Source organism: Neofelis nebulosa, chromosome 5 (assembly GCF_028018385.1).
Source record: "Neofelis nebulosa isolate mNeoNeb1 chromosome 5, mNeoNeb1.pri, whole genome shotgun sequence".
Classification (NCBI taxonomy): domain Eukaryota; kingdom Metazoa; phylum Chordata; class Mammalia; order Carnivora; family Felidae; genus Neofelis; species Neofelis nebulosa.
This window is the reverse complement of record NC_080786.1, coordinates 93,206,257-93,341,250: the sequence shown is the minus strand read 5'-3', so window position 1 is coordinate 93,341,250 and position 134,994 is coordinate 93,206,257. Positions and strand designations below refer to the sequence as shown.

General features: G+C 40.5%; 1 protein-coding gene across 3 annotated transcripts; it reads right to left on the bottom strand.

Moving 5' to 3' along the window:
* Window positions 1–16,145: 16,145 nt before the first annotated feature.
* Window positions 16,146–134,212, bottom strand: GPR156 (G protein-coupled receptor 156). Of its 3 annotated transcripts, none has more exons than XM_058731269.1 (10): window positions 133,996–134,211; window positions 84,321–84,797; window positions 83,913–84,049; window positions 41,279–41,414; window positions 40,919–41,029; window positions 35,299–35,424; window positions 34,230–34,325; window positions 29,964–30,200; window positions 23,557–23,715; window positions 16,146–19,195 (listed from the first exon to the last, which is right to left on the bottom strand). In XM_058731269.1, exons 2-10 carry the CDS (start codon window positions 84,411–84,413, stop codon window positions 17,861–17,863), a joined length of 2,430 nt encoding a protein of 809 aa, XP_058587252.1. In that variant the 5' UTR covers window positions 84,414–84,797; window positions 133,996–134,211; the 3' UTR covers window positions 16,146–17,860. The 3 variants fall into 3 exon arrangements, with proteins under 3 accessions (XP_058587252.1, XP_058587253.1, XP_058587254.1); XM_058731270.1 differs by lacking the exon at window positions 133,996–134,211 and adding an exon at window positions 115,703–115,836; XM_058731271.1 differs by lacking the exon at window positions 29,964–30,200 and having other exon boundaries at window positions 133,996–134,212.
* Window positions 134,213–134,994: the final 782 nt, after the last annotated feature.

Sequence of the window (134,994 nt, the reverse complement as noted above, 5' to 3'; positions counted from 1 at the left end):
TCATCCCTGAGAACATGCTCTACTCTGACCCATAACTCATCTAACCTTTGAAAGGCCTGGGAACATGTCCTGCTCCAAATACAGAAGGCAGGGTGTGATTGGAGTCAGCCCCAGGCCATTGTTGCTGGGCTTACTGCACTGTGGAGGATTTCTGGGGTTTACCATGATTTAGTCAGGTCTTCAGACCTCATGAACATGAAGCAAGCCCAGTATCACATGACTCCCTCACTCCCACTCCAAGTGGCTTGCTAATTCTCAAACTTGTCTGACGCAGTTACTAAGAAAACCTCACCTGAACTGTAGAGACATTTTGTCTTTAGCGTGTCTGTATAGTGCCCCAGGTGACCACAGGTATCATGACCTACATAATGTTGGGGAATCTTCTGACAGCCTGATAGAGATACTGGTTTGGGGCCCAGGTTTCCATCAGTTGAGGTTTTATGTTTAACTCCCAATACCGTGAAGAAGTGGCAGGGTTATTTAATGCCTGAGCACTGCCAAATAATGACTTTCTGTTAAACACTTAAAGCATGCAAAATTTGACTGATCCCACGGTGACCCTGACTTTTTGGGACCAGACAGAGCACTCCAGAGTTTACAAAGATACCACATGCCCTATGAATTACTGTGGCCTCAAGCTATGCTATAGATCAGTCTTCTCACAATTTAATGTGCATGTGAATCACGTGGGGATTTTGTAAAAATGTAGACTCTGATTCAGCAGATCTGGGTGAGGTCTGAAATTCTGCATTTCTAGCAATTTCCCAGGTAAGTTCGTACTGCTGGTCCCAGGACCACACTTTAGTTGCATGACTCTGAAGGAAGCAGATCAAATGGAAAACATTTCAGGACATAATTCCAAATTATGTCCTTCTGTGGATGTTTCTTGCAGGTGGGAAGGAAGTTGCCTTTAAGACAAATGAAAATGGCCTTAATCCACTTGGCCTTTGTAATCTCATCCCAGACAGATGACATTTCTTTGTGAGCAAGCAGAGATAAGGGAACTGGTTAGTGTCCAAGAGGAATCTAGGTATATGTCAGTGTTTGTACCCCACTACACATATACTCCCTCAAATACTCAGCTAACCACACTCATTCCTCACCCACCCACCTAGTGAATGCAACTGTGATTCAGCTCTTCAGGTCCTAGGACAGGGCAGAAGAGATGACGTGAAATTGCTCAGTGACTGGATAATGGTTAGTTCTGGACAGCTCAGTCTTTCAGAGAAGGTAACAGGGTTCTTTCCTATTCTACCTGCTGCCCAGGTGGTGGTTGGTGGCTTGCTAGGCTGGGCACTGTGGGCATCAGAAATAAACACACAAAACTTTATCCCTGCTCTCTATACACTTGCCATCTAGTTAGGAAGACACACCTGGGCAAATAACAACGGAATGATATATTAACTCTTTAGTAGTTGTACAACAAATGTGTTTTGAACATATGTACAAGAGGCTGGGGCTAAGGTTTGGGAAGAGACATAGGAAAGGCTCCACGGAAGAGTGACCTGGCAGCCAGGACTTTTCTAGCTGAGGGAGGCATGGCTAGTTTAACCAGATTATCCTGGCAGGCTCCCTTGAGGGAAAGGCTGGGAAGAAAGAGGAACTCTAAAGAGGAGTTCCTGGGGCCAAGATTTTCCAAAGGACACAAGAAAGGTGACTGAAAGTGGAGCAAAGGCTCTTGCTTAATATTAGATAAATATTTGGTCAGATGATCACCTACTGAGGTATGAGGATTTTCCCTTTTCACTTCTAATGTTTCTCTGAGTTTTTAAAATAAGTATTCCTAGTGAAGTTAATGGTGGATAAGAAAGAGTTGTTGCTGTGATGAAAGGCAAGTATTTAGGAGCTTCTCAAAGATCTTTTCACCAAAAAGATATCAAAGGGCTCTAGGGACAGGCCTATTGCCCAGGGTCAGCTGCAACAGTGCAAAGGGGCATAATTGCCATCTAGTGGCCCAAAACCACAAGTGGAGCTGCTTTTTAGACATGAATAGTTTCTTTTTCTGCACTTTTGGAAAAATTTATTGAGGTATAGTTGACACGCAATATAATATTAGTTTCAGGTGTACAACATGGTGATTGACCTTCATATACATCGCAAAATAGTCACCACAAGTTTAGTTACCATCTGTCACTTTACCAAGCTAATATAATATGATTGACTATATTCCTTATGCTGTGCATTGCATCCCCATGACTAATTTATTTTATAACTGGAAGTTTATATACTTCTCAATCTCCTTCACCTGTTTTGCCTCCCCCCAACCCCTCTCCCCTCTGGCAACTACCAATCTGTCCTATGTATGTAGGAGTCTGGGTTTTGTTTTGTTAGTTTTGCTTTTTTAGATTCCACATATAAGTGAAATCACGCAATATTTGTCTTTCTGTGATTTGTTTTACTTACCATAATAACCTCAAGGTCCATACATGTTGTTGCAAATGGTAAGATGTCATTCTTTTTTATGGCTGAGTGGTATTCCAGTGTGTGTGTGTGTGTGTGTGTGTGTGTGTATACATGTGTGTATATATAATAATATGTATATTCACCCATCCATCAATGGATGAATGGATAAACACTTCTTTATCCATTCATCCATCGATGGACACTTGTTGTTTCCATATTGTGGCTATTGTAAATAATGCTGCAATGAACATAGGGTTGCATATATCTTTTTAAATTAGTGTTTTCAATTTCTTCAGATAGATACCCAGTAGTGGGATTGCTGGATCATATAGTAGCTGTATGTTTAAAATCTGAGGAAACTCCATGCTGTCTTCCATAGTAGCTGTACCAGCTTACATTCCCACTGACAGTGCACGAGGATTCCCTCTTCTCCACAACCTTGCCAACACTTGTTATTGTGTGTTTTTTTTTTAATGCCAGCCATTCTGACAGGTGTGAGGTGATATCTCATTGTGGTTCTGATTTGCATTTCCCTGATGATTAATGACATTAAGCATCTTTTCATGTGCTTATAAGCCATTTATATATTTTCTTAGGGAAAATGTCTGTTGAGATCCTCTGTCCTTTTTAAAATTGGGTTATTGGGGTTTTGTTTTGTTTTGGTTTGGTTTTAGTTATGTTATTGAGTTGTATGAGTTCTCTGTATATTTTGGATATAAAAACCTTATCAGATATATGATTTAAAAATATCTTTTTCTGTTCAGAGGGTTGTTTTCTGGTTTTGTTGATGGTTTCCTTCACTGTGCAGCTTTTCAGTCTGATGTAGCCCCATTTGCTTATTTTTGTTTTTGTTTCCCTTGTCTTTGGAATCAGATCCCAAAAACATTGCTACGACCGATGTCAAGGAGCTTACCGCCTATGTTTTCTTCTAGGAGTTTGTAGTTTCAGTATAGTCTCTTCAGGTACGCAACTATCATGGCCTCTACAAGCCATTTAGTATAACCTCCTCTGCCCTCTTCCAGATCCTGGCCCCTTAGTTTGCTTCCTGGAGAACATTTCCCCAACTAAGAAAATGTCAAATGGACAGTATTACATACAAAATTAATTCATACTGAAGTGTAAAGAATTACTCAGAAAATGTCAGTGACTAATGCTGCTCCTGTGTCTAATTTCTTAGAGGATAGGAATTGATGGAGGAACCATGGAGAGCAGGAAGAGCAGGGGTGGTGCTCAGGGAGCTGGTCGTTCCCGCGAGAGAAGAAACAAATACAGGAAGAGGTGGCCAGGCAGCAGCTGCCTTTGAGTTTACTTGTTTACTTTCTCCTGGAAGGAGCAAATAGAAACTGCTCATGATATTATTTTTAGAGCTATTTTCAAACAGTGTGGCTAGAAAAGGGCTGTGGTGCTGTTTGGCTATAGAGAATGTGTAGCATGCCTCACTTTCTTATAGAAGGGCTTTGTTCCTAGGTGCACCAGCATGTTAAATTAAATGCTCTCAAGAAAGAAATCCCATGTCAGTTCCCCTTGAATGATGTGGGTGGCTCTCTGACACTATGAGGGGGTCTGGAATGGCTTTCTTCTGGTGCCAGTTTTTCCGCTGGACTCCATTTTTCCAGGGATCCTTACTTTACTCAGAGAGAGCCCAAGAGCTCCTTTAAAGCTGTGAAGAGGTGTTTTCAGTAGAGGAGGCTGATGTGTAGCGAGGCAGAGCCATCAGAGAGCAGATGAGAGGGAGGATCAGAACGAGTCCACGGTGGACACCACTGGGAGGAAGAAGGGGCAGGAACTGGAATTTTGTAATCAGACAGACCCTGTTCTCATCCTGGCTTCTTATAAGCTGTGTGACAATTTAGGCAAGTTAGCTCTGGCCTCAGTTTCCTTTTCTATAAAATGTTATTGTGGAGATTTTTAAAGGAGACAAAGAATGTACACAGTTTGTGAGCTTGAGCCCCACATCAGACTGTCTGCTGTCAGCACAGATCCTGCTTCGGAGCCTCTGGCTCCCCCTCTCTCTGCCCCTCCTTTGCACACACTCTCTCTCAAAAATAAACAAACATTTAAAAAGTTTGTAAAATTTTGTAAAAAAAAAAAAATGTAAAGCACAAGTTTGTAAAAAAAAATGTAAAGCACAAAGTCAGGCATCTATTAGGTGCCAGTCATTTCGTTTCTGTGCCTATTCTCAAATATGCCTTCTAATCACCCCATTTCTTTTGCTGGGCCTCATCACCTCCCTTGGAAGGGTGCCTCAGTCTCCAGTGTTGCTCAAAGATCCCCTCTTCTAGGGGATGAGTTGTCATCTGCTGTGGGACAAAACCACAATGAGGATATATTAAGGATAAAGCTTTTGTTGGGGCGCCTGGGTGGCTCAGTCGGTTAAGCGTCTGACTTCAGCTCAGGTCACGATCTCGCACTCCGTGAGTTCGAGCCCCGCGTCGGGCTCTGGGCTGATGGCTCAGAACCTGGAGCCTGCTTCCGATTCTGTGTCTCCCTCTCTCTCTGCCCCTCCCCCGTTCATGCTCTGTCTCTCTCTGTCTCAAAAATAAATAAACGTTAAAAAAAAAAAATTTAAAAATGAAAAAAAAAAAAAAGGATAAAGCTTTTGCATGCCTGCAGGTGGATGGCCTTCTTTCAGAATGCCTGGGCTTCTCTTGGGAATTACTTCCTCCTTCTCTTGGGAATTACTTCCTCCTTCTCTTGGGAATTACTTCCTTCAGGGGCTATAAGGAGCACCTTACCAAAAGTCCGGGGCTGAGTGGCTCAGGCTCTTCGAGTGCTGCTCTGAGTTTGACTGAGAGACGCTCTTCCCCTGGGCATTAATTCTTTGGTGCCCCTCTACAAAAGGGCTCTATTCACCTAAGCATCTAGGCCTGAGGGGGAGATACCCTAGGGAGACCCTCTGCTGCTTTAGCTTGTGTTGGGATTTGGATAAGGTTACCGGCCTCTCTTTCTTTTTTTAAATTTGGTAAAATATAAATAACATAAAATCTACCATCTTAGCGATTTTTAAGTGTAACATTCAGTGGCAGTAAGTGCATTCCTATTGTTGTGCAACCATCATCACCATCCATTTCCAGAATTTTCTTACCATCTTATACTGAAATTCCATATCCATCAAATAATAACTCCCCATTTCCCTTTACCTTCAACCCCTAGCAGCACTATTCTACTTTCTGTCTCTGAATTTGACTATTCTAGGTACCTCATGTCAGTAGAATCATACAATATTTGTCCTTTTGTGTCTGTATATGGCTATTTTATTTTATTTTATTTTACTTTTTTAAGAGATAGATCAAGCAAGCATGAGTGGGGAAGAGGGAAAGAGGGAGATGAATACAGAGAATCATAAATAGACTCCACACTCAATGTGGAGCCTCAACACAGGGCTCCATCACATGACCCTGGGATCACGACCTAAACCTAAATCAAGAGTCAGATGCTCAACTGACTAAGCCACCCAGGCATCCCTGTACTGGCTTCTTGTAAAGAGAAAAATTTATACATTGAAAATTTACTCTACCACCAGTCTGATGTTACATGCACAGGCACACATACACCCATGTAAAAGTAGGTATGAATCCTATGCTTACAGCTCTGTAGCTTCGGTAAATAGAAAACCAAATTCTCAAACTAAAGCCAAAAAACCCACAAAACCCTACATGATTAAATTTAATGTGAGAGATGATGTTTCACTAAAACAAACCCCCCAAATTGGTTAATAATTGAAAGAGTTTTGGTTCTGGCTCTTTAATTTTTGTCTGCATTTTGACTTCAATTGTTTTAATGCAGAGAATAACTGTTTGCATAAGTGTGTTATAGAAAATGTCACTAGAAACATCAAAGCTTGGTTTGATAGTGCAAGCTAAGCAGACCACACACTTAACCGTAAGATACCAGCAAGCAATTCTTGAAAACCAATTTTAACAGTGTTACTGAATAATAATATAAAATTATCTTTTCTTGGAGGTAAGATTAGCATTGTGATGTTATTAAAATCTGAATTATAGGGGGCATCTAATCTAATTCTTATTAGAGCTGGGAATGGAAAAATTCTTTATTGCAATTATCTACTTCTTGCTGCTAATGAACTGCTGCAAGTTGGTAAACACAAAGTTAAGCTCCAAGCAGTAGAATTAGCTACTTTGGGCAGGTCCTCTTGAATATAGCATGCTTATAAAACTGCTCCAGTTTTCTATGGCTATGAAATAAGTCATCCCCAAATTTGTGGCTTGAAACAATACTTACTTTGCTCACAAATTTGATTTGGGCAGAACTTGGCAGGGATGGCTTGTCTCTGCTCCACCAGGACTTACCTGAAGTGGCTTGAAGACGGGGAGCTAGAATCATCTAATGCAGAGGCTGGTAAGTTTTTTCTGTAAAAAACCAGATAGTAAATTATTTTCACCCTTGTGGACTGTATGGTTTGTTGTAACTACTGAACTCTTCACTGTAGCACAAAAGAAGTCATAGACAAATAAGTGGGCATGGCAGTGTTCCAATAAAACTATTTATAAAAACAGACAATAGGCCATATTTGGCCAGTTCAAAACCTGCCAACCCTTGATCTCAAAGCTTGCTCACTGACATGTCTGGCAATTGATGCTGGCTGCTCATGAGGACCTTGTCTGGATTTTCCAGTCAGAATACCTAGTACCTAGATATGGTCTCTTTATGGGTCCTGCGCTTCCTCACAATATAGCGCTATGTTCCAAGGGCAAGTGTTCAGATAGAAAGAGCCAGGAGGAAGTTCTATCTTTTTTTATAAGTTAGCCTGGGAAGTCATGCAGCATCACTTCTGCCACATTCTGTGTGTTGTAGCAGTCACAAAAGCCCACTGAGGTTGAAAGGGAGGAAATACAGACTCTACCTCTTGATGAGATAGTGCCAAGGTTTTGAAGAAGCAGGTAGGACTAGGAATATTGCTGAGCCCATTTGGGGACAATACAATCTTCCACATTTACCATTTGCCATGTGATGATTTGTTCTCCCATTACTTAAAAAAAATTTTTTTTTAATGTTTATTTATTTTTGAGACAGAGAGAGAGAAACAGAGCACGAGCGGGTAAGGGTAGAGAGAGAGAGGGAGACACAGGATCTGAAGCAGGCTCCAGGCTCCGAGCTGTCAACACAGAGCCCGATGTGGGGTTAAAACTCACAAGCCGTGAGATCATGACCTGAGCCGAGTCAGACGCCCGACAAACTGAGCCACCCAGGTGCCCCATGTTTTCCCGCTACTTTTTTACATTCAAACCATTTCAGAATCCTCACTTATACAGCAGGCCTTGACGCCACTTAAGTTTCACTTGTGAAAACATTCACAAAGCACAACCTTAGGTACTGAAAGTTCACGAAGCATTCTAAAGCAGACATCCAGAGAATTCAGAACAAGCTAAGAATTATTTTTAGATTATCGTTAAAATAAAAAGCCAAATTAAAAAAAATCGCAGAGAGACCTTGCAATTCTCTGAAAATATTTTCTTCATTTGAGAAACACTAATGGAAGCCTTTGGCTAGAGTGGAAGACAAATTCCTCCCAGCTTTTACAAGGTCTATTCCAACTCCCTGGAGTGAAGGCTGAAAGTCCTGTAATCATAAGCTGTGTGCATTTGCTGCAAGAGTCCTCTCCCCAGAGCTCCCTTGGGAAGTTGTAGTTCAAGGATTTGGTCTTGGCCATCTGTGTCTTTCCCTCAGAGGTACTGCTGACAGCCCATAATTTAATGATTTTTAACTATTTTCAGCTGCACTGTGACTCGTCTGCAGCCTCTTCATAGCAGTGTGAGGAAAAGATTCTCTTCTTTCTTCAGTATTTGGAATTCTGGTTGACTGGTCTTAGCTTTGTGGATCATCTTCCGGAAATCTTTCTTAGGGTTTTGCTTGGTGTCCAACCTGGAGGACTGGATACCTGACGCAGGCTGCCAGTTGTTAGAAGAGAAAGCATGGGAACGCTTTCCTGCTTAACCATCTGATTTCTCCTTCTTTATTTGCTGAATAAGAATGCTTCAGCATTCTCAAATGCTTAAGCATTGCTTAAGAATGCTGTCCACTCTGATAAAGCCTTGCTGAAACCTTCATTCAACACTTTTAGTGATGGAAGAAGACATGGGAAGCATGTCTTCAGGTATGGAATGCCTGCATTCAGAGAATGTGTGGTGGACAGATTGAACTACCTATCTGATCTATAGGGAACAATGACACAACAGGCCTCAGTGAGTCAACGACTGGGAGGCAGGATGGTGCTAGTATCTCAAACCTTTCACACTCACCGTGTCTTCTTTCTGGGTTGTTGGATGTTGAACTTTTCACAGTTAGTTCAGGGAGAGACAGCAAGGGCTCAGTTGGTATGGGGCTTTGGAAACCTTTACTGAGCAGGTAAAAGGGAAGTAGCAGCATATGCCCAAGGTGGGCATTGGTTAAAATAGCTTTGGTTAAAACTATTTTGCTGTTTCAATTGCATTTGTTACTGAGATGCTGTGCTGTGGGCCCTCCTTTTCTTCTGTAAATTCTGGTAAGGAGTCTCTATCTTAAGATACATTCCCTCTTTCCTGCTGTTCATTCCCCACTGAGAGCCAGACCTTCTCTCTGTGATTCATGTATTTGCTGTAGAGATAATTCTGATGTCAGAAGCAGAGGCCATTGATTTGAGAGGAGGAAAGCAACGACTATTCAGAAACAAGTCTCCTCTCATCCTGCAAATACCCCTAATTAAGAAATCCAGAAACAGATTCTGTGTCATGGAAACATAATTTCCTTTGACTCAGAGAGTTTCAGGAATTGCTGCAGGCCATCAGCGATTTTGATTTCCTGGGTTAAATGACTTTACCCTTTACCCTGAGTTTTCTTGAACAAAAGTGAATTCAGTCTAACATTTATGAATTACCTTCTATGTGCCAGGTGTGGCCCTAGTGACTTGAGAAATAGGTATGAACAACAGAATTCCTGAACTCCAGGAGGTTACAATTGAGTGAAATAATCTTTAAGTGGTAAAGCTGAATGGTATGTGCATCCTGACAGAAAGGTGAAAACTGTTTTGGACACTGTTATGAGCTGAATTGTGTTCCTCATATGTTCAAGCCCTAACTCCCAGTACCTCAGTGTGACTTTATTTGGAGATGGGGTTTTTTACAGAGGGAATTAAGTTATAAAGGTCATTAAGATGCACACTCAGAAGAGAGGCTTGAAACAGGTCCTTCATGACCCGTAGAAGGAATCAACCCTGCGGACGTCTTGAGTTTGGACATGCAGATTCTGAGACAAAAAAGTTCTGTTGCTTAAGTCACTCAGTCTCTAGTACTATGTTATGACAGGCAGCCCGGGCAAAATGGTACAAACACTCAGTGGCCCCTTTCCACTGTTGTACGACCTGGTGGGGAAAACCCTGGGTGGATATAAATTAAATATTTGTAGAACTTGAGTTTACTAGACATTTGATAAATTCAATTCATTTATTCATTCTCCATCTCTTTACTCTGGTTTATTTTTTATTACACTTACCTCTATCTGCGAAATTATTTTATCTTGTGTTGCTTACTACTTTTCCACCTGCTTCATGATAGATGTGTAATATATATTTGTTGAATAAGAATTTATCCTTCCTCATTCCCTTCACTCTCTCCCTCTCCATTCAATATTCAAGCACCTTTTATGTCCATTCCATGTTCATCCCTGTCAGAGCAAAAAGAAGTTCAAAGAGTGGCTGTTATCTCCAGGGAGCTTGTGATTTCAGGAGACAGACGAAGAATGCCCACAAGAGGAGCTGCATTCCGGAGCCAGGCAGTGGGTAAGTATGTGCTAGACAGGCATTGGATCATAACTGTTGCAGAGGGAAGGTGCAGTGGTTGAAGTGTGCAGCAAAAGGCTCATGGAGGAGGAGGATCCCATGCTTGATAAAAGAAGAGCCCAGGAGACAGTACGGAACGTTCATAGTCCATCTGCCTTCCCTAACACCTGGGAGCTGTGTTTAGGGAAGAGTGGGATTGCTCCAGGGTTGGGGCTTGATGAGGCACAGGGCTGCAGATGATGGATAGAAGCCGGAGTTTCATTCTGGCATCCCAGTAGGTCAGAGCCAAAGCCCAATGGCTCTTAACTCTGGCTGCACATGAAAATCACCTTGTGAACTTAAGATAAAATGTTAAATGTTAATGTAAAGACCCTACCTTGCTCTGGGATGTCCTGGAAACTGCAGGCAGGGCTTCAGAAAGAAGAAATCCGTTTAGAAGGTGGATTGACAGCAATGGCTTTTAGCTGCAAGACCCAAGTCACTCTGCCCAGTCATGAGACTCTTGTAGTTCTGGAGTAATAGGGATAACTGCTGGAAGTAAGACATCGGGCGGCATTCCACTGCTGTGGCCTTCTTTTCCTAGGTGTAAAAGTGCCTGCTTGTGACAATAGAATATACTGACAGATCTGTATCCTGTTTCTGATTCTGTGCTGTATTTTACAGTGGGAGCAGTAGCAATAGCAGCAGAAATAACCTGGACTCCCTCTTTTTAGGACCTTTATACTTCCTGAAGGTGTTCATTGGAACTATCTAGAGAAGTGGTTTTTGTTGTTGCTGGTTTTTATGTTTGTTTGTTTTGCGGATGTTAGGGAAAAGGGGTCCAGAGTTTTAGGGATTTCATAACTTGGGTCCTGTCGGTTTAACTTCATTCAGCCTCATCTGTAAGGCCCTAGTATAATGCATGGCATATAGTGGACTTTCACTAATGAGACAGCAGAGATCCTCTGAAATGCTAAACTTCAGGTATAGTCTGAAGGAAAAGCACTGCCAAATTTCTTTTTATTTGCTCAAGAGTATCTTGAGCAAATAGAAAGGTAGGAGCAGAAAGAGAGCTGGTCGGCCTTTAAAAACCTAAAAATGTTTGAGATCTATGAGGCATCAGGCACTGTGAAAGATATTGTGGATATGAAATGATAAATTAGATGTTGCTATTGCCTTCCAGTCTCTGATAATCTAGTTGGAGGAATAAGAAAGGAACGAAAAATTAACAATAAAGGGTTTATATAACAGCTCCAAACAATAGAATTGTTGTCGGCGAGCATTATGGGAGTATCTAATTTATCACCAAATGAATTCTGAAGCCAGTTGGAACTGGCCAGAAGAAAGTGAGTTCACTTCAGGCAAGGGCAGTTACAATGAGGGAGAGATTGGTTGGTGTGAACAACAGTTAGAACCTGAGGTGGGTGCGGGCATGCTCTGGTAACAGACAGAAATCCATTTGGCAGAAGCAAGGAAGAGAGTTTCAGGCAAGCTGAGAATGAGAGAAGGCAGAGCTCCATAAGGAAGGGCCTTGAACCCCAAACCAAGGTGAGATTTCACCTTGAGGAAGTGGGAGCAATCAGTTTTTCAGCAAAGTGGACTTGAGTTGAAGAGATTCCATAAGCCCTGCTGAGACTCAGCATAAGATGTGTGGTCTGCACTGTTTCTAGTCATCATAGGGTCTTCTGGAACCCTTGTCCAGCATCATCTTTTTGTGCCATTTAAACAGCATAGTGCTTGAGAAAGAACTTCCAGCTGGGAGGACTGGCCGTAGCTTTTTTTTTGTTGTTGTTATGATTTATTGTCAAATTGGCTAACACACAGTGTGTACAGTGTAATCTAGGTTTTGGGGGTAGATTCCTGTGATTCATCGCTTATATACAACACCCAGTGCTCATCCTAACAAGTGCCCTCAATGCCATAGCTTTTTGAAACAAGGGAGTTACTGGTTTTCAGTATGCAGTGTATTTGGCATTGAACTTCCTTAAGGGGGCGGGAGTAACCAGGTAGTTTTAGAAAGTACCCTTCCAGCCTCTAGGACACTGTTCAGTGACTCAGCAATGGAGGTTTTGCAATCGGCTTACAGAACTAGACCAGCTTGCTTTTCCTTAAGGAAACCTTAGTGTCCTAAGAAAACCTCAGCATGGGTCCCTGCCCTGCTGGGTTGAAATTCCTTCTGTCTTCTGGTAGCACGCCTGTAGCACATGCTCTGGAATTAGTGTCAGGGAGTCCAAAACCAACTTTGGAATCAAGTCAGATTTCCCTTCAAACTCTGGCTCTGCCTCTAACCAGTTGTGTTACCTTGGGCAAGTTACCTGGCCTCTCCTAGTTGCAGTTTCCTCATCTGTAAAACGGAAACAACAACTACTTTGCAGGGTGGTTATAAGTCTTCAATGAGGCAAGTATTAAGTGACACAGAGTAGGTATACTATATGTTTTTTTTCTATTACAAGGTACATAAAATTTCTATAAAGGAAATTAGCTGTGTCTTTTGACTCCTGAATAAAATCAGATTTCCTGACTTTCCAACTACAGCTTTCCTTCTAAGCCTGCCCTAATATTTGAGTCCTGCGGGTGGCTGTGCTCCCCAAAGTGAGCTTGACCTAGAAGGGTTTCAAGCAGAAACTGTAGTTGCCCAATAAGTGTGCTGAGCCAAAATGTCATCCTTACTTTGCCAGATCTATGTAGAAGACCCTTCCCTCAGGAACACAAAGAAGGGGGATTTTGGTATAAAGCAAGAAAATAGGATTTCTAAATGTAAGTCTGTGTTTCCCAAACAGCCTTATAAGATACATGCTTATATAATGTTTTACTATGTGCCAGGAATAGTTCAGCTGCTTTACAAGTATTAATTCATTGAACCCTCGTAACAACTGTATGAGGTAGGTGTTATTTTCCCAGTTTACAGTTGGGGGAACTGAGCCACAAAGAGGTTATGCAACTTGCCGAGAAAGTCACACAGGCACATAGATGACTTTAAGCCCTGGCATTGCATTGGGAAAAACTATTCTACAAAAATTAGTGAAGAGAGCCCATCTAAAATGCCTTCTTTTGACAAAGGTTTTGGGTATTATAATAAGGACTTTAAACTTAGGTGACAACACTGTCATCCATGATGAGATACCTAAGCCTCACTTCCCAGGTGACCTCAGATCTTGTGAGGAGCCTCACTGGGGTCCTCCTCGAGGCAGTTCCTGTTAAGCTGCTCTTCTTTTCTTGCTTCCTTTCTTTTGACAAAGATCTGCTGAGCATCAACCATGCACCAGGCACAGTGCTAGGTCACCAGGCACAGTGCTAGATGCTGGGGACACCAAGATAATTATAAACAAGTTGTAGGCTCGAGAGGTTCACAGTCTAGGGGGGAAAGTGGAGAAGTGAACCAATGGTCACATACATCCAAAAGAAAGGGATCTGCAAGGGTATCCCTGCCTTTCTTCACAGAAGTGAGCCTCACTTTCTCTAACTCAGAACACTGAATTAACCCAGCACACTGAATTACAAGCGAGGCAAGTGCCACAATCTGTCCACTGACAAAGCTAAGCAGGGTGCCATTTGTTCTTTGTCTTTCTCCCTCCTTCACCACATCTCCCTGGTCTCTCCCTCTTCTTTTAACTTCTTGTCCTCCTTCCCTTCTTTTTTCCTATCATTTTGCTTTTCTCTTAGTTATCTGCAGACCTTTTTCCAGGGCCTATGCCAAGCACTTTTTCTCTGAGCCTACCTGTCTTGTTAGTATTTTTAGACATCCAAAGGTAAGTCAAAGAATGCGTTGGAAAACACTGACCCAGATCTTGTCAAACTCATAACAGGTTATTTTGCCTCGTTACACCAGAATTTCCTGCCTCCTTGTGACCTCGATAGTGAAATGAACATCCCAAGATGCTCCCTGGTTCCAATTCATTGTGGCTGGCATTGCTAACATGAGGAACATTTCAGGGAGAAAAAGATCAGAGTAGGTACCAGAGGTGAGGAAGAGCAGTCTGGGCAACCTGCCTCCTGCCTTCGGCCCCAAAATGCCCTCTCCCTTGGCATAGGACCCCACTCCCTTGACAAAGCCCAGATGGTGTTACTGGGAAAAGTGTAGCAGCCAGAGGGTACAGAGAAAGTGCTTTGTTTGGGGCTCTGAGAAAGGGGACTAAGGAAGCTGATGGTGAGAAAGATGAACAGACTGTCCTCCTACTTAATGCTGGTTGTTACCCAGTTACACGCCTGTAAAGAAAGCATCTTTAAAGAGAAGACCTTACTCACAATAATTTTCTTGCTTCTCTTTCATTAACTATCATTCTATCCCCCTTCTCCCTAAGAGACTTAAAGTACTGTCATTTTCAGAGTTCAGTTATTTCTGGGTCTTTTAGTGATTTTGCTTCTTGCTTTCAATTCATTGGAAGGCAGTGAAACCAGATGGCTCTGCCTCCCTTTCTGCTGCTTTGCAGAACTGGTTCTTTGCCTTCCTTTGTTTCCTTGCCTTCCTTTGTTTCATCTGCTTATCTGTCCAGAAATCCATCCATCAAACATTTATTGTGCTTATACTTTATGCAAAGCTCCCGGATGGCTACTCTGGAGGACACAAAGATGCAGAAGACACACTCAGTGCTTTCAGGAACATACAATCTGTGGAGGAGACACATTTAAACATAATAAAATCAATACAGACACAGAAGAGATTTTGTGGAACTTACATTGACTTTTCTCTTTACCATTTTAGAAATGATATGGTTCTTTAAAAACAAGCCTCCTACATTCTGATGCTTTTTTCTCTGCTATGAGCTCCAGGAAGGCCAAGTTGATCCTTTAAGGAAAGAGTTTGTCACAGGCCAAGAGACAGGAATAGACTTTGGAATCAGGATGGACACCTCCAACCCCAAGATTTCAATCAGCAGAACAACATATGCCTGGGTCAGAATCAGGTCTGGTTCCATGCCAGACCTTAAAACCAATAGATATGCATAATCCAGAGCATAGTAGCAGAAGCAACATTTCCTTCTCCAGGATTCCTTTGCACAAGTTACTGCCCTTTCCTCAAGAGCCTAACAGTCAAGAGCATCCAAAAGTCATGACACACTCATCCTCTTAAGAATTTTATCACTGAATTATCTGGTTTGGGGTAAAAGATTTAGGAAAGGAGCTGGTGAAGAGTGGGGGTGGGTACACAGAGTAAACAATAGATTTGGAGACAGTATCTGGGGGCTGTCATGATATTTGGCACATAGTTTTTAAACCAAATGACAAAAAAGGAAAATTCAGGGTAGATTCTTCATCTCTTCAATCAAGTCTATCAAAGGTTACAAAATCATTCTAGGTAAAATGGATAATAGAAGTTTCTATATAGTGGAGTTCAAAATATGGACCCCAAAATATCCTTTAACTAGGGGATCAGTCCATTCCATTTGGGGGTGTTCAAGACTCTACCTGAGTCTTGAAAGATGAATAATTCACAAGGTGCACAAAGTGGAGAAAGAAATTCTAGATAGAAGAGGGATGGAGGTGTGGAAGTGCCAAGTGATGGGACTGACGGTATAGTCGCAGAGAGAGTGAGAAGGCTAGAGGGATTGCCAGGTTTAAAGCATGCATAGTCCACATAAGTGAGTGATAGACTTCTAGAGGTGACATACTAGAATGAAAGAAGCTAAAGCCCAACCACAGGACCCGCCACCATGTGGGGGAAGAGTCAAGGGTCTCCAGAGTTTCCTCTCTCCACTGGGGCAGGTGTTTCTGAGATAGAAAGCTGCACAGGGAGACCACAGAAGAATCTGTTACAAATGTGAGTTTGGCAGAAGATCTACTTGGAACCTGGGCTGAGCCAGTGGCAACTCTGGTGGCTGCTTCGTGTCCACTCCCTTGGTGGTTCACAGAGGCTTCTCTGTTCCTCTCCTCTGCAGCACGGGACTATAATTTCTAGAGACTTGTTTGGGGAGACATTTCTTATTTATTAAGTGGTCGTTTGGACAGCATACAAACAGCACAGGTGGAAGCTACAAACCCACACACAGAATAAGTTATGACATTTGTATTTAAAAGTAAACGATAGAGGAATCTGTGCTACCAGGAGGGCTTCCCAGTCCAGTGTCCGGAGATTCCCGAGGTGTCGGCAGCCCTGAGCGTTCAGGATAAATCTTCTGGGAGAGCTTTGGAACCAAGTGCCCCTGCTCCAAGCTTTTCTAATGAGGCCCAAACTCCTGCACACAAATGTGTATACACAAAGACAGACACACAGTGGGTGGGGGCAGGGGACAGCCTGTAAACAACAATCGCTTAAAGCAAAGTGGATCCACCAGTGCTTTCCCTGTGGCACTGGTGGTGGTTAAGTTCCTGGCACTCACTCTTCACCAACTCCCTGGCTCCCTTGGGAGGTGTGGGTGGGCCCCTGGGGCAGTGAGAAGTGGAGGGCTGCTACCTGAGGCCAGGAACCCAGTTTTGTGATCTGGAATTGCAGGGTGAGCATCTCTCAGCTTCCCTACACTACCCTTGCTTTATCGTCTGGCCTGCCAAGCGCTGCCAGACTCTCTCAGGAGAATGAGTGAAGAGATGTGTCCTCAGGGAAATCTACCAACCTGGAGTCCCATGAACTGAGGGCAAGTCATGCACGAGCCACTCTCTAGCAGTGTGATGTCTGGGGAAGTGACCTCAGTTCTCTAAGCTGCAAATTCCCCATCTGTAAAATGGGAATGAGAGCACCTACTGCACAGGGATATCATAAGGAATTACTGAAATTTTATATTGCCGAGGACCATGCCAGACTCAAGTTAAATATTCAAAACCTATTTTCTTTCCTGCCTCTCCCCCATTTCTTCCTTTGTATTTTCCCATCTTCTATTTCCGGGTTTATGTAGCTGTTGGTGGTCATGTAATTCCAATGGCCCCCAAAATACCTCTTGACAAATAGGACCTCTCCTACACCATCAGAAACCATCATTGTGTGATCCTACACCCCCAGTACAAAACCGTACCCCTGGTAGAGTCAAAGGGAAGGGCCACAGGGACCAGGAGACAGTCTGGGCCTCTGGTCTTATCCGAGGTCAGGAGTGAGATCTGGGTAGCCTATGGGCACATGGAGACCTGACAGTCTCAGGGATGATGGTGAGATGCCATAATGGTGGAAACACATGTACACCAAATAGTGGCGTAAAGGTGGCTCTGAGCCGAGGCTGGCCAGAAGCTGGAAATTAGGGTGGTGGTGTTCACAAGCTTCAGCAGAAGTAAAACTATCCCCTGCCAAGAGTGGGGCACCCAAGAACGTAAGAGACCTATCTTCTTAGCAGGCCTGTCCATCAGAAGGCCAGTTTGATTGGTCGCTGTCTACAACTCTGGTTCTGCAGAAATTTTCCTTCCATGTTTCCATCTGTATAGTCCATATAGTGACCCACCTAGTATATATTAAGAGTTTTGTAGAATACAGGCTGACCAGGACAGAAAACCCTCTGTTCTCACTTAGCACCTTTTATCGAGAAGTTATCTTTTATGGTCACTGGAGTCTTTTATAGGAATGCTGTGAGGTAGTAACAAGATAGGCAATCCCCCTCATTTAATAGATCAAGAAGTGCTCAAGGTAACACAGTACTCAAGTGAGCATAGCTGAAACATGGTAAAAGCTTGATCAGTTCAGGGCACTGGTCTGTTCCCTAAAGGCCAGAACTGGCCTTCCTCCTATAGGCATTGGTATGGCTTGTCCTGGACCAACCTCTATATCCACACCCACTCTGCTGCTTTTCACACCAGTGTGGGTTTCAAGTCCTCTTTGAAGTTCACGATAGGCTTTGAGTGGGCCCACAGCTTTTCCCAGGAAGCCAGCCCCCCAGCAGGGTCAGGGTCACTGTCTGATGAACCACTGTCACTGGAATCAGAGGAGCTCTGGAAGCAGATTTCACAGTAGGGCCGGTGGCAGTGGCAGAAGAACTCATCTGAACTGCTGGACTCAGTGTCAAGGTAGTTGCACGGAGAAGACATGGATGGACAGTCTGGGAATCCCAGGGACAGCAGCTGCCACTGCTCAGGCACGTCTGGTGAAGCTCTGGATAGGTGTGGGGCGGCAGGACGCTGTGCTTGGTCAGAGCCAGAAGGCTGGTGAGCAAAGGCTGCCTGGCTCCCTCTGGTACCCTGGGGCTCTGTCTGGCTTTGTTTGCTGCGCTCCAGGGTACCCGGCTTGCCTTGTGGATCTGGGAATAGTGAAGGCTTCCTGGAAGAGGGTTTTGGTGCCCTGGAACCAGCAGTTTGGGGATCCAGGCAGAGACTGTCCCTATTCTGCACATTTAGCCCACCATGTGCCCCAGATACAGTCCTATTTGCCCGATGCCCCATATATGAGGGTATAGAGCCTGGAAAGTGTGAGCGAGCCCGCAGTGCTGCCCGCCTTCTCCTCACCATGTACGGGCTGAAGCCCAGCTCCTTGGAGAGGGGAATCTTCTGGGGGTTCTTCCAGGGCTGCTGTGTATAGGATGGGGAAGAGGGGAGAGGAGCCTCAGGGCCCAGGCCCAGATCTTGCAGGACTTCCTGAAGCTTCTCCCTAATCACTGAATTGACCCTTGACAGCCGCTTTTGGGGCTCCTCTGAGTTCTCCAGCTGCCCTTGTCTCTGGGGAACAGGGCCTTCTCCACCTGGTATGACACTCTGGTGGGGGTTCATGGGTACTTGGTCTCTTCTTTCTGCACCTCGGCTTTGCTCAGGCTGTGGCTTCTGGCTGCAGCCCAAATTTAAATGACCAGAAAAGTCTTTGAAGTTAGAAATTTTTTCCCTCTGCCCTGAGGAGGAGCTGGTGTCTTTCACAGCCCCCTCCAGGCTTTGTACACTTGAAGAGGGCACTGAGGTGCTCTGGGAGTCCTGGGCAACTATACTGGTATCATTCTGAGAGTCAGAGAGGCATTCCAAAGGCCCTTGAGCTACCAGGCTGTGGGCAGAGGCTGCAGTCAGGCTGTTCTTGCTGTGGGAAGAGGTAGGAGGAACGGCCCACTCTGGGGGGTCGAAGGTACACTCAGCTGACATCAGCCTCACTAGCTTCTCTTTGGCATTGTTTACTTGTTCCTGCAGGCTTTCAATCATAGCATTTTTCTGTAAAATAAAAGCAAAACCATCAATAAAGGATGCCTCTGAGGGTTTTTACACTGTTTTCCACGGCGGCAAAAGAGTGGTATCAGAACCTTGCTTTAAATCCCCGTTCCTCTGTGTATTGGCTTGTGATCTTAGGCTCTGAGGAGGTAGCTCCATGAGGTGAAATGAGTTGATGTGAGTGAAGTGCTTAGCACAATAACTGACAAATGGTGCTCAATAAATGTGGCATCGTCTGTGGGAAGAGGTCGGAGGAGGCATAGCATTAGCTTTTTGTTGGCTGCTGCAGCACCCTCTCCCCTTTCCTCAGAGCTCAGGGGGTCAGGTCAACCTGCAAAACACCAGTCTGAATAATGTTTGAGATGACCCAACTCTAGGTTTGTCACACTTTCACAAAACACAGACAAATTTCAGGCGTACCTCAAGGGGATGAATGAATGAGGAAATAAGTATTTTGCCTCTTGCTAAACAGACTAGAAAACTGGAAGAACAGAGAGAAGAGTGGAGAATCCTGAACCAAAGAGATAAGACTAGAGTTGGAGGGGGGTGTGCTACAAGAATCTCAGGATGGTGTTATCACCTCCTTTGGCTGGACCTTGGGGGTGGGAGCCAAAGCTACCATGTGGCACCATCGGCTGTCTGTATCTCCTAAAGAAATGCAGGCACCAGAATTATTAAAGAAGCTTTTTATTTTGTTATGTGTTGTTTAAAGAGAATAGTTGGGACCAAATCCCTGACAGCTTGATTTAGTAGATCTAGAATGGAGCCCAGAAGATGAATCAGACTGGGGCAGTTCCAGTGCTGAGCTGCCTACCTGCTGCATGGCTGTTAGTTGGTCAACAGGGTATTCCCAGGAGAGCTGGCAGTTGAGAGCTGCAGAGGCGTGCCCGTTCTAGTGGCAAGATCAGGGGCCGTGAAGTGGGAGGGAGGGGTGGTGGAGGGTGTGCCCCGAGCATCCTCTGGTGGTACAGCAGGTGATCGTCTAGCTCAGACCTATGTCCACCTGATGAAATTTCTGATGTTCAAAGGCAGCAGAGCACAAAAGAGAGCTGATGGGGCAGATGGTGGTCGAGGGTTTGGGGGGTAATAACGCAAACACTGAATTCTACGAAGTGTTTGTCCAAATACCAAAATACTGCCTCTTTATTGCTATCTTCTTTAAAAGCTGAGGGTGAGCATCTGGACGTCCATATACTACGCCCTACAAATGGAAGAATACTTACTTTCTTTAGGCTCCCTGAAACAAGTTGCCTATGGACTGAACTGGTGGTTTTTTTCCTCAAGTTGATATGGGAGAGTTGCCCAGAAGTGACCCTTTAAGGGAGAAGCAACTTAAGTAAACGAGTCCAGCAACAGCCCTCTGGCAGCAACTCTGAGCAGACCTCCTGTTCCCTACTTATAAGCAGGAGGGTGATTTTCCGAATATTGGTACTCCAGTTTCATCCTGGGTTAGTCTACTTCTTTTATCATCTGGAGAGAGTCCAGGATCAGTGAGTAACTGGTGAATAAGCAGAAAGGATTTGCAGCTGAGTGTCTGCCTTCCCATCCTCCCTGTGCTCACCTGCAGAGTGGTAAGGCAGGGGTGTAGCTGGGCAAGTAGATGACTCAAGGACTCACCAGGAGCGGAGTAGATGAGTAACAAGGCGACATTCATTCAGGATCTTCATGATATCTGGGTGGTGCCAGATATCTCTCTGAGGATCTCACAGGTGTGACTAAGCTGGCTGCACAGAAGGGACCCCAACCCTCTTCTTCCTCACCATCCCCTCCCCCTGAAGCCCACCAGGCACATTCTGATACTACCTTCAGGAGGTCTCTACTCCCCCACAGGTAGGGGGAAGCCACCAGCTGATGACAGCTACCCCAGCAAGTAAACTCTGAATGCTGACTTTTTGTGCCTTATCCATAAATTTCTTTGAGTGTAGAAAAACAGGGTAAACATTGAGTTGGGAGGAATACTTTTCTCCCAGCAAACCAAACATCTGAAGCTGGCTGGTGACAGATTTAGAAACGTCAGCCTAAACAGTAAATTTCCCTTGTTCCAGAAAAGGAAGTGGGGCTCTGTCTTCTCCACGGCTGCATACTAATTAAAGGCATGGTGTGAGGCACTGCCATTGTGAGGCCAAAATCCGACCTACCATGGCAGCTACATTTAAATGAACTTATTAATTATTGCTTTTGGCATATCTGGGGAAGCAAAACATCCACAGGTGTGTTCCATAGGGTGCAGGCCATAAGGAGAAATGGAGTCACACTCTTGTTTCTATGGTTCAAGGAAGTAAACTAGTAGGTGAATTTCCTCTGCTGTAGTGTGTAGAAGGGAGGTCCTTCAGCCTCTGAGAAGGTTCTGTCTGCTGGTCTTTCCACAGCCTGGCAAGTCAGTGATGCATGCTGCTCAAATAGCCTCTGGGGGACCTCTAGCCATACAGTCAAGGGGGGCAAGAGTGAGAAGACTGTAGGAAAGTAAGAGGAGGACACGAGGCGACAGACGGGGCTGTGTAAGAGGGACCTGCAACCAAGAAGCTTGGAGTAGGGGTCTGTGCACATGTGGAGGCGGGAGGGATACTTGTGTTTATCGACCAGGCAGTGCTGGAACTGGAGATTCAGATACTGGAAGCTCTCTGGGCTTGTGAAGAGGCCTGGGGACAGGATACTTGTTCTCAGGCCTGTTCTGGGAAAGATGTTCCAGGTGTAGGGCACTGAGGGGAGGAGGCCAGGATTTTTACTGCCTCTGCATCTGCTTTCTATTAGGGCCCTCCCTCCGCAGACTCAAGACATCTTTTTGGAAAGAGCAGATTCAGTTACTGCGTGGGAAACAGGGTAGTGTGGCAGAAATACAAAAAGCACGTCACAAATTACCATAAGGCTAAAGAGTCAGGCCACTTGGCTGTTCCAACATTAGCTGATTGTGAATAAAAACCATCCTGGATGTTCTCGCCAAGTTTCTAGCCTTCTGTTTAGCTGGACAAAAAATGCTTCTTTGAAGACCTCGCAGAGTATCAAAGGCAATGCTACTCCCTTGCCAGGTAGGAAGAAATCTGGCTTTGAAATAAAGTCCTGAATGCCTCATAAATAGTAAAAATATGGAGAGGTATTACTCTGATGGATTGAAAAGTTCCAAACCAAGAGTGTGGAGGGAGGGAACAGAGAAGCACAGGCAGCAGGTGCTGGCGGACATTAATCCCTTCCCTGGTTGTGTTTCTTGGGTCCCCATCACACCATCCTCTCATTCAGGGACAGCTGAGACCCAGGTGTCAGTCCAGTTACAAACAAGTGTAGTTTCCCACACAGCACCTACTCAGGTATGTTCTGTACTGAAAATAATATGAAATATAATTTTGTTAGAGCAAAAAACTAATTCCTCTGGGTCCTGTGTCTCCTTTCCGGGGCAGTGCAGCCTCAAGCTTTTCCAGGTGCTTTCTTCAAGCACACATTACACTGCCCGATTCTGGGAGAGGTGCCAAGCCTGGCTCAAGAACAGAAGGAAAAAGGGCTTGGGTTTGCCCAGTCCTCCCTTGGTGCTACTATGATATTTAGAGGCCCCATTAAGTTCTCTGTCCCTGCAACTCTTGATCTTAGGGTTGTGAGTTCAAGCCTCACATTGGGTGTAGAGATTACTTAAAAATAAAATCTTGAGCAAATAAATAAACAAACAAATAAGCCCTCTACCCCATCTTTAGACACTGCTTGACTTTCTGGGTTGGTAAAATGATTGCAACCTCTAGTTCAAACCTGGAAAGGACAGTAATGGGCCTCATAAGATCTTGGAAATGAGGGCACTACTCTAAGAGAGAATGTGTCATACAGAAAAAGGTAGGATCCACTACGACTCATGGCCTTTACAACACTGTTCCCCTGCTTGGAATGTTTTTCCCTGCACCTGTACTTAACCTTCAGCTCTCAGCTAAGAGCGTCTTTTCTGAACATTTTAATTAGGTTCCCTTACCCTCACTACCCATTATTCTGTCTTACCACTCTTATTTCTTCCTTCATAGTTCTTATCACAATTTATAATTATACATTTACTTGATCAACATTGATTTCCTCCAATAGCCTGAGATCCATGAGGCTAGGGACTATATTTGTTTAGTTCATCGGCACTTTGCACAATGCCTGGCACACACTAGGCCGATGAATGAATGTAGTGGGTAAGCTGAGTGTCCGCAATGGGTGGGTCCCTGGGGAAATGCTGTTTTTTGTTTTCTGGGGGTTTTTTTGCCTGGGGCTGAGGGAAGTGGACGTGGCTAGGAAGTGGGGGAACAGAGGGCTAAGAAAGAATGTTAGCAATGAGACCTCTGGGGCCCACCACTGCATGACTGGAGTTCTTCCTGACAGAGAATCCACCAGGCAGGGGTCTAGCTTACTTCTGTGAGGAGTCTGTCCATGGAGTTTTTCTCTCCTCTAGTGTGGCAATTCTGCTCCTCACCATACTGCATATGGAAGTTTTTGCTGGGAGTGCTGAAATATTTGGCCATGCGTCTGATTGTTTGGTTTTCCTCTTCAAATGCCTTCCACTGTTTCAGCTGTTAAATAAAAGAACACATGTTATTTATTTAGTTACACTCCCAGAAACACATTCTCTCACTCTTTTTCAAAAATATCAAGGAATTACAGTGTCACAGATATGTACATATGTGTAAACTATTCTCTCCTCAAAATGTACTTTACTCTGGCAAGTTCATAAATGGTAATGACAGAAAGTATAGAGAATGTTGAGGTCATTATTGGTTTAAAAAATGCCAAAGAAAGAAGCTGACAAGTAGATAAAATTGAATAATCTCAGCTTGCCCCATCTACCTGCCTGTTAGTGGACTGGTCAAGGCAAACCAGAGTTGAAATATATTTCTAGAGCCATATTCTCAAGCCAGAATTTAGGAGCTCTAATAGGATTAAGCAATCTAAACGTTATATGTTTCAAATGAAACTGCTTTTGGTGGTAAGTAGCTGTTCTTAATTATTCTCATTTTTGGAGTAATAATGGTGTACTTACTGCTCCTGCTGGAAGACTTCTAACCCAAGTCAATAATCAAGTCTCATCCAGATAGAAAACCACAAATGTCAATAAAAATCCATAGAAATGATAGAACACTAGGTCTGAGATCTGACTGTCCTTTTTACTTGACAAATGAGGAAAGACTCAGAAGGAGTATGACCTCTCAAGGCCCTCCAGCTAGTTAGCAGCCCAGCCACAGCTGTAAGCAGGGCACCATGCCACACCGCATGTCCTCAAGCACAGCTGATGAAGACAGAGACTGTTAACGTGGGGGTTCTAGGGAAAGTTTTTCAGGAGAAACTGGTTTTGAGAAACGATCTGGAAGCCTGGGCTGGTCTAATTTAGTAGGGATGGAAGGGAATAGAGAACATTCACAAACAGGGGCACTGTCTAGGGCCTTTGGGATACTGTTGCCATGTGGCAAATGCCGGTAACAGGAAGGCCAGGGGAGACCACAGTGCTCAACGCTTCTCTTTCTCCCTTAAGGAATTCTCCTAATGAAGAGTCCTGGTGATGTACACTGGGCACTTTGGTACCCTGGCTCTAGAAATGATGCTGAGGGGTCTGTGGGTAGCCTCACAGGGATCCTGGAATTTATTTGCTACCTCACCAGACATTTATTAAGCTCTGCCTACGGAGTATAACCCAAATGTGGTAAAGCTGAAAGGATTTAAAATTCTGCCATCAACTACAATACATTCTCACCCAAGTCTTGGATTCTCTGTTGATTCAGCATGAGTCCTTCATGGTATCAGGGGTCTGCGTTTATGTGCTGGGTCAGGCTAGGACCCTCCCCTTATATGCCCTTCTCAAAGTCCCCTTCCCCAGGGTTCTGTCAGCTAACCTTGATACTCAGGAGTTATTGGAGCCTGGCACCACAGGGTGACTCTATGGTCTTGAGTGGATAGAGCCGACCTCCAGTGTTATTCTCCCAGCACTCACCCTAGCAGTGCTGCAAGTATCTCTGTTCCTTCTTGGGCCCCCCTTGTTTTCTTAGCAGTATAGCTAAGTATAGCTTTTCCTTTCTGTCCTGTACCACCTCCTCTCTGCAGGGCTGCTGGAAGAATTGCTCAACATTGGTGTAAGGGCACCTCCAGGGCTTCTGGTCTGTCTCACACTAAGCTGGCTGGGTGGGGCCAGGGTGCCCCTTGACTAAATCCTCCTCTCTTCTGTGGAGATCCTGGTTGTTAGGACTTGACCCTTCTGGCTTTCTGGAATATGGCTACAAATGGCCCTCAGGTCACAATTTCAGGACCTCTCCATGGCACTTCCTCTGGTAGGACAAGCATTTTCTTGTTTTCTCAGCCTCTGGGCTATGTGGGTGTGGTAGGCTGAATAATGCTTCCCCAAAGATGTTCCCCTCCTAATCTATGGAACCTGTGAATATGTTACTGTACACAGCAAAAGGGATTTGGTAAATGTGATTGAGTTAAGGTTTTTGAAAAGGGAAGATTATTCTGGATTATCTGGGCAAGGCCAATGTAATCACCAAAGACCCTCTAAGAGGAAGGTAGGAGAGTCCAAATAAGAGATGTGACCATAGAAGCAGAGGTCAGAAAGAGAGAGATTTGAAGACACCACACTGCTGGCTCTAAAGATGGAAGAAGAAGCCACGAGTCAAAGAATAAAGGCAGCCTCTAGAAGCTGGAAAAGGCATGGAAACAGATTCTCCCCTCGACCTTCCAGAAGGAACACACACCTATTGACATCTTGATTTTAGTCAAATATGACCCGTTTCAGATTTCTAACCTCCAGGGTTATTAAGATAATAACTTTATATTGCTTTAAGCTACTAGATTTGTAGTAATTTGTTACAGCAGCAATAGGAAACTAAAACATTAGGAATTGGGATTAACTCTCAATTTCTAATAGGCAAACCAGGGCCTTCAGAAGCTCACTCCATGTGCCTCTCTCACCTCCTCTACTCGCCCCTTGTTTCAGTTTGTGCTTCAAAAAGTGCAAGGTACAGGGGCACCTGGGTGGCTCAGTCAGCTGAGTGTCTGACTTCAGCTCAGGACATGATCTCATGGTTCGTGAGTTTGAGCCCTGCATCGGGCACCCTACCATCAGCACAGAGCCTGCTTCGGATCCTCTGTCCCCCTCTCTCTCTGCCCCTCTCCTACTCATGCTCTCTTTCTCAAAAATGAATAAACACTTTTTTTTTTTTTTAAGTGCAAAGTGCAGAAGTGTTATGGTGCTCCAAACATACCCTGTTCTCTCTCATGTACATCTGCCCCTGGGCATGGTGTCCCCCCTCTAAAATGCCACCCGCTGTCCTTCCCCAGTCTGCTCAGTGAACTGTTATTCCTCCTTTAAGACTGGGCCCAAACACCCCCAATTTCTGAGAAGGTATCACTGAGTTCCCAGACTGAGGCACCCCTTACTCAGCATTATGTAACATGCCTTCCTCAAACACCTAACACATATATTATAAATCCTTTCACATCTGCTCCTACTAGACTCAGAGGTCGGGCCCCATGTGTTTAGCTACATGTTTCCTGCAGTTAATAAATGGATGGACAGATACATGAGTAAATGAAGGAAGTTTTCTTTTACAAAGTTCATCCATTTAGTAGGGGCGCTGGGATGTATACAGATAATGATAAGGCAGTGTAGAAATTCCTAAATACCTTCATTCAGGAGCAGATGAAACACTTCAGGGATTCAGATGAAAAAACAATGTCCTATCTCAGGACTCACCTGCCTCTCAGAGCCAGAGGGATGGAGGGGGGAGATGTGTGTAAGGATGGGTCACGTTCAGGTCACAAAAGTACAGGCTAGCTCATTGCTGGTGATGACTTCAGTGTTTGGCATAAACACTTAGGCATTTCCTGAGGGCCTGTGTAGAGTGCTCTTTGGTCCACTTGCCTCTTCAGACACGCCAGCCATTTCACTCAGCTCTCTAGCGCCACCTAGCCGCCCGTGAGGTATCTGTGCCTTTCCTTCCATAAGCCCCTCCCATCAGTCCAGTCTGAAGGTTTAGCTGCAAGCAGCAGTTTACCTCCTTGCTGCCTCCCCTCCCCATATAGCTCTCCTCACAAACCTTTTCCAAATTTGTTCAGCCGTCCTATTTTCCCGGGAATACACGGTGCTGGTCTCACAGGGAGAATCTTTCTTCTACCAAAGGCCAGAGGGTAAAATCAATTCAGAGGCACACAAAAAGCTGACAAGCCTCAGTTACTTTTATATTTTCAAAAAGAATCTACCTCCTAAACCTAAAATACAGTAAACTATAAAATGCATTTTTTTAGTCATGGTCAGCTCAAGAGGAGATAAAGCATGAGACAGAAAATAGAAGAGGAAAGACAGAGTAAGAGAATGGAAACTCAAGACAGCTAGGAAGAAAAGGGGGAGTGAGACAGAGAGACAGAAAGAGAAAGGCAGACGCTGCCTGTCCACCCAGTTCCTGTACCCCCCAATAACTCAATTTCCATTCCCACTTCAACAAACCAGGTGCTTGTTGCTTAGATCAAACCTGGAAGTTAGATTCCAAACCGAACCTTCTCCTGCATGTTTATGTCTGTGATGGGAGTGTACCTAAAGATTACCACTGAGGCTTCAAACACCAAAGAGAGTGGAAGTCTTGCATCCTAGACTTAGGCTTCAAAAGGGACAGAGGTGAGTGTGGAGAGGGAAGATACAAGTAGGGCCATATCATGGAGGTTGCAGATTCACTGAATTTTCAGATAGAGGTCTTGTTTAGATCAGAAAGGCTCTCCTCTAATAGTTCTTGGTGATTACTTCTGTCCCTAATTAATCTTGTTGTCTTTCAGAGATTCTTATTAGCTCTAAATTGTATCCTAGGTCTGTTCTCCGTATTTTCTTAACTGGCCTCTCATTTTTTAACATCTCCTTGTTTTTTGCTTCCTTAAATTAATTCACTAATTCAATATTTTGCCATATCCAACTGTCTATTCAATGCTTTTATTGGGATATTAAGTTTAACAGAATATTTTTCATCCTTATTCAGTATTTCATGATCTAAGATTATGTCCTTTTCATGATGGTTCACTTTAGTTGAAAAGAGGCAGTATCCTTTGAATCCTGTTGCTGAGACAGATCAGAGCTCTTCTAAACACTATTTTACTTCAGAGGATGACAGCTTCTCCAAGTCTTCAGAAGTTTGTAGTCCCGTTCTTGTGAACTTCAGAATCTCTTCATAGGTCCTTTCCTCCTAAATTTATAGTCTTACATGAGAAGAGCTATAGTTTCCTAGTACAGTATATATATTCTCTTTGCTTTTCACTCATGGTCACAAGATGGCTGCCATAGCTCCAGACATCACAAACATTCAAGGTAGGAAGAAAGTAGAATAGGTGATGCCAGCCATGCCTCTGGCTTTTTTAGGAAAGCAAAAGCATTCTCAAAAGCCTTCCGGAAAACCTTTACTGTTCAAAATGGTATTACATGGGTACCACTAGTTATAAGGGAGGTTGGCAAAGCAAGTGTTGAGCTCTTTCAGCCTATATAGTGGAGGTGAGCAAGGAAGAAAGGGGTTAGCAATGGATGGATGGGTTACCAATCAACAACACTGGCCACAAAGCCTAAGGGGTGGGCTACACAAAAGATGCTTGCCCACTCTCCTTTCCCCATCTCCCAGAAGGAAACAGCCCTTGTTTTTCATAGCCCTTTTCTGCCAAATCCCAGACAAATAAGCTGGAGCTCTCATGGTTTCCTTCAATCTAGTTCTTATAACATAGAGATTCAGCAAAAATCCCCCTGGTTTCTAGTACAGATGCAGTACCCATCCTTGGTTTTTAGTGCTGCTGCTACAGATTTTCCGTATTTGTTTATTCTGCAGAATATTTTAATGAGAATTTACGAAAGGGAAGAAGACTATGCCTGTGTCGGACCATCATGCCCCAAAGTGCAGTCGTAACTCTACCTCAGCCAACACTTTAATTATCAGTTAGCTCCCTCATGAAGTCATTCATAGTCAACTTCAAGCTGCAAAGGGAATCAAGATAGGGTCTAAAGGGAGTAGAGGGAGGAGATAGGCCTCGGGGGAAGAAAAGGAGATATAGAGTGAAACAGGACAGGTGCCTAATGCCAAGTTCATTAACTCAGATATATGTGGCTCAGTGGTACCCTAGGGTATAACATGAATAATTTAACATCGCTTTCAGAGTCTATGGATTCCTTCTCCTTTCCCTCTGACTCCTTTTCTTTCTCTTTGCTGTCTGGATATTTCTGCTTCTATCTTCCTCTCTCATTTGATATTTTTTCTTAGCCCCCATACTATGAAACACATTTTTATTCAGTTTTTCTCTCTCCTTATTGTAAAAAGAAATGATCCATATTTTCTTCTAATAAAAAGAAAGAAAAGGCACTTTAAATTGCATAAATTCCCAAATGAGTTTTTCCTCTGTGCTTCTGCAATCTCAGATAGGAAAGAAAGGTTCCTCATTCCCAGGCTAGTGAAAGAAATGACGTTACCAAGGTGAAGAGGGGACTGGGGATGAGTGTGAGGTTGACTGGAGGCTAAGTGGAAAGGCAGGTCCGTGAGGCAGCCTGTCAGGGGTGGACACATGCTGCTGCGGCTGCCAGCCCCTAGGGCCTGCCCTCCTTGCTGACCGGGAGCAGAGCTGTCCCCTTTAGGGGAGCAAGGAAGGAAGGACAGAGAGAGCCAGCTCTCACTGGGAATCTGCCCTCCTCTGACTCTCCAAGAAATGGTACCCAAAAGTGTCAGTAGAAAACAAAGTGAGCAGTTTATCATGCCCAGTGAAGCCTCTGGAATGACAACAAGGACTGGCCTGCCACATTCTCCTTAGAGCATACCTGGGGAATGAAGATGAAGCAGTTGATTGTGGTTGTGCAAACAAAGATACCTCCAGATGTGAGTCCAAAGACCAGGTTGGGCCAGGAGTGCAAGTATCTGGTGACCACAAACAGAAGCCCAGCGGCCACTACTACGAGGTTGACCCCAACCATGATGGTTAAAGACTGATTCACAGGAGGAGAGCTGACGTGGTCAGTCAGGCCAGCCAGGTAGGCACCATATAGCAGCAGCAGGCCCTGGAGATGGAGAAGAGAACCAGGGGCTGAGAGGAGTGGAATAACAGGCGTGGTGTCAAAGAGCAGTAGGGTTGGGCCCAACTTCCTCACCTTTAAAATAGGGATAATGCTCTGGTTTCTCTTCAGATCGCATAAATCTTTCAGCTTTTACTAAAATAGGGATAATAAAACCTACTTCAAAGGGTTGCTATGAAGACATACTAGGTAGGATAGCACATGGGAAGACCTTGAAGGCAGCCCTTACACACCTAGCAGGTGTTAAATGTTATTTTCCTCCTCTTCACTGAGAATTGGTTTATTGGAGGTCAGCAAGTCAGCTATCAGACAGGACTCTGCTGGGACAAGGCACACGACAGGAAGCCCACAGGACAGGCTGCTGGGCACTAGGAGGGCACTGGGCACACGGTGCTGTTGGTGGTGATGATTACCACATCAATTGTGTGGTTCTGTGCTACATGGAACTGAGGGGCATGTATCAGCTGAAATAGCCCTGTGGTCTGCTTGTCAAGCCATGTGCCGCGGCAGGGGCAGTGCCCTGAGGACTGTTTTTTTTTCTTTTTCTAATTTTCCCAAAGGCACCATCTGTTTGCCAAGCCCTGCACCTGCAAGATTGCATCTGTCTAGAAGGGATGCCTTTTTCTAATTTACACAAAGGATCTCTATAGGCTAGCAGCAGCTCTGTGCCAGTGGGTGTTTGTGGGAGATGGAAGAAGAGAACAAAGGCAGGCTGGGACCTAAGCAAGACTGTGGAGCAGGCACAGGCACTAAAGGTTTCATCTATACCCTTCATCCTCTGTGTGACATTCCCTGCCCCCTCCCCCCTCCAGGAACCCAGTGCCCTATTCTTTCCTCTTTCCCATGAATATAAAACTGCTCTCAGATCTCTCATTTGTACTATACAGAAAATTACTCACAGCACGTTAAAGGGTTGTTTCTCCTAGAACGAGCTGTATTTTAAACAGAAATCAAAGCTTTAATCAGCAATACATAATGTATAGATTCAACATATGTTCGCCTGACTATGTGCAAAATATCATGTTAGGTGCAGGGTAGCCAAAGGTGTTACAAAGAGGAATAAATCATGGTCTTGGCTTTCAAGAAGCGCAGTCTGATAGAAAGATTTAAATGTCCGTGTTTTGTCACACAGAATGTGAAGATGCCATGGGGAATGAGATGGGGGTGGGAAGTATCGATATTCAGAGGGAGAACTAATAATGAAAGCAAGGTCAGGTATCAGCAAGGTACCTGCCAGTGACTGCAATCGCATGACCTGACCAACTCCATCTGCAAGGACAGCCCTAAGGATAATTTTTTGGAGGACTGGCTATGCCCACAGTGAAGGATTCAAAATGGCAGGGATGCCTTCTGGGTGCCCCTAATGCCCTGTGTTTCAAAAGGGGCCTGAGGGCCAAAGATGGTCACCCTGAGATCTTCATGACCAGAAGACACATAAGTCAGGCCAGTGGAACCTGGGTTTTGTGTAACGGATACCATCAGGTGGCATCTAGCAGATTGGATCATTAGTAATTTAGTCAAAATTAAATGAAATTAATTCTATGATTTTGAAATGTTCAAATCTCATCTATTAACATGTTTTAATTCCATTAAAACTCTTGCCATAAGGGAATGAGGTATGAATAAAGCCTCTCTACATCCATGACTTGTGTTTGAGTGAATCATACCCAAAACTTGGATGTCATTGGCACTCACTGCTGAGAAGTGGGGTGGGGGTAGTTGCCAGGCTCAGGTAGGGGGTCCTGAAACTTGATGTGAAGATTTAAGTCATCCTCAGGAACTGCTCATTGGCCAGGGAGCCCATGGAGGGCTGGCTCAGTCAGTTTCCTGACGCTCAGCACTATTTCTCCCTTTTCTTTCTTTGTCCTTCAGAAAGATATTACAGTGAAATAAAATGGAAATGGGATTATATAAAAGGCAATGGAGAAAATAAATCAAGTTGAGTCACAAAGTGAGCTGCTGTGGGGGAAGTGCTGAGTTTCTGTTGTGGGGAGGACATGTTTCTTCTATGGGGCTCAAGGAATCGAGAGAGACACTGTTTTTCAGAGCTGTCCAGGGGGCAGTGAAAGATTAATAATAATAGTATCTATCATTTATTGAGCTCTTCCCATGGGCCAGGAGTGGTTGAAAACTCTTTTTCAAAAATGTTTTTTATTTATTTTTGAGAGAGAGAGAGAGAGAGAGAGAGAGAGTGTGTGTGTGCACGTGTGCGCAAGCAGGGGAGGGGCAGAGAGAGAGGGGGACAGAGGACCTGAAACAGGCTCTGTGCTGATAGCAGAGAGCCAGATGAGGGGTTTGAACCCACAAACCTGTGAGATCATGACCTGAGCTGAAGTCAGACCCTCAAACCACTGTTCAGCCCCGGCTGAACATTCTCATCATGCACTAACTCTTTTGAAACTCTGAACAGTTCTGAGAGGATATTATCATCATCCCCACTTTATGTATGAGGGGACCCAGGCTTGGAAAGGTTAAATGAGGTTCAGGGTCAGCTAGGAAGGGATTGAGTCAGAATTCAAACCCTGTTCAGTCGTATTCTGAAGTTCATTTTCTTAACTATTAGCAAGAAACTAGAGATCAAGAACTGTTTACGTCTCAGTGTTTTCTTTTATTTTTTTTTTAATGTTTATTTATTTTTGAGAGAGTGCGACAGAGCATGAGTGGGGGAGGGCCAGCGAGAGGGAGACACAGAATCAGAAGCAGGATCCAGGCTCTGAGCTGTCAGCACAGAGCCCCATGTGGGGCTCAAACCACAAACGGTGAAAACATGACCTGAGCCTAAGTTGGACGCCCAACCAACTGAGCCACCAAGGCACCCTCCAGTGTTCTCTTTTAAAAACATTTCTATCAGGGGCACCTGGGTAGCTCAGTCTGAGAGATGACTCTTGATTTCAGCTCAGGTCATGATCCCACAGTTGGTGGGATGGAGCCCCTCATAGAACTCCAAGATGGCAGTGTGGGTGGAACCTGTTTGGGATTCTCTCTCTCCTCTCTACCCTTCCCCCCGCTCTCTCTCTCTTCAAAACAAAACAAAACCAAAAATAAAAAAACTCATTTCTATCAATGTAATATATGCATATAATCAAAAAGCAACATTTCCCTATCCAACTCTGCCCATTCCCGGACCCATTTCTCAGAAGCAACCACTTGAATGCTTTCCTAGTGTTAAAATGAGTAAAGTTTACCTTTAAAGATCACATATTTCTTTAAAAGTTTCTTCTCCTCTGCCAGCAATCAGTCAACTAGGCCTCTCTGTCCTGAAAATCAACAGGCAGTCTCTTGCCACTCAGGGCTTGCCCTGTTCTTTGAAATAGGCCTGTCCACACCCCTCATAGCCAGATTCTCTGTTTCTCCAGGCTGAAAACCAGTTACTAGGATAGTTGGTTCTAAGAACCTCCTTTAGTGTCCTGTGTAGGTATTCTGTACCTGTGGAAGTAACGTCCTACTTTTGCCATCTAACAGAGACAAATGAGGCTAATGGTGGGAAATGGAGGGCAGTCTGGGGATACTTCGAGGCAGCTGGAACCACTTAAAGGACACCGCGGATGTTGCCATCTGTCTTAGGGGCCAGCTCTGCTTCCAGTCAGAGTGAGAAAGGTCAGTGGAAGGCAGCAGGATGCCTTGACTCAAATCTTGAAAAAAACCCAAGAGGGCACTCGAAAGAAAAAATAAAGCTGGATAAAATGTCTCCTCATAATTTCCCTTGCAGAGAGTTGGGGAGAAAACTGGTATTGCTAAATCAATTAAAAAATCAGACCAAGAAATGGGAGAAACAGTGGTTGTATTCCATATGATCTGGGGAAAACTGAATGAGGGAGACTAAATAGAGTTGGAAAAGTGACCCCAAGACAAATAAAAAGTAGAGAAATGATAAGGGCCATGATTTTATATCAACAGAGGTCTCCTTGGAGTTCAAGATTCTTTGCAGAAATTACCTTGTTAATTCCTGTGATTCCCTTTTCACATCTATTTTGTTTGTGACAGGGTGTATCCCAAGGACATGTGGTTACCAACCTTGCATACCAAAACAAGAGCAATCCAGACATCAGAATACCGGGAAGCACAGAAGTGTGTGCTGGTCAGAGAGCAGGACACGTCTCTCCCTGTCACCTAGGAAGGACACAGAGTCAGGACTGAGGGAATCCACAATTACCAGGAACACACAGGAGATCTTTGTGAACATCCTGGAGTGTGACTTCTATGATTTCCCCCTTAATATGTAAAAACTCTAACATTTAGGTGACTCCATTAGAATCCAAATGCAAGTTGACTATGGGTTAAAGGAGAAGACGATAAAGTCTGGCTGACATGTGGATACTTGGTAGTGGTGGGGTTTACTCCCCAGTTAAGTGCTTTGCTACCACAGTGACTCAAACTAGTGTATCAGCAAAATTACAAAGGATTTCATATCATGTTCCTGCTATTTGTTAACAGTTGAAACTGTAAATATTAAATCTGTAATGTCAAGAGTCCGCTGTATTCTTCACCCCTTGTGAGGCCGGAGACATATAATACTTCCTGTTGACTGAACACTATGTACTAGGCACAGTTGAGCCCTTTACCTGCATTGTTTCACTTAATCTCCACCACAGCCCTATGAAATAGGAAGTAATATCATAACCATTTTGCCTATGAGGAAATAGAGCCTTAGCGAGGTTAAATGACTTTCCCAAGGTCACATGGCTGGTAGGTGGGATTTGAATGAGGGCTCACTGACTCCACAGACCATCTCAAAATCCTGCCTTTACTTCTCAACAATTAGGGGAAGGTAACTTCCTGTAGCTGAAAGTCTCACTACTGATAATGTGGACGTGAAAGCAGAGATAACTGCCAGGCAGTTCCAGTGTGCCAACATCTCAGTAGATGCCATTGGAAGACACGTGGAGCAGGAGCAGTGGGAGGCAGCACACACTGCAGACGAGGGGCAGGGCATTCACAGCAGCCACGGATCCTAATTCTCCCTCCTTTTGGGTCATTTAACTGCTTGTTAATGTTGACTGCTTGGGAGGATGACCCCAGTGTACCCACAGAAGCCAGTCCTCCCAGCTCAGGAACTAGATTCTCCAGGGATTGGGCCCCTCACCGTCATACTGACACCGAGAATCTGGAGGCACTGGATGGGATCAGTCAGCACCCACGTCACAAGCAGGATCACGTCTGCTATCACCAGGGCTGCCACCAACCCCAGTAGCTGCAGGTCTTTGATTATCTGCAAAAGAGTCAAGGTCATAATTTTCCTTTGCTTGCTGGCTATACGACACAGGGACTGGAGTACCCTATGTGCTCTGAGCTAAAGGCTCCGGGGTCAGCCCTCCCAGGGGGCTTCCTATCCAGCCATTAAAGATGAAACACACACTAAAGATGCACTATGGTATTATGTCCATATCACCTTCACCATTAAACATCTTCATTTGTTTATTTTTTCCATATCCTGCCTTTCCCACAATGGATTAAGGGGTCTTATAAAATGAACATACTATTATTTCTATATATGTTGATATGAGCATATAGAGAGATATGGAAGTTTTCACATAAAACTGTAAACAGCCACTAACCTGGAGGACACGATTAAAAGATAAGGGTGGTGGAAGAGAGATTACTATCATTTTCTTTATATGTATATGAATCATTTGACTTCATACAAAGAGGATGTGTTATTTTTGTAACTAGAGAAATAAAATTAATAAAGTATATATACTGTAACAAGATGAAAAATTGAAAAAATATCAGGGAAAAGAGAAAATATGGAGACTTAGGATGAAAGGTCAGGTGAGGAGAGTACACAGCCTTCATGAATTGGGGCAGAAATATGGATCTGAGTTTTTGACAGCCAATGAAAAAAAGGAAGTACAACCATTTACATGATTCATGGTGTTTGTAAGATAAAAACCAGTTGCTTCATCAAACTGCTCAAAACCAGTGATAAAAAAATCTTCAAATCAACCAGCAGAAAAGACACAGTATGTATAGAGGAAGAAAGATAAGGATGGCATCAGATTTCTTATCAGATACAAGGCCAAGTGAGAAGACAGTGGAGTGAAAACTTCAAAGTACTGAAAGGAGAAAAGAAAGCCTCAACCTATCATTCTATATCCAGCAAAAGCAGCCTTCTGAAACAAAGGGGGAAATAAAGACTTTTTCAGACAAACAAAAGTTGAAAGAATTCAGCATTAGCACACCCGCATGAGAATGTTAATATTCTTACAGCAAAAGGAAGATGATACCAGATGAAAATATGGATCTATATAAGGAAATATGACCTTCATGGAAAAGTATGTGTTAATTTTAATTATTTAAATATCTTTAAAATATAACTGTTCAAACCAAAATTAGTAACAACTGTGTGGGGCTTATAACATATGTAGAAGTAAAAACAACACAAAGATCAGGAGAGGGAGAAATGGAAGCATGCTATTGAGAGACACTCACACTATATGTGAATGCCAATTATGGCATTTTGCACAAACTCTTCCAAAACTGAAGAGGAGGGTAAACTTCCTAATTCATACTATAAGGCTGGTATTACCCTACACCAAAGCCAGAAAAGTATTTTATAAAAAATAAAGCTACAGAACAACACCCCTTAAGAACATGAGTATAGGGGCGCCTGGGTGGCTCAGTTGGTTAAGTGTTGGACTCTTGGTTTCAACTCCAGTCATGGTTTCACAGTTTGTGAGTTCAAGCCCTGTATTGGGCTGGAGCCTGCTTGGAATTCTCTCTCTTTTTCTCTCTGGCCCTCCCCTACTCTCTCTCTCTCAAAATAAATAAACTTTCAAAAAAAATTTTGAAAAGAAAAAAAAGAACATGAGTACACACATTATAAACAAAATTTTATGAAGAGGAGGACAACAATATAAGAAGAGGATTATGGGGGCGCCTGGGTGGCTCTGGCGGTTAAGCGGCCGACTTCGGCTCAGGTCATGATCTCGCGGTCCGTGAGTTCGAGCCCCGCGTCGGGCTCTGTGCTGACAGCTCAGAGCCTGGAGCCTGCTTCCGATTCTGTGTCTCCCTCTCTCTGACCCTCCCCCGTTCATGCTCTGTCTCTCTCTGTCTCAAAAATAAATAAACGTTAAAAAAAATTAAAAAAAAAAAAAAGAAAAAAAAAAAAAAAGAAGAGGATTATGTATCATGACCAAGTGGAGTTTGTCTCAGGAATACAGGATTGGTTTGAGATCCTAAAATCATTTCATGTAATTCACCATACTAACAAACTAAAAAAATTTGGAAAAAATATGACCAATAGACACAGAAAAAGCATTTGACAGAACCCAACATCAATTCTTTATTAAAACCCTTTATTAAAACCCAGAAAAATGTGAATAGAAGGAAACTTCCCCAACTAGATAAAGGAAATCTACATCTATAGCTAACATACTTAGTTTTGAAATACTGAATGCTTTCCCCATAAGGTCAAGAAAAATTCAAGGTTGTCTGTGCTCTGCATTTCTTTTTTTTTTTTTAAATGTTTATTTATTTTGAGAGAGAGGGAGAGGAAGAGCATGAGTGGGGAAGGTGCAGAGAGAGAGGGACACAGAGAATCCCAAGCAGGCTCTAGGCTGTCAGTGCAGAGCCCGAGGTGGGCCAAAATCAAGAGTCAGACACTTAATCGACTGAGCCACACAGGCACCCTAGCACTCAGCACCTCTATTGAACATTGTACTGGTATTTCTAGACAGTGCCATCATACAGAAGATGGAAAGAAACTGTGTTCATTCATAGATGATATGATCATCTATGTTGAAAATCTGTAGGATCTACAAAAAAGCTAATGGGAGCAATACATAGCTTAGGAAGGTTGGAGCAAAGAAGATCAGCATATGAAAATCAATTGTATTTCTATATATTAGCAACAAAAAATCAGGAAGTGAAATAAAAAACAATAACACATATAATAGCAAAAAAAGTACTTAGGAGTAAATCCTACAGAAGGTGTGAAAGACCTTCACTGAAAACTATAAAAATTATTGATAAAAATTAGAAAAGACCTTAATAAATGAAGAAATATACTGTGTTCATGGGTTAAAAAACACAACATTGTTAAGAAGTTAGTTCTCCACAATTTGTTCTATAGATTCAATACATCTCAATCAAAATCCCAGCAGAAATTGGCAGAAACTGGCAAACCAAGTGAAAAATTCATATGGAAATTCAAAGGACCTAGATTTGAATAAACATATTAATATGCAAAAAAATTAACTTTGATTCATATTCACACCATATTCCAAAATTAACTCAAGATGGATCATATGCCTAAATGTAAAAACTAAAACTCTAAAACTTCTAGAAGTAAACACAGGAGAAACTTTTTGAGGCCTTGGGTTAGGCAAACATTTCTTAGATCTGATACCAAAACATGATCCATAAAAGAACAAATTGGTAAATTGGATATCATCAAAATTAGAAATGTCTTTTCTTTGAAAGATACTCTTAAGTGAATGAAAAAAAGGACACAAAAAATTGGAAGAAAATCTTTGCAAAGCATATGTATTTGTTGACAGAATTGTATCCAGAATATAAAAAGAACTCTCAAAACTCAATAATAAAAAGATGCCTGGGTAGCTCAGTCGGTTGAGAGTCTGACTTCAGCTCAGGTATAGATCTCTTGGTTCAGTTTGTGGGTTTGAGCCCTCGGCATTGGGCTCTGCTGTCAGCACAGAGCCCGCTTCGCATCCTCTGTCCCCCTCTCTCCCTGCCCCTCCCCAGTTTGCACGCGCCCGCGTTCTCGCTCTTAAAAATAAACATTAAAAAAACCCCTCAATAATACGAAAACAAAGTTTTTAAAAAATGGGTAAAAGATTTGAATAGATATTTCACCAAAGAAGACATATGGATAGCAAATAACCATGTGAAAAGATGCTCAACATTGCATTAAGGAAATGCAAATTAAAAATACAATGAGATACTACTATTCACATGTATTAGAATGACTACAAAGAACAACCAAGTCACATGTTGGCAAGGATGTAGAAATGAAGGACTCTCATACACTGCTGGTGGGAATGTAATAGGTACAGCCATTTGGGGAAACAGTCAATTTTTTGAAAAGTTAAAAATACACTTACCATATGACCCACCCATTCTACTCTTAGGTTTTTAACCAAGAAAAATGAAAACATATGCCTACACAAAGACTTATACAACAATGTTCATAGCAGATTTACTTTTAATAGCCCCAAACTGGAAAAAACCCCAAACATCTATCAACAGATGAATGGATAAACAAACTGTATGTCTACACATTGGACTATTACTCAGCAATAACACAAATAGAACCACTGGTGCATGCAATAATATGTATGAATCTTAAAACAATTATGCCAAGTAAAAGTAAAATAATTATAACAGGTAAAAAAAAAAGAGTACATACTGTATTATTCCATTTATATAAAATTTTGGAAAAATGCAAACTAGTCTATAGTGACAAAAAGCAAATCAATAGTTGCCCAGGAATAGGAATGGATATAAGGATTGGACAGGAGAGGGAGATATCAAAGATTCATGAGGAAACTTCTGCAGATTTTATGCAACATTTCATGAGTGTATACATAGGTCAAAACTTATCAAATCATATAGTTTAAATATATGCAGTTCATTGCATGTCAATTATGCCTCAATAAAACTTTTTTTTTTTTAATTTTTTTTTCAACGTTTTTTATTTATTTTTGGGACAGAGAGAGACAGAGCATGAACGGGGGAGGGGCAGAGAGAGAGGGAGACACAGAATCGGAAACAGGCTCCAGGCTCCGAGCCATCAGCCCAGAGCCTGACGCGGGGCTCGAACTCACAGACCGCGAGCTCGTGACCTGGCCGAAGTCGGACGCTTAACTGACTGCGCCACCCAGGCGCCCCAATAAAACTATTTTTTAAATAAAAAGGAATCTGTGTTCTAGAGGGACAGATGAATTTCTTGTCCTTTAGGCAATTTTTTTCATATTATGGTTACTCACAGCTGAGCTTTTCGTAAGTATTTACCATGATTCAATAATGTTTGCAAAAAAAAGAAATCATTGCAGAGAAGTAAACTCCAACTGAGTGATATACTGGGTCTGGGTAGGGCCTATAGCCCAAGGGTTTGATGATCAGGCTTTGAGGTTTGGGCAGGGAAGCTGATAAAATGGGGAAATGTTGTCAGGATGACATCTGATGTCAGGGACATCTAGGTCATTTGGCTCGCACATAGCTTCTAGGGTTGATTCTATCTGCTGAATGGGTGTCCTCTTTCTTGCTCACTGCTCCAAGCCCATCCTTCTTAGTGCAGAGAATGGCATCTGGCATGGAGAAGACCTGGGTTTCAGTGAAGGAAAAAGCTCTACTTACTTGCTACAGCTTCCCTGTAATCACTCTCCCTCACTCCATTTTCAGCTCACACTTGTGCCAAACAACAGTCTTTCTGGGCATCTTGTTCTCCCTCTCACTGGTGCCAGATGTTGGCCAGCTCACACAGTACCAGCGGTACCATGTCCTGGGGTGCATATGAAGCAGAACTATGTTCAAAGACCTATCTCCCAAGAGCACTGACACATGGCCTTCCAGGCTTGGGGACTTAGGAGGCCACACCACTCCAGGGTTTGAAATGAGAAGCAGGAACTACAGATTGCCATATAAGAGCCAGACCCATTAATCTGACACAAACTTCCCTAGCTAATAATCAATAATAAAGTTGCTGTTTGTAATCAAGTAGTGTCTACTTGCTGCTTACTCACCACTCTCTTGTCCGGGACCCTCTGGGTAAACACCTTGTAGAGTCGCCAGCTCTTCCCCAGAATGGGGCCAAACACAAGGGAGGTCCCAATGCACAGCATGGATAGTCTTATCTACAGGGAAAAGGGACAGAAGCAAGAGGCATGAGAGGGATCTTAATTGTTCTCCACATTCTACTCTGCAAAGCTTCAGTCCACACAGGGCACGGGACAGATGCGGACCTCACTAAGCAATACAATGATCACCTCTGAGAGTACCCATTCAGAAGATAAAGGTAACCACCATCTACAGGAGACGCTGATTTAAAAAGATATCAAAAGTTGAACATTTTTCTCAAAACAAAAACTTAAGATTTAACCCACCTGAATGAGAGTTTCCATTGAGCCTCCCGCTAAAGCATCTCGATCTTGAATCCCGAAGAGGTAAATGCTACTGTAAGTCAGACAACTGCCAAGTAAGGTCACGATGTTCAGGTTGGGACTGGACATCTTCACAATCCTAGAGGGAATCAGGAAGAAGGACACTTACAGCCATGACCCTTTGCCCTGGGAGTGAACAGAGTTTCCCCACCAGTATAATCTCCAGTGCAACCTCAGAGTGAAGGACCACTGGGAAGAAACTTCTTTATGGTCCTGTAAAAAATTATTATGATTTATTTAAATTTATTTTCTAAAGGAACTAAATTCTGGCATTTCTTGCTTATATAACTCCAAGTCTTTTAAAAGAAGGCCAACTTCTAAAAAACAGGTGGTATTAGGGAAGAGTTAGGATTTCTCCATGAAATTTCTGGTTCCTAAGATACTGCTACATGCAGGCAAGTGAATGAATAACTAACAGGTAGATACCTAAAGAGATACAGTTTGGAGCCTTTAGAAGTGAGCTGGTAAACCACCGTTTGGAAAAGGTTTGGGATTTTTTTCATACACTATTTATTTAATATATACAATTGCTTTTCCTTTCTCTGACTGAGAGAAAAAGGAAGCAATGACTGAAGCAGGAACTTTGAGAAGGCTCTTTTGTCAAATAGTTTTAAATGAGTTTACAGAGCAATTCAAAGATTAGAGGGAGGTATGGCCAATCAGGGTCTCAGACATACCTTCGGCACCAACAGAGGCTCATGACAAGGTAAAAATGTGTTAAGTGGTTAACCTAAGGGGAAAACCAGGCTTAATCTGGACAGTGACTGATAACAATTAAGAAGTAAGGTAATTGTACTTAAGACTTTTAGTCTAAATAATGTATTCTACATAAATTCAATATTTCTATTAATAGTCACTTGATAATTATACTTAGTTATATTTTATTTTTATTTTATTTTTTTTCAATATATGAAATTTATTGTCAAATTGGTTTCCATACAACACCCAGTGCTCATCCCAAAAGGTGCCCTCCTCAATACCCATCACCCACCCTCCCCTCCCTCCCACCCCCCATCAACCCTCAGTTTGTTCTCAGTTTTTAACAGTCTCTTATGCTTTGGCTCTCTCCCACTCTAACCTCTCTTTTTTTTTTTTTTTTCCTTCCCCTCCTCCATGGGTTTCTGTTAAGTTTCTCAGGATCCACATAAGAGTGAAAACATATGGTATCTGTCTTTCTCTGTATGGCTTATTTCACTTAGCATCACACTCTCCAGTTCCATCACGTTGCTACAAAGGGCCATATTTCGTTCTTTCTCATTGCCATGTAGTACTCCATTGTGTATATAAACCACAATTTCTTTATCCATTCATCAGTTGATGGACATTTAGGCTCTTTCCATAATTTGGCTATTGTTGAGAGTGCTGCTATAAACATTGGGGTACAAGTGCCCCTATGCATCAGTACTCCTGTATCCCTTGTGTAAATTCCTAGCAGTGCTATTGCTGGGTCATAGGGTAGGTCTATTTTTAATTTTCTTTTTTTTTTAATTTTTTTTTAACGTTTATTTATTTTTGAGACAGAGAGAGACAAAGCATGAACAGGGGAGGGTCAGAGAGAGGGAGACACAGAATCTGAAACAGGCTCCAGGCTCCGAGCTGTCAGCACAGAGCCCGACGCGGGGCTCGAACTCACAGACTGCGAGATCATGACCTGAGCCGAAGTTGGCCGCTCAACCGACTGAGCCACCCAGGCGCCCCTATTTTTAATTTTCTGAGGAACCTCCACACTGTTTTCCAGAGTGGCTGCACCAATTTGCATTCCCACCAACAGTGCAAGAGGGTTCCCGTTTCTCCACATCCTCTCCAGCATCTGTAGTCTCCTGATTTGTTCATTTTGGCCACTCTGACTGGCGTGAGGTGATATCTGAGTGTGGTTTTGATTTGTATTTCCCTGATAAGGAATGACGTTGAGCATCTTTTCATGTGCCTGTTGGCCATCCGGATGTCTTCTTTAGAGAAGTGTCTATTCATGTTTTCTGCCCATTTCTTCACTGGGTTATTTGTTTTTCGGGTGTGGAGTTTGGTGAGCTCTTTATAGATTTTGGATACTAGCCCTTTGTCTGATATGTCATTTGCAAATATCTTTTCCCATTCCATTGGTTGCCTTTTAGTTTTGTTGGTTGTTTCCTTTGCTGTGCAGAAGCTTTTTATCTTCTTAAGGTCCCAGTAATTCATTTTTGCTTTTAATTCTCTTATCTTTGGGGATGTGTCGAGTAAGAGATTGCTACGGCTGAGGTCAGAGAGGTCTTTTCCTGCTTTCTCCTCTAGGGTTTTGATGGTTTCCTGTCTCACATTCAGGTCCTTTATCCATTTTGAGTTTATTTTTGTGAATGGTGTAAGAAAGTGGTCTAGTTTCATTCTTCTGCATGTTGCTGTCCAGTTCTCCCAGCACCGTTTGTTAAAGAGACTGTCTTTTTTCCATTGGATGTTCTTTCCTGCTTTGTCAAAGATTAGTTGGCCATACGTTTGTGGGTCTAGTTCTGGGGTTTCTATTCTATTCCATTGGTCTATGTGTCTGTTTTTGTGCCAATACCACGCTGTCTTGATGATTACAGCTTTGTAGTAGAGGCTAAAGTCTGGGATTGTGATGCCTCCTGCTTTGGTCTTCTTCTTCAAAATTACTTTGGCTATTTGGGGCCTTTTGTGGTTCCATATGAATTTTAGGATTGCTTGTTCTAGTTTCGAGAAGAATGCTGGTGCAATTTTGATTGGGATTGCATTGAATGTGTAGATAGCTTTGGGTAGTATTGACATTTTGACAATATTTATTCTTCTAATCCATGAGCAGGGAATGTCTTTCCATTTCTTTATATCTTCTTCAATTACCTTCATAAGCTTTCTATAGTTTTCAGCATACAGATCTTTTACATCTTTGGTTAGATTTATTCCTAGGTATTTTATGCTTGTTGGTGCAATTGTGAATGGGATCAGTTTCTTTATTTGTCTTTCTGTTGCTTCATTGTTAGTGTATAAGAATGCAACTGATTTCTGTACATTGATTTTGTATCCTGTGACTTTGCTAAATTCATGTATCAGTTCTAGCAGACTTTTGGTGGAGTCTATTGGATTTTCCATGTATAGTATCATGTCATCTGCAAAAAGCGAAAGCTTGACTTCATCTTTGCCAATTTTGATCCCTTTGATTTCCTTTTGTTGTCTGATTGCTGATGCTAGAACTTCCAACACTATGTTAAACAACAGCGGTGAGAGTGGGCATCCCTGTCATGTTCCTGATCTCAGGGAAAAAGCTCTCAGTTTTTCCCCACTGAGGATGATGTTAGCTGTGGGCTTTTCATAAATGGCTTTTATGATGTTTAAGTATGTTCCTTCTATCCCGACTTTCTCAAGCGTTTTTATTAAGAAAGGGTGCTGATGGGGCGCCTGGGTGGCGCAGTCGGTTAAGCGTCCGACTTCAGCCAGGTCACGATCTCGCGGTCCGTGAGTTCGAGCCCCGCGTCAGGCTCTGGGCTGATGGCTCGGAGCCTGGAGCCTGTTTCCGGTTCTGTGTCTCCCTCTCTCTCTGCCCCTGCCCCGTTCATGCTATGTCTCTCTCTGTCCCAAAAATAAATAAAAAACGTTGAAAAAAAAAAAATTTTTAAGAAAGGGTGCTGAATTTGTCAAAGGCCTTTTCTGCATCAATTGACAGGATCATATGGTTCTTATCTTTTCTTTTATTAATGTGATGTATCACGTTGATTGATTTGCGAATGTTGAACACTTAGTTATATTTTAATTTTAAAATAATAACTGAGGAGGAAAGCATTCTTATCTTTGTACCTGGATTACCTGGCTGGCCACTTTAAAGTCCAGAGTCAAGGCAAAACCAGCTACTTAGTGCAGCCTACTTTAACGACAGGCAAAGTACTCAGAGGCATTAGACAGTTTGGCAGTGCTAGACTTGCAAACATCATAACTAACAATGGCCTGGCTTGATTATTTAGTGACTAGTGGCATAATTACATCCACACACACAAAAACACCAAACCATCGCCCTGAATCTCAGGTCCCAAGTACAGACATCATAGGCCAGTAAGTCCAGTTGAGCTTTACCCTGTCTTGTAGAAAAAACCTTGATTGTTTTTCTTCCTCTAAAAATGGGAACAAGTTTCATGTATTCCCCTTATAAAATGGGGACAGGAATAATACATGCCTCTACCCCCACCAAAGAGTGGTGAGAATTCATTGAGATAATAAAGCAAAGTGTGGCACAGGACCTGGCACAGAGTAAGCTTGTTGCTAACATTAGCTGATGATATTAATCTCACTGTCTTCATGCTTTAGAAACCTACAAATCACCTTTTCCTCTCCTATTTATCACCTATACCCAATCAATTGCCAATTTCTTTCACTTGTGATTTCAAAATCCTTCTGCGTGGTCCCTCCCTCTCCATTCCTGCCACTACATGCACCCAGGATACAATCATGTTAGAAGCAATGGAAATGGAGACAGGTGGTGTGACAGATGGGAATCCTGGCTGTGCCAATCACAGCTGCATGACTTTGGGCAAGTCATTTACTCTAGCTTCCTGTTTCCTCATCTGTGTAGATAATATTATCCTTCATAGCCACCCCACAAATTATTGCAAAGAGCAAATGAGGTATGTGGCAAACTCTCTTGAAAACTCTAAGGTGATGCAAAAGTATTCATTTTTAGATTTTTGGTGTAAACTTTAGCTCTCTGTATCACCAATTTTTTCCTGTCCTAATATATTCTGCATATTACTTTCAGACCTATTTCTTAAAATACTACTTTCATCACTTAGGAAGAGAGCTACACATATACAGATCAATTTTGTTTACCTTAAGCCTCCTGTATACAAATTTAAAATCTAGCCCCTATCCTATCTATCCACTCATGTCATCATGTTTTCAAATTATAGACTTATGGACAGTAATCTTCATTAGTTTCTTTGGCTCTTCCCAGAAGAAGGGGAATCATGGGGTGAATATTGATTGCAAAAGTAAGAACAGTGTTAACCATCAGCTTCATGATGCATTTATTAAGTAATAACTTAAAGAGACCAGTGCTGGCACTGCTTTAGAAAAGGGGCCACCGCTGACCTGGGACTAGCTATTTGGTTCAGTCAAAAGCCTACGCACATGAAAAGATGCTCAACGTCGCTCCTTATCAGGGAAATACAAATCAAAACCACACTCAGATATCACCTCACGCCAGTGAGAGTGGCTAAAATGAACAAATCAGGAGACTATAGATGCTGGAGAGGATGTGGAGAAACGGGAACCCTCTTGCACTGTTGGTGGGAATGCAAATTGGTGCAGCCACTCTGGAAAGCAGTGTGGAGGTTCCTCAAAAAATTAAAAATAGACCTACCCTATGACCCAGCAATAGCACTGCTAGGAATTTACACAAGGGATACAGGAGTACTGATGCATAGGGGCACTTGTACCCCAATGTTTATAGCAGCACTCTCAACAATAGCCAAATTATGGAAAGAGCCTAAATGTCCATCAACTGATGAATGGATAAAGAAATTGTGGTTTATATACACAATGGAGTACTACATGGCAATGAGAAAGAATGAAATATGGCCCTTTGTAGCAACGTGGATGGAACTGGAGAGTGTGATGCTAAGTGAAATAAGCCATACAGAGAAAGACAGATACCATATGTTTTCACTATTATGTGGATCCTGAGAAACTTAACAGAAACCCATGGAGGAGGGGAAGGAAAAAAAAAAAAAAAAGAGAGGTTAGAGTGGGAGAGAGCCAAAGCATAAGAGACTGTTAAAAACTGAGAACAAACTGAGGGTTGATGGGGGGTGGGAGGGAGGGGAGGGTGGGTGATGGGTATTGAGGAGGGCACCTTTTGGGATGAGCACTGGGTGTTGTATGGAAACCAATTTGACAATAAATTTCATATATTGAAAAAATAAATAAAGTGACCTTACGTTGAAAAAAAAAAAGCCTATGCAGTGGTACGACCACTAGTAGACTCTTCGAAGTCCAATAACTAAGGCTATTCTTCCCCATGGCTACACATAAGCATGAGCCATGAATATATGATGCTGACGTCCTTACCAAGCAGCCGCCCAAGTTTCACAGTCACACATGTCTGTATTGTTCAGATCACGGATGGGTTTGGGTAGGTTTCTTTCTTCATTCTTTTCTGGGACTATTTTATTTGAACACCACTCTACAATCAGATCTTCTTTGTGTAATTCAGTACTGCATGAAACCCTGATTTAGAATCCCCTCCCTCCTGATTTAGTTAGGAGGAGCCCAATTTAGTTATTTTTTGACAAAATATACATTACATAATCCTCACATCTCAGAAGTTGATGCAAATTCATTTTCTAAATGGACGTTATGGACTTACATATGTATATTTTTATATTTTTTGTAAAAAATTTTTACTTAAAACTTGCATCAGAAAAAAATGAATGGAAGATGGTTTACCTGTTTTGTTTGGCAAAGTTAACACCTGTGAAGTTACTGAAAGGTGAATCATCTATTCAGCAGATGTATTATGTATGTCTGAGGAATGTCTTTGCTACTTGAATAAGAATTCAAGCACCAATGTCACTTATGTTTTACTGTTGAACTAAAAGATGAAACCCACACATGCTGAATCTTTTAATCACTCACAAACACATACTTTCCACAAAACAAGACAATTTAAATATTATATACTTAATTATAAATATCTAGTCCCTTTGAGATTACCTATGTTGCATTTATGAAGAGGTAAAAGCTTGGACTGTGTTACTAGCACTCAGAAACAAGCTGGGTTTTTTTTTTTTTTAAAGGATTGTATAGCTATCTCATTATCTTTTCTCTTCATTTATTAATTGGTAAAGACAAGAACTTTCTTGATGTTTCTATTCTCAAGTAAGTCTCAATACAAAGATAAATATTCATCTGTATTTGTATAAACCTGGATTATAATTTTAATACTCTTTAATGAATTCTGATGCTTAAGTGACATCCATCAGCTCACAGGTTTGATATATATATTTTTAATGTTTATCTAGTTTTGAGAGAGAGAGAGAGAGAGAGAGAGAGAGAGAGAGACAGAGTGTGAGTGGGGGGAGGAGCAGAGAGAGAGGGAGACAGAGGATCCAAAGCAAGTTCTGTGCTGATAGCAGAGAGCCTAGTGCAGGGCTTGAACTCATGAATCACAGGTATGATATATTTTTTAAAGTTTATTTATTTATTTTGAGAGAGAGAGACAGACAGACAGAACAAGTAGGGGAGGGCCAGAGAGAGAGGGAGAGAGAATCTCAAACAGGCTCCACACTGACAGCATGCAGCCTGATGCAGGGCTCAAACCCACGATCCATGAGATGATGACCTGAGCCAAAACCAAGAGTCAGACGCTTAACTGACTGAGCCATCCAGGCACCCCACAGGTATGATATTTTAAAAGTCTTTATCAAATATTGGTTTCTGAACTTAGAGGTTTATTATAACTGCTATGGATGACTGACTGGTCATCCTACTCTCTCTTCTTAATTATGGTTAAGAACTGAGTTTGGAAACATGGCTTGCAAATGGGGCTGAGGGTACTTCTTGTGGCTATTAGAAAATTTTCCTAAAATGTGACAGGGCCATGGTTTCTAAAATGCTATATGAATTGATATAAATGATGTCACTAAGCTTTAAACAAACCAAGTATAAATGTCTTTCCAAAAACAATTTTTAATAAAATAATTAAGATTAAATCATGAGAAATCGTTGATTCTTTTTCGATTCACTATTTTTGATCTATGTTACAGTGGGGTTATAAATCGATCTCATCTGGATATGTTCCAAACAGCTTTATCATTATGTTTTCTGGTTTGATTTAGCAAACACAATCATTTTGCTACCTTGCTTATTTCTAATGTTTTAGGTTCAAAATCTAAACCCAATTCAAATTCTGCACATCTCAAAGCAATATCTGTGTGACTTCTAACCACTTATATTCTAACTCAGCATCATAATGGTGAGAGAAGACTGGCCCTGTCCCCTCCTCTCCTGTCTGGGCTACCATTCTAGGTGACCATTCTAGGAGCTTTTCATTGACCTTTCAACCTCCAGAGTTCTAAATTCTTTGATCATAATGACTTCACTTTATTCCACTTTTAGATACCCACCCCCAGGGTCACACCCTGAGTGTTATGATCACTAAGAATGATTCCACTTCAGAAATTTTGAAAACCGACATCCCCCTCTTTGATCTCAATGTATCCAAAACCAAACTCTTAGTCTTCTCCCTTGACCTGTTCTTCCCACATTCTTCCCCAGTTCAGATAATGGCAATTCCATCTTTCTATTTGGTTGGACCCAAAATCTTGAAGTCATCTTTGATTCTTGCTCACCACCCACATCCAATCTGTCATGAAATCCTATTGGCTCTATCCTTGAAATACATCCAAAATCCAACTTCTTACCACCTCTGCTACCACCACCCTGATCAAAGTCTGACTTTGCATTTCTCATTTGGATTATTACAATAGCCTCCTAACTGGTCTTGCTGCTTCAACTCTGGACCCTTCCTAAGTCTATTTTCAACACAGCAGTCACAACAATCCATTAAAGGTAAAGCAGACCATGTCACTTCTCTGTTCAGAAGTCATCTGACTCAGAGGAAAAGTCAAAGTCTTTACCAGAGTGTACAAGTTATATTTTTGGTCCTCATTATCTATCTCATTTCCTGCTTCTTCCCTTTGCCCACTCCACCCCACACAGGCCTCCTTGCTATTCCTTGAAAACACCAGGCACTCAAAACTTCAAGGTTTTGAAGTGGGTGTTCTCCCGCTATAGAATATTCTAATTCATATATTTCCATGACTCATTCCCTCTTTCCTTTTATGTCTTTGTTCAAGTGTTACCCTCTCAATCAGGGCTACAACCCCATTTAAAATCACACTCTTTTGCCTGGGTGGCTCAGTCGGTTGAGCGTCCGACTTCAACTCAGGTCATGATCTCACAGCTCATGAGTTCAAGCCCCACGTTGGGCTCTGTGCTGACAGCTTGGAGCCTGGAGCCTGCTTCCAATTCTGTCTCCCTCTCTCTCTGCCCCTAACCCACTTGCATTCTGTCTCTGTCTGTCTCAAAAATAAACATTAAAGAAAAATAAAAAAAAAAAAAAGGATTTTAAAATCGCACTTTCTCAGAATTCCAAATCTTTCTTATCCTGTTCTAGTCTATCTCCATCCCACCATAGTACTTTTTACTGTCCAAGGTATTACACAATTTTATTTTTATTTATTTAAAAATTTATTTAAATTCAAGTTAGTTAATACATAGTGTAATAATGGTTTCAGGAATAGAATTTAGTGATTCATCACTTACATATAACACTCAGTGCTCATCCCAACAAGTGTCCTCCTTAATGCCCATCACCCATTTAGCCCGTCCCTCTACCACACACCTCCCCTCCAGCAACCCTTAGTTTGTTCTTTGTATTTAAGAGTCTCTTATGGGTTGCCTCCCTCTCTGTTTTTATCTTATTTTTCCTCCCTTCCCCTATGTTCATCTGTTTTGTATGTTAAATTCCACATATAAGTGCAATCAGATGATATTTGTCTTTCTCTTGACTTATTTCACTTAGCATAATACATTCTAGTTCCCATCCACGTTGCTGCAAATGGCAAGATTTCATTCTTTTTGATTGCTGAGTAATATTCATTGTATATATACATATACATATACATATACATATACATATACATATACATATACATATATATATGTATGTATGTAGTTGTTTATCATCTTCTCCTCCCCACTGGAATTGGTCATGATGTACTCCCAGTACTAGAACAGTACCTAGCATATTGAAAACATTCAGTAAATACTTCCTGAATGAATGAACAAGTCCCCTATCCTCTAGCCCTTTCATATGCTCACTTCTAATGCACTTGCTTGTTGACAGCCTACAGACCTCCATTTCCCTGTCTCTTCAGCTTCCTCACAGTCTCCTTTCTCTGCCCAATGTGAAACCTCTGGTTGGTCATCTGAACTGTTCTCTCAGCAACACCCACTTCCTTTTCCAAACAAGCTCCTTTGCTGCATCTGCCTGACAGAACTCCCATCAAAATTTCAATCGATTGTTTGCCTTTATATCCAAGCAGCTGGGTGTTGGGGGAGAAAATTATGTAACCTTGTAGACTGTTGCCACCAAAACCAATAGCCTCCAACACCAATCAGCAGGGCTTACTGTACTACCAGCTAACGTTTTTATTTGTTCTATGAGGTACTCTTTAACGTTTTCTTTGTGAGTGACCCACCTCATTAGTTTCAAAGAAATAAGAGCACATATCTGTCTGGATGATTTCTCAGTCTAGGTTTGGTGCCCTCCTCTATAGCTTTATAATACCCCAGGGTATATGTGCATCAGTACAATTGTCATGTTATATTACTAGCTTTTTATGTTCGTCTCACTAGACAGTTTCTACCCCTCAAAAGCTGGGCTGTTTCTTACTCATCTGTATCTCAGCTCCTAGCATAGTCTTTGCAAAATGGCAAGTAATCCATAACCTTTTGTTGAATTAATGAATGAATTCATTAATAGATATGAAAGGCCCATCACTTCTTCCTTTCTTTGTTCTCTTCCCTAATCTCATTTTTCCTTGGCAACGCTCTCCTCTGTTAGGCAGAAGGATGAGGTTCTCATCCTCCCAAAAGTATGCCAAATGGCTCTAAAGCAGCAGAGATCTCTGACAGAGGGAGAGTCAAGATTTGGTTCAATGTCTGTGTGTTAAGACAAGAGGGTACATTCTGGGTTATGGTAGGAGTTTTAGAAAGCCCCTCCTGGAATGGCTAAGAACTTCACGGCATTACTAAACACAAAAGGGTCAAGATATTTTGGTTGCTGTGGACATCCACAGACACTGATTTTTGACAAATCTACATATCACAAACCATCACTGAAAAGCCTTGTCATTTGGGTGATCTACTCCTTTGCTTCCCCACTCAGCATGGTGCTGAGGAAGTCTAAAAATAAATGAGAGAAAGAATCCTAACAGGATGCTTGTGAAGCTTTTTGTGCTCCCATTCTCTTTGTTTCTAGGAAAGTGCAGCGTCTTGGGGATGTATATATTCATATATGCACACACACATGTGTTTACTTGTCTCCAATGAAATCAGGCCACTTGAAAGATTTCTTTCCATTGGCTGAGTTCTTCCTGGAGAATTCCCCCAGGGAATGCTTTTGTCCAATATGTCTCTTACATCATGTGTCGAGGGCTATGTAGGCCCAGTGATATGATGACAGCCCTTGTCAAGCAGTTGACGAATGAGACCTCATCTTCACGACCACACAGATTACAGTCTCAGCTGACATCTGCTCAGAGGTTAACAACATGCATCCCATTTCCTGGCTTCAGAAAATCTGCTGATCTTGGACTGATTTGCTGCTTGCAGCTAGGCTAGGATGCATGCCTTCTCTTTATATGCTTGCAGCCACTAAATTATGTTTTGTAGCAAGCCCTGCTTCTTGTTCAGGATGGGCCTTGCTTCTCTAAATTTGCCTGCTTTCCTCTAGTTGTAGTGTCTGCATCATTTTGTTTTACATGGGGAGAGTGAACTCCTATCTCCTATTTTGTCAGCTCAGGCCTACAGCTGCTGAAGCTGGAGATGAACTGGAAGAACAAAGACATTCTGCCTGCAGGACAGCTGCATGATTAGTGGTGGTTGCACTTGCTGAAATCTACATTCCCTTCCCGCTCTTCCCTTCTCAGCTTATTGCAGAGACAAGTTTCTTTTCCCTACTACTGGCTTATTAATAAGCCAGTCACACTTTGTATTTCTGCCTCTCTACCTTAAGCAGGAACAACAGGCTGACCTGGTTATCAGAGAGGCTTTAGAATTTACATCCCAATCAATCAGTCCCCCAGTCAATCAATCAATCAATCATCGAAATATTTAACTATTAAATGCAAAAGAAAACTTGCTAATGATCCTGCCCCCAAGTTACCCTTTAGCAGATTACCTCAGTGTTTGGATGTTTTGTGAGTTATTACCTTTTTTAGTGATCTTCCTGTGTCAAACATTAATTCAACAATTTCTAAATATCTATTTGTTAAAGTATTAAGAAGAACTGAACATAGGAAGGCAAATATGATATAATTTCTGTCCTCAGCTCACTTGGACACCACCTCCCTGGTTTCCATATTTTCACTACAATGACAATTTCTTTTTGTTCTGCCTTTTCTCTTTTAAAATAGAATAAAATTTTAATATTAGCAGTTGTTTTCTCAGTAGCCACTGGGTCATTTAACAAAATCTATGTATATGAATGTATGTTCATTATAGATATTTATATGTGAATATGCATATAGATTTCTAGTGAACAAATTTCAGAATATATAGCTCTATATAAATATATAAATATATAGTCTATATAAATAGGCCTAAGGATCAATTTTAAAAAATACATCCTTGCAAATATTTTTAAAGCTAAAATGCAGAAATTTAGATATAAGACCAAATGCCCATTATTTCATTTTACCAGCACACATTTAGGATAGTAGTGAAAAAGCATATGGATAAATTCAAGATAAGCTGGTGATAAGGGGGGGAAAAGAGCCCTCAAGGGTACCCTTACTAGAAAGGAGCTTGTAGGGGCACTCGGGTGGCTCAGTCAGTTGAGCATCTGACTTTGGCTCAGGTTATGATATCACGGTTTGTGAGTTCAAGCTCCATATTGGGCTCTCTGCTGTCGGTGTAGAGCCCACTTGGGATCCTCTGTCCCTGCCTCTCTCTGCCCTTCCCTCACTCACGCTCACTTTCTCTCTCTCCAAAACATAAATCACCATTAAAAAAAAAAAAAGGAAAGAGCTTGAATGGCTTTAATGAGGAGTAATATGGCCACATTGCACATCAATTTTTTTAAAAAATTTGTTTCTAAATATATTTTTGCCATGACTCATGCAGTTGTAATATATTTTAAATGTGTTTTTATTTTATTTTATTTTTTAATGTTCACTTATTTATTTTTAAGAAAGAGAGAGGGAGATGGAGTGCCTGGGTGGCTCAGTCGGTTGGGCGTCCGACTTCGGCTCAGGTCATGATCTCACGGTCCGTGAGTTCGAGCCCCGCGTCGGGCTCTGTGCTGACAGCTCAGAGCCTGGAGCCCGTTTCAGATTCTGTGTCTCCCTCTCTCTCTGCCCCTCCCCTGTTCATGCTCTGTCTCTCTCTGTCTCAAAAATAAATAAACGTTAAAAAAAAAAATTTAAAGAAAAAAAAAAGAAAGAGAGAGGGAGAGACGGCATGGGGAGTGAGAGAGAATCTCAAGCAGGCTCTGCACTGTCAGCACAGGGCTCCATGTTGGGCCCCATGCAGGGTTCGAATTCATGAACCAGGAATCGTGACCTGAGCCGAAATTGAGAGTCTGATTCTTAACTGACTGAGCCACCCAGGTGCCCTTTAAATGCATTTTTTAAATGCCAGGGGGAAAAAACACCACTAGAAATACAAAAATCCTCTTCACTCATATAACCTCAGATGCACCCTACAGTGTAGGCATGTGTTGTAATTTATAAAGCAGTGATTTCAGCTTCCTTTCTCCCCTCAGCTTTGGGAGAAGGCCTTGCCTGGGCCAATCCCTAGCAGGAGACTTGCAGCACTTCCCAAAGGGCACAGCAGATGCCCTGATTTTAAGTAGAGCATAAAGCACAAGCACAATTGGCCCCATGAAACACCCAATCATGGGAGAGAGACTATAAACCAGAACACTATCTATCATCTACCAGGTAACATGTACATTGATGTCTTTGAGGCATAAAACATTTGCCTGCCATGCTGGGAAGGTTTCCTTTCCCTCTTCCCCTCCTTTCTGGTCCTCAGGATTGTGGCAGGAGAACTTTGGGCCTGAGTGAGTCTGAGAGGAATCCTGACCAACTCCGCTGCTGGAATCATTCCCCACTGGGCCAGAATCTGGGAAGAATTCATGATGCTGGGACTGGGTTTTACCTAGCTTTACCTATCAGTACCTTCTACAGGGCCCTGAACCTAGTGGAAACTTACTGTTTGTTATTCTGGATAAATCATTAGACTTAAAAGGCTCTTAGAAGTCCTGTACTTAAAAGAGATAAAAGGGAGACTGCTAGCAAGGTGTGATCTACTTGCTCCCCACCACTCTGCCCCCACAAATTGCCTAGGACAGGATTGGCGTCTAAGGGTCATGAGAAACACCACTTAAACCAGTGATTGCCCCTGACTTTCTCATTTTACAATGACAGGACCTGCATGCAGTTTTACAGCCAGATGGGGACCACAATGGGACAGCTAATGCAGATGTCCTGATTCCTGGTTCCCTCCTATGTTCCTTCACTTCCCCCCTGGATTACCCTGGCCACCTGGGACCCTGTGTCCATCCTACTGATAATCAACTTCTGCTAGGGGCCTTTTTGATCCTGGTTTCTAATGTCCAGCAGCAGCACTGGGGGCCAAGCATTTTCACCTGCCTCCTCAACTGAGCCTCCTCAAAGGTGCCATTTGCTAGCATTTATCATCAAGAGGACAAAGAGGAAATCCTGAGTTCTCTGCAGTGCCTTCTGCTGGGCTCTGCCTACCCTTTTCAATTCTGAGTGCTGGCCTGGACCTTGGACGTTGGCAGGGCTCCCTTCATGGCTCCTGGCTTTACCTACTGGCTGGAATCCCAGACTGCATTCTTGCCACAACTGGCTTTGGGCTTTTGGTTTCCAACACTGCCAAAAGTCTTCAAGTCTTAGCCCCAGAATGGCCTGGAAGTGTCTGCCCTAGGCTGTGACAAGAGTTGTGTATTCTATCCTGTAATCTGTCATGAAAGGAACAACTATTAGATAATCTGTGTGTGTTTAAGCAGCTTTCGTGGATTAACACTGAGGCTAACATGATGCAGTAGGAAAAGCATGGGCTTTTCCAAGTAGACAGACTAGACCAACTAGCTATGTATGGTGGGTGATTTGCTTAACCATGCTCAGGTGGTTTCTTTATCTGAAAATGGGGAAAATAATATTTATCCTCATGAGTTCTATAAAGGTCAGAGATAACATATCTAGAACAAAAAGCACATAAGAGGCCTGTAATAGAAAGTAACAACCATGAATTTTAAGTTAAATTGTCTGAATTTACACATATAGGGACTAAATGCTGATTTTAAGATGAGTTTGAAGTACTGAAGGATCCTGAAATACATCTGCTTATCAAAAATTACATTGTAGTCAGAATCATCTGAATGCATGTGTTTTCTATTCCTTAGAATATTGACAATTATATGGAATAATTTATAAGAGTGGCCAACATTGACTATATACTTAATATTTGCTAGGCAGTTGCTAAGGGCTCTACACACACCATTGAACGCAATCACAGAATTCTGAGATATATACTATCATTACTCCTATTTTTAAATAGGGAAATGAGATTCAGCAAAGTTCAATAAAGCGATCTAGTCACATGCCTAGTGAGTGATGGGGCAGAGATCTGAAGTGGAGTTTGATTCCAGAGCCTGGGTTCTTATGCCATTTAATCTTTTACTGCTGACACACTTCACCTCTTGTGAACATTGTTAAAGAGTAACCCTTATCCCCCTCTCTCTGCTTTCTCACCAAGGTCTATTGAAGAAAGGTTTTTCCTACCTCTCTCCCCATGTGGGAAACTGCTGAGGACAAAGTTTTCACCTCCCTCTCCACCCCAGTACCCGCCCCCCTCCAACCTCCCAGGTAACAGGGGTGAGCACTCAGACTAGAGAGAGGCTAACAGGCCTGGACCAAGTTCTACCAAAAGGTCTCCAAGGTAGGAATCTCCACTCCTCCCTTCTCCTTCCTCATCTCTACCAGAGGTAGAGCTCTACAAGAGCTCTCTCTGCACCACTCCCTGGTCCCCATTTTAGCATCATGTCAAGTAGCGCTTTCTAATTTGGCTTTCACCCCAAATCCTTTCCGCAAAAAACCTTTTTATTTTGACATTATCTGAGACTCATAAGAAGTTGCAAAACAGTTTCAACCTTCACCCAGCGTTCTCCAAAGACAACCTCTTACATAACTAGATTACATTACCAAAACCAGGAAATTGACAGTGGTGCAATGCTATTAACTATAGACTCTATTTGAGTTTCACCAGTTTTTACATGTGCTCTGTGTGTGTGTGCACATGTGTATAGTTCTATTAAATTTATAATACATAGAGATGAATGCAACTACCACCATAATTAGGATGCTAAACTGTTTCAACGTGCAAACAAAACAAAACTGGTATCAAATTATCCCTTTATAGTCACACCCTTCACCCAACTATAACCTCTGGCAACCTCTCATCTGTTATTTATCACTATAAATTTGTCTCTTGAGAATACAATATAAATAGAATCACACAGTGTGTAACCTCTTGAGCTTGGCTTCTTTTATTCAGCATAATGCCCTTGAGATTCAGCCAAGTTGTTGCAAAGTAATAATAGCTTGTTCCTTTTTATTGTTGGGTAGTTTTCCATTATATGGATGCACCACAGTTTGTTTATCCATTCACCTGTTGAAGGATGTTTGGGTTGTTTCTATTTTCTTATTATTACAAATAAAGCTGCTGTAAACATTTGTTTTCATGTTTTCATTTCTGTAGGATAAAATACCCAGGAGTACTATTCCTGAATTGCACAGTGAGCATATGTTTGATTTTATACAAATCTGCCAAACTTTTTTCCAAAGTAACCACCATTTTACATACCCATCAGCAATGTATGATACATCCAGTTTCTCTGCATCCTTGCTGACACTTGGTATTGTCAGTATATCTGCTTTTGGCTTGTGTGACACATGTAAGCCTTTAAGAGTAAAAACATCATTTGATTATTCAGTCCTGTGTATTTGTATGCACTCTAACTGGACCAAATCCTGGAGGGGATGGAGTATGTTTTAGGCTCCGAATTCTTATCAAGCACCTCCTATGTGCCAGGCCCCTTGGCAGGTGATAGGAAATATTGTATTTGACTTGAGGACCCAATTTATAGTAGAGGAGATGGATAAGTGTATAGGTAAGTATAATTATGAAACCATGTGGTAAGTTATATAGGTATATGTAAAGTGCTATGGGCATTGCTAAGGGAACTGTTCCTTAGAAAGGTGGTTCTGAGATTTTAGCATTGGTAAGAATCACCTGAAGAGCTTGTTAAAATACAGATATGGTCATGATCCCCTAGAGTTTCAGATTCAGTAAGGTCTAGGGTAGGACCCCAAGAATTTCTATTTCTAACAAGTTCCCAGATGATACTGATGCTGCTGGCCCAGGGCCCACATTTTGATGGAGAAGAATTTGTCTTAAAGTATGAATAGGAGTTTGTGAGGTGCAAAATGAGAAGAGTCATGAAACAAGGAAGAACATGAACAAAGATATGGTGATAAAAGTATGTGGTATGCTTGAGAAACAGCTATTACCTTATATAATGAAAGCACAAGTTACTTTAAAAGGAATAACCAAGGGGAAAAAAAAGGTTAGAGAGGGAGGGAGCCAAAACATAAGAAACTCTTAAAAACTGAGAACAAACTGAGGGTTGATGGGGGGTGGGAGGGAGGAGAGGAGGGGTGATGGGTATTGAGGAGGGCACCTTTTGGGATGAGCACTGGGTGTTGTATGGAAACCAATTTGACAATAAATTTCATATTTAAAAAAAAAGGGATAAGCAGAAATTGTAGATTAGAGCCAAACTACAAAAGATCTTAAATGGTTACCTAAGGAGTTGTATAAGCAGTAGAAGTCTATGTTTGAAAACCAGGTCTGCGTTTGTAAAAAAAAAAAAAAAAAAAAAAAAAAAAAAAAAAAAAAAAAAAAAAAAAAAAAGTGCTGGAAAGAGAATAGTAGCTACATTGGAAATGGGCTAGACTAACTAGGGGGCTACTGCAGTAACCCAGATGAAAAGTAGATCAGGGCTACACTTGGGCAATGGAGATGGGCAACAGAGGACAGATTAAGAGACATTTGAGAAGTTAAATATCTGAGATTTGGTGACTAACTGGATGTGTAGGGAGACAAAGGAAAGTGGAATGAGGAATGGATGGAGGGTAGTGCTATTAACTGAGATAGAAACTACACAGAGGTAGAACAATATTAATGGTAAGGTTTGAGTCTGGTTTTTGGTCATGGAATCTGAATTGACTAAAGAATGTCAATCTCACAGTATCAACTGTGAAGTCAGAAAAAGGGATTTGAAAGAGGCGGGGCTTGGGGATATGTTGTAAGAGGGATTAAGACTAGGTCAGGGGTATAGCATAAAAAGTGAATGAAGACTGGAACTCAGGGTGATATCAACATTAAATGGGTAGGTGGAGTGCAGGAGCCAATGGAAGCAGCTGATAGGAAGCAGAAACATTTATGTATGGTAAAGCTAATAAAAGAGAAGATTTCAGAAAGGAGCAACAGAAGAGATGGTTAAGTGTTATATGGATTGAGGCTAAGTAGGATGAAGTCTAAAAAGAGATCAATTAATTTAATGACCTGAGTAAGGGTCATTTCAGTGGAATCAGGGCATGGCTTGAAGAATGAATTGGAGATGAGAAAGTGGAGGTGGCTAGTGAAGACCACTTTTTTTTTTTAATGTTTATTTATTTTTGAGAGATAGAGAGACAGAGTGTGAGCAGGTAAGGGGCAGAGAGAGAGGGAGACACGGAATCTGAAGCAGGCTCCAGGCTCTGAGCTGTCAGCACAGAGCCTGACTCTGGGCCTGAACTCGTGAACCGTGAGATCATGACCTGAGCTGAAGTCAAACGCCTAATTGACTGAGCCACCCAGGTGCCCCAAGACCAATTTTTAAGATGGTTGGTGGTAAGAGGATGGTGAGATATGGCCAATACCAATAATCTGTTCTGGAGGACTTCTAAAGTCTCAAGAGTAACACCAACAGTTTCCAGCAATTAGTATTCATTTGTCTACCTGACTTGAAATATGCAAAACACAGAAAACTATTTGATCAACTTCTAATGAATTCACAGGGGATGAATTCCGGTGTTGTAATCACTCTGGTTTCTTCCTCAATAAATTTAGAGGCACATGATTAGTTTAGTCTCATTGTCTTTTGGCTTCTGACCACTCCCTGTGCCCTACTATTAGCAGCAAGAGATTCCACTGTTATTCTAGCTTCTCCCTTTTAATGGATTTAGACAATCCCTTTATGTATTTTGGACTCTCTTCAAAGGTGCTTCTCAAAGTCTTTTTTCCTATTTCATACCTAACCCGACAAACTCTGTGGGCTCCCTGCTTTCCTCTGGGGAGCTTTTTACATTCTTTGAAAGATGTCATTTTCCCTCCACTGTGACTGTCACATTTTTAAGTGCTTGGATTTTTCTTTTTTATTCTCAGTTACTCTTTCCCTATACTTCCAATAAAGTCTCTTAAAATAGTCTCCAATATCCTTCTGACTTTCAAAAGCCTAAATTTCAATTTTCTGCTAGTTAATACTCACATTTTGTCATAGTTTCTTTTTGAACATTGAATAGTTGAGATGCATTTTCTGGGATTATGGATTTAATTGTGTCATGATTAGTCACATTTATTGGCTCACGAGTGGTTACCTCCTAAGATCTACTCCTAGTCACTAAGCAAGAACCAACCCAGGACATTTTCTCTAAATGTTGCTGGCTTAAAACTTCCTGTGATAGGAAAAATCCGATTTAAAAAAAGTCATTAAAAAGCTCACCTCTAACTTTTGACCTGATTAGGCTTTTTATAATTCATATTTAGTTAAATTTCTGTTTTAAGTTTGTTTGTTTATTTATTTAGAGAGAAAGAGAGAGAGAGAGGGAGAGCACATGTGTGCACATGTGTATGGGGGGAGGGGAAGAAAGAGAGGGAGAGAGAGAATACCAAGCAGGCTGTGAGCCATCAGCACGGAGCCCCATGCAGGTTCGATCTCATGAATCATGAGATCATGACCTGAACCAAATCAAGAGTTGGATGCTTAGCCAAGTGAGACACCCAGGAGCCCCTAGTTCAATTTCTAATACTTGGCCTAATTTCTAAGTTTCTAAGTGTTCAGCATTTCTATATTGGTATCATCAGCTTGGTCATCTAGTCTATTACACTGATTCTCAAACATTAGAATTCACTGCAGAATTTTTTTTAAAATGCTGCTGGTGTTCTACCCCTAGATATTTTGATTTAGCTGGTCTAGGGTGAAGCATGGGTATTTTTAAAAGCTCCTGAGAGATTCTAATGTGAACCAACTTTGAGAAATCGCTGGTTTAAGTATATTCCTAATTAAAATAATAAGTTTAAAAATTGTAAAAGGATTTAGGGGTGCTGGGTGGCTCAGTTGGTTAAGCATCCACTTCGGCTCAGGTCATGATTTCATGGTTCGTGAGTTTGAGCCCTGCATCAGGATCAGCACTGGCAGTGCAGAGCCCGCTTGGTATTCTCTCTCTCCCTCTCTCTCTGCCCCTCCCCCAATCATGCTTTCTCTGTCTCTCAGAATAAATACACTTAAAAAAATGTCAAAGGATTTGAATAAGTATTTTTTCCAAAGAAAATATACAAATGACCAAAACATACATGAAAAAATGTCCAACATTATTAGCTATCAGGGAAATGCAAACTGAAACCACAATGAATTGAGTAAAATCAAAACCACAAAACTATATTACATCCATTAGGATGGTAACAATAAAAAAGACAGACAATAATAAGTATTGACAATGATGTGGAGAAATTGAAACCCTCATACACTGCAGGTGAGATTGTAAAAAGATAGAGCCACTTTGTAAAACAGTTCAGCACTTATATAAATACATTATAACCTAACAATTCCACCTCCAGGTGTACATACCCAAGATAAAGGACAACACATGTCCACACAAAAATTGTACATGAATTTTCATAGTAGCATATTATTCATAATGGCTAAAAAAGTGGAAACAATCAAATACCTGCCAACTGATGAATGAAAAAACAAAATATGGAATACCCATTTAATGGAACATTATACAGCCATAAAAATGAATAAAGTATTATCTCCTACTACAACATGGATGCACTTTGTAATCATTATGCTAAGATAATGCTAAGTGAAAGAGGCCACACACCATGGGCCACATGTTGTGTAATTCCAATTATATGTATGGTCCAGATTAGGCAAATCTATAGAGGCAGAAAATAGGGCCTCATGTTATATAATTCCAGTTATATGTATGGCCCAGATTAGGCAAATCTATATAGGCAGAAAAGAGACCAGGAGTTGCTAGAGGCTTGCAAGGAGGAAGGAATGGGGAGAGACTGCTAATGAGTATGAGGTTTCTTTTTTGGGGTAATGAATGATCTGGAATTGGACAGTGGTGATGATTACCCAATCTTGTGAATGAAATAAAAACTACTGAATTATATACTTAAAAATGTGAGTTTCATGGTATGTGAATTATATAGCAAAAGAAAAAGAGAACAAGTATATTCCCATTATTATCTTGTATATCTAAGAAATGCTTACCCATAGAGATTTGAGTAAGACTCCCTTTGCCAATAACATTTCTATTGTCCTACTGTTTGTTGTAAGTCTCACACGAAACTAGGTCACCTCCTCCCTTTTCTTCTGAGAATCTAAAGTCAAGAGTAAAGTCTCATAATGTACCAGAATAAAACATCTGGCTTTGGTCATATAAGGAATATAAATAAATTCTAGAGGAGGAAAACTGGAATGGCAGGGTCTTTACTGAATGAGGATAGATCATTCTGCAGCCTGGAAAGGGGAAGGCCAATGGGGATGTGAAAAAACCTACAAAATCATTAAGAGATCTTGAGTAAGGCAAAATGAAATTCTGGAATACTTGAAAGAGAAGATATCAAAGATTCAGATATGCAAATTGGGACATGAAAAATAAAGTAACAAGGTCACAAAACAGGCAGTGATTTAAGAACGATCATTATCTCCTAAGAGATGGTATGGGCAATAAAAAATAGGAAATGGTCCTGTAATAGATTATATGATCAAAATGAGTTATTACTAATAGGAGTTTTTCTTTCTTTGTCTTTAAAATTAAAAAAAATATTAATTGTGGCAAAATACAGTAAAATTACATACAATAAAATAACCATAAAAATTATGATCCTAACCATTTTTAAGTGTACAGTTCATTAGTATTAAGCATATTCACATTGTTGTGCAACCAATCTCCAGAACTTTTTCATTTTGCAAAACAGAAACTCTATACCCATTAAAAAACAATTAACTGAACATTACCTGAAACTCTGTACCCATTAAACAATAATTCCCCATTTCTCCCTCTCCCCAGTACCTGGCAACCACCATTCTATTTTCCATTTCTTTGAGTCTGATTATGCTAGATACCACATATAAGTGAATTCATACAGTATTTATCTTTTGTGATTGGCTTATTTCACTTAATATAAAGTCCTCAAGTTTCATCCATGATGTAGCATGTGTCAGAACTTCCTTCCATTTTAAGCCTGAATAATATTCCATTATATGTATATAGTACGTTGTGTTTATCTATTTATCTGTTGATGGACATTTGGTTTGCTTGTTTCTCTTTACCTGAGAGGTGGACCCAATCACTAAGATTGACATCTAGAGGATTAACCTATCTTCTTTTCTTTTTAGGTTTATTTATTCTGAGAGAGACAGAGAGTGAGAGTGAGAGAGAGAGAGAGAGAGAGAGAGAATTACCGTGTGTGCATGCACATGAGTTGGGGAGGGGCACAGAGAAAGAATCCCAAGCAAGCTCCGTGCTGTCAGCACAGAGCCTGACACGGGGCTCAATCTCATGAGCTGTGAGATAATGACCCGAGCTGAAGTCAAGAGGTCTTAAACTTAAGACTTAAACTACTGAGCCACACAGGCACCCTCCCCTTTTTTTAAATATCTATCTTCTCTTAATAAGGTGCTTGGTATTACTATCAGAGACAGAAACACTGTCAGAATTGGGACTCAAATTGTGGTTGAAGAAGTTATGCCAGAGGCGTTTGAATTCAGGAGTCCAGGCCATAAGATTAAGACACATAAGCCAGATGCTGAGAGCATCAAAGTAAAGGCCGTAGTGGTAATTTAGGGATTGAACATACAAGGATGTCTAAAACCAGACTGTTCTGAGGAAGAGTCAATAAAGAAATAAATTGAGAGAGAGAATCAAGCAAGGTCAGGGAGTGCACAAAATAAGCAGAAATCCCAGTGAATGAGGGATTGGTATCAGAGAGATGCAGGCTAATGTACATGTCTAAGAGTGAGGTCTAGGATTCTGGCAGGCAGTGGGCCACCAGAAAGGAATAGACTCTGAATAGTCACTGGCTGCTCACCCCCCCACCCCCCACCCCTCTGCGCCAGAGCATGCTGACCTGATAAAGAGAAGAGGGAGAATAGAAACAGATAGACCAGGCCCTAGAAATTTATACTAAATTTAGAGGTAACTCCCAATATCCAAAAGGGCATGGCTACTTTGATATCCATCCCTGCTGGTGTCAGTATCTTTAGGGGTTAGATTTGGTGAGGCTGCACGGATATCTATGTAGCAGGGATTCTTGGGGTCTAGAGAGTGTTAATTATGTTCTGAAGGTTGTAGTGGGGCCTGCTATAAAATGAATTTAGTACTAATTTAGAACACTTATTTTCATGTGCCTAGGGCCAAAGTATGCCCAGATTCTGGGAGTGGCACTAAACTGATAGTTGGGAGTTAAGGGGGGCTGGTTGCAAAAAGAAGAGTTTAGAGTTTAGAAGACAGTTCTTTGCAATTGTAGGACATTGATCTAATATGAAATTTCTCAAGATGGGAAATAATTTCTCAAGGAGTTACATAAACAATATTACCAGTCTGTTTTTCTTTTCTATTTTTCTTCTTTTAAAGAGTTCAGAGGAAGGGCACCTGGGTGGCTCAGTCGGTTAAGCGTCCGACTTTGGCTTAGGTCATGATCTCATGGTCTGTGAGCTCGAGCCCCGCGTCGGGCTCTGTGCTGACAGCTCAGAGCCTGGTGCCCATTTCAGATTCTGTGTCTCCCTCTCTCTCTGCCCCTCCCCTGTTCATGCTTTGTCTCTCTCTGTCTCAAAAATAAATAAACGTTAAAAAAAAATTAAAAAAAAAAGAGTTCAGAGGAAAATCAATGAAGATAACAATCTTTCTGGGGCAAAATATTTAGCATTACAAGTTTAAAATGTAAATTTTATATATGAATTCAATAACGAATGCATTTAAACCTTGCATTGCCACATAATCATCTATTTTGTGGAAAACAATAAAAATGATACACTTTTCCAATATGTGTCCATTAAAACCAAAGGTTAAGTTTTACTTCTTCCTTTATTGACAACTTTGGATGCATTTTTAGGTTTTGGTTCCCAAAGGGCATTTGTCGGGGCACCTGGGTGGCTCAGTTGGTTAAGCGTCCAACTTTGTCTCAGGTCATGATCTCATGATTTGTGAGACTGAGCCCTGCATCAGGCTCTTTACTGTCAACACAGAGCCTGCTTCGGATCCTCTGTCCCCACCTCTCTCTGCCCCTCCCCCTCTTGCCTGCACTCGCTTTCTCACACTCTCTCTCTTGCTCTGTCTGTCAAAAATAAATAAACACCAAAGGACATTTTTCACAAATCTTGAAGCTGCATCTCGGTCCAGCTTGCCAGCCTTCCTCTTCTCTGTTATTTTCTTGACTCTGTTCATGTACAGTCTAGGTACAGATGTGTAGGAAAAAAACAACATGTTTCTATAAAATTATATTCACAGATAAGCTTCTCTAATTTGCCAGTTCTTCTGTGCTGAGGCATGTTTTCTAGCAAACAAAATACACTAATAAATCTAACAGGGCAGAAAGGCAGTGGGGGACAGCTGCAGCCACAGCATCCAGGAGTGACAATGATTAATTCCTACATCTGCTCAGTCAGATAGAAACAAAGGTCAGTGTGCATAGATTAGCATCCTGAGCCTCACCTCCTCCCAACACACACACACACACACACACACACACACACACGAAAGAATAGCATCTTTCACCACTGAAATGGTAGAATTCAAAATGCCTGAAAAACGTTTACCATCTGACACCCCCCCTTCCCCAAAAGCAAGCTTTTTAGTGGGATGGAGATGGAATAAGGCATAGAATAGGATAAAAAACTGATTAATATCATGATACTTTCTAATCTTGTTAGCACCCAAATTATGTGAAATTTTGATGCTCAGCTACATTTATGAAAGCAAAAGAAACCAGAAAACTTAATAAGTCTTGGTGCAGTAATTTGGGCAAAGTAAGAAAGGCTATTATGGTGAAGCAGTTGAACACAGGTGGACATTTTATATTATGCAAAGAAGATATTTGGGAGCTGACACCATCCTCATGTTCAACAATCCTCTGAATATATGACCACTAACTATTCATGATTCTTATAATTGTAGATCCCTGACAGGTTGAACATTTTTGTTTTTGTTTAATAATCTTGGGCTAGGAAAGGTATTTTTAAGTGTACAAATTATAAATATTTAGCTCAATTATCACAAAGGATATATCTATGTAACTATCACCAGCATTAAGAAAGAAAACATTACATCAAGGGATGCAAAAGGGCATTATATCATAATCAAGGAGTCTATAGACCAAGAAGACCTAACAATTGTAAACATGTATGCACCAAATGTGAAAGCACCCAAATATATAAATCAATTAATCACAAACATAAAGAAACTCATCGAAAGTAATACCATAATAGTAGGAGACTTCAACACCCCACTCACAACAATGGACAGATCATCTAATCAAAAAATCAACAAGGAAACAATGGCTTTGAATGACACACTGGACCATTCAGAACATTTCATCCTAAAGCAGCAGAACATACATTCTTCTCCAGTGCACATGGAACGTTCTCCAGAATAGACCATATATTGGGACAGAAATCAGCCCTAAGTAATTACATAAAGATTGAGATCATACCGTGCATATTTTCAGACCACAACATTATGAAACTTGAAATCAACCATAAGAAAAAATTTGGAAAGGTAACAAATACTTGGAGACGGAAGAACACCCTACTAAGGAATGAATGGGCTACGAAGCAGTTAAAGAGGAAATTAAAAAGTATATGGAAGTCAGTAAAGATGATAGCACCACAACCCAAAACCTCTGGGACGCAGCAAAGGCAGTCATAAGAGGAAAGTATATAGCAATCCAGGCCTTCCTAAAGAAGGAAGAAAGATCTCAGATACACAACCTAACCTTACACCTTAAGGAGCTGGAAAAAGAACAGCAAATAAAACCCCAAACCGGCAGAAGACAGGAAATAATAAAGATAAGAGCAGAAATTAATGCTATTGAAACAAACAAACAAAAAAAACAACAGTAGAACAGATCATTGAAACCAGAAGCTGGTTCTTTGAAAGAATTAACAAAATTCATAAACCACTAGCCAGTCTGATCAAGAAGAAAAGGAAAAGGACCCAAATAAGTAAAATCAAGAATGAAAGAGGAGAGATCACAACCAACACAACAGAAATAAAAACAATAATAAGAGAATATTACCAGCAATTATATGCCAATAAAATGGGCAATCTGGAAGAAATGGACAAATTCCTAGAAACATATATACCCTACCAAAACTGAAACAGGAAGAAATAAAAAATCTGAACAGACCCATAACCAGTAAGGAAATCGAATTAGTAATCAAAAACTTGCCAAAATACAAGAGTCCAGGGCCAGATGGCTTTCCAGGGGAATTCTAGCAAACATTTAAGGAAGAGTTAACACCTATTCTCTTGAAACTGTTCCAAAAAATAGAAATGGAAGTAAAACTTCCAAATTCTTTCTATGAAGCCAGCATTACCTTGATTCCAAAACCAGACAGAGACCCCACTAAAAAGGAGAACTATAGACCAATTTCCCTGATGAACATGGATGCAAAAATCCTCAACAAGATATTAGCCAACTAGATCCAACAATACATTAAAAAAATTATTCACCATAACCAAGTGGGATTTATACCTGGGATGCAGGGCTGGCTGAATATCTGCAAAACAATTAACGTGATTCATCACATCAATAAAAGAAAGGACAAGAACCATATGATCCTCTCAATAGACGCAGAGAAAGCATTTGACAAAATACAGCATCATAAAAACCCTCAAGAAAGTAGGGACAGAAGGAGCATACCTCGACATCATAAAAGCCATATATGAACGACCCAACACTAATATCATCCTCAATGGGGAAAAACTGAGAGCTTTCCCCCTAAGGTCAGGAACAAGACAGGGATGTGCACTCCCGCCACTGTTATTCAACACAGTATTGGAAGTCTTAGCCTCTGCAATCAGACAACACAAAGAAATAAAAGGCATCCAAATCGGCCAGGAGGAGGTCAAATTCTCACTCTTCGCAGATGACATGATACTCCATATGGAAAACCCAAAAGATTCCACCAAAAAGCTGCCAGAACTGATTCATGAATTCAGAAAAGTTGCAGGATATAAAATCAATGCACAGATATTGATTGCTTTCCTATACACCAACAATGAAGCGACAGAAAGAGAAATCAAGGAACCGATCCCATTTACAGTTGCACCAAAAACCACAAAATACCTAGGAATAAATCTAACCAAAGAGGTGAAAAATCTATACACTGAAAACTATAGAAAGGTTATGAAAGAAACTGAAGAAGACTCAAAGAAATGGAAAAAGATCCCATGCTCCTGGATAGGAAGAACAAATATTGTTAAAATGTCAATACTACCCAAAGCAATCTACATATTCAATGCAATCCCTATCAAAGTAACACCAGCATTCTTCACAGAGCTAGAACAAATAATCCTAAAATTTGTATGGAACCAGAAAAGACCCCGAATAGCCAAAGCAATCTTGAAAAAGAAAACCAAAGCAGGAGGCATTACAATTCCAGACTTCAAGCTATACTACAAAGCTGTAATCATCAAGACAGTATGGTACTGGTACAAGAACAGACACTCAGATCAATGGAATATAACAGAGAACCCAGAAATGGACCCACAAATGTATGGCCAACTAATCTTTGACAAAGCAGGAAAGAATATCCAATGGAATAAAGACAGTCTCTTCAGCAAGTGGTGCTGGGAAAACTGGACAGCGACATGCAGAAGAATGAACCTGGACCACTTTCTTACACCATACACAAAAATAAACTCAAAATGGATGAAAGACCTCAATGTAAGACAGGAAGCCATCAAAATCCTTGAGGAGAAAGCAGGCAAAAACCTCTTTGATCTTGCCCGCAGCAATTTCTTACTCAACACATCTCCAGAGGCAAGGAAAACAAAAGCAAAAATGAACTACTGGGACCTCATCAAAATAAAAAGCTTCTGTACAGCGAAGGAAACAATCAGCAAAACTAAAAGGCAACCGACAGAATGGGAGAAGATATTTGCAAATGACATATCAAATAAAGGGCTAGTATCCAAAATCTATAAAGAACTTATCAAACTCAACACCCAAAAAACAAATAATCCAGTGAAGAAATGGGCAAAAGACATGAATAGACACTTTTCCAAAGAAGACATCCAGATGGCCAACCGACACATGAAAAAATGCTCAACATCACTCATCATCAGGGAAATACAAATCAAAACCACAATGAGATACCACCTCACACCTGTCAGAATGGCTAACATTAACAGCTCAGGCAACAAGTTGCAGAGGATGCAGAGAAAGAGGATCTCTTTTGCATTGTGGTGGCAATGCAAGCTGGTGCAGCCACTCTGGAAAACAGTATGGAGGTTCCTCAAAAAACTAAAAATAGAACTACCTTACGACCCAGCAATTGCACTACTAGGCATTTATCCACAGGATACAGGTGTGCTGTTTTGAAGGGATACATGCACCCCATGTTTACAGCAGCACTATCAACAATAGCTAAAGTATGGAAAGAGCCCAAATGTCCATCGATGGATGAGTGGATAAAGAAGATGTGATATACATATATATATATACATAACATGTGTATATATATCTATATCGATATCGATATAGATATATATACACAATGGAGTATTACTCGACAACCAAAAAGAATGAAATCTGGCCATTTGCAACTACATGGATGGAACTGGAGGGTATTATGGTAAGTGAAATTAGTCAGTCAGAGAAAGACAAAAATCATATGACTTCACTCATATGAGGACTTTAAGAGACAAAACAGATGAACATAAGGGAAGGGAAACAAAAATAATATAAAAACAGGGAGGGGGACAAAACAGAAGAGACTCATAAATATGGAAAACAAATTGAGGGTTACTGGAGGGGTTGTGAGAGGGGGGATGGGCTAAATGGGTAAGGGGAATTAAGGAATCTACTCCTGAAATAATTGTTTCACTATATGCTAACTAATTTGGATGTAAATTTAAAAAAATAAAAAATTAAATTAAAAAGAAAGAAAGAAAACATTACACCATCTCAAAATCTCCACTCACAATTATTATTCTTTTTCCCTAAAGGCAAACCACTATCTTGACTTTCAACACTATACTTTAGTTATGCTTGGTTTTGAATTTTATAGAAGATGATCCACATAGCACATGCTCCTTTGTGGATGGCTTTTAAATTTGATGTTTGTGAGATTCTTCTGGAACTTGTCATTTTCATTGCTGTATAGTATTCCATTGCAAGAATACCCCAAGACTTATTCTTTCTACTACTGAAAGACATTTGGGGTGATTACAAATAATATTACTGTGAATATTCTTTATACAACTCTTGGTACAAATGTGCTTACAGTTCTCCTGGGTATAATTTAGAAGTGGATTTGTTGGCTCATAAGATATGTGTTGTTAATTTTAAAAGATAAGTCAAATTATTTTCCAGAGTGGTTGTACAAATTTGTACCAATGAGAATTTTATATCTTCATATCCTTAACATTTTAAATTTAAAATTTTAAGCCATTTATTGTAAATCTCATAGTTTTAATTTGCTTTTTCTCAGCCCTAAGCAACCACTCATCTACTTTCTGCCTCTATAGATTTATCTATTATAGACATTTCATATTTGGAACTATACAATTTATAGTCTTTTGTGATTGTCTTCTTTCACTTAACATAATGGTTTCAAGGTTGGTCCATGTTGTAGTATGAATCAGGGTTTCCTTTTTTTTTTATTGTTGAATAACATTTCATTACATGGATATAGCGTTTCATTAATCCATTCATCAGTTGAGGGACATTTGGATTGTTTCTGCTTTTGGCCTATTATGAATGCTGCTGTGAACATCCATGTACAAGTTTTTGTGTGAACATATGTTTTCATTTTCTTGAGTGTGTACTTAAGCATCTAATTCCTTGCTCATATTGTAATTCTGCATTTAACATTTGGAGGAACTGCCAAATTATTTTCTGTATCAGTTGCACCATTTTACATTCCCACCAGCAGTATATGAGGTTCCAATTTCTCCACTTCCTTGCAAACAGTTGTTTTTCCTCTGCCTTTTAAAATTCTAGCCATGTTAGGGGGGCATTAAGTGATATCTCATTGTGGTTTTGATTTGCATTTCTCTCACAGCTAATGATGTCAAACATCTTTTTATGTGCCTATTCACCATTTATAGATCTTCTTTGGAGAAAACACTATTCAAATTCTTTGCTCATTTTAAAACTGGTTATTTGTCTTTGTATTATTGACTTGTAAGCGTTCTTTATATATTGTAGATACAAGTCCCGTATAAGAACTATGATTTGAAAATATTTTCTCCCATTCTGTGCGTTATTTTAGTTTTCTTAATTGTGTTTTGAAGCACATAATTTTTAATTTGGATGACATTGAATGTATTTTTCTTTTGCTGCTTGTGTTTTTGGCACCATTTACTGATGTCTTCTTGATAAAAAGAAATTTTTATTTTATATTTTGACTATTAGCAATAGTGCCATAAAGTCTTTTTTTTTAATTTTTTAAATGTTTATTTATTTTTGAGAGAAAGAGAGAGAGCGTGCAGGAGTAGGGGAGGGATAGAGAGAGACAGGGAGACACAGAATTTGAAGCTGGCTCCAGGCTCTGAGCTGTCAGCACAGAGCCCAATGCAGGGCTCGAACTCATGAACCATGAGATCATGACCTGAGGCAAAGTCAGATGCTTAATCAACTGACCCACCCGGGTGCCCCAGTGCCATAAAAAAATCTTAAGCAACTGACCTTTGCATTTACAGTAAACCTATCCATTCTCACCACAATGTCCATGATATAAAAGTGAGAATTTTTTCTAGAAACTATCAAAAAATAGTGCTGTCTCTGTTGATAAACTGGCATGTATCTTCCTTTCAGATATTTCATTTTTTTAGGAAACTCAAAGATAATTTTTAAAGCTTTTATTGAAGAAAAATAAACATAAAGTGTATATAAGTATAAAATTCAGTGTATTTTTGAAAACGGACACACCTGTGTAACCAGCATCAGGTTAAGAAATGAGCACTACCAGTGTTCCAGAAGGCTTCTTCCTCTTGCTCCCTTCTCATCATCTCCCTCAACCTCCAGGGTAACTATGATCTGGACTTCTAATATCATAGATTAAATTTGTATCGTTTTGTACTTCATATAAGTAGAACCATGAAGAGTCTAATCTTTGTGCCTGGTTTCTTTTGCTTGACATTATTTCTCTGAGTCATCTGTATTGTTGCATGTAGTTACAGATTGTTTATTCTTATGGTTGGATAGTGGGCAATCATTAAATATACCATGATGTGTTTAGACATTAAACTATTGATGGGCAGTTGAGGAGTTTCTAGTTTGGGCCTATCAGAAATAGTTCTGTCCAGAAAATTGTAGTACATGTATTTCAGTGAATATATGTATGCAATTTTTGCTAGAATTGCTGTGACTTAGGGTATGAATATGTTGTTTAGTAGATTCTGTTTTTTGAAATGATTATTACATTGTATACTCCCACAACAATGCATGAGAATTCCAGATGTTCCCCATCCTTCCCAACACTTGGTTTTGTCTTTTTTTTTTTTTTTTAATTGTAGACATTCTAGTGACTATGCAGTATTATCTCACTGTGGCTTTACTTTGCATTTCCCTGATGACCAATGAAGTCGAACACTTGTTCACTTGTTTATTGGCTATCTGGATATATTTTTTAATAAAGTGGCTGTTCATACCTTTTGCTCATTAAAAACAATTGTATTCTCTGTGCCTTTCCTATCTGTTTGTAGTCCTTTATTCTGGATAAAAATCCTTTGATGACATATGCATTGTAAATATATTCTCTGTTCTACGGCTTGCTTTTTCCTCTCTTGGTGATGTTTTTTAATGAACAGAAGATATTCTTTTTTTTTTTTTTTTAACATTTTTTATTTATTTTTGGGACAGAGAGAGACAGAGCATGAACGGGGGAGGGGCAGAGAGAGAGGGAGACACAGAATCGGAAACAGGCTCCAGGCTCCGAGCCATCAGCCCAGAGCCTGACGCGGGGCTCGAACTCACGGACGGCGAGATCGTGACCTGGCTGAAGTCGGACGCTTAACCGACTGCGCCACCCAGGCGCCCCCAGAAGATATTCTTAACATTTACATAGAACAATTTAACAATCTTTCCTTTTATGAATAGTGCTTTTGTATTCTATTTAAGACATTTTTCCGTCTTAAGTTTATGAAGATATTCTCCTATATTATTTTTCTGAAGTTCATTGTTTGACTTTTGCATTTTGATCTATAGTCCACCAGCAGATGATTTTACTGAGGTGAGATTCAAGTTGCATTTCCCCCCCCCCATATGGACAGCCAACTGACTCAGCACCATTTATTAAACGTTTCCATACACACTTGGCCCTTTCTGGATTCTCTCTATTCTGCTCCATTGGGTCTGTCTTACCCCAAAAGCATACTTAGCATGTATTAATCACTAGCTTTTTAATAAATCTTAATATCCCAAAGTGGAAATCCTCTCACCTTGTCCATTTTTTTTTCCAGACTATTTTTGGCCCTTTGAATCTCCATGTATATTTGACAATCAGCTTACTGAGTTTCACCAGAAAAGGAAAAAGTTGGATATTTATTGCAATTATAATGAATCCATATATCAATCTGGGGAGAAATTATATCTACACAATATTGAGTCTTCTATTCTATAAGCATTATATATCTTTTATTTATTTAGAACTTCTTTAACTTCTCTCAAAAATGTATTATTACTTTATATGTAAAGATACTGCATATCTTTTCCTAGTGTGTTAATAGAGTTCAATCAGAGAATAGAATCAGTAGGTGATATGTCACAGGCAATTGGCTTATGCCATTTTGAGGGCTACTTAAGCTGTCTTAAACTCCACTTCTAGCTATTTCTGTTCTTGAATTAAAGTACCCAAGGAACAGGACTTTATTTAAGGGAGTGCTACAGGCACCTTTTCAAATGTCTATTCTCAGTAAAAGGTCTATTCTCACTAAAACAGCCAGTTTTCCTGTTAAAAGTAAGTCAGGTCATATCATGTCATTCCTCAGTTCCAAATCCCACAATGGCTCCCTGTAACACTTGGAGTAATGCCCAAGTCATTACATTGACCTACAAAACCTTACATGAGTTGGCCCCTGTTACCTCTCAGACCTCATCTTTTCCTACTCTTTGCTTCATTTACTCAGCTCTAGCCACAATGGCCTCCTTGCTTTTCCCTGAACACTAGGTATGCTCCATCCTCATGACCTTTGCATATTCTTTTCCCTCTGCATGGAATGGTCTTCACCTCATGCCTTGCTTCTTATGCCTTTCAAATTCATACTCAAATGTTACCTTCTCAGTGAGTCCTTCCCTGACCAAACTCTAAAATAGCAGCTACCACCCTGATATTCCCCATTCACTTTCCCTGTTTTACTTTTGTTTCCTGCACTTGTCATGAACATTCCATATATTTGACAGTTCACTTTACTATTTTGTTTATTGCCTGCTCACTTTTGTAGCAAAGCAAGGTCTACAAGGGAAGGGATTTTTTGGCTACTCGAGAAGCTTTCTAAAAATACAGCACTCTGTCGCCAATAGGGCATCAAAAGCAGACAGATTTTAATGGTATGAGAAGACAAAAAGGATAGTTTAGAATGAAACCCCACAACAAGAAGCAATGGGAAACTGAGGCTCTGGATGTAATTCCTTGGGCTTCTGTGGGAAACAACCACCATGAAAGAGAAAAGGACGATGGAAAGCAATTGCTTACTTGTGACATAATTTTATGTAGAATTGCTACCGTATTAACGTTAAAGGATGGAAACATCCATCTTCTAAGAACTTACCTTTATTGTCATAGTCTATATTCTAGCCCATTTAATTTGATCATTCAGGAAACACGGAGTATAGTTCAGGCACAATGGAGATACAGAGATGAATAAGATGTGGTCTTAAACTCAAGGAGCTCATTATCTGCTAAGAAAGATAGTGCTCTTCTTCCAATCCAGGAAGCTGTGATGGGTCAATAATGTGTTTAACTCCACAATGGGTGCACAAAGCAGGAGTGTGTCAACTTCATCTAGGGGTCATAGTGATTTAGGACTGACTACAGGATGGACAAACAGCGTCAGAGGGCTGTGTAGAAAATAATCTTACCCATTAACCCTGTTCCTCCCTCATTAACTTCTGCTGAATCACCCCTATTTCATCTTCCAGCCCGTACCTAATAAAATCGCATCTCTGTTTATAATCCTAGATCTTGCCACCTTATTTCTGTTCCTCACCTCTTTTTCAGCACCATTCTTGCATGCCAGTGGCTTTTGATTTCATGATATACCATTTACTTTTGGCTCTATGCTCAATTTTTTGGAAGTGATGGCAGATACCTTTTTTCCCCCCAACCATGAACCTTAGCTTTCTTTTTGGATAAGTTCTTGCAATATCTACTCCTGTCTCTGCCTCACTTCACTCCTTGGCCCTGCAAACCTCTCCCCAAATCAGCTATACGGGTGGCATTTATTCTAGGCCTGACTGGCTCTTCCTTCTTGGCCAGTAACCATCAAACTAAGGATTGTAGAGAAGATACCAGAAATCTTTGTAGGGCACAGTATCAGTGCAAATTTTCTCATAGCCAACAAGATCAGTATTGTTTTCCTTTCTTCCCTGTCACCTTCCCTTCAGCTCCAATTACTTAAGCCACAAAGAGGGCAGACTTGAAACAATCAATATGAAAAGAGCATAACTATGCCTGCAGCAAGGCATTCTTTTTTTGAAAAGCTATTTTAAAAAAAGTCCCAGGATGTATTTTTTGGACTTGTTCATGTGTTTCCACCTAGGTAATACATTTGAAGCTCCCAGGAACACTTAAATTACATTTTACACAGAATCCTGAGCACAGTAGGTATTCAGCTCAGCAAATATTTACTGAAGTAACATCTCCACCCAGACAAAGACCAGGACTGTTATGACTCACTATAAAAGTGGGGAATCCCCCAGATTCAGATTACTCTCTTTTCATGGCAGCCTCCTATGTGTTCAAGCTTCCATATGGGCTCTGCATCATCCTCACAGGAGTTGGGGGCATGGGAACCAGCACAAACGCAACATGAAGCTCTGACTAGTGCTTTTGCCATGAATAATGAAGTACTCTGTCTCTGAGCCTCTTATGTCTTTTGCTAGCATCTATAAGATAGTAACAGGTTAACTTGTTAACCTCCAAGTAGAGCAAAAGCTCATCCCTACACAATTCTTATTCTTCACACTTCTTGATTTCCCAGGAAATAAAATGCAAGATATTCAGGATTATTGGGCAAATGACACTTTCAATTCTGAGAAATAACAATAGGTAAATAACAACTAGTATCTATACTCCTTATCACAAGTGACAGTGAGATAAGCTCTTGGAATAAAAGTCCTTTAATGGAACAAGTTTAGCTTCACAAAGAATTTCTGACATTGTCCTTATTTTCTGCATTACATAAGAGGCATGAGGAGATCCTCTGGACCTGAAATATCTACTTTGCTCCAAGTTAAGTGATTCTGGTTCTTATTGAACTACAGGAGGAATCTAGAAAAAAAAAAGAATGTATTCTCTCATAATAGTCATTCATATCTAGCACGGTTATCATATGGGTTTTAGGTCACCTAGCAGAGCCCTTTGAAGGACACCAGATATGGTGTACTTTTTTCCTTCGTGAGAACCTTCTCAGAAAAAATAAGAATGTTTGTAGACTACATTTTGAAATAGCTGTATCAAATACAACTGCCATGTAATAAACTGTACATAATTAAGGTACAGGATTTGGTAAGTTTTGATATATGTATATATCAGTGAAATACTTACCACAATCCAGTTAATGAACATATCCATCATCCCCCAAAGTTTCTACATGTCCCTTTGTAGTTCCTCCTTCCTGCTCTTCTGTGCCACCTCCCACCCATCTGCAGGTAACCACTCATCTGATTTCTGTCACCACAGATTAATTAACAACAGGTCGGTTTAATTTTCTAGAATTTTTTATAATTCAATTATATGGTATGCAACTTTTTTTTTTTTTTGCCTGGCTTCTTTTCCTCAGCATAATTATTTTGAGATTCATCCATGCTGTCCCAAGTATCAATAATTTGTTCTTTTTTTTAATTTTTTTTAACATTTATTTATTTTTGAGACAGAGAGAGACAGAGCATGAACGGGGGAGGGTCTGAGAGAGAGGGAGACACAGAAACTGAAATAGGCTCCAGGCTCTGAGCTGTCAGCACAGAGCCCGACGCGGGGCTCGAACTCACAGACCGTGAGATCATGACCTGAGCCGAAGTCGGAGGCTTAACCGACTGAGCCACCCAGGTGCCCCTCTTTTTTTTTTTTTTTTTTTACTGGATAAAACCATTTTATGAACTGAGCAATTACTTGACCTAGTCAGTTTTTAAAAATTGTAGCCATTGTAGTAAGTGTGCAGTGGCATTTAATTGTGGTTTAAATTTGCTTTTCCCTAATGACTAAATGGTGTTGACAGTCTCTTTTCATATGCTTATTTGCCATTCATGTGTACTCTTTTTTGAAGTGTCTCTTCAAATTTTTCACTCATTTGAAAAACTGGATTATTGTTTTCTTATTATTGAGTTCTCAGTAACCTGGATATAAATTCTTTATTAGATACATGATTTGCAAATATTTTCTTCCAGTCTGTCTCTTTCTTTCATTTTCTTAAGATTTTCTTTAGAAGAGGTTTTAAATTTTTATTGTCCAATTTATCAATGTTTTCTTTTATGGTTTATGCTCTTAGTGTTATATCTATAAAATCTTTGCTTATTCCAAAGTCACAACATTTTTCTTACATTTTCTTAGACAAGTTTTACAGTTTTAGGTTTGATAGATCTATGATCCATTTTGAGTTAATTTCTGAATGTGGTGCAAGATATAGATCAAAGTTCATTTTTGCATGTGGATATCCAATTGTGCCAGGACCATTTTTTGAAAAGATTGTCCCTTCTCTACTGACTTGCTTTTGTACCTTTGTTGAAAAGCTGTTTCCCTTATATATGTAGGTTATTTCTGAATGCTATTCTGTTTTATTGATATATATGTCTATTTCTATCTAGTACCAAACTAGCTTCATTACTATAGATTTATAATAAGTCTTAAAATCAGGTGTCCTCCAACTTTATTCTTTTTTTTATTCTTTTTTTTTCTTTCCAAGATTTTATTTAAATTTAAATTAGTTAACATATACTGTAATATTGGTTTCAGGAGAATTTATTCTATTTTATAAAGTTGTTTTGGCTATTCTATGTCTTCCATATTTCTGCATTAATTTTAGAACTAGCTTGTCAATTTATACAAAAAAAAAATGCCAGCTAGGGTTGTGACTGTAATTGGGCTTAGTCTATAGATCAATTAAGAGAGAATTAACAATATTGAATCTTTCAACCCATGAACATGGTATTTCTCCATTTATTTAGGATTTAATTTCTCTCAGCAGTTTTATAGTTTTCAGCATGTATTTCACATTATTTGTTAGATTAGCAATGTTTTGTAGTTTTCAGTATACAAGTATTACACATTGTTAGATTTATCCCTAAATATTTCTTGTTTTTGGTGCTATTATAAACGGCATTGCATTTATTTTCACTTTTCAATTGTCTGGTTTTAGTATTTAGAAATAGAGTTGATTTTTATACCTTGATCTTGTAAACTGCAACCTTGCTAAACTCATTTATTAGTTCTAGTAGTTCTTTAAAGAATAGATTCTATTGAATTTTTTACATACACAACCAGGTAACTTCTATTTATTTTTCTTATCTTAATTGCACTGGCTAAAATCTCCATTGTTGAACAAAAGTTGTGAGAGTGGACATCTCGCTTTGTTTCTGATCTTAATGGGAAAACAATCAGTCTTTTACCATTAAAAAATGGTGTTAGCTGTAGGTTTTTCATAGATGTACTTTGTTAGGTTGAAGTTCTCTTTTATTCCTGGTTTGTTGAGACTTTATCAGGAAAGTATGTTAAATCTTTTTCAAAATGCCTTTTCTCTGTCTAGAAAGATGATCATTGTTTTATGTTGGTCAATATGGTGAATTTTATTGATTGATCTTTGGATGTTAAATCAACCTTGTATTCCTGAGATAAATCTCACTTTGTCATGATGTATTATCCTTTTGATATTTCATTGGACTCAATTTGCCAAAGTTTTGTTTAGAATTTTGGATCTATGGTCATGAGGAGTATTAACTTATAGGGCTTTTTTCCTCTAATGTCTTTATTAGGTTTTGATATCAGGGTAATGCTGTCCTCATAGAATGAGTTGGGAATGGTCCATTATTTTCAGTATTTCAGAAGATTTTCTGTAAAGCTGATAACATTTCTTCAACAATACAGGCACAGATTAGCTGGGTGCCTCTGGCTCAGGATCTCTCACAAGGATGCAGTCACTGGGCCAGCCATTGCTGCAGTCCTCCAAGGTTCAAGTTGGGTAAAATAAGCTTACAAGCTTATTGCTATTAGCAGGCCTCAGAAGATTTGTTTTCAAGTTTATTAACATGGCTGTTAGTGAGCCTCAGTCACTGCTGGCTTCAGACTAGAAATATCAGTGCCTTGCCATGTGGGCCTCTCCATAGGGCAGCTCACACAACAAGGCAGGTGGCCTCCCTCAGAGTGAGCAAGTGAAAGGGTGAGCGAGATCCAAGAAGGAAGCCACAGTCTTTTGGTAACCTTATCCTAAAAGTGATATCACATTAATAAGCGCATCAGTAAGTCCAGCCCATATTCAGTGAGAGGGGATTTCATAAGAGTGTGACTATCAGGAAGCAGAAATCATTGCAGAACATGTTAGAGACTCCCTACAATAGTTGTTCTCACCATTACATTATCTTCCTAATCTTAGGTGATGTCACCTCTACCTTCCTTATTTGGGTAATTATATCTTCTTTTTTTCCCTCTGATCATTTGAATTAGCGGTTTGGTCAATTTTACTGATTTCCATAAAGAGTTTTGGTTTCATGTTGTTTTCTGATTTGTTTTGTTTTCTATTTCATCAATTTCCACTTTCATTTTTATTATTTCCTTTCTTCTACTTATAATAGGTTTCATTTGCTCTTTTTTGGTGTTTCATAAAGTAGATCTTTCTTCTTTTCCAATATGGAGTTTAGTGCTATAATTTTCCCATAAGTACTGCTTTAATGGCATCCAACAAATGTTGATATGTTGGTATTTACATTTTCACTCAGTTGAAAATACTTTCTAGTTTCTCTTTTGATTTCTTCTTTGACCATGAGTTACTTTAAAGTGCTCTATTTAGTTCCAAAATATTTCAAAATTTTCTAGAGTTCTTTCTGTTATGGATTTCTAATTCAATTCTATTGTAGTCAGAGAACATACTCTGTATGAACTGAATCCTTTTAAATTTAATAAGACTTTTTCTATGGCCTAGAATATGATCTATCTTGGTAAATGTACCATGTGTACTTGAAAAGAATGTGTATTCTGCTGCTGTTGGATGTAGGATTATATAAATGTCAATTAGGTCAAGTTGGTTGATAGTGTTGTCCAAGTCTTCTATATCTTTACTGATTTTCTCTTGTAGACTACATTTTAAAATTTTACCAAAAATGTAATATCTGCAACTGAACTTGACCATTACCATTATATTTATTAAGATATTTTAAAAATATTTTTCTTCCTCTGGCACTACACACATACACACAATCACAAATTTAGAGGCCACAAAACTGAAATGAAATGAAGCATCTAACTGTGATGCTGTACCTTTGAACAAATTTTATTATTGAAGAAAGCACTTTGAAACTGGGTTATTTTATCTTTCCTTGTCTGAGCTTGTAAGCTACTTAATTGCAAAATGTGTTTTTATTCACAGTGCCTCTTAATATTTTATTCTTTATGCCAAGTCATGCTCCCACTGCAAACAAGACAGCAGCAAAATCTTTAATGGAATGAAAGAAATATATGTGTTTCTACTATAACACTGTTTACAAGTGTTCCTATTTTAACAGGATATATAAATGCTTTAAAAACCTTGCATTCTACAAAACTGTGCATAAAAATAATGGATTATGGGAAAAATTGTATGGGGTCATAGCAGTTGAAACATATTTAACTTTGCAACCAAAATACTAATAAAAATAATAATTATCCAATTAAAATACTAGTTACTCAGCAAATGTCCATTACCATTTGTACCAGGATTACAGTTGATTTTTGCAACCTGAAATCTACAAGATGTGGGTACTTGAGGGCATTCACCTCCAATAGGTAACATTGTCATCTAAATTAAAAATCTGTTCTGGATCTTTGCTTTCTTCAACAATCAATTATTTTTAAACACATAGGAAATATATCTCTACTTCTCCATCTACTCCTCCAATTTTATCAGATAGCTTCATAACATAGGAAGTACACCAGTTCTTGAAGCCATTAAACTAGTTTCTTCGCTTAAGTCTTCCTTCTTTAATTGTACGAAGGCTTGCCCCTATATACTTTAAACCATTAATGCGATGGGGGAAAATGACATATGAACCAATGATATTATTTTCTAATTTGCCAATTGGTTACTAATTTGCACTGTAGAAATATGTTGCAGCTGAAAAGACTGTACTCTGTAATTCTCTAACTTTGAAATGCATGATTTTCCCAGACATTCTCCTGGCAGCAGCTACTATTGGGATTTAAATATCTGTCTTCCCAGGATCACTGAAAATATATTTTCTGAGCACTACAATGTTCAGAGTCTATCCTGAATGATGGACACAGTGGTGAGCATGACAAAGTCCCTGTATTCATAGACTGTATATTCTGGTGGGGGATACAGACAATAAACAGGCAAATCAATAAATACAGTAATATCAGAGAGTTATACTTGCTATGAAGAAAATAAAACAGGGTGATAATATATGGAATAAGACATTGGGGCTGGATGGCCATTCTGTAGACAGACCACTTTGAATAGAATGATCAGGGAAGAGGTGGTATTTGATCGCCTGGGTGGCTCAGTCGTTTAAGCATCTGACTTCGGCTCGGGTCATGAAATCATGGTTCATGGGTTTGAGCCCAACATTGGGCTCTGTGCTGACAGCTTGGAGCCTGTTTCAGTCTTTGTGTCTCCCTCTCTCTCTGCCCCTTCCCTGCTTGCACTCTTTCTCTCTTTCAAAAATGAATAAACACTAAAAATTTTCTAAAAAATATATAGAGAGGTGTCATTTGAGCCAAGGACTATAAGATGAGAAGGAACTAGTCACAGGAAGATCTGGAGAAAACTGGCAGGCAGCAGGGATATAAAGAAACAGTAAGTGAAAGGCCTTGAGAAGGGAGTAAGTTTAGTGTATTTGAGGAACAGAATGAAAAGTGTCTAGGGCAGCATTAGGGGCATACTCAGGTCACAGGGCCACTAGTCACTGCCATACTCTGGTTGACGCAGCAGGTCAAGTCACTGTTGTTTAACAATTCCATGTCCTCCATGCCTCAAATGGCCAATGGTGCCCCAAAATGCCTGCTAGACAAATCCAACTGACTGACCCTCAGCTGAGAGCCAAACCCAAGCAACGGAGCGCATTTGATCACCACAAAGTGTCACACTGGAGTGGTGCCAAACAAGTTTGACCTCTCTGAGAGATCTGTTGAATTCTGATGTGGGCTCCATCCAGAATTCAGCTGTGGGCCACGGAGAGAGAGCTGGAAAGGGCTTCTCAGGTGGCAGCCTGAGACAGTGGGGGCAGGATGAGAATAAAGAGTAATGATGTGGGAGAGATGGAGTGGGCCCCGAGGGAAGGATTGAATAGCAGTGAAGGCAGAATTTTGCAAGTCCCTTCAAAAACAGTCTTCATTTGGTTTTCTTTTGCCAGCCTTGGGAGTCCTGGACACTTACTCTGACGAGCCAGTGACTTTCTAACCAGCCGGAACCATCTAACAGAACAGCCAGGTAGTAGGGCTTCACTATTTTTTCAGAAACCTTATCCCACTTAGGCTGTTTTCAACTTTAGTTTGCCATATACAAAATAACTAATTTTATCAGAAGGATCATAATTTCCTTTATGAGGAGAGACTCTTCATTCTCCTCTTTGGATATCCTTGTCGTAGTTGCCACAATACTGGACTAGATCTTTCTCTTCAAGAGGAAATTATACGGCAAGGCCAAGACAATTTCAGGGGAACTTTTCAGATAGCTTAATGCCACAGTAGGAGATAAACTTTGCTGATACCACCTAGCAGCTCACAATGCCAAAATGATACCGACCCTCTGGGTTTCACGATTCAGGCTATGGGGGATGAGAAACTAGGTATGGGGCTGCTTACCTGTTATTCCTGCAGCGAATTGTGAAGCCAAGAAAGAAGACTATCAAAAGAAGTCCACAGCTGAGAAAGGTCCAAACAACACCCAAGAGAACAGGAGATAATGAGGAAATGGTCTTACTGCTATAATGGGAAGAGGTCTGAGAACAGAATAAAGAGAAGGTGTTAGGAATGAAGGCTCTTTTACAGACCAAACACAAACTGTCCCATCATCCCCAAAGCCAGGAAATACATGTCCTGCATAAGCATTTCCTCCTTCTGTTCCACCTCCCCCTCCTCCTCCTCCTCCTCATCACCACTACCACTGCACCACCACCACTAACAACAACAACAACAACAACAACAACAACAACAACAACAACAACAACATGTATATCGAACAGCCCTGATACCTCATGGCTGCTCACTTACAATTGTCCTGCAGAGATCATGAAGAGGACTCCGATCCAGCTCCTGGCCAGGAAAACTGTCACACAATTCGGAGCAGTTTATTTCAGGCTCCATGACATCACATGCCCCTTTTGGTGTGTGCTTATTCACAGTCTTGGTTATCTGCTGGTGGGTAACCAGCAGATCTTAGACTAAAACACAAAAACAATTCAAATCTTTTCTTCAGAGGCACCATTTTGGAGCTGGCTCTTGGCTCAGAATCTGGGATGAAAACAACCCATTCAGGTGGAAGTAAAAGGCTATTTCACTAGGCTCGTTCATCAGACACCTTCCAGGCTCTCTTTGTGCCCTGATGCCAGTGCATACCATGTGAGGCAAGAGTGGGCATCTTGGTAACCATTAGATTACACAAAGTGATGATTCTGGCTTGCCACCAGATGGCAGTCACTGCTCCAAGTACTCTCACACAGGTCCAGAAGGAAAGGAAGCCAATTAAACCTGTTAACAAACAAATATTTATGTATTACATATATAAAAACAAATATATAATACAAATTATAAATATATTATATGTAAATATATAATATATAAATGGTTTATTATAGAAGTTTAAGAATATTATTTTATACATTTTAATTATACAGTTATATTTTTATTTTATATAGGTATTTTATCATGTATAACAAAGGTTTAGTATATATTTAAATAAATATATTTTTAAGCTTCTATAATAAAAACACTTCAAAAACAAAAATAAGGTCATCTAACAATTTATAGATATAAAATTCTACAGTCTCTTTTCAGATCCTTTATTTGGCTCAGCACTATAATAACTTTAATTTAAACATGTGAGGCTCATCTTCCTTTTTTTCCCTACTAGGAAATCCCCTGCCCTTCCAAGATTTTTCCACACAGCTGATGGCTTAAGCTGTGTCTGATCCTGAGTGGCAGTGGACTCAGGTGCCCCATGCTGTCTGCATGAAATGTCTTTCAGTCGCTGGAGTTCTTGTTCACTTAGTGAGTGGAGGAACATTCTATATCCAGGCAGCTGGGGTCTCAGAACAATACACAAGCCTTTTGCCAAGAGTTTTTTTTGTTTGTTTGTTTTCAAACTATTAGACTATTAGAAGTGGGAGAGCCTATTCAGGTAATAGGGAGAGAAACTGAGGAGTCGTAGGAATTCCCACAGAGTAAATCAGTGGCCAGAGGATGGTGTTATTTCTCTTAGAAGATGCCTGCAATATGAATACTGTGATCTGAAAAGAAGCTCAATTTACAGAACAAAAGCAGAAATGCAGGAAGGCTCAAATTAGCCTCAGAAGAAAAGGTAGACAAGTCCCTAATTCTTTAAAGCAATCTACCCCTTGATAGTGAAAACAGATTAGAAATTTTACCAGTGGGAATTTAAAAAAGGGTGCCACTTTTGCTTTGTGTTTCTGAAACAGCTTAGTACAGTTTTCTTTTATTGTGGAGGAAAATTGGAACAGGAAAAAAAATCAATTATTATTATTTCAATAGCCACTGAGTATAGGACTTGTATTTAAGCCAGAACAATGTGACAGGTGTAGAATGCCATCTTTGGATTCTGCATGCTTAGGCATGAACACTATAGTACCAGGTGCCGCCCATTCATTGGCCTCTCATATGTTCCTGAATTATTTACCAGGTTCATCACAATGAAATCCCAAGAGAACTAAAAGCTACTTCTCCTATCAAGACATTTAAATTCTTGTACAGACTGTCAGTTTACTGAATGCAAAATTAAGAACTAAATATAAAAACATGGCTATTTGCATCATAATTTGGTTAAAATTTTATTGCTGAAAAAACTATTTATTTCCTTTTCCTCTTTTTAAAGTTAGACATACTCTATTGTGTCTTCTAGCATAGAGCAATATTGTAAGTCACAGGGAGGACTATATATCTGGTGGACTGAAAGATTTATTTTTCACATATTGCCCTTTTAACAATATTGGCAAATAAACACATTTATATTTGAACCATTATTAAGTCTATGTTTGTGTATCCTATGTCTATAGAAGTACACATCAGCGTGTGTGTGTGTGTGTGTGTGTGTGTGTGTATAACCTCATTTGTTCTTACCACAACAGTGTCATGTGAGGTAAACACACCATACCTCATTTTTAAATAAGAAAATTGAAGAGTAAAGAACCTGCAGAGGCAGCACTTGAACACAGGAGTTTACATTCCAAGGTCAATGTCTACCTAGTGTATACCCTGCATGGGGCAAACTCTCTAAACAGGCCTCTCCCAAGAAGACACCAAATGGCCTGGTGAGTTTCTTCATGTTTAGTTCCCTGAGCTTCACTTCCAGAAGCTCCCTGGAGTATGGCACACAATAGTGTCTCTATGCCAGTAGTTCTCAACTGAAGCAATTTTGCACTTCCAGAGGATATCTGACAATGTCTGGAGACATTATGGTTGTCCAAACTGAGAAGACGGAACTACTGACATCTAGTAGGTAGAGGCCAGGGTTTCTGCTACACATCCCACAATTCATAATATAGTCCAAACGACAAAAAATTATCCTTCTCCAAATGCCAATAACGCTAAAGTTAAGAAACCCTGGTCAACATTGTGGATCCTAGAAGTGTTAACAATGTTAAGCTTATATCATCTTTGGGAGAGTCTGTGAACATGATGGGGTAGTCCATCTGAATATAAATTTCCTAGGGGATAAATTCCCCTTTGGTTCCCTTGAACAGACTGAACTCACTGGCATGGAACTTTGAATGCTAGGCCCCCATTCAATCCATGGATATCCAGTGTAGGAACTTTATATACCATGATACTGGGCTCTGTCACGGGGCAAGCATTCAACTCCAATGTTAGCACACATTCAGAGATTCACACATGAGGAGCTGGTGAAACAGTGAATGGCTTAGTCACTGAGAGGAGAGTTGAATGATTTCAAAAACAGTTGAGTGGGAAACTGGGTAGGGAATAGTGTGTCAAACAGGGTAATGGTGAGTGATTTGACAAGACAGATACAGGATCTAAGGGACAAAGAGAAAGATCTGCCAGGCTCCTCCAAGAGCACCACCCCCCACACAAAGTCTTTAGAGGTAAATTGTCTAGGTCACAGACAGTAGCAAATCCAAGACCATGCATGGTGGGGCTTACAGTTTATTTGACAGATTACAGAGTCCTGCCCAATGATTAGGATCAGAAAAACAGACATTGCATTAGCTACACTGTTACCAAGTATAAGTCTCTTATAGGTTCATTACACTGAATGGTACCATATCTTTTCATAAAATCTCTCCTATTCTTCTACACATTATTTCTGGCTATTGAAAAACTAGTTCTACAACTACTTTCTTTTGAAAAGTTGTTTTGCAGTTGGTAGGACTTCTGCTTCTGTTCATGAAGAATTAACTGCTACAGGAATTGCCTTCCTACTGTAAACAGTTTTAAAACTAGACAAAATATATGAAACTGTTCTTTTTAGACACTGGATAGCAGATATCATAGAACTATGGAAAACAAATGAGGTGAACCCTACAATTGACTGACATATATATAAAACGGAATATAAAAAATATTATTTCAATGATTATAATTGGCCCTAAGTTACTGCCTGGAGGCAGTTTCCAGGCCACATCCCAAAGAAGGAAGCCCAAATAGAGCCTAGGTCTTGCTTATGTAAGGAGAATAGATTGGAGTTTGGGGAGGTCAACGCAGATAGAATTTGTTAAGGCAGAGGAACGAAGATGGAGATACAAAGAGAGAGAGGGCTTTGGAAATCTGCAGGTATGTCCTCAGTCTTTTTCTGAGTACTGAACTAGGCATGAATGAGAGGAAACCACTTGAAATGGAAGACATAACCACTGCTAGGCAGTAGCTTAACAACTCTAGGAGCTCACACAGAGTTGGGAATACTTTGTGTTCCCACCAACCAGAATGGAGAAACCTCATAATATATGACATTCAATAGAATCCTCAGTAAGGTCATATCTTAGTAGTGGAACTAGTCTACCACTACTAGAAGCGACTACTACTAGAAGCTACTCTACTCTAGGTACTACTGAGCTCTAGTCTAGTCTTTTGGGAGGACCTGCCCTAATAATGCTTAAAAGAAAGCTTCAAAAGGATCAAATTGATGCACAAAAAAGTGAACTGCATTCCAGAACACAACCCAATTCCCTTTAAAGGAATACAAGATCCATCACTCAAAAACATAAAATTCAAATGTCCATCATCCCATACTAAATCACCATACATGCAAAGAAGCAAAAAAAATATGACCTGTAACCATACATTTAAAAAAATCAATAAAAACAAATACAGAAATGATATTATTAGCACACAAGCACCTTAAAACAACTATTATATCATCAAAGATGCAAAACATAACATAAACAAAATGAGGAGAGAAATCAACAATATAGAAAAGGCCCAAATAGAATTATAGAAATAAAAATATAATTCTGAAATTAAAAATACAATAGATTAGTCACTACAAAAACAAAACGTTGCTTAACTTAAAAGCAAAGCAATACAAATTATCCAAAATGAAGCACAGAGTGAAAAGCAATTAATACAAATGGACACAGCCTCAGTGACGTATGGAATAGGAAGTGGCCTAATATACATGTAATTGGATTCCAGGGGATAAAGGGAAGGAGAACAGAAAAAAAAATATTTGAAAGAAATTAATAATCAAAATTTTTTCACATTTGATGATAAGTATATACCTAGAGATCCAAGAAACTCAACCAAAATAAAGCAGAATAAACATTAAAACACACATACACATACTAATGCACCTTATAATGAAATTACTGAAAACTGGCAATAAAGATAAAATCTAATATGCAGCCAGATTATGTACAGAGGAATAAAACAGATTTGTCATATGAAATTATGTAAATCAGAAGAGAACTGAAGGACATCTTAAAGTAATAAAAGAAAAATAAAGTGAACCTAGAATACAATACCCAGTGAAAAGGTGTTTCACTGAAAAGGTAAAATAAAGACAGTTATTTGTGAGATAAAGAAAATTGTTTAGCATAATACATTCTAGTTCCATCCATGTCATTGAAAATGGCAAGATTTTATTTTTTTTAAGTTTATTTATTTATTTTGAGGCAGAGAAAGCACAAATCAGGGAAGGATAGAGAAAGAAGGAGACAGAGAGAATCCCAAGCAGACTATGCGCTGTCAGCACAGAGCCGGAGGCAGGGCTTGAACCCAGGAATCGTGAGACCATGACCTGAGCCAAAGCTGAATGCTCAACCAACTGAGCCACCCAGGTACCTCCAGATTTCTGTCCTTTTGATGGCTGGGTAATATTCCATTGTGTATATATACCACCTCTTCTTTATCCATTCGTCCAGTGGACATGTGGGCTCTTTCCATAATTTAGCTATTGTTGATAATGTTGGTATAGACATCAGGGTGTACTTGCCACTTCAGTATTTTTTCATAAGCCTTATCATAATTTAAAAAAAAATTTAAGTTTATTTATTTTTGAGAGAGAGAGAGAGAGAGAGAGAGAGAGTGAGAGGCGTAGGGGCAGAAAGAGAGGGAGACACAGAATCTGAAGCAGGCTCCAGGCTCTGAGTTATCAGCACAAAGCCCAATGCGGGGCTCAAACCCATGAGCCGTGAGATCGTGACCTGAGCTAAAGTCACACGCTTAAGTGACTGAGCCACCCAGGCGCCCCCAATTCAGTGTTTTTGTATCCCTTGGGTAGCCATCTAGTAGTGCAATTGCTGGGTCATAGGGTAGCTCTATTTTTAACTTTTTGAGGAACCTCCATACTATTTTCCACAGTGGCTGCCCCAGTTTGCATTCCCACAAACAATGTAAGAGGGTTCCCTTTTCTCCACATCCTCACCAACATCTGTTGTTTCCTGTGTTGTTATTTTACCCATCTGACAGGAGTGAGGTGAATCTCATTGTGGTTTTGATTTGTATTTCCTTGGTGATGAGTGATGTTGAGCATCTTTTCATGTGTCTGCTGGCCATCTGGATGTCTTCTTTGGAAAGGGGTCTATTCATGTCTTCTGCCCATTTCTTAACCAAATTATATGTTTTTTGGGTGCTGAATTTCATAAGTTCTTTATAGATTTTGGATATTAACCCTTTATCCAATATGTCATTTACAAATATCTTATCCCATTCCATAGGCTACCTTTCAGTTTTGTTGATTGTTTCCTTCACTCTGCAGAAGCTTTTTATCTTGATGAAGTGCCAATAGTTCATTTTTGCTTTTGTTTCCCTTGCCTCAGAAGAAGTGTCTACTGAGAAGTTGCTATGGCTGAGGTCAAAGAGGTTCCTGGCTCTGTTCTCCTCTAGGATTTTGATGGTTTCCTGTCTCACATTTAGGTTTTTCATTCATTTTGAATTTGGTTTTGTGTATGGTATAAGACAGTGGTCTAGTTTCATTCTTCTGCATGTTGCTGTCCGGTTTTCTCAGCACCATTTGTTAAAGAAATTGTCTTTTTCATTGGATATTCTTTCTTGCTTTGTCAAAGATTAGTTGACCATATAGTTGTGGGTCCATTTCCAGGTTTTCTATTCTGTTCCATTGATCTATGTGTTTTTTGCACCAGTACCACACTGCCTTCATGACTATAGCTTTGTAATATAGCTTTGTAATATAGCTTGAAGTCCAGAATTGTGAAGTCTCCAGCTTTGTTTTGTTTTTTTCAAGACTGCTTTGGCTATTTAGTGTCTTTTTTTGGGGTGCAGTTGTAAAGGAGATCAATGATTTGATTTCTCTTTCTGCTGCTTCATTACTGGTATATATTGGTGTATAGCAATGCAATGCATTTCTGTACATTGATTTTACACCCTGCAACTTTGATGAATTTGTGTATCAGTTCTAGTGATTTTTTTTGTGGAGTCTTTTGGGTTTTCTACATAGAGTATCACGTCATCTGCAAATAGTGGAAGTTTTGCTTCTTCCTTGCTGATTTGGATACCTTTTATTTCTTTTTGTTGTCTGATTGCTGAGGCTAGGATTCCAGTACTATGTTAAATAACAATGGTGAGAGTGGACATCCCTGTCTTGTTTTTGACCATAGAAGAAAAGCTCCCAGTTTTTCCCCATTGAGGAAGATATTAGCTGTGGGTCTTTTGTATATGACTTTTATGATGTGGAGGTATGTTCCCTCTATCCCTACTTTGTTGAAGGCTTTTATCAAGAATGGATGCATATTTTGTCAAATGATTTTTCTGTATCCATCAAGAGTATCATATGGTTCTGATCCTTTCTTTTATTAATGTGGTGTATCACTTTGATTGAGAATACTGAACCACCCCAGCAACCCAGAAATAAATCCCACTTGATTGTGGTGAATAATTATTTTAATGTATTGTTGGATTCGATCTGCCAGTATCCTGTTGAGAATTTTTGCATCCATGTTCATCAGGGATATTGGCTTGTAATTTTCCTTTTTAGTGGAGTCTTTGCTGGTTTTGGAATCAAGGTATTGTTGGCCTTGTAGAATGAGTATGGAAGTTTCTTTCCATTTCTATTTTTTGGAATGGTTTGAGAACAATAGGTATTAACTCTTCTTTCAATGTCTGGTAGAATTCTCCTGGGAAGCCATTTGGCCCTGTTTGCTGGGAGATTTTTGATTACTGTTTTAGTCTCTTTGCTGGTTATGGGTCTATTCAAATTTCCTATTTCTTCCTGTTTCAGTTTTGGTAGTTGGCATGTTTCTAGGAATTTATCCATTTCTTCTAGATTGCCCAGTTTGTTGGCAGATAATTGTTCATAATATTCTCTTATAATTGTTTGTATTTCTGAGTTGTTGGTTGTGATTGTTACCACTTTTCATTGGTGATTTTATTTATTTGGGTCCTTTCTCTTTTCTATTGATAGGTTTGGCTAGGGTGTTATCAATTTTATTAATTCTTTCAAAGAACCAGCACTTAGTTTCAGTGATCTGTTCTACTGTGGTTTTTTTTCTATTGTTGATTATTATTATTATATTAATTTTATTTTTTAAGTAGGTCCCATGCCCAGTGTGGAGCCCCATGTGGGGCTCAAACTTACAATGCTGAGATCAAACCTGAACTGAGATCAAGAGTTGGATGCTCAACCAACTGAGCCACACAGGCACCCATTTTTTGTTTGTTTGTTTCTGTATCAGTTATTTCCATTTTAGTCTTTATTATTTCCCTTCTTCTGCTGGCTTTAGGCTTTATTTGTTGTTCCTTTTGGAGCTCCATTAGGTGTAAGGTTAGGTTGTATATTTGAGACCTTTCTTGCTTCTTGAGGTAGGCCTGTATTGCAATATGCTTCTGTCTTAGGACTGCCATCACTGCATTCCAAAGGTTTTGGGCTACTGTGTTTTCATTTTCATTTGCCTACATGTACTTTTTAATTTCTTCTTTAATTTCCTGGTTAGTCCCTGCATTCTTTAATAGAATATTCTTTAACCTCCATGTGTATGTGGTCTTTCCAAATTTTTCCTTATAGCTGACTTCAAGTTTCATGGTGTTGTGGTCTGAAAATATGCGTGGTATGATCTCAATCTTTTTGTATTTGCTGAGGCCTAATTTGTGACCCAGTATGGATCTATTCTGTAGAATGTTCCGGTGCACTTGAAAAGAATATGCATTCTGCTGCTTTAGGATGAATGTCCTGAATATACTTGTTAAGGCCATCTGGTCCAGTATGTTGTTCAAAACTATTGTTTCATTATTGATTTTCTGCTTAGATGATCTGTCCATTCCTGCAAGTGGTGTGTTAAAGTCTCCTAGTATTGTATTACTATCAGTGAGTTTCTTTATGTTTGTTAGTAATTGATTTATATATTTGGGTGTTTTAAGTTGGGGGCATAAATATTTACAATTGTTTGATCTTGTTGGATAGACCCCTTAATTATGATATAATGCCCTTCTTTTGTTTTAAGTTTATTTATTTATTTTTGAGAGAGAGAGAGAGAGAGAGAGAGAGAGAGAGAGAGAGAGAGAGAGAGAGAATGAGCAGGGGAGGAGCAGAGAGAAATGGAGACAGAATCCTAAGCAGGCTCCACACCATCAGTGTGGAACCTAGTGTGGTGCTTAACTCACAAACCCATGAGATCATGACCTGAGCTGAAATTAAGTTGGAAGCTTAACATACTGAGCCATCCTGGCACCCTGATATAATGCCCTTCTTCATCTCTTGTTACAGTCTTTGTTCTAAAATCTAGTTTGTCTGACAGAAGTATGGCTACTCTGGCTTTCTTTTGGCAACCATTAGATGGTTCTCCATTCCCTCACTTTCACTTTGGAGGTATCTTTATGTCTAAAATGAATCTCTTGTAGGCAACATGTAGATGGGTCTTGTGGGTTTTTTTTTTTTTTGATCCATTCTGATACACTATGTCTTTTGATTGGAGAATTTAGTCCATTTACATTCATATTGATTATTGAAAGATATGAATTTAGTGCCATTGTGTTACCTATAGAGTTGGTGTTTTGGAGATGGTCTCTGTTCCTTTCTAGTTTTTGTTGCTTTTGGTCTTTCTTTTCCACTCAAAGAGTTCCCTTTAATATTTCTAACCAGCAGAGCTGGTTTAGTGGTCATAAACTCCTTTAATTTTTGTTTGTCTGAGAAACTCTTTATCGCTCCTTCTATTCTGAATGACTGCCTTACTGGACAAAGTATTCTTGGCTGCATATTTTCCCCATTCAGCTTGTTGAATGTATTATGCCACTCCCTTCTGGCCTGCTAGGTTTCTGTGGAGAGATCTGCTCTTAACTTGATTTGTACTCCTTTGTAGATTAGGGACTGCTTTTCCCTTGCAGTTTGCAGGATTCTTTCCCTAATTTCTGTATTTTCAAATTTTACCATAATATGTCTTAGTGTTGGCTGGCTCTTGTTGATTTTGATGAGAGTTCTCTGTGTCTCCTGGATTTGGATGTCTGATTCTTTCCCCAGATTAGGGTAGTTTTCAGCTATAATCTGCTCAAATAAACCTTCTGCCCCTTTTCCCTCTCTTCTCTTCTGGGGCTCCTATGATATGAATGTTATTATGCTCTATGGAGTCACTGAGTTCCCTAAATATATATTTGTGATTTGGTATTTTTCTTTCCCTCCCCTTTCAGCTTCATTATTTTCCACAATTTTATCTTCTATACCATTTATTCATTCCTCTGCTTCTTTCATCCTGTGGTTATTACATCCAGTCAGTTTTGCATCTCAGTAACAGCATTTTTTATTTGGGCCTGACTAATTTTTAGGTCTTTTATCTCTGTGGTAAGGGTCCCTCTGGTTTCTTCTATTTTCTCAAGCCCAGCTAGTATCCTTATGATAGTTGTTTTAAATTTTGGTTCAGGCATTTTACTTATATCTGCTTTGATTAGCTCCCTGGCTGTGACCTCTTCTTGTTCTTTCTTTTGGGTTTAATTCCTCCATCTTGGCATTTTGTCTAGGTCTCTACCTTTTATGCGTTAGGAAAGCCTGTGGCTGGTCCTATTTTCATCACTAGGGCTGAAGCTCCGCAGCACTCTATGACCAGTAGACCTGGTGCGTGGGGAGAGCTGTTTGTGCTGGTCTTCTACGGGAGGGGCTTACTGCTGCTCTAGCTCTAATCACACTTGCCCTATTAAAAAAAGGCACCAACCTGGTGGCTCACAGTTGAGCGTCCAACTTCAGCTCAGGTCATGATCTTGCAGTTTGTGAGTTCAAGCCCCACATCAGCTTGCTGCTGTCAGCACAGAGCCCACTTTGGATTCTCTGTTCCCCTCTCTCTGCCCCTGCCCTGCTTGTGCTATTGCCCCCCGCCCTGCCCAAAAAGGCACCTGCAGAATGCAAGGGGGTAGGCTTTGGATTAAGCAGCTCAAGCCTCCACTCTGTGTGCTGTGCCACTTTGCTGAAGTCCTTCGTGCTAATGGGAGGAGTGAAAAATGGTGTTGACCCAGTCTCTTCCCCGGAGAGGGGAGTCTGTGCCCTTTGCTGCCCAGAAAGCCCTCACAGAAGAGCAAACAATCTATCCTCTTGTGTTCCAGGCTTCTATCAGGTCCCTGCCTTCACCGTGTCTTGTCCATGCTATCAGTGGTGCAGTGTTCCTATGTTTTATCTCAGGCTACATGTAACTGGGTTTCAAAACTCCGATTTTTAGAGATCCAGCCAATGTGGACCTGCACTGATCCTCTGGGGCAGGGTCTTGTTGTGCTGTGGCTGGTACTAGTTTGTCCCAAAAAAGCAGTCACACAACCATGCAGGGGCTTAGATTTTATGGAAAACTGTAGCAAAAAGCTGGAATCCAGGTTAGCTGCCCTCAGCAGGGATGCTAATGAACAGGGCAGCTCAATGGCACCCACAGTCTCTTTTGTACCTTTAGAAGCAGTGCTGACTCTCCAAAATGCACTTCAGGAAGGGAAACTTTCTCTTCCAGTGAAACCCAGGGGATCCTCAGACCATGCTGTCCACGCCAAGATCTCAGCCCTCCTTTTCTACAGGAGCACAGTTATGCCTGCCAGGCTTGACCCTGGTAATGGTGCCAACTTCTAAAACTTCAGACTTTCAGTTCAGCTGCTTGTAAACTTTTGATAATCAGCTCCTCCCATTTTCCCAGTCAAGGGTCTTCGGGAAGTGTTTTCCTTGTGCAATCCTCTGCATGCTGCTTTCTCTCTCTCTCTCTCTTTCTCTCTCTCTCACACACACTCTCACTCTCTCTCTCCTCTTTCCGTGATCAGGGTTCCCTCCCCTCCACAGCACCTGCATTTCTTTTCTCCCCCAAATCACATTACCTCCTACCTTCCATGATGCGGCCTCTTTTCTCCCTCTAGTTGTGCACATTGTTCTCTCAGTCCTCAGATCAATTTTCTGGGTGTTCAAAATGATTTGATAATCATCTAGCTATTTTTGAGGGACAAGGCAAGCAAATCTGAATATGCTTTGGATAGTGCATAAGTATATCCACTATATGAACTCCTCCCCCCCCCGGGAATGAAGCAATTGTAAATGAGGTTGCCAAGTTTGGCCATGTAAATATAAAATATGAAAGGTTAATTCCATACTGAAAATTATGACAGCTCTCTACATTAATCTCTCTCCTGTTCTTACAGGAAATATTCAGTGTCATCTGACAATGGTCAGTTAAGCAAACAAAATTTGGGGAGGATTTGGTTCTTCCCTTTTCATCAGCAATTTCTCACATGTCAGGTAACCCTTCTAGAGTATTTAGAGCTCTCTGTTCAGGCCCAGCTCCACCATCTATAGAACCTTCTCATGTACATCCTCTCCTGAACCTTCCCTCTTTGTTTTTTTTTTTTTAATTTTTAATTTTTAATGTTTACTTTTATTTTTGAGACGGAGAGAGACAGGGCACAAGTGGGGGAGGGCAGAGAGAGAGGGAGACAGAAGCAGGCTCTAGGCTCTGAGCTGTCCACACAGAGGCCAACACAGGGCTCAAACCCACAAACCGTGAGATCATGGCCTGAGCTGAAGTCCAGTGCTTAACCTACTGAGCTACCCAGGTGCCCCATGAACTTTCCCTCTTTGATCTAATTCCATTAGATGTTCATATTTTAGTGATTCCTGAGAGTTTTTTTTTGCTGCTTTGGTGTGCAGTTGTATTTAAAATTGTTTTTAAATTCATAGATATTTTTAAAACTCAGAAACATACAAGAAAGAAAATGTTAAACACCCAGAATTAAGTACTAACACCTTGGCATATTCTTTCCAGACCCCTTCTTCCACCCAGCAGCACCCTCACTTCCTGAGAAAAATCAATCTATTGCTTTTGTATAATAATACTTAGTTTTTAAAAATAAGGAATATCTAAATTTTTTAAAAAGGATGAGAAAGTATCTATATACTGCTATGATTTCCTGGACAGAATGTTAAAAAAAAAAAAAAAAAAGCAAGATGCAGCAAAACATATATAGTGTGCTGCCTTTATGTAAGAAAGGAGATGAAATCCACATAGGTCATTGGATTATTTTCAAAAAAACAATGAAAGACCAAAAGCTCTACCTATAAGGGGAGGAAAAGACCAAGGGGGAGATGACAGGGAGGTAAAATAGACCTCTCATTGTTTATAGTTTGGTCTCTGAAACCATGTAAATATTTTACTTAATTTCAAAACAAAATGAAATCATAAATAAAATCAATCTCTAAAAACTAAATAAAAATTGAAATAAATTAATCTACCTATATCAAGTTGATGGTATAACCACAGAAAGAATTTAAGTAACAGTAATTTGATTATTCTTCCGAAGGACAAAAAACACCCACAAAGAAATATTAAAATGCATCAAATGGGTAATATTCCTCTTATTTGGATGGGTACACACACATATATACACATATATACATATAAGTATCTATTAGGTAAAGGAAATAATTAATTATGGCTATGTTATTGGGAACTAAAATTTTCAAAGTGAGAGAAAAGAGATTCACATAAAAAATAAGTTAAGTAAATACCTTTTTACCTTAAATTTAAGTTAGAAATACCAGTATGAACTTAGAATTGATTCTCCTCTTTTTAAAATAGTCATATTTTTTAGTCTGTTAATGGAGGCTTGGGAGTAATTACAACCCAACAATAATATACTCTGAGTGCCCGCACTGTGGTCTCTAAAACCACTCACTAAAAAGGAATCAGATTTCTTCTTTTTTTTCTTTTCTTTTTTTTTTTTTTTGTTTTTTTTTTAGGAATCAGATTTCTTTAGTGAAATAGCCAATTTAAGTTATGGAGATGGAAATACACAAGATCAGTCTGGGACATCTTGTCATACTAGAAAATAAAAAAGTATTAGAGACTATAGCATCATGTCAAAAGGACACAGGAGTCAGCTGGTTCCCCCTGACCAATAACAGGATAATTTGAGCACTAGAAAGAACAGCAGTAATGCACTGAAACATATATGGCACATAGTAGGTACTCAGTAAATGCTTATTTAATGAATGAATTCACTTAGCATTGTAAGTATTAATAAGATATTATTGATGGTGTAGTCTACAACACTGACTTAGTGGCTCTTCCATAAGGACATATAGTGTAAATTTATCTTCCTCTCAAATACTAGGAAAAGTTAACCCTTTTCTGGAACATTTTTATGTCATTCATAGCATGTATCTCTCTCTTTTGGCCTCTGTGAAGCATGGACCCAAATGTGTGGCTCACTTATAACAACTATTCAATGTTAGGTATCTCTGGCTTATTTTATTACCCTTTATCTATTTTCCCTTTGTCCTGTTTCCTTGCCTCTTATTTTTCATCCCACTACATGTTGTATATTAAAAGCAGAGGAAGAGGGGCACCTGGGTGGCTTAGCTGGTTAAGTGTCCCCTTCAGCTCAGGTCATGATCTCATGCTTCATGAGTTCAAACCCTATATGGAGCTTTGTACTGACAGCTCAGAGCCTGGAGCCTGTTTCTGGTTCTGTGTCTTCCTCTCTCTCTGTCCTTTCCCCACTCATGCTCGGTCTCTCTGTCTCTTTCTCTCTCTCTCTCATAAATAAACATTTAAAAAAATAAAAATAAAATAAAAAGCAGGGGAAGAGGCAGTTGGAGTAATAGGGATGTTTCTACACAATGTGAGCAAACAGATACATTATTCAAAGTACTTTGGGGACAAGATGGTGGCCTAGGAGGACGCTGGGCTCACCGCGTCCTGCTGATCACTTAGATTCCACTATACCTACTTAAATAACCCACAAAGCCGCTAGAAGACTAGCATAACGGATTCTCTGGAGCCAAGCATAGACGAGAGGCCCACGGAAGAGGGTAGGAAGGGCGGAGAGGCGGTGCGCGCTCCACGGACTGGTGGGAGGGAGCTGGGGTGGAGGGGCGGCCAGCCGGCCAAGCAGAAGCCCCGAGTCTGGCTTGCAAAAGCGGAGGGGCCGGACGGAGTGTGTTCTGACAGCAAGCGGGACTTAACATCTGGGAGATTATAAGTTAACAGCTCTGCATGGAGAGCAGGAAGGCTGGAGAACAATGGGAGGGAGAGTTGTTGAGCTCCGGACGACAGAGCTCAGCTTGGCGGGGAACAAAGGCGCTGGACAGCGCCATCTCCCTTGCCCATCCCCCAGCCAAAATCCGAAAGGGAACCAGTTCCTGTCAGGGAACTTGCCTGCACCGTGCAAATACCCAACGCTGCGCTTCTGAGGATCCATCCCTCCCAGTGCCTCCCTCCCAGTGCCTCTGACTCCTTCCCAGTGCCTCAGGGTTCCTCCTGAAGCGGATCTCTGAAGGAAAAGGGAGCTGAGCCTGCCCCTCCCGCCCCTGTGCACCTTGCCGATCCACCGCAGCTAATATGCCAGATCCCCAGCACCACAAGCCTAGCAGTGTGCAAGTAGCCCAGACAGGCCACGCCACCCCACAGTGAATCCCGCCCCTAGGAGAGGGAAAGAGAAGGCACACACCAGTCTGACTGTGACCCCAGCAGTGGGCTGGGGGCAGACATCAGGTCTGACTGCGGCCCCGCCCAGCAACGGAAGTTATTCAAGACAGCACAGGGGAAGTGCCCCACAGTCCCGCACCACTCCAGGGACTATCCAAAATGAGGAAACGGAAAAATTCCCCTCAAAAAAACATCCAGGAAATAACGACAGCTAACGAACTAATCAAAAAGGATTTAAACAATACAACAGAAAGTGAATTTAGAATAATAGTCATAAAATTAATCGCTGGGCTAGAAAACAGTATAGAGGACAGCAGAGAATCTATTGCTACAGAGATCAAGGGACTAAGGAACAGCCAGGAGTAGCTAAAAAATGCTATCAATGAGCTGCAAAATAAAATGGAGACAACCATGGCTCGGATTGAAGAGGCAGAGGAGAGAATAGGGGAACTAGAAGATAAAATTATGGAAAAAGAGGAAGCTGAGAAAAAGATAAAATAAGAGAAGAGAAATAATCTATGCATAATTGGTATTCCAGAGGAAGAAGAGAGAGGGAAAGGTGCTGAAGGTGTACTTGAAGAAATAATAGCTGAGAATTTCCCTGATCTGAGGAAGGAAAAAGGAATTGAAATCCAAGAGGCACAGAGAACTCCCTTCAGACATAACTTGAATCGATCTTCTGCACGACATATCATAGTAAAACTGGCAAAATACAAGGATAAAGAGAAAATTCTGAAAGCAGCTAGGGATAAATGTGCTCTAACATATAAAGGGAGACCGATAAGACTTGTAACGGATCTCTCTACTGAAACTTGGCAGGCGAGAAAGGAATGGCAAGAAATCTTCAATGTGATGAACAGAAAAAAAATATGCAGCCAAGAATCCTCTATCCAGCAAATCTGTCATTTAGAATAGAAAGAGAGATAAAGGTCTTCCCAAACAAACAAAAATTGAAGGAATTTGTCACCACTAAACCAGCCCTACAAGAGATCCTAAGGGGGATCCTGTGAGACAAAGTACTAGAGACATCGCTACAAGCATGAAACCTACAGACATCACAATGACTCTAAACCCATATCTTTCTATAATAACACTGAACGTAAATGGACTAAATGCGCCAACCAAAAGACATAGGGTATCAGAATGGATAAAAAAGCAAGACCCATCTATTTGCTGTCTACAAGAGACTCATTTTAGACCTGAGGACACCTTCAGATTGAAAGTGAGGGGATGGAGAACTATTTATCATGCTACTGGAAGTCAAAAGAAAGGTGGAGTAGCCATACTTAGACAAACTAGACTTTAAATTAAAGGCTGTAACAAGAGATGAAGAAGGGCATTATATAATAATCACAGGGTCTATCCATCAGGAAGAGCTAACAATTATAAATGTCTATGTGCCGAATACAGGAGCCCCCAAATATATAAAACAATTACTCACAAACACAAGCAACCTTATTGATAAGAATGTGGTAATTGCAGGGGACTTTAACACTCCACTTACAGAAATGGATAGATCATCTAGACACATGGTCAATAAAGAAACAAGGGCCCTGAATGATACATTGGATCTGATGGACTTGACAGATATATTGAGAACTCTGCATCCCAAAGCAACAGAATATACTTTCTTCTTGAGTGCACATGGAACATTCTCCAAGATAGATCACATACTGGGTCATAAAACAGCCCTTCATAAGTATACAAGAATTGAGATCATACCATGCATACTTTCAGACCACAATGCTATGAAGCTTGAAATCAACCACAGGAAAAAGTCTGGAAAACTTCCAAAAGCATGGAGGTTAAAGAACACCCTACTAAAGAATGAATGGGTCACCCAGGCAATTAGAGAAGAAATTAAAAAATACATGGAAACAAACGAAAATGAAAATACAACAATCCAAACGCTTTGGGATGCAGCAAAGGCAGTCCTGAGAGGAAAATACATTGCAATCCAGGCCTATCTCAAGAAACAAGAAAAATCCCAAATACAAAATCTAACAGCACACCTAAAGGAAATAGAAGCAGAACAGCAAAGACAGCCTAAACCCAGCAGAAGAAGAGAAATAATAAAGATCAGAGCAGAAATAAACAATATAGAATCTAAAAAAAACTGTAGAGCAGATCAATGAAACCAAGAGTTGGTTTTTTGAAAAAATAAACAAAGTTGATAAACCTCTAGCCAGGCTTCTCAAAAAGAAAAGGGAGATGATCCAAATAGACAAAAATCATGAATGAAAATGGAATTATTACAACCAATCCCTCAGAAATACAAGCAATTATCAGGGAATACTACGAAAAATTATATGCCAACAAACTGGACAACCTGGAAGAAATGGACAAATTCCTAAACACCCACACACTTCCAAAACTCAATCAGGAGGAAATAGAAAGCTTGAACAGACCCATAACCAGCCAGAAAATGGAATCAGTTATCAAAAATCTCCCAACAAATAAGAGTCCAGGACCAGATGGCTTCCCAGGGGAGTTCTACCAGACATTTAAAGCAGAGATAATACCTATCCTTCTCAAGCTATTCCAAAAAATAGAAAGGGAAGGAAAACTTCCAGACTCATTCTATGAAGCCAGTATTACTTTGATTCCTAAACCAGACAGAGACCCAGTAAAAAAAGAGAACTACAGGCCAATATCCCTGATGCATATGGATGCAAAAATTCTCAGTAAGATACTAGCAAATCGAAATCAACAGCATATAAAAAGAATTATTCACCATGATCAAGTGGGATTCATTCCTGGGATGCAGGGCTGTTTCAACATTCGCAAATCAATCAACGTGATACATCACATTAATAAAAGAAAAGAGAAGAACCATATGATCTTGTCAATCGATGCAGAAAAAGCATTTGACAAAATTCAGCATCCTTTCTTAATAAAAACCCTCGAGAAAGTCGGGATAGAAGGAACATACTTAAACATCATAAAAGCCATTTATGAAAAGCCCACAGCTAACATCATCCTCAATGGGGAAAAACTGAGAGCTTTTTCCCTGAGATCAGGAACACGACAGGGATGTCCACTCTCACCGCTGTTGTTTAACATAGTGTTGGAAGTTCTAGCATCAGCAATCAGACAACAAAAGGAAATCAAAGGCATCAAAATTGGCATAGATGAAGTTAAGCTTTCGCTTTTTGCAGATGACATGATATTATACATGGAAAATCCAATAGACTCCACCAAAAGTCTGCTAGAACTGATACATGAATTTAGCAAAGTCACAGGATACAAAATCAATGTACAGAAATCAGTTGCATTCTTATACACTAATAATGAAGCAACAGAAAGACAAATAAAGAAACTGATCCCATTCACAATTGCACCAACAAGCATAAAATACCTAGGAATAAATCTAACCAAAGATGTAAAAGATCTGTATGCTGAAAACTATAGAAAGCTTATGAAGGAAATTGAAGAAGATATAAAGAAATGGAAAAACATTCCATGCTCATGGATTGGAAGAATAAGTATTGTCAAAATGTCAATACTACCCAAAGCTATCTACACATTCAATGCAATCCCAATCAAAATTGCACCAGCATTCCTCTTGAAGCTAGAATAACCAATCCTAAAATTTTTATGGAACCACAAAAGACCCCGAATAGCCAAAGTAATTTTGAAGAAGACCAAAACGGGAGGCATCACAATCCCAGACTTAGCCTCTACTACAAAGCTGTCATCATCAAGACAGCATGGTATTGGCACAAAAACAGACACATAGACCAATGGAATAGAATAGAAACCCCAGAACTAGACCTACAAAAGTATGGCCAACTAATCTCTGACAAAGCAGGAAAGAATATCCAATGGAAAAAAGACAGTCTCTTTAACAAATGGTGCTGGGAGAACTGGACAGCAACATGCAGAAGGTTGAAACTAGACCACTTTCTCACACCATTCACAAAAATAAACTCAAAATGGATAAAGGACCTGAATGTGAGACAGGAAACCATCAAAACCCTAGAGGAGAAAGCAGGAAAAGACCTCTCTGACCTCAGCCGTAGCAATCTCTTACTCGACACATCCCCAAAGGCAAGGGAATTAAAAGCAAAAATGAACTACTGGGACCTCATGAAGATAAAAAGCTTCTGCACAGCAAAGGAAACAATCAACTAAACTAAAAGGCAACCAACGGAATGGGAAAAGATATTTGCAAATGACATATCGGACAAAGGGCTAGTATCCAAAATCTATAAAGAGCTCACCAAACTCCCCACCCGAAAAACAAATAATCCGGTGAAGAAATGGGCAGAAAACATGAATAGACACTTCTCTAAAGAAGACATCCGGATGGCCAACAGGCACATGAAAAGATGCTCAACGTCACTCCTCATCAGGGAAATACAAATCAAAACCACACTCAGATATCACCTCATGCCAGTCAGAGTGGCCAAAATGAACAAATCAGGAGACTATAGATGCTGGAGAGGATGTGGAGAAACGGGAACCCTCTTGCACTGTTGGTAGGAATGCAAATTGGTGCAGCTACTCTGGAAAACAGTGTGAAGGTTCCTCAAAAAATTAAAAATAGACCTGCCCTATGACCCAGCAATAGCACTGCTAGGAATTTATCCAAGGGATACAGGAGTACTGATGCATAGGGGCACTTGTACCCCAATGTTTATAGCAGCACTCTCAACAATAGCTAAATTATGGAAAGAGCCTAAATGTCCATCAACTGATGAATGGATAAAGAAATTGTGGTTTATATACACAATGCAGTACTACGTGGCAATGAGAAAGAATGAAATATGGCCCTTTGTAGCAACGTGGATGGAACTGGAGAGTGTTATGCTGAGTGAAATAAGCCATTCAGAGAAAGACAGATACCATATGTTTTCACTCTTAGGAGGATCCTGAGAAACTTAACAGGAACCCATGGGGGAGGGGAAGGAAAAAACAAAAGAGGTTAGAGTGGGAGAGAGCCAAAGCAAAAGAGACTCTTAAAAACTGAGAACAAACTGAGGGTTGATGGGGGGTGGGAGGGAGGGGAGGGTGGGGGATGGGTATTGAGGAGGGCACCTTTTGGGATGAGCACAGGGTGTTGTATGGAAACCAATTTGACAATAAATTTCATTTATTGAGAAATAAATAAATAAATAAATAAATAAATAAACAAACTTAAAAAAAACCCAACAAAGTACTTTGGCCTCAGGTTACCCACTAAAAGAGATAAGACAGAACCACAGGCAAATGCATAAAAAATGTATCTATTCAAACCACCACCACCACCAACAGCATTGTACTAGATAGTCACTAAGAATCCTTCTGGCCCCAATGTTGCCTGAGGTATTAGTTCTCCATTAGCTATGTGAATATAGGCAGCAGATACACAGATAACTATAAACAGCAGGGAATGTAAAATGCATTTTTAATTGCCTTTGAATGCACTGTGTTATGTTCTGGTAGCAGGTTTACAAACATCCTGAGTATGGGGCACTTATACTAATAGTAAAATTCACTTCCATTCCCTGAGCATGTACTGCTCTTCCTGGGGGTAGCAGGCAGGTGCAAACAAAGGCAGAGAGGATTCAACCTCCCTCAAGAACTACCTGCCACATAGATCTACACACAGGAGATGGCTCAGAGTTGTAGATACTTTCTAAGAGAGCATAAGTATGAGATTAGGGTGGGAAAATATTGCATATATAGGAACAGATGTTTGGTCAGAGTTAAGTCACAAAATGGTGGAGCAAGAAGCAACCACAAATATCATAAAGTCTAACCTCTTCATTTTATGGGTTGAGGAAACAGCCCTCAGAGGTTGAGAGGCTCAGAATCACCTAGTGTAGGAAGAGAATCTAGGTCTCCCAAGTTCAGTACTTTTTCTATACTACTTTAAAAGCCTTTAGGGGCGCCTGGGTGGCGCAGTCGGTTAAGCGTCCGACTTCAGCCAGGTCACGATCTCGCGGTCCGTGAGTTCGAGCCCCGCGTCGGGCTCTGGGCTGATGGCTCGGAGCCTGGAGCCTGTTTCCGATTCTGTGTCTCCCTCTCTCTCTGCCCCTCCCCCGTTCATGCTCTGTCTCTCTCTGTCCCAAAAACTAAATAAAAAACGTTGAAAAAAAAATTAAAAAAAATAAAAAATAAAAAAATGAAAGCCTTTAGGGGTGCCTGGGTGGCTCAGCTGGTTAAGCGTCTGACTCTTGATTTCAGCTCAGGTCATGATCTGGTGGTTCATGAGATCAAGCCCTGCATTGGGCGTCAGCACGGAGCCTGCTTGGGATTCTCTCTTTCCCTCTCTCTCTGCCTCTCCTCCTCTTCCAATCTCTCTCTCTTTCTCTCAAAATAAAAACAAAAAAAAAATGCCAAAACAACAACAAGGAAGTTGTGGTTGGCCTTTCACACATTTGGGACAGCTGAGCAAGGCCTGAACTTGGGGAAGTAGGCAGGGTTGTAGGGGTAAGAGCTCTAGGGCTGCTGTTAGCAGATTGTGGAGGAGGTCCAAGAGAGAAAAGGAACACAGTGGAAGGAGAAAGAATATTCTCTTGGGAGATAATAAGTTTTGGAAGAACTTGTACATTTTCTCTCCAACAATGTAAATAAGATTTGAATTAATCTGCTTCTCGGAGTCTCTGATTTGCCATATAAAAGAGGAAGAAATGGTTAAGTTTCCTTTTGAAGACTTTGAGGTGCCTCCAATTAAGTTTCATGGTTTCTGAGTGATTATCCCAAAGACCCTGGGGCAGGGCCCATGTAGGGAATCTTGATTTACTGGAGGAAAGGGGGGGGGGGGAGAAATGGCTGCTGCAAACACATCCTTCTTAGGGGATTTTAAAAGCAGAATGAAATCACTGGGTGTCCCTTGGCAGGGATGGGGTGTGGGCGGGGAGTGAGGAAGGGGAGTGGACTTGATTCACTCCCTTAGTCTGGTGTGGATCTCAGAGAAAGCAGAGCTTTGGGATCCTTGGGATTTGTATGAATTCTCGAACTATACCACCATTCTTTCCTAATAATCCCTGTATCCCAAAGCCTCTCTCTTCCTGTGCTTCCTAGCCCACGCTTAATGATCTTTCAAAAATCTGGAGAACATTTTTGCTCACCATTATAGCGGGCTATCCTGAGCTTTTAGTTTCATACTACTTGTAATTTTCTTCTACTAAACCTGATTTCTCCCTTTGCTATATAGTGTTTAAACGTTTCTGGCTACTTGACAGAATTACAGTGAATCAGACTAGCTACTAGATTCGGTCCACTATAGGATATAGGAAATAGTGTTGTAAGTAGTAAGTTTACTATAAACAGTAGGTCAACTGAATACAGGGCACATCCCAGGGCCCCTGGGCCAATTCAACCCTCAATGCCAGTACTTGGAGTTTGGCTTTGCTTTATATATCCTCGGGCCATTGTCAGTAATAAGTGGCACTGGAATGGATAATACTGAGGCTGAATTTAAGTCTCAGATACATCATTTTCCATATATGGTGACTTAGGTTAGTCACTTCTCCAATTCTTAGCCACCTCCTCTATGAAATGAGGATAATACTATCTACACCTCATAGGTTTTGCTAATGATTAAATCAAATGGGATGTATGGGATGTATGGAAACATAACTGATATACACTAGATCATCAATAAATATTGATTTATACAGAAGGGTCATTTGTACAGAAGACTTGAGGGTGCATAACTGAGGTTATCCATCTTGTTTCTCTAAATACTCTAACAGAATTCCAAGTTCTGAATCATTAATATCTTCTAACATTATAATCTTTATACTATAATGATCTTTATACTATACTTACAATTAGATTTTGTAAGAATAATGAATTATATATCCTCAATGGATATATATCCTCAATGGCAAAGACCATGTTCATTAATTCAATAAATATTGATCAACTATTATGCAATAGTCACTGTGCTAAGAGCTAAGGATGCTGCAGGGAACACGCCAACATGGTCTTGCTCTAGCACCTAGCATGGTGCCTGGTACATACTAGGCAATCAATACATATTTGTTGAGGTAGACCCAGAGACATTTTCAAGACATCATGGAGCACAGGAGTCCTAGATGTCTAGGAACAACCCTCAGGATCATCTAGAGACTTCTATAAGTCAGGAGAAGCAGGAGGTTTGATTCGCGGAGGGCTAGAACATCCCCCTCTGACTACAGTGGGAGCATCTCCTGCTTTTAGAACCCTGCCCTGATGTGTTTTGCTGACTCTCTCTGTGCTCTCAGTTATAAGCTGGCACAACCACACACAAACTGGGCAGTGAGTCCCAACTGCCTTATAGACAGATCCTAGAGACCCCTTATAGATGGATCCTGCAGACCTGTTAATATTCCACACTACTGCCAGGGACTGGAGCTGGGGATGAAAGAACCACCACCACTCCCCCTAAAAAAAGGCAACACTAAAAACAACATACTAAAACCCTCACCAACTTCTCAGAGTTGCATTGTTACCTAAAAGCACTTAGGTACTATTATGCAAATTATAAGTGCATGATTTCCATAAAAACCAGTCACAAATGTCAAATGGTGCTCATTAATATGCAATAAAATTCTCATTTGAAAACTATTAAGAGCCAAGAATGAATTCCACTTGGCTGCCCTCCTTTAATGAGAACTGCTGTGAAGTGTTCTATGCTATTACTCATCAACAAACAGTAAGGTGTCACAACAAAGCAAGCTTCAGAAGGCTACAGGAGGACTTGAGAAAATGATCATTTGACACTTCAGAGGCTAGTTTTATTTTTAAAGTTTTATTTATTTATTTATTTATTTATGAGAGAGAGTGTGCACAAGTGAGCTCACAAACTGGGGAGGTGCAGAAAGAGAGAGGGAGATACCAAATCTAAAGCAGGCTCCAGGCTCTGAGCTGTCAGCACAGAGCCCTACATGGGGCTCGAACCCACAAATAGTGAGATCATGACCTGAGCTGAAGCTGGATGCTCAACTGACTGAGCCACACAGCCTCCCCCAGAGGCTAGTTTTAAACAGCTCAATTCTATGCTGCTACAGCTAAGACTTCTCCTTTTGGGTACTCAGAACATAGGCTTAGTGAACTCATTAACCTACCTTACAAATAGAGCCTTGGTGACACTGAGTACTCCTTTAAAGGATGTTTGTGAGGGTGCCACACAGCTGGAAAAAGGTAAATAAAACATTGTTCCTGAGGTTCAGTCGGTTGGGGAGACTGAATGTTCTCCTCCTCAAAAGAAGTGGAGGGTGCCTGGGTAGGTCAGTCGGTTGAGCATCTGCCTTGGGTCATGATCTCACAGCTCATGAGTTCGAACCCCACATTGGGCTCTGTGCTGACAGCTCGGAGCCTGGAGCCTGCTTTGGATTCTGTGTCTCCCTCTCTCTCTGCTGTCTCTCTCTGTCTCTCAAAAATAAATAAAAAATGTAAAAATAAAAAAAGTGGAGCTCCAAGGCCTTTGGAATTACTGGGGCTCATCCCTGAAAAGCCTCCTGGTCAGAATTTTTATGAGTGAACTTTCATGCTGTGTCTCTAAACTCCAGTTTCAGCTGGACACTGATTTTCTCTAAACTGTTGCTCCGTGTTGCTGTGCAACCCAGTATACTTGTGTGAGAGCAATTCGGCCTGTGAGGATAAAGAGATGGAAAATATAAGCCATCAAATTAGACTGTTCCTTCTGTAGCCACTTCCTTAATTAACAAACTGTCCTAAATGTGGCCTAGAAGCAGGGGGTAGAGAATGGGCTTTTCTAGGTATATTTTGACTCAGTGGTTATCAAACTTGTACATCAGAATCATTTAGAGAGCTCCTTCAAAAACACTGATTGCTTGCCCCCACTTCCAGAGTTTCTGAATCAGTAGGGCCTGAGAATTTGCATTTCTAGTAAATTCCCAAGTGATGCTGTAGCTGTTGATCTGGGTATCATACCATGAGAATCCCAGTCCAACTAAAGGAAACAGAGCTTTCATCAAAGTTTAAACCACACAAACCCTTGGAATAATCTGGAATTTATTACTCCAAGCTGCTGTGATAAGGCTCATGTACACATTTTGAGTCATTTGACTTGTTCACTAGAAATTAATTTCAGAGAAGTACTGTTGAGAAATTAGACCCTTAGAACAGCACTCAGTTCTTTCATTCTTTAAACCAAGATTCTTAAGTATTTTTTTGGACATGAGATACTGATTAAAGCTATAGACCCTCTCCTGAGAAACGTGCAAATATAGAGTATTTTACATGCCAAACCACAACCTCAATCATCCCAAGTGAAGAGGCTCATTTCAAACTACAACTTAGTTGAAGCCAGGGATAAAAGAAAGTTGTTTGTTTGTTTGTTTTTACTGAAATATAGTTAACACACAATGTTACATTAGTTTCAGGTATACAACAACTCTATGCTCTATGCTCACAAGTATAGCTACCATACAACTTTATTACAGTACCATTGACTACATATTCTCTATGCAGTACCTTTCATCCCCATGATTTCCATAGCTGGAAACCTGTACTTCCCACTCCCCTTCGCCCATTTTGCCCATCTTCCTACCCACTTCCCCTCTGGCAAACACCAGCTTGTTCTCTTTGTGGGTCTTTTTCTGCTTTTTTATTCATTTGTTTTGTTTCTTAGATTCCACATATAAGTGAAATCATATGGTATTTGTCTTTCTCTGTCTGATTTATTTCACTTAGGATAATAACCTCTAGCTCCAACCATATTGTTGCAAATGGCAAGATTTCATTCTTTTCATGGCTGTGTAATATTCCATTTGTGTGTGTATGTGTGTGTGTGTGTGTGTATTACATCTTTTTAATACATTTATCTATCAATGGACATTTAGGCTGCTTCCACATCTTGGCTATTGTAAATAATGCTGCACTAACATGGGGGTGCACTTATCTCTTAGAATGAGTGTTTTCATTTTTTTTAGCTAAGTACCCAGTAGTGGAATTACTGGATCATATGGCACTTCTATTTTTAATTTCTTTAGGAACCTCCATACTGTTTCCAGAGTGGCTGCACCAATTTATTTATATTCCCACCAACAGTGCACAAGGGTTCCTTTCTCTCCATGTCCTCACCGATACTTATTTTTTGTCCTTTTGATATTAGCCATTTTGACTGCTGTGAGGTGATATTTCGTTGTAGTTTTGATTTGTATTTCCCTGATGTTGATCATCTTTTCATGTGTCTGTTGGCTATCTATATGTCTTCTTCAGAAAAATGTTTAATCAGGTCCTCTGCCCATTTTTTAATTGAATTGTTTTTTTGGTGTTGAGAAAAAAGTTTTTAATATTTTTTCTTTCCATTGTTCTCATAAATAAAATATTTCATTGTGGCTACCCAAAAATAAAGCAAGGTACACTAAGATAATAAGAGCTAAGACAAACTTTGTCACTAATTAAAATATTTTAATAAAAATTCTAATATGTTTATTCTTTAATACAATAAGCTTTGCCATTTATTAGAATTGTATTTTTATTCTTAAGATAATTACTGACATAAATGAGTTAAATATCTGTTATGTTACTATTTGTTTTATTTTTCCAACTTGTTCTATGTTCCTTTTATTGTACTTTTTTTTTTACTCTTTTGCTCTCTCATTTTCCTATACATTAGCTTTTCAAAAACAACTCTATTGAGGTACAAATTCCATGTAATAAACTGCTGATATTTAAAAGTGTCAATTTAATAAATTTGGACATATATATATACACACACACACACACACACACACACACACAACTGTAAAACCATTCTTGTATTCAAAATAATGAACAGGTAGTAATAGTCTCAACTTTGTTCCTTAAAAGATAGTTGTTTTTTCTTGTATTGATGTGATGAATCACGTTAATTGTTTTTGCAGATATTCAACCAGCCCTGTATCCCAGGTATAAATCCCACTTCGTCGTGGTGAATAATTTTTTTAATGTATTGTTGGATCTGGTTAGCAATACCTTTGTTGAGGACTTTTCCATCCATGTTCATCAGGAAATTGGTCTATAGTTCTCCTTTTTAGTGGGGTCTCTGTCTGGTTTTGGAATCAAGGTAATGCTGGCTTCATAGAAAGAATTTGGAAGTTTTACTTCCATTTCTATTTTTTGGAACAGTTTCAAGAGAATAGGTGTTAACTCTTCCTTAAATGTTTGCTAGAATTCCCCTGGAAAGCCATCTGGCCCTGGACTCTTGTATTTTGACAGGTTTTTGATTACTAATTCGATTTCCTTACTGGTTATGGGTCTGTTCAGATTTTTTATTTCTTCCTGTTTCAGTTTTGGTAGGGCATATGTTTCTAGGAACTTGTCCATTTCTTCCAGATTGCCCATTTTATTGGCATATAATTGCTCGTAATATTCTCTTTTTTTATTTCTGTTGTGTTGGTTGTGATCTCTCCTCTTTCATTCTTGATTTTACTTATTTGGGTCCTTTCCTTTTTCTTCTTGATCAGACTGGCTAGTGGTTTATGAATTTTGTTAATTCTTTCAAAGAACCAGCTTCTGGTTTCATTGATCTGTTCTACTGTTTGTTTGGTTTCGATAGCATTAATTTCTGCTCTTATCTTTATTATTTCCTGTCTTCTGCTGGTTTGGGGTTTTATTTGCTGTTCTTTTTCCAGCTCCTTAAGGTGTAAGGTTAGGTTGTGTATCTGAGATCTTTCTTCCTTCTTTAGGAAGGCCTGGATTGCTATATACTTTCCTCTTATGACTGCCTTTGCTGTGTCCCAGAGGTTTTGGGTTGTGGTGCTATCATTTTCACTGACTTCCATATACTTTTTAATTTCCTCTTTAACTCTTGGTTAGCCCATTCATTCTTTAGTAGGATGTTCTTCCGTCTCCAAGTATTTGTTACCTTTCCAAATTTTTTCTTGTGGTTGATTTCAAGTTACATAATGTTGTGGTCTGAAAATATGCACAGTATGATCTCGATCTTTATGTACTTACTTAGGGCTGATTTGTGTCCCAGTATATGGTCTATTCTGGAGAACCCTCCATGTGCACTGGAGAAAAATGTATATTCTGCTGCTTTAGGACAAAATGTTCTGAATATATCTGTTAAGTTCATTTGGTCCAGTGTGTCATTCAAAGCCATTGTTTCCTTGTTGATTTTTTGATTAGATGATCTGTCCATTGTTGTGAGTGGGGTGTTGAAGTCTCCTACTATTATGGTATTACTATCAATGAGTTTCTTTATGTTTGTGATTAATTGATTTATATATTTGGGTGCTTTCACATTTGGTGCATACATGTTTACAATTGTTAGGTCTTCTTGGCCTATAGACCCCTTGATTATGATATAATGCCTTTCTGCATCTCTTGATACAGTCTTTATTTTAAAGTCTAGACTGTCTGATATAAGTATGGCTACTCCAGCTTTCTTTTGTTGACCATATGATCCTTACAATAGATGCAGAGAAAGCATTTGACAAAATACAGCATCCTTTATTGATAAAAACCCTCAAGAAAGTAGGGATAGAAGGATCATACCTCAAGATCATAAAAGCCATATATGAATGACCCAACGCTAATATCATCCTCAGTAGGGAAAAACTGAGAGCTTTCCCCCTAAGGTCAGGAACAAGACAGGGATGTCCACTCTCGCCACTGTTATTCAACACAGTATTGGAAGTCTTAGCCTCTGCAATCAGACAACACAAAGAAATAAAAGGCATCCAAATCGGCCAGGAGGAGGTCAAATTCTCACTCTTCGCAGATGACATGATACTCCGTATGGAAAGTCCAAAAGATTCCACCAAAACACTGCCATAACTTACACATGAATTCAGAAAAGTTGCAGGATATAAAATCAATGCACAGATATCGAATGCTTTCCTATACACCAACAATGAAGTGACAGAAAGAGAAATCAAGGAACCGATCCCATTTACAGTTGCACCAAAAACCACAAAATACCTAGGAATAAATCTAACCAAAGAGGTGAAAAATCTATACACTGAAAACTATAGAAAGGTTATGAAAGAAACTGAAGAAGACTCAAAGAAATGGAAAAAGATTCCATGCTCCTGGATAGGAAGAACAAATATTGTTAAAATGTCAATACTACCCAAAGCAATCTACATATTCAATGCAATCCCTATCAAAGTAACACCAGCATTCTTCACAGAGCTAGAACAAATAATCCTAAAATTTGTATGGAACCAGAAAAGACCCCGAATAGCCAAAGCAATCTTGAAAAAGAAAACCAAAGCAGGAGGCATTACAATTCCAGACTTCAAGTTATACTACAAAGCTATAATCATCAAGACAGTATGGTACTGGCACAAGAACAGACACTCAGATCCATGGAATATAACAGAGAACCCAGAATGGACCCACAAACGTATGGCCAACTAATCTTTGACAAAGCACGAAAGAATATCCAATGGAATAAAGACAGTCTCTTCAGCAAGTGGTGCTGGGAAAACTGGACAGCGACATGCAGAAGAATGAACCTGGACCACTTTCTTACACCATACACAAAAATAAACTCAAAATGGATGAAAGACCTTAATGTAAGACAGGAAGCCATCAAAATCCTCGAGGAGAAAGCAGGCAAAAACCTCTTTGATCTTGCCCACAGCAACGTCTTACTCAACACGTCTCCAGAGGCAAGGGAAACAAAAGCAAAAATGAACTACTGGGACCTCATCAAAATAAAAAGCTTCTGCACAGCGAAGGAAACAATCAGCAAAACTAAAAGGCAACCGACAGAATGGGAGAAGATATTTGCAAATGATATATCAGACAAAGGGTTAGTATCCAAAATCTATGAAGAACTTATTAAACTCAACACCCAAAAAACAAGTAATCCAGTGAAGAAATGGGCAAAAGACATGAATAGACACTTCTCCAAAGAAGACATCCAGATGGCCAACTGACACATGAAAAAATGCTCAACATCACTCATCATCAGGGAAATACAAATCAAAACCACAATGAGATACCACCTTATACCTGTCAGAATGGCTAACATTAACAACTCAGGCAACAACAGATGTTGGCAAGGATGCGGAGAGAGAGGATCTCTTTTGCATTGTTGGTGGCAATGCAAGCTGATGCAGCCACTCTGGAAAACAGTATGGAGGTTCCTCAAAAATCTAAAAATAGAACTACCTTACGACCCAGCAATTGCACTACTAGGCATTTATCCACAGGATACAGGTGTGCTGTTTTGAAGGGACACATGCACCCCCATGTTTATAGCAGCACTATCAACAATAGCCAAAGTATGGAAAGAGCCCAAATGTCCATCGATGGATGAAGGGATAAAGAAGATGTGGTGTATATACATACGTATGTGTGTGTGTGTGTGTGTGTGTATATATATATATACACACATATATATACACACACACACACACACATATATACACACACACACATATGTGTGTGTGTGTGTGTGTGTATATCCATATATCTATCTATCTATATATATAGATAGATAGATAGATAGATAGATATATCGATACACACACACACACACACACACACACACACACACACACACACAATGGAGTATTACTTGGCAATCAAAAAGAATGAAATCTGGCCATTTGCAACTACGTGGATGGAACTGGAGGGTATTATGCTAAGTGAAATTGGTCAGTCAGAGAAAGACAAAAATCATATGACTTCACTCATATGAGGGCTTTAAGAGACAAAAGAGATGGACATAAGGGAAGGGAAACAAAAACAAATAAAAACAGGGAGGGGGACAAAACATAAGAGACTTTTAAATATGGAGAACAAACTGAGGTTTGCTAGAGGGGTTGTGGGAGGGGGGACAGGCTAAATGGGTAAGGGGCATTAAGGAATCTACTCCTGAAATCATTGCTTCACTATATGCTAATTTGGATGTAAACTTTAAAAAATAAAAAATAATGTTAAAAAAAAGAAAAAAAAAGAAAGGTGTTTTGGCTATTCTAAATACTGCACATTTTGACATGAATTTTAGAATGAAGTTATCAATTTCTACAAGAATATCTGGGATTTTGATTAGGACTGCATTGTATCTATAGATGAATTCGGGGAAAAAACAAAATCTTAGCAATATTAAGTCTCTATCCCATTGTCTTGGCTTAACTGGCACAACAAAATATCATAGACTAGGTGGCTTATAAACAACAGAAATTTATTTCTCACAGTTCTGGAGGCTGGAAGTCCAAGATCATGGTCCAAAATGGTTGAATTCTGGTGAGAGCCCTCTTCCAGTTTGCAGATAGCTGACTTATTGCTGCATCCATACATGATGGAAAGAGAGTTAACTTAGTTCTCTGGCCTCTTCTTAAAAGGGCACTAATCCCATTTATTTTTATTATTATTGTTAATGTTTATTTATTTTTGAGAGAGAGAGACAGACAGAGTGTGAGCAGGGAAGGGGCAGAGAAAGAGGGAGACACAGAATCCAAAGCAGGCTCCAGGCTCTGAGATGTCAGCACTGAGCCCAACGTGGGGCTCGAACTCACAAACTGTAAGATCATGACCTGAGCTGAAGTCAGATGCTTAACTGACTAAGCCACCCAAATGCCCTTGTTAATCCCATTTACAAGGGCTCCATCCTCATGACCTAATTAGTTCCCAAAGGCTCTGCCTCCAAATACCATCACATTAAGGACTAGATTTTTAACATATGAATTTGAGGGGGACACAAACATTCACTTCATACCATCCATGAACAAGGTATATCTTTCCATTTATTTAGGTCTTCTTGCTCTAAGAAAGGTTTTGTAGTTTTCGGTGTATAGCTCTTGAATAATTTTTATCAGATTTAACCCTAAGTATTTCATATTTTTGATGCTAATATAATTTTAAAAAAATTTTAAAATATCTATTTATTTTTGAGAGAGACAGATACAGGATGCAAGTGGGTTAGGGGAAGAGAGAGAGGGAGACACAGAATCCAAAGCAGGCTCCAGGCACCGACCTGTCAGCACAGAGCCTGACGCGGGGCTCGAACTCATGAACTGTGAGATCATGACCTGAGCTGAAGTCGGACGCTCAACTGACTGAGCCACCCAGGCGCCCCACTAATATGTTTTACTTTCAATTTTTATTGTTTAACACTATAGAGATATACATAGATACAAATATCTATATATATCCACAATTGATGTTTATATATTGATATTGTATTTTGTAACCATGTTAAACTCTTTTAATAGCTACTAGAATAGCTCTTTTGCAGATTCCATTGAATTTTCTAAATAGATGATCAGGTCACATGCAAATAAAGATGGTCTTACTTCCTCCTTTCTAAACTGGATGCTTTTCATTTATTATTATTTTTCTACCTCATTATAGTGGCTAGGGCTTCCAAGACCATGTTGAATAGAATTAGTGAAGTAGTCATCATTGTCTTGTTCTCGATCTTAGGGAGAAAGTATTTGGTCTTTTATCATTAAATATGTTAGATGCAGATTTTCCATAGATTCCCTTTATCAGATTAAGGAAGTTATTTTTTTTTTTGATGTTTTATTTATTTTTGACAGAGAGAGAGACAGAGCATCAGCGGGGGAAGGGCAGAGAAAGGGGGAGACAGAATCTGAAGCAGTCTCCAGGCTCTGAGCTGTCAGCACAGAGCCCGATGCGGGGCTCGAACTCACAGACCATGAGATCATGACCTGAGCCGAAGTGGACGCCCAACCGACTGAGCCACCCAGGTGCCAACCCCCCACTTTTTTTAAAGAAGATATAAGTTTATTGAATACACTGCAAGTGAGTAGTGGCAGAACAGCAAAGGAAAGACTGTCTGCCACCAGGCAGTGGCAGGGGACCAGAGTGAAGGGGGGAAACTGAGAAAGTATGGGAATATATAGAATTTTCCTTTTTTGGTACTTGTGCCTGGTTGTAAGCAGCCCATTGGTCAGCTAGGGCTTATGAATATTTCAAGGTGGGTCACCTAATGAGCCTGTTTGCATTCAGTTCAGTAGTCACTGTGTACTCTTTTACCTTACTCAGGTTTCCACTGCTCAAGCCTGTTTTGCCTAAAAGCAACATTCCTCCACATTCCTCCCTGACAGACTGACAATGACAAATATTTGGCATTTGGGCAAAGGTCTCATCTTTAGTAGCTGCTTCATGCTGGACAAGGGAGGATGTGCTGTCCCCACCTAAACTTGTGGGTCCATCAAGGGTTTTGTGCAGTTCGAGACCAGAGCATGGTATTATATTAACATGCTTATAGGCAATGTGAATGAAATTCCCTGGTGGCCAGGTCCATGGGATTTAGGGAGAGGGGACCCTCTGATGGTATGGGCTGGAATCCTTGTTGAATTATCATTCATATATGGAATTGTTGGATTCATTCAGACACGTAGGAACATATTTTACTTGTAGTTCAAGATAGTGGCTGGATCTGCAAGAACAAAGGAAAAAAGTAGAGGCAGGGCAGCGGGGCAAGGGTGCAAAAGAACCAAGATGGCTGAGAGTCAACCAGTGTCAGGAAAGGATCCCAACTGAGTGCACAATATATGCATATTTTCCCTAGACAAGCTTTCACTGCCAACTGCGTGACATACTGGGAATGGAGACCTCAGGGGAGTGAGGTGGGAGGGGAGGGGAGGGGAGGGGAGGGGAGGGGAGGGGAGAGGGAAGGAGAGGAGAGGAGAGATGAGTCCTTTGCCAGGTAGTCTGACCTCAGGTAGTCAGACCTTCAGGCCACACTGGGGAGCCGAGCCATCCTGGCCAGAAATATTCAGTTGTCTGAGAAGTACCAGGGTTAGATCTCTGAAGGGTGGAAAAGAGAAAGGAGAGGGAGGGAAGGATCCCTCCCCAAAGGGCAAGAGGGGAAATCCTTCACTCTTTCAGGCAAGGACAGTCCAGCTGGTTCCCCCAGGACTTCTGATCCTCACTGAGAAGTAACCTCAGCCCGATGTTGTCAGTTCCCCCAAGGAACACCAGAGTCGTCCACTGAAGGAAAGTCCTGAGAAATTCCCAGAGAATCCAAGGAAAGTCCTAGGCTAGCAGAGCGACCAGTATGGGCTCCACCAAATGTAAGGGAAACCAATTGGGTGTAGGCCAGCAGTGCAGGTGGTGAAAGAATTCAATTCACAAAGGAGACACAAGTTTATCGAAAACACTATGAGAGAACAGCTGTTAGGACAGCAAAGGAAGAGACTGTAAGGAAGTTCTCTATTCCTAGTTTGCTGAGACTTTCTTCAATAGATCTGGGCTTTTTCATTGTCTAATATTTCTTGAATGAACTTTTGTAGTTTGTCTCTTTCAAGGAATTTGTTCATTTTATCTAAGTGGATAGAATTATTAGAATAAAGTTTTTATAATATCTGCAGAATGTGTAATGATGTCACCTCTTTAATTTATAACATTAGCAAACTGTATCTGCTCTTTTTTTATCCTATCAATCTGGCTAGAGGTTTACTGCTTTTATTGATAGTCACAATTAATCAACATTTGCTTTCATTGATCTCTACTTTTTTTTGTCTGTTTGTTATCCATTTTATTGATTTCTGCTCTGATATTTATTACTTCCTTCTGCTTCCTTTAGGTCTCATTTGCTCTTTTTTATTCTAGTTTCTTATCATGGAAGCTGACAGTATTGATTTGAGACTTGTCTCTTTACAAACCCTTAACCACTATAAACTTTCACCTAAGTACTGTTTTTGATACTTTTCACTTTCATTCAGTCCAAAATAATTTCTGATTTCCCTTTTGAATTCTTCTTTGACTCATGAGCTACTTTTTTCAAGTTTATTTATCTATTCTGAGAGAGAGAGAGAGTGGGAGTGAATGTGTGCACGAGAAGGTATGGGAAAGAGAGAGAGAGAGAGAAAGAATCTCAAGCAGGTCTTGTGCTGTCAGCACAGAGATGGATGCAGGGCTTGAACTCACAAACTGTGAAATCATGACCTGAGCCAAAACCGAGAGTGGGATGCTTAACTGACTGAGCTACCCAGGTGCCCTGACTGACTTGTGAGCTATTTTGAAGTGCATTGCTTATTTTCCAAACATTTGAATATTTCTGTTATTGATTTCTTTTTTTAAAGTGTCTACTTACTTATTTTGAGAGAGAGAGAGAGAGCACATTGGGGAAGGGCAGAGAGAGAGGAAGAGAGAAAATCCCAAGCAGGTTTTGTGCTGTCCACACAGAGCCTGACATAGGGCTTGATCTCATGAACCATGAGATCATAACCTGAGCCAAGATCATAACCTAAGCCAAGATCATAACCTGAGCCGAGATCAAGAGTCAGATGTTGAACCAACTGAGCCACTCAGGCACACCTATCATTGATTTCTTAACTAATTGTATTGTGGTTAAGAATATACTTTGTATGACTTGAATCCTTTTAAATGTACTGAGAATTATTCTGGGGCCCAGAATATGGTCTATGTAAATGTTCCACATGCACTTGAAAACAATAGATATTTTGCTATTGATAGGTACAGTGCTCTATGAAGATCAATGAGGTCAAACTGATTCTGTTGGCTCCTTCTTCCATATCTTTAATTATTTTCTGTCTTCTTGTTATATCCATTACTGAGAAAAAGCTAATGAAATTTTGGACTACAATTGTGAATTTGTCAATTGCTCCTTGAAGTTGTATCATTTCTGCTTCATGTATTTTGAAGTTCTGTTGTTAAATGTATATTTAATATTGTTATGTCTCCTTGACAAATCGACTGTCATTATGAAATTATTTTTGTTATCTTTAGTAATATCCTTTGCTCTGCAATCTAATATTGCTTTTCAGCTATACTTTGATTTTTTTTTTTACAGTTTATTTATTTATTTTGAGAGAGAGAGAGAGAGAAGAGGAGGAGCAGAGAGAGAAAGAGGGAGAGAGAGAATCCCAAGCAGGCTCTGTGCTGTCAGCACAGAGCCCAATGAGGGGCTCGATCCCATGAACTGTGAAATTATGACCTGAGCCAATATCAAGAGTTGGATGCTTAACCAACTAAGCCACCCAGGCAAACCTCAGATATATTTTGATTATCAGTGTGTTAGCATAGTAAATCTTTCCCATCCTTTTCTCTAATCCATTTGTGTCATAATATATGAAATGTCTTTCTTGTACATAGTACATTGTTGGCTTTGCTTTTTTAAAATCCAATATGGCACTTTCTGTCTGTTAGTTGAGGTGTTAAGATCATTTACATCTAAAGTAGTTATTGGTATATTTAAGTTTAAATATATTTATTATGTGGCTATTGTCTTTTATTTTTCTCATCTCTTCCTTATTCCCTTTTCCCTCCTTTTCTGAATTCTCATAGGCAAATTCAGTATTTTTATGATTATACTTTATCTCTTTGTTGGCTGATTATTAGTATGCTTCTTTGTTTTATTTTCTTTGTGACTGTTTTTGTGTTTACAGAGATATCTTAATTTGTCACAATCTATCTTCAGATGATACCATATCACTTCACATGTAGTGTAACAATATACTTCCATATCGCCACTCAGTCTTTGTGCTCATCATCATATATTTCCTTTTACATATGTTATAAATCCCGCGTTATTCTTTATTTTTATTTAAACTGACAGTTATATTTAAGAGAGGTTTAAATCTTAAGACAAATCATTACATAGTTAACATGTCTGGTGCTTTTTTTTTTTTTTTGGTATAGATTTATATTTCCTACTGATACCATTTCCTTTTATTGAAAGAACTTCCTTTAACATTCTGGTACTGCACGTCTGTCAGTGATTAATTCTTTCAGCTTTTATATATCTGCAAAAGTCTTCATTTTGTCTTTGTTTTGAAAGATACTTTCATTGGGTATAGAATTCTAGGTTGGAAATGTTTGGGTTTTTTTCCAGTACTTTAAAGATATTTTTCTACTGCCTTTTTGCTTGCATTGTTTCTGATAGAGAAATCACTGCCATCCTTATCTTTGTTGAAAATATCTCATTCACCATCTCTTCAAATGTTTTACTGTGCCCTCACAGCTTCCAATTACACATAATATTAATTTCTTATTCCTCTAAATATTCTTGAGCTTTGTTCTAAGACATAGTTAATTGAGAATAGTTTGGCCCTATAGGGTCTTTTTTTAAGGTGTTAGGCAGAATCAGAGTAGTGCTCATTGTAGGGCTAATTATTCCCCACTGCTAAAGCGTTATCTCTCAGAGCCCACTACCCAATACCCTCTGAGTTACTAGCTTTTTTAGTATGACCAGTGGGAATAGGCACTATTCATAGCCCTGTGTGAGCAGCAAGTACTGTTCCCCCTAATCCTTTTGAGTGGTTCTTTTTCTATCCCTAGGTAGCTTCCTTGTAGGCATGTGCTGACTAGTACTCAGCTTAATACTTCGTGTACTCTGTGATGATTTCTGGAATTCTCTCTGTTTACTCTCCATGTTGATACTCTGTCCCCCAAACTCCAGCTGCCTTGGTCACCCTGGACTTGAAACTGTCTTCTCAACTCAAGGAGTCTGCATTCTCTCTTTCTGCACCATATTCTGGAAAATGTATCTTGGTATGCCTGCTTTTATTTTGTTTCACTGAATATCAGAAACCATATAATAAAAATACAGTAGTTCTGGGTCATTTTCTTTTCTCCAATGAATATGTTCTTTAGCTTCTGCTAGGGTACTATAATATAAACATATTACTTTAATCCAATCACTAACTGATCTGATTGGGAATTAGATTTCAATTTCAATAAGACCAGGTCTATTTCTCTGCTAACTTCTCAGATATAGTCCTTTAGGAGTCCCAACTGAAAGCTTAGGATGTTTGTATTAGTCAGGGTCCTCCAGAGAAACAGAACCAATATTTTATATATAAGTAAAAGAGATTTATTATAAAGTTCTGGGTCATGCAATTAAGGAGGCTGAGAAATTCTGTGATCAGCTATCTGCAAGCTGGAGACCCAGGAAAGCTAGTAGTATAGTTTGAAGTCCTGCAAGCCAGAGAGCTGATAGTATACATGCCAGTCCAAGTGTGAAGGCCTGAGAACCAAGAGCGCCAAGGACAGGAGAAAATCAATGTCCTAGGTCAAACTGTCAGGCAGAGAAATTTCACCCTTCCTCTACCCTTTTGTTCCATTCATACCCTCAATGGATTGGATGATCCTCACCCACACTGGGGAGGGCCTACTGCTTTACTCAGTTCTCCAATGCAACTGCTAATCTCTGCTGGAAACACTCTCACAGATATACCTCAAAATAATGTTTAGCCAGAAATCTGGGTATCCTGTGACTCATTGAAACAGATATGAAAGTCACCATCACACTGCTTTTCAGGCCCTTCCACCTTGGTGGACCACACTCCAACTTTTATCTCCCCAGCACAGTAAGACTGCAAGTAGCTCTGGTTAGTTTCTTGGCTTTTTTAGCATCTGCTTTCTGTTTGGCTTTTTTACCTTTTGGTCTATGCTACTTATAAATGGAAAGCAACTTGAAAGATAAATTGTCTAGATCATTGGGCCTCTCTGCCTCTTTTCTTTTCATAATCAGGCATCTCATATCCTTGCTCGTTTAGTGTCCTAGAACTCCTTCCCCCTCCCACCCTTCCCTGGCCCTTTCAAACTGTAGAATGTTCTGCTCAGCTTTTCTGACTCTTAGCAGCTGCTTTTTGCTTGGGTTCTTAGCTTCTCCTCACCTGCTACTTAGGAAAATGTCTTAAGGGAAAAGCAAACTACTATGCAGGACACTCACTTTCTCTTTATGAGGTCTTAGCTCTCAAGTTCTGGCTTCCTTAGTGGGTCTCTTATACCCTCAAATAATTTTTTTGTTGTTGTTTATTTACTTATTTTGAGCGACAGAGACAGCATTAGCAGGGGAGGGGCAGAAAGAGGGTGAGAGAGGATCCCAAGCGACCTCTGTGCTGACAGTGCAGATCCTGACACAGAAGTCCAACTTATGAACCATGACCTGAGCCCAAATCAGTTGGATGCTTAACCAACTGATTCATCCAGGTGCCCCTGTCCTCAAATAAATTTTTAAAATCTAGTTTTTTTAGGGGCTCCTGGGTGGCTCAGTCACTCAGCTTTGGCTCAGGTCATAAACTTGTGGTTCATGGGTTTAAGCCCCACATCGGGCTCTGTGCTGACAGTTCAGGGCCTGGAGCCTGCTTCAGATTCTGTGTCTCCCTCTTTCTCTGCTCCTCCCCCACCCACGCTCTGTCTCTTTCCTTCAAAAATAAACATTAAAAAATTAAAAATAAATAAACAAATAAATGAAGATTAAAAAAATTTTTTTTAAATAAAATCTAGTTTTTCTAGATGTCCTCTATGGGAGTAGTAGCCAGATGCAGATGCTTAATGTCTTATAATATATTTAACCTGAAAATATTTTTACTGACAAGACCAAACTGTTTAAAGATAATCTTTACAGACACAAATGACAGTGCAAACAGTATAAGATATAACTATCCTTACTATTAACTATGAGACCAATTAAGAGACATTACAGAATTCCTAAGTTATAAAAGACAAACCTATTATGGGGACTGGTTTTACTATCATTATTACTGGTCAGTGTGTATTTGAAAATTAAAAGTTTCTATAAAAGTATGTATTAACACAAAGGCTAATGTTTATTCTACAGGTTCATACATGCTCAAGCTAAAGTTAAAATTTCTCCTTAGAAATTAATTGCAACAACTTCTATTCTGGTTTTCTTTTCTTCCTTTAGTTTTCAGTCTTGGGCATAGATATCCATTTCAAAGCTACTGAGTAAAAGTTGCAACATGTGTTATAGGTGCCAATAGCAAAATGTTTGGTACAGAACTTAATTTCTTTCACTCTTTTGCTAATGTTTGCATTCTGAACATAGACTCACAACTGGGTTTCTAATAAGAATTAGAGATCACAAATTTCTATAAAGTGTGTATAAGCTCCTAGGTCTCTGGTCACACAGCAGCCTTTAGCTGAGGGTTTTAAAATCTCATTTACTTCTTACTATTTTGTTAGTTCACATTTTATATTTTACTTGTGTGTACTCACCAGCTTCCCTTAGTGCTTCTCTGGTATTTTCTCCAGCCCTGGTGTGGTGGGAATCCCACTCCTCTCTGGTCTGGTGGACCAGATTAAAGTTTTACATGCAAACAAGAACAAAACTAAAAATGAAAGCCAAGTAGTGCTGGGAAGTTCGCTCCTAATACCAGGTTTGTTAAAAACCATTTGTTTAAAAATGTTCACATCTGTTGCTTGGCACTGATCCTTAAGCTCCAAGCCCCCTACCTTCTTAACTAATTAGCCTCATGTCAAGTAATCAGTTGTAGTTGATTGACTATATACTCATAAAACTCCCCAAATCCCAAATCCCTCAAAATAGAGGGAGACAACTGCGATAGAATTGAAGAACTTTTCTCAATTCCACTATTAAAGAAAAGGCATAAAAAAAGAACATGGCAGATAAGGTGTTGTGAAAAAGCATTGTAACAGCCTATTTTCTCTGAAAGCCATCCCCCACCCCCACCCTGCAACTGATCACGCTGTTCCTACCACATATGAAGACCATGTATAATTCCACAGCATGGAATAAATGAGCAAGGGGAACTGTGAACACTCTGGCCAACCAGAAGCAATAGAGACACAATGCAGCCAAGACATTACAGACCCCATTTCCCACTGAGCTAATATAATCCACACTTGGCAAGGAGGAGTTCTCACTGCAGGGCTCTCTTGCCTAAATACACAGGCTTCCCTGGTGAAAGGCAGTGGGAGAGGGGAAAGAAAGACAAAAGAAGAGAGGCAAACAATTGCTGTAGGGAAGCCCCACAATGAGAAGTAAAATTGTGTGTATTCCCTTTGACCCAGAAATCCCAGTTTGGGGAATCTTCCTATGGAAATGGAAACCAAAGTGTAAGGATAAATGTAAAATGTTTACTGTGGCATGATTTGTTGTATATACATTTAAAAAACCCCAACAACAACCAGAGGAAAAACTGGAATATCTATCAATACAGAAATAATGGGAAAAATTATGGAACATCTACAAAGGAATATTAAGTAGCTATTAAAAATAAGAAATTGGGGGTGCGCCTGGGTGGCTCAGCCAATTGAGCGTCTGACTTCGGCTCAGGTTATTATCTCACAGTTCGTGAGTGCGAGCCCCACATCGGGCTCTGTGCTAACAGCCTAGAGCCTGGCTTCAGATTCTGTGTCACCCTCTTTCTCTGCCCCTCCCCTGTGCATGCTCTGTCTCCGTCTCTTGAAAATAAACATTAAAAAAATTTTTGTTAAGTAAGAAATTAGGGGGCACCTGGGGGCTCAGTCGGTTAAGTGACTGGCTCCTGATTTTAGCTCAGGTCACGATCTGATGATTTGTGAGATCAAGCCCCGCATGGGGCTCTGTGCTGATGGCGCAGAGCCTGCTTGGGATTCTCTCTTTCCCTCTCTCTCTGCCCCTCCTCCGCTCATTCTCTCTCTCTCTCTCAAAATAAATAAACATTTAAAAAAAGAAATTGGATCAATTAAATTTATTTGCTTAGAATAATGTACATAATATGACAAATAAAATGAAACAAATAACAGCGTAACTGGTATGATATGATCTCATTTATATAAAGAAATAGAAAATACATATTTGTTTGAACATAGAAAAGGCATGAAAGAAACACACTTAACTTTTAAGAGTGGTTTTGTCAGGAAGATGGAAGAAAAAGGAGGTGGAGATTAATAACATTTTCTTTATAGATGACTGTCTTACTAGATTTGTTATAATGAGTGTGTATTGCTTATACAATTTAAATATGTAATAAATTTAAAACATGAAAAGGATTTATTGACCTTATAATTACAAGTAATGCCAGACCCCAAAGTTCAGTGGGGTGTGTTGTTCTTTGGCATTTGCTTTAAATTGATCCTGGTGGGGAGGGGTAAATAGTAACTTCTGCTGTAGTAGAGAAGCCTCACCTGTGTCTCTCAACAACAGGCAATTAAAGCACAAACTTGACAATGCCTCTGGAGGAAGCCAGTGGTTGTGAAATGATAACTACATGTATCTCTCTGAAGCTTCAGCCACAGAGCTTCCCAAGGGGCTGCCTGAGCCAGTGAGCAGCCGGCAGAGGCACGGATGAGAATAGAACAAGCTTTTGTCTGGAAAAATCCCACTACTCCAACTACTGACAGCCTTTGTTAGCTGCTGTTCTGTGCTTCAGAGAGGAGATACATAAGGCTGGCCTGCAGCCTCTGCAGGGATAAATATTAAATTAAATAAATTAAACTCTGTGGGAAAGATGCCGCCGCCCAGTTTTGAAGTGTTCTGTGTTAGCACTTTGGTGGAAGATTCTTTGAAGACCACTGGAATACAGTTGTAGGCCTTCCAATTGTTACCCACAGGATAGCATTAAGGCCCTGGAGAAGTGACACTTCTTGGCTCAGTATTTGGAATTTGGTTTCATGATAATAGAAGCTTGCAGATCTTCTGGGGGTAACAGCTACATAATATTCAATAATAAACAAAATAATATGCAGAAGCTAGCAGCCTGTGAAGAATTAACTTTTATGATCACTCATTCATCTTTCAACATCTTTTTTTCTCTTCTTGTACAATCCTACTGTCCTCTCTCCATGACTCTTCTTCTATCTCCCTACTTAACCTCTTTAATAGATCTTTTATTCAGTGTTTTTCTGATTATCAGAGAAAGGCTACAGTGTTCATGGAAAATATGATTAAGTTTTTTAAATGTTTATTCATTTTTTGAGAGAGAGAGAGAGAGAGAGAGAGAGACAAAGACTGAGAGAGAGAGAGAGAGAGAGAGAGAGAGAGAGAGAGAGAACGTGAGCAGGGAAGAGGCAGAGAGAGACAGAGACACAGAATCCAAAGCAGGCTCCAGGCTCTGAGCTGTCAGCACTGAGCCAAACCCAATGTGGGGCTCGAACCCACAAACTGGGAGATCATGACCTGAGCCAAAGTCAGATGCTTAACTGAATGAGCTGCCCAGGTGCCCCTGATTAAGTTTTTTCAAAAAAGTAATCATTTATAATCCTACTACTGATAATATTTTGGAATCATTTCTTTTTGTCTTTATATTTAACTTTTTAAAGCAGGTCTGTGTTTGTGTAGCTTTGTAAGTATAGATGAATGTCTCACATATATATACCTAATATTACAAATTAAAGAATATGTGGAAGTGGAGAAGGGGTTTGGACAGCATGTTACTGTTGTCATCACACAGTTGTGGTGTGGCTATGGGTTTTGGTGTGTCAAGCCAGTATTAATATTCCACAGACTGATTGTGATAGCAGCCTTCATGTCTCAGCCCTTCTTTTCTCCTTACAGCTGCCTTGGAAGTCAGCAATATTTGCATGTTGAGATCCCCATGGGTAGTTATTTGAACTCCTTTCATCCCAGTATTCACTTGTAGATAAGTGGGTACCTAGGATCACATCATCACTATTCTTTTCCCTTCCTTGTCTCTTGATATTATCTTCCCTGTTCCCTCTTTACTCCATCTTCTGGGTTTATTCTACCAGCATCCAAAAGCAGGCAGCTATCATGAGCCAGGGCACAATCAGAGAATCATCAAAATGTCCATTTGGAAAAGATACTCAATTAAGCATGCATTCTGTTTGTGTGTTCAGAGTACCTACTACAGCTAATGTGGCCTTTGGGAGACTCCATTTCATGCAGAAAACCAGGAATATCTCAGATTAGAGGCAAGAAGGATCCTTGGTCTGGAATCTTGCTAGACTGTACTTTAGACCCTTACCATACCGTCAGTGCAGCCCACATCTTCATTTTCCTATTAAGATATTTGTTTCTGTCTTCTCTCTCAAGGTCTCCCCAGTTACCCTTGGAGAATCAGGATGGATAGGTGGCAGTGCCCAGAGCACTCTTTCCTGGGTGTTCCCACTGTCACTCTGGAACAGGCACCCATGGCAGCAAGAGAGTAATTTCAACCAACAAAGCCCTGGACAGAATAATGAAATTTCTCTAAGAGGCCCTCCCATGCTATTCCTGGTCCTCATACCAAGAAATCACTTCTCTCCATCAGAACTCCTAAGCTTTCTGCTAATCTATGTCTATGCAAATCTCCTCACTGCAGCACTGAAAACTGAATTCACCTGAGCCATTTCTTCCACAATGATCTCTTCCTTATCAAACATCGTAAAGTACAGATGCCAATAGGCTTAACACCTCTCCCTATTTCCCTCCCTATTTTCATCATGAGCTAAAAAGTAAACATTCTGGGGCACTTTTGAGAAGGAACTTGCAATATGAAGAGAGAACACGTGTGGAAGGGGGCCAGGCAGTCCCGTCTATAGGTTATCAAGCTGCATCACCTTAACCTTCTACTGGCAGTTGCCTCTTTCTAGTCACTGCCCAGTAGTCTGGTCAAAGCAGGCCTGAGTTCTGCATTGATGGTCTGCCAGCCTCACTGCTTAGTTCTCTGTTGCTTGGCAACCCACAACTGAAATATACTGACCCAGATTTGGGTTGAGGTAATAAAGGGGTACTTATACCCTCTCAACTCCCCCTACTGAGGCAAAGTGGCCATGGAGAAGAGCCAAGCACACAGCCTGTGAATTCAATTTGACTTGGCACATTTTCAGTTTATGCTATGCAGGGCAAGAAGGTGGTTGGTGAGACCTGTTTCTGGTCAATCCTAGGAATAAACTGAATGAATCTCTCCTCCCTCTCATTTACCTCCTTTAGAATAGACCTCACAGTCTGTAGACTGGACTGGACACAGCAAAATATTCTGGAAGCTCCTTGGGCATAAACAGACCTCAAGGCCTTGCTTGGGCTGGCTGCACCTCTCAGGAATTGCTCAAATTTTGATGAGTCTCTGGTCAAAAGTTACATGGTTCTCTACAACAAACAGACTAAAGTCCACACTCCTGTGTTCTTGACAAGCTGGCCTATAGTTCTCCTGCTTTATCTCTTACTGCAAACTGCCCTGACCTGACCCTCCCCACCTCTTCACCTTACTCAAGCCACACCAGCACTTTGGCCCTAACTCACATACACACTAAAGTTACTCTTTCAGGGAATGTTCTTCCACATCACAGTTGCCAAAGTCCCACACCTCCTCTAGAACTCTACTCAAAAGACACTTCTTCCTTGGAGGAAAATAAGAATCCCCCATGGAATAGCTAGCTCTCTGCTTTCCACCTGGAAACCCTGACTAGTCTACACCCTTTCCTCCATAGTTTCATAACAGGCGTGATAATTATAGCACTCCGTATAGTTTCTGTATATAGGCCTTGTCTACATCAGTGTCAAAGGGACTCTGTCTTTTACAGGCTGGTTCCTTTGTGCTTCTCTCTGAAATGAATGCATCTGACCTTCATTAATCCCTCCTCGCTCTAACAGGTTCTTTCCCACAATCCCACCTTTAGCAGTGCTATATTCATAAGCCATTCGGTTTTCAATCCATTTTCATCAACACACACAATCTTTCTCCTGATCCAGGCACTATTAATGCACATTTTTCTGTTTGCTCATCCTCCCCCAGCTCTACCAAAGCAGGGTACACTGCAAGCTGGGGTTCAAGAACACAAGATATTCTCTGGCCATATCATCTATCTCTGAGTACCTCATGATTATGACAAGTGCCTCAGAAAAACACCTTGAGAAGTCTAGATGGAAACCAATGCCCCATGGAAACACATAAATATTTTATCAGGCTCCGAACAAGACTCTTGCTCATAAATATTTAAACTCCTTGATAGTATAATGTTCAGTGGCTGATTAGAGTCAACTTGTACTGGGGTGGGGAGCTGAGAGGAGGAAGGGAATAGAGCAGTAATGGCAGCAGGTGTTCTACAGAGTCCCTTTTAAGGATCTAAAAACACTGAAAATGCTCCTGAGGTCTCTCCAGTTTGCCTGGACATTCATTTTCCAAGTGCTCTTCCTCTGGAATAGGAGGTAGGTCAGTGCCCAGTGGAGCTGTCTAGAGAAGACACTCACTATGCTGCAGGCAGGCTGCTACATCAGTCACAGCCCCAATAACCTTGCCATATTTCTCTCAGCACTGGTGACATAGAGATTTTCAAATAAAATACATAGGATTCAAGATGAGGCAGACCCTGTAAGAATGGCAGCTTTATACAGAATAGCTCCAAACTGGAAACAACCCAAGTGCCCATCAGTAGGAGAATGGATAAATAAGCACATGGTAGATATTCATGTAATGGAATATTATCTTAGAACAAAAAGAAATTAAAAACTGATATACTTAACAACATGGAGGAATCTAAGACACCATATTGAGCAAAGAGAAGCCAAATGCAAAAGTATATACAGTGTGAATACATTTATATGGATGGTCAAGAATGCAAAACTAATCTATGATAATACACGGGCATCTGGATGGCTCATTCGATTAAGTGTCCAACTTCGGCTCAGGTCATGATCTCATGGTTCGTGAGTTTGAGCCCTGCATTGGGGTCTGTGCTGACAGCTCAGAGCCTGGAGCCTGCTTTGGATTCTGTATCTCCCTCTCTCTCTGTCCCTCTCCCACTCGTGCTCTGTCTCTGTCTCCCAAAAATAAGTAAATGTTAAAAAAATTTAATCTATGGTAATACAAATCATAACAAAGTTTGCTTCTGGATGGTAGGAATGACCCAAAAAGGGCATGAGGGAAATTTCTGGGATTGAAGTTTTTTGTATCTTGTTTAGAATGTGGGTTTGTCAAAATTGGCCAAGCTTCCAGCACAGGCTTCAGTTTAGAAGCACTGTGAGGATAATAGAGGCCACTGATCTCCAAGATCATCGCTTACCAATAAAATATTGATTGACCCAAATTACCTAAAAGGACTTCTAGTATTTTACCAAGGGTTCTGCAATCTTTATGGGAGTTAATGCCTTGTGTCATTTAATTACCTAATTAATTCAAAAATTATTTATTAATTTCTTATAATTTGCCAAACAGGAACATAACCATGAACACAACAAAAAATTTCTCGTTATGGAGCTGACATTTGAGTGGGAGATATTGGACAACTGACAAAGAAACAGAAATACTATATAATGCCAGGTAATGATAAAACAACGAAGAAAAAAGCAGGGTCAGAGGACAGAGACTGACAAAGGGCTGTTTTGGATCACGTGGTTAGAGAAGTCCTGATCAAAGAGGTCACATCTGAAAAGAGACCTGAATGAACTGAGGACAGAAGCAGTGCAAGTATCTGAAGGAAGAGTGTTCAGGCAGAAGGAAGAGCGAGAAAGGGGAGAGTGATAGAGTATGAGGTTAAACAGGTCAGATCACATAGGGCTTTGGTAAACCTTTCGAGAGAGGTGGATTTTATACAAAGTATTAACGGTACCATTAGAGAGTGTTAACCAAGGGAGTGATATAATCTAACTGATGTTTTAAGAATGGGAAAAAGGAAGAAATGAAGAGATATGCCTGACTCTTAGGGAAGAGTCAGAATAAGACCCACATTTTTTTCCCTTCACAATATTAATATCCTTCACACACACCTTCTGATTCAAGCTCTGTCTGGGCCCAGATCACATATTTCTCAATTTCAAACTCTGATTTTATTTAACAAGTTTATATCCCAAGATAGTCACGTGTTTATAAAAAGTGAGGTAGGTAACTTTTCTGTATGTAGGAAAATTTTTCATAATAAATTGTTGGAAAGAAAAAGAAAAAGAAAAAGAAGGAGAGAGAGAGAGAGAGAGAGAGAGAGAGAGAGAGAGAGGTAGGGATTTGCATCCTTTATCAGGCAAAATTCACCAGCAACTAAATATGAATGTTATAATTCTCAACACCTCTCCACAAAATAAAGGTTCTGTTTTTTAACTAAATGTGGAACCTTCCTTCCAATTTTTAAGTCCAACTTCTCTGCCCAAGTTAGTCCTTGTTCCACTGTCTCTTAGGTAAGTCAGAGCCTCAGTACTTCTTTCTAATCTCTCCCCCTGCCCCCGATTATTCTCTGAAAACCTACAAGGGAGTGCAATATTAATTAGTGGCGTGGGAGGGCAGAAAAGTCCTCTGACTCCCCCAACCCCATCTGGAAATGCCCTTATGTTCAAACAACAAAATGCAAATATTAAAATCCTCAGTAGGAAACAAATTGTAAGCACCTATTGTTCTCCCCAGAGAATCTCCTTCTCTCAATCATTATTCTCCCACTCTTGAGACCCTAGATGGCTTCATCCCATTGGCCCTTTAGATCCTCCTAGGCCACAATTCTGCTTTCACTAAGACTTGATGTTCTCTATCCCCAGGCTACCATAACTCTGCCTCTGACAAGGCTCAACTCTAGACTTTATTGGGGAAGAGGGAGAAGCTAAAAGCTGGCGGTAGAAGAGAAGGGGAAATACAGGGAGCACTCCAGAGACAGTGGTGGCCCAGAAGTGGAATGAAGCTGCCAAAACAGAGACCAGAGAGCCTTCTATCCCCACATTTCCGGATCCGTAACTCAAGAAAGCCTGCCAAGGCATTTTATTCTCCAGAATCAAACTGCCTTACACTATATACAATCACTTCCTCCGCCATTTACCTCCACACGCATTTGCTCCAACTGCAACAAAGGAAGAAGCTACTGTTTTGCAAGCTTGGCTGCTACTCAGCCTGCAGGGAGGCTTTCTGTGTTGAATCTCGCCATTGATGGCGAAAAATTAATTTTCCTTTGCAGGCCTCGCTGCCTAATACAACAGTTTTTCCAGCTATTAACCCCCCCACCTGAATATCTCTCACTTGGACCTAGGGATGCAATAATTTAATGCTATCCTCTATATCCTGGCTTAAAGGACCACACCAAGAAAGACATTTCATTACAGGCTAGGACATAATTTGTCTACTCTTCATGCATGCTTGTACCTAGAAAACCAACAAAAGGAAGAGAAAGTGCACACCTCTCTCCCCACAGATTTCTGTTCTGAAATGTTAACAAAACTCAAATTTCAAGAAAAACAAGGTTCATCTTCTGCAGTAGCACGAGTATACTTAGAGATGCACTATTCAAACATCGAGTTCTAACAAGTGGCCTCTAGCTTCTGATAGAGCTACTTTGGAAACAGGTGCCCGCCAGGGTACAAGGATGCTGCAGTTCCAGGGCGACGCTCCTCTGCCCCGAACAAGGCAGTGTGACAGACAATAAAACTTTCTCTGTTCGGGACTTCACACTCCCGGTGAGGGAGTCCATCCTACCCGCCAACCACCATGCATCCCGGGTGAACGTGCCCCTGCAAGGCAGATTTGGGGACAAGTTCGGCGAGGAGGCTGTGGAACACTGGTCCCAGATCTCTCAATTTCAGCAGTCTGTCGCTCATTCAACAAAACAGAACAGCCACAGCGCCCCTGCCCACCCAATACCGGTACCCTCCCCTCTCCTCTCAGGAAACTGCCACTGGCATTCCTGATGAGCGACCCTGGCAGGGCTCGCCTGTAGTTCCGAAGATAGTTTCCTATCCGTTTCCAAAGAAACTGCCCAGATTCTGGAAAGGAAAGAAAGCCCTGCCCCCTTTCCACTTTTCGAAGGTAAGTGTTTGATGTTTTGTGGATATATAGTGTCCACAGAGAGGTCCTACAAAATCCCGAATTTGGGATCCTCAAGAGCGCGCTGCTCACCTCACCAGGTCTCCGACCGCCGAAAAGCTCCAAACCCGCGTCTGGCAGCGGGACGCCCGCGGTCCGCGGGTCTCTCGCGGGTTCGCGGGGCTGGAAAGGACCGGGAGGGACGGGGGGCAGGGCAAGGGCAGGCAGCCGCGCCCATCGCCGCGCCGAGGGCCGGGCGTGGGGGCGGCTGGACGGCGGCGCCCGCCTCTGCGGTCTGCGCGGGGCGCGCGCTGCCCTCCCCGGCCGCCTCCGGCCGGGGCGCTGGCGGGGCCGCGCCTCCCGCCCCTCCCCTGGCGCCGCCCCGCGTGGCGCGCCGGACCCCGCGCTCGGCCCAGGAGGCCCGCACGGCGAGGACGCACGGATTCGCGAACCGGGCGCGCCGCGCTCCCGGCGGGCCTCGCGGTGTGCCGCCCGCTCCGCCGCCCTCCTCCTGCCGTCCGGCTCCGACCCTCGGTCGGCGGGAGCATTACCCTAGCCGCCTCGGCCCGGCCCTCTGGCCCAAACTCGACAGGAACAAGGCTGGAAGGATTCCATGCAAAAGTTCCCTTTTTTATTTCTGGGATGGAGTCACCAAGTAGTGTTCTTATTTTATGCTCTCTAGGTTTTCCAAAGTCTTTACGTTGAGTTTGTACTCATATCATAGTCAGAAAGACGAAGTTGGGGCACCTGGGTGGCTCAGTCGGTTAAGCAGCAGACTTTGGCTCATATAGTGATTTCACGGTTTGTGGGTTTGAACCCCGTGTCAGGCTGTGTGCGGACAGCTCAGAGCCTGGAGCCTGCTTTGGATTTTCTCTCTCTCTCTCTCTCTCTCTCTCTCTCTCTCTCTCTCTCTCTCTCTCTCTCTCTCCTTCCCCCATTTGCGCTGACTCTCTCTCAAAATAAATAAATAAACATTTAAAAAAAGACCAGAACATTACCTTTTCCAGAAATGTTAAAAGGAAGCCACAAATGAGATGTCCCTCTATTCAAAGGTGTGTGAGCCTTTGTGTCTAAAATACCCTGAAGAAGTCA

Bases quoted from the DNA above. Each gene is read 5' to 3' on its own strand.
- GPR156 (XM_058731269.1), bottom strand. From the start codon at position 84,413: ATGGAGCCTGAAATAAACTGCTCCGAATTGTGTGACAGTTTTCCTGGC. The intron at 41,030-41,278 runs GTGGGTTAAATC...TTTTCCCTGTAG, and splicing joins CAATGGAAACTCTCATTCAG to ATAAGACTATCCATGCTGTG. The intron at 34,326-35,298 runs GTGAGGGGCCCA...TGTCCTTCCTAG, and splicing joins TTCTCGGTGTCAGTATGACG to GTGACAGGGAGAGACGTGTC.